Here is a 144,179-nt window from a genome sequence, read left to right as displayed (position 1 = left end):
TCCAAACGCGGAGAATTTAATAAAACAATTATTCCATTCGCGCTTGTTGGATATGAGATTAGTTATAGCCAACTCGGCGCTTCGCGCCTCGTTGGCTATTTACCATCTCATATTCAACGCGCGCTCATGGAATAATTGTTAACTATCCAGTGGATAAATTGCCATCGAACGAATAAAATATAATCTAGCCAATACATTTTATCTGCTGAATAGCGACTTATCTGCTGGATAGAGTTATCCCGGTGCTCTTTCAACAATCGGGGCTAAACTCGTGCCAGTATTCGGTTGATTACAGTAACTGATAGAGTTTGAAGATCATGTTGTTCGAGCTATATTACTCAGAAAAAAATTCTGATCCCTAGATTGGAATCAAACCCGTAACCTTCTGGCTCTATTAAATTATTGAGTTAGACAAGCGTAACAAATTATGCCGAATACAAATAATCAACAGACCATTTCAATAAGCAACCCTTGCAGAGAATGTAATTTAAATCCTTGAAACATAAAAACAATGGATAGAGAGACTGATATTGCAAGACACGTTGGCGCCTCTATCCTTATTACTTTATCTGTGAAACCAACTGGAACAAGATTCATCGTATTTTTAATGGACTGCAGTGCTTATTTCCTGACAATCCAACCCTAAAGGGTTAGTTTTAGGACTTAATGATTGACTGATGGAAGCATTTACAATATTCCAGACATTATATTTATTACATAACCTGAGGTCCGTCCTTTCACACCAGGTATCATAAAAACAAATACCTATTTGCGAAAACAATTTTCTACCTCAGGCAAAAAAAGCTCTTTGCCGAGCCGAACAAAGGCTTCTCGTATCACAAACAAGATGCCTCTATTGGCATTTATACATAATGCTTAATGCAGCCCCATTTATTCCCCATTGTATGTTTCGCAGAAATTAAAAAACTATCCTCCCTTCGCAATTGAAATAATTAAATGGTTTTATTCAGAGAGACTACGTGATATTTTATCGTTGTGTTACTGGGAATCATACCGGAAATTACTCTGCAATAACGTCATGACCCCGCTGAACTGGTCTGGGTTCCTGCGCGTTGAATTATTCCATCTGTTTGTGAAAGCATAATTTCTTTGCTGAGAACTCTCCTAATTTCCACCGTTTAAACTGTCGAATACTACCTAGACGTTATTATTTCGATTTACCGCTTAAAAATGGTTTGTTTTCTTTCTTAAAACGGTAGATCAGAGTCTTAAATTCATACATGTGGCCGCCATTGAACGAAAACAACTTTTCCAAATGATGATTTCCTTTGACGTCACACAGGTAGAGATAAGTGGGTCTCCTCCCTCGTGATATACGCGCCGATAATAGATTTTGATTAGGCCTTTTTTTTTCAAGACAATTAGAACAATATATCCCTTCTGGGAGAGGGCAGAATTTAATGTAGGTTTAATGAATAAATCAAATAATGATTTGACGTTACACAGGAAGGGATGAGTGGGTCCCCTCTCTCGTGATATGTGCCTGAATAATAGATTTTGATCGGGCCGCTTCTGTTGAAGACAATCAGAACAATACATCCTTACTAGGAGAGGACGGAGTTTAATGCATAAACAAGATGCCTATACTGGCAATTACGTGTGATGCTGTGACTGATTCATTTATTCCAACTGTATGCTTTGCAGATTGATAAAACTATCCTTGCTAATGGAATACCTCTTTTCAGTTTCCCATTGTGCTTCTAAGACTGTCAAACAAAGCACGATTTTTTCGCCAGGAACTCTCCAATTTCCACCATTTTAAATGTCGAGTGCTTCTTACAAGTTATTATTTCGATTTATCACTTGAAAATGGTGCAATTTCCGTTTGAAAACGGCACACTTGAGTCCACAACATGTTAACAATATGGCGCTACAGATTTAATCCGGTTTTAATGAATAAATCAAATGATGCTTTGACGTCTCACAGGTAAGGGTGAGTGGGTCCCCTCCCTCGCGATATAAGCGACAAAAATGGATTTTGATTGGCCTGTTTTTGTTAAAGACAATCAGAACAATACATCCCGACCAGGAGAGGGGAGAGTTTAATGAACAAGATGCCTATACTGGCATTTACGCGTGATGCTGTGGCTGATTCATTTATTCCAATTGTATGCTTCGCATATTGATTAAACTATCCTTGCTAATGTAATAGTTTGAGTCACGATGATCGCGTTATGTTGTTTTCCTTGCGTTACGCTACTAAGGTTCTACCAGAAGTTTCGGAAATTCCATCACGATAACGTAAGCGTATCAATGACCTTTTATCAAGTCCCATCGTGTTCTAGAACTGTCAAACAAAGCACGATTCCTTCGCCAGGAACTCTCCAATTTCCACCGTTCTAAATGTTGAGTGCTTCTTAGAAGGTATTGTTTCGATTCACCGCTTCAAAATGGTGCAATTTCCGTTTGAAAACGGCACACTTGAGTCCACAACATGTTAACAATATAGCGCCACAAATTTAATCCGGTTTTAATAGATAAATCAAATGATGCTTTGACGTCACACAGGTAGTGGTGAGTGGATCCCCTCCCTCGCGATATAAGCGACAAAAATGGATTTTGGTTGGCCTCTTTTTGTTGAAGACAATCAGAACAATACATCCCGACCAGCAGAGGGGAGAGTTTAATGAACAAGATACCTATACTAGCATTTACGCGTGATGCTGTGGCTGATTCATTTATTCCAATAGTATGCTTCGCATATTGATAAAACTATCCTTGCTAATGTAATAGTTTGAGTCACGATGATCGCGTTATGTTGTTTCCCTTGCGTTACGCTACTAAGGTTCTACCGGAAGTTTCGGAAATTCCATTACAATAACGTAAGCGTATCAATGACCTCTTATCAAGTCCCATCGTGTTCTAGAACTGTCAAACAAAGCACGATTCCTTCCCCAGGAACTCTCCAATTTCCACCGTTTTAAATGTCGAGTGCTTCTTAGAAGTTATTGTTTCGATTCACCGCTTCAAAATGGTGAAATTTCCGTTTGAAAACGGTACACTTGAGTCCACAACATGTTAACAATATGGCGCTACAAATTTAATCCGAGATTAATGAATAAATCAAATGATGCTTTGACGTCACACAAGCAGGGGTGAGTGGGTCCCCTCCCTCGCGATATACGCGACAACAATGGATTTTGATTGGCCTGTTTTTGTTAAAGACAATCAGAACAATACATTCTTACTAGGAGAGGGGACAGTTTAATGAATAAATTGATGTGCAGATTTGTGGCTACGACGAAGAAAAAAAAAAAAAAGAAATCGACCCGTTATGTTACCGCTTCAAAATGGTTAATTTTCCGTTTAAAAACGGCACACTTAAGTCCAGAACGTCTTGACAATATGGCAGCCACAAATTTAATCCGATTTTAATAAGTAAACCAAATAATGCTCTGACGTCACACAAGTATGGGTGAGTGGGTCCCCTCCCTCGTGATATAGCCTGCTTTTGTTGAAGACGATCAGAACAATACATATCTACTAGGAGAAGGGATAGTTTAATGAACAAATTAATGTGCAGATTTGTGGCTACGACGAAGAAAAAAAAAAGAAATCGACCCGTTTTTAGACACGGTATGCCCCTCAGGGCATTTCGCGTAATAATTGAATGGTTTTATTCAGAGAGACTGCGTGATATTTTATCGTTGTGTTACTGGAAATCATACCGGAAATAACACTGCGATAACGTCATAACCCCCGCTTGAACTGGTCTGGTTTCCTTCGCGTTAAATTATTCGATCTGTTAGTGAAAGCGTAGTTTCTTCGCTGTGAACTCTCCCAATTTTCACCGTTTAAACTGTCGACTACTACTTAGAAATTATTATTTCGATTTACCGCTTGAAAAAGATTTGTTTTCTTTCTGAAAACGGCAGAACAGAGTCATGTGGCCATGTGTACATGTGGCCACCATTGAACGAAAAAAACCTTCTAAATGATGATTTGCTTAGACGTCACACAGGTAGAGATGAGTGAGTCTTCTCCCTCCTGATATACGCGCCTATAATGGATTTTGATTGGGCCGTTTTTGTTGAAGACAATCAGTACAATACCGTTACCTTGTTTCCCTTGTGTTACGCTGCTCATGGTTTCACCGGAAATTGCAGAAATTCCATAACGATAAAGTAAGCTTCTCAATGACCTCTTTTCAGTCTGTCATCGTGGTCTAAGACTGTCAAACAAAGCACGATTCCTTCGCCAGGAACTCTCCAATTCTCATTGTTTTAAATGTCGAATGCTTCTTAGAAGTTCTTCTGTCGATTTACTGTTTCAAAATGGCACACTTGAGTCCCCAGCATGTTTAACAATATGGCGTACAAATTTAATCCGGTTTTAATAAATGAATCAAATGATGCTTTGACGTCACCCACATAGGGGGTGAGTGGGTCCCCACCCTCTCACTATACGTGACAGGTATGAAGTTTGATTGCCCTGCTTTTGTTAAAGACAATCAGAACAATACATCCCGAGTAGGAGAGGGGAGGGTTTAATGAGTAAATTAATGTACAGATTTGTGGCTACGACGAAGAAAAAAAAAAAAGAAATCGACCAGTTTTTAGACACGGTATGCTTCTTCAGGACATCCCGTGTAAAAAAAGAAATCGACCCGTTTTTAGACACGGTATGCCCCTAGGGGCATCCCGCGTAATAATAGATTTTGATTGGGCCGTTTATGTTGAAGACAATCAGAACAATACATCCCCACGAGGGGAGGACATATTTTAATGCATAAATTAATGTGCAGATTTGTGGCTATGATGAAAAAAGAAAACAACAAGATGCCCCCCTAATGGCATTTACACGGAATGCTTAATGTAGCCCCATTTATTCCCCATTGTATGCTTGGCAGAATTTTAAAAACTATCCTCCCTTCACAATTGAAATAATTGATCAGTTATGTTTAGAGAGACTGCTTGATATGTTATCGTTGTGTTACTGGAAATCATACCGGAAATTACTATACCATAACGTCATAACCCCCACTTGAACTGGTCTGGTTTTCTACGCCTTAAATTGTTCGATCTGTTTGTGAAAGCGTAGTTTATTCGCTGTTAACTCTCCCAATCCACCGTTTAAACTGTCGAGTACTACTTAGAAGTTATTATTTCGATTTACCGCTTGAGAAACGTTTGTTTTCTTTCTCAAAACAGCAGATCATAGTCTTAAATTCATACATGTGGCCAATATTGAACGAAAACAACCTTCTAAATAATATTTGCTTTCACGTCACATAGGTGGAGATGAGTGGGCCCCCTCCCTCGTGATATACGCGCCGATAATGGATTTTGGTTGGGCCGTTTTTGTTGAAGACAATCAGAACTATAAATCCCTTCTGGTAGAGGGCATAATTTAATGTAGGTTTAATGAAGATGATTTGACGTCACAAAGAAAGGGATGAGTGGGTCCCCTCTCTCGTGATATGTGCCTAAATAATCGATTTTGATTAGGCCGCTTCTTTTGAAGTCAATAAAAACAATACATCCCTACTAGGGGAGGACATATTATAATGCATAAATTAATGTGCAGATTTGTGGCTACGATGAAGAAAAACAAGATGCCTATACTGGCATTTACGCGTGATGCTGTGACTCCCACTGTATGCTTCACAGATTGATAAAACTATCCTTGCTAATGGAATAGTTTGAGTCACGAATATCGCGTTACGTTCTTTCCCTTACGTTACGCTCCTTAGGGTTTTACCGGAAATTTTGAAAGATCCATTAAAATAACGTAGGCTTCTCAAAGACCTCTTTTCAGTCTCCCATCGCGCTTTTAAGACTGTCAAACAAAGCACGATTCCTTCGCCAGGACCTCTCCAATTTCCACCGTTTCAAATGTCAGTTGCTTCTTAAAAGTTATTCTTTCGATTCATTTTTCATCTTTCTGTTTGAAAACGGCAAACTTGAGTCCACAACATGTTAACAATATGGCAGCCACAAATTTAATCCAGGCTTAATAAATAAATCAAATGATGCTTTGACGCCACCCAGGTAGGGGTGATTGGGTCCCCTCCCTCGCAATATACGCGACAAGAATGGATTTTGATTGGCCTGCTTTTGTTGAAGACAATCAGAACAATAAATCCCGACTAGAAGAGGGGAGAGTTAAATGAATAAATATAATCTTGAATAATCTTTATTTGTGCTTTTTTTAATGTACATAGTTGATTCTTACAATCTTGTAGTGGTAATACATAGAATTAAATTAATTATTTGTTTGGGAAAAAAAAGGGTTCGCAAATCCTACGCAGAGAAATCTTTGGACATCTTAAAATAATTTTTTAACAACTTGTATCGATCTGTCTGTTCGAACAATAACCTCGATTTCAAACCTATAATGCCTAACAAGAGCTCGTACAGTACTTTTCCCGTTAATCAGGTTATCCTGTAAATGTTCATGAATGTGAACGTGTTGTTTTGCCGGATAGTGTGTCGTACTAATGTGTGGAGTTCCACTGCAAACTCAGACTGATTTGATTGTAAAACGAGAAGAAACATTATATAGCGTTTTCGCTGTTTGACTGACAATAAGATATAAATTAATTCAAATTAAAAAGAATTAGCCAAAGCTAGTATTTCTTAGAAGGTGACAATTAATCAATAAATTTAACAGTATCAACACCCTATTTAAAAAAAAAAAAAGCCCCATCCGCCATCCGCCATCCGCATCCGCCCGTCCGTATCCGCGTCTTACAGAGTCCCGGCTCATTGTCACTCCTCCTGGAAGTGTCACGTATTTTTTTTTTAAAGTCAAGGTTGTCGCGAATGGCTCCCTTGCCCCCAAGAAATCCACGACAATTCACTTAAAAGCTCACGCTGCTTTAATCACTAGAAAATGTGAGTTTAATACAGATCACAGTTTTCACTCGCACGATGCTCGCACGGTGGTAACTTAATCCTTATAATTCGATCTTGGGGTAACAAATAATAATAATAATAATAATAATAATAATAATAATAACAATAATAATAATAATAATAATAATAATAACCTCTTTATTAACATATACCAAGCAAATTGTTATTTACAAGTTAAAAGTAGAAAAAAGAGCTATTAAAACCTATTTACAAATCATTTCGATTAAAAAAGAGACTATTTTCAAGCACAAATTTTTTAAAGAAAGAACAAATGTCATAATAATTATAATAATAATAATAATAATAATAATAATAACCTCTTTATTAACATATACCAAGCAAATTGTTATTTACAAGTTTAAAGTAGAAAAAAGAACTATTAAATCCTATTTACAAATCATTTCGATTAAAAAAGAGACTATTTTCAAGCACAAATTTTTTAAAGAAAGAACAAATGTCAATAATAATAATAATAATAATAATAATAATAATAATAATAATAATAATAGTAATACTAATAATAAAAACAACATCTTTATCAACATATTCCAAGCTATTTACCGAAGTTAAAAGTTCCAATTCCAAAATATCCAATTCACAGAAAATCAACGGACACACGCTTGGCCAGCGTCTAGGCGACAGTCATTGATGGAATCTCCTTGTGGAATTTTGTGGAAAGGTGTCCTGGAGGCTCTTACGCATGTGTGTACCGACCTTAAAATCTCAAGAGAAAGCAATGTTCTAATCCAAGTGATAGTAATGGGATAAGGTTTCTGATTCTTTTCTGAGACCTTCTCGGCTAGGCGTTTAAGAAAGCAATTGCAGTCGGCACCCATCCCACCGTTGGTTCCAAAAACTAGGGGAGTGAAAGATCCCATTTCAACGTCCATCACCCTCTGTTGGTACGTCCGCTTTTTCTCCTCCTCCCGCTGATCCAGTAAGCCTGGCTATAGGGATGAGGCCCTTGATTATTGATTCCTGTAACTTCTGCAGGCGAGCATCCATGCTTCTTGTTGTTTTCTGGGTTATCTCCCAGATCTCAGAGTTGACTTTTGTCACTCGGAGGAGTTTACAATTTTCTGGCCTCTTGATCTTCTCTTTTCGTTTAGCCAGAGGCTGCTCATTTAATCCTGAAGACAGAATATTATCAACGATGGACGATATCTTTTCAGTGAGAGGTTTCTTAGTCTGCTCATCTTCAAATTACTTCCTTAACGAGGTCCTCGACAAGGACACTTTGGGAGGGTTTAGAGCCATCGCTCGTGCCCTTTTTTGTAGGTGGCTCCCCTGGCTCACCGTCAGTTACGCTCTCTCCATCCTCTTCTCCAGAAGAGAAGTAGTATGTCTTCCTCGTTTCTGGCTGCATCGTAGGCAGTTTTCAGTTCTTTCACCACAGGGGCAAAAGTGTTCATCACACTCACTAGTTTGTCGATCTTCAGATTCAACTCTGCCAACCCCGACTCACCAGTCGCTTTGGTTGTTTTTCGTGTAGCATAAGGAAAACTGGCCGCGCCAGTCCCTGCTGAATGTGTTGTTGTGTCATGCTGAGCATCCTTAGCATTTGACCTTTTTTCCGTTGAACGAAGTGAGCTTTCCTACTCATTCACGGCTGGCTTTTTTGGCTTCGCCGAGTCAGTTTTCGAACGCTTTATTTCCGATAACATGCCATCCAAAACTCCATTTTGGTCGGGCATCGTGAGAGGTAAAAATATATGCCAGAATAAGATCGTCTGGCTCGCAAACCTGGGCAGTAATATCTCCTGCCCCATTTGTAATGGGGCAAGTCAGGTTCGGTCGGTTCGCACTGATGGCGCCGATTACACAAAGAAAAAGTTTGAGCTTCACCAACCACGCTAAAATATGGCGAACGCTCGCGTAGAATAACCAATCGTGCGCATGTGTAGTATCTCATGGAATCTCTGCGGTAGATGCCTAGTAGAATCAAGAGTAAATGTCTGTAAAAACCAAAGAAATCCCGGACACAGCTCAAAATTCGAATTCGCTCATACTTTGTACATTGATATGCCCTAGTACCACACTTATGAAAAGGACATCCATTTAACCAAATAACGACCCGTTTACGAGAAACGAACTTTAAATGATCAACAGCATTTTTGGTCAACAAAACCTCAAATAATGTCAACATTCATTACGCTACTAAATCAGGCAATCGTAACCTTTGAATCGCTTACACCCAAATCCTATTCATTAAATGCTTTTTCAGTTCTCTGACGTGTAACATAGCTGGCCAACTCTTCTAATAAATATATTACATTTTTTTTAAAAGGAACCAAAGGCTTCTCTTAAAGGCTTCGTTAGGACCTCCAACAAACTACCAATAAATACCTGTGGTACGCAAAGAATCTCACCGAAAAACCTCCTAGGGGTACAAATTATGATAGTTTTCAGTTTCTACCGCTTCAATTTCTTCGGAACTTTCGTACTTTTAAAAAAACATTTCTAAACTGAGTACATTTTCACTATCCGCCATTTTGAAATGAACAACAAGCACATTTGAATTGTTTTAACTTCCATTGTTTTATTAAAATAAGCCGCTAGAAAAATCTACTTGTACCAAGTATCAACTTTAAACGTACCCCTTTCTGTTCTTTTTATTAATTGAAATCATAACCTAAGAGTAGCAAATTAACATAACGAAACAGCGTGCATAGTTTCTACATTTTTGCCGTGGCTCACCTCATTCCTGTCACTGACCTCAAACAAGCTTGATTTCTTTGCCGTTATTTTCTTAGTTCTCAGTTTAATCTTACGTTCCCCACTATGTAAGCCAAGCTATGTACCACTGTGAATCTTTCATCGCGAGCTCAGCCGTTCCAACCAGAATTTTGTGCAGTATTTTCGTCTATTTCGAATAGTTCGAATACTGTTTTACAGAAATTCACGTGATCAACACGGAACGTCACTTTGCGTTATGGCTGGTTTTCACTAGCGACGGAGTCGGAGTCGGAGTCGTAAGCGCAGTCGTAAGAGGGCTTATGACCTAGTGAAACTCAAAAATCGGAGTCATCAGCGCAGTCATAAGCGAGACGGAATCGGAGTCGGAAGAATCGGAACGTTTCCATTTTCTTCCGACTCCGTCACTTACGTTCCGCTTATGATCTCGTGAAAACCAGGTTGTCGGAGACGGAAGCAGAAGCGGTAGAATAAACCAATCACAATGCAGGGTCCCAGACCCTCCCGCCTCTTCCGACTCCGACAATCTGGTTTACACTTGATCACAACCGAAACGTAAGCGACGGAGTCGTAAGCGGAATCGGAACGCTGTTTTCACTAGATCATAAGCTCTACGCTTCTGATTACGACTCCGACTCCGACTCCGACTCCGTCACTAGTGAAAACCAGCCTTTACTTCGCGTCACTCTCATGCAACTTCCAATACATCTTTTTTTTTTGTCAAAACTCGCCTCGCGAATCTTGCGATTGGAGAAGGTCAAAACTGGCAAACACTTTTTAGGGCTTAAGCTACATCCATATCCCACATGGCACAGACCAAAAGTGAGAAAGTGCAGCTTTCGGTTTAGAGCCGTATTTCGGAAACATGAAAGAAAACTGTTGGCTCCAAAAGGTTGCCCATTTCAGTAAATATTTTAATGACTTTTATTAAACTGAGAACCGGGTTTGTTAACTGTCTTTGCTTCGAATTTGATATAACGACGCCATTTATCCTTTCATGATATTTGTTTTTATTTCACTTCGAGCTTCCTTTTCGACTGATTTGCTTACTTCACGTTGCAAGAGACTCTTTAACCGAGGCACGTTTTCAAGCAATACTTAGCATTGCTATGGTTTCACCAACCTGGGTTTCACGATTCCCGCGGGTCACAGCACACCGTTTTGGACTGAACAGGTACATAATCATAGACATTTTGGAGTTCAATACATTTTGGACTCATACTGCCGTCTTGAGGTAAATTGAAGAGGTAAAGTAATGACGGAGGGCCATGTGACTGAGAAACGGCCCTTCGACAACGGTAATTTATTACAAACAGGCCACCTTATTTCAAACCATTTCTTTGTCGGATATATGAATCTTTATAAAATATTTGAGATAGTACGCGCGCTCTCATTGGTCGATAGGTGTGTTTAGATGAGAGTATGTAAACATGGTTGTGACGTCACGCTTTCTGTGTTTCCCGGCACAATTTGAAAACATTTCAAAGTTTCGCAAACCTCGCAAAGTAATTTCAAGTACATCTGTTAAGGAAATCGTGAAAAATTTCCCAAAATTTTGATCGGGGTTTGCCTATCTCCTCCCCCCTGAGCCCGAGGGAAGAAAAGCAAAAGAAAGAAGAACCACAGCGCTTTGCTTGCCTCGCTAGACGACCTCGTCGAGGGAGCTCAAGTGAAGACGACAAAATATGCAAAAATACGCAGTAAACATTTTTTAAGGTAATTTTGGCATCTGAGTACCACAATAAAATTCCCTAAGAGACGTTCTTTATTCAAAAAATGTACACGAAAACGAACACAAAACTATATGCTACAGACTATAAATGTTTCAAATCAAACTTTGTACGGCCGGTTGCCGTGTTTTGGCTGTCAAATTTGTATAAAATGCATTTTCTCTGAGACTTTCTCAGCGTAATAATCTACTGTTACGATCACTATTACCAGCAACAACTTCACAGTCTGGATCCGCTGCTTGTGCTATGATTCCTAAACAGCAAAACTTCACAAGGCACGATGAGCGACTCGACTTCTCGGCCATCTCAGGCTGCCACATCGGGCAAGTTCACGTAACTTTCGAGAGCGACCATGCACAGTGTTATTCATTTTCAGCTTAAATAAACTCCTCATCTTGAAGTTCTTTCCTTACAGAATCGTATATTTTGAACATTTCATTTAGTTTTCACCGAATGTTCGGTATTTTTCTGTAAGATTTACGACAATTCAAAGCTGAAATCGCCGTCATCCACACGGGGCTTGCTGACGCTTGCCACAAATATCAAATTGATTTTGACTTTCATAACGCAAATTTTGATTGATTCATGTGTTGTCAGATGCGCGTTTTCATTGGCTAGTAGCAAAAATGATTGTCCAGAGCATGTGCTGAGAACATCTATTTCAATCAAGAAATAAATAAACAAAATTTCCCTTCATTTGTCGAATTTTTTTTTTTTTTAGAAATATTTTATAAAAGCAATTTTTTCCCGTGTTTACATAGCCTCATCTAAACACTCGGGGAGTTGGAGAATTCTCGAAAGTTATGGAAACCCTCGACTGCGTCTCGGGTTTGCACAGTAACTGTCTCGAGTTCTCCCAAGCCCCCTCGTGTTTAGATGAGGCTATGTAAACACGGAAAAAGTCCTCTATTGCATAAATAGTAGTCCCGAAACATTTTATTTTAGATATTTGAAGCACTAACAACAACAACAAAAAAGGAAATTTTGGGCTGACGCTTTCAAAAGCAAACTCAAATACATGCTCAGTCAGTGTCTGGTTTTCCAGGAAACCCATTCCTAAAGGTCGCAGAGGCGCACTACGCGTGGCAAGCGCGCTGGAGGTGAAAGCATGCATTTGGCCAGCGATTAATGCCTGGAAGCGCTGCGAACCTCGCGCTTCTTTCCCCAGTACGAACATTTAGTCCGGCGAAAAAGCATTCGGGAGCTGACAATCCCACGAAAATTGGAGGCGCTATGTTATTGGGGGCGCTAATATTTTAGCTTTACGCTCAGCGGGTATTTCAATCATCACTCCGCCGCTCTGGCTCATTCAAATGTCGCGCTACATAAACCAGATTTAGTACCGCGTTGAGTGTGCAGAAAAAAAATATTAGTGACTTTGTAATAGCTACTGATAAATCCAATTGTGAAATCATTTGATCAATGCCCCTCAAGAGATTTTAGTTTTACTCGAGCGTTGCGCGCGTTCTGCGAAAACTAGAGTAAAATTTTGAACAATAAAACTATGAAAAACTTTGGAAAGAGAATTATTCACTTGCAAGACCTATTATTCTATTTATGAGAAAAAAATCACACCTTCGTTGAGTGCTGCGCATTTGATTGATTTGATATCTACAAAGTTGCGTGGGCTCTACGAAAACTAAAAATAATGTTCTGAACAGTATTTCTATTCCAATGACTGTAAGAATTCGGTTTAAAACTTTGAAAGCCGTTACAGACCGATTTACTCGCGAGCAGGACCTTTAGTATTCGACATATTCTATTCATGGAAAAAAAAGTCACACCTTCGTTGCGTGCCGCGCGCTTGATTGATCTCTACAAAGTTGCGTAGGCTTTGCGAAATCTAAAAAAAAAATGTTCTAAAACAGTCTTTTTTTCCAGTGACTGTTAAACAAACTGAAATAATACAAGCGCTCCTTGCAAACTTAGAAAAATCGTATTGAGCAGAATATATTAAACAAAGATTTTCGGTTTAAAACTATAACAGTATTTGTGGACATATTTACGAGCAAGACCCGTTTATCTTTTTTTCGTTTCTCATGCCTACTATATTTCCCGCTTTTAACCTTGTTTTAGTTTTACTCCCGCATTGCACGCGCTATTGGAAACCAGAGTAAAATTTTGATCAGTAGTAACTTTAACATTGATTGTTAGCATTCGGTTGTAAGCTATGAAAAAATTTTAAGACCGGATTACTTGCGCGTCTATCAATGGAAAAAAAAAAGTCACACCTTCGTTGCGTGCCGCGCGCTCGATTGAAAGAAGAAAAATCACACTTCCTTTATGAAGCGCCGCGTGCCCGACTGAAAAAAAACTGAAAACTCATAATCAGCACGCTCGGCGAAAACTAGAAAAAAATGTTTTGAACAGTATATCTTTACATAGACTGTTAGAACTATGACAGTTTTTCGGAGAGAGATTAACACGCGTAAGACCTGTAATTTTTTTCATAGCGACCGCAAGCTCATCATACTGCAAGTGCTTCGGTGAAAACAAGGAAAAATGCTTGATCAGAATATTCTTAATCATCGAATGTAATCAGCTAGCATAAGGCTTGTTTTAAGAAGGAGAAATGTCCAAATTCCAATTCGATGATTTACACACAGAGCCTAAGCACAGCTGAGCGCCTCAAAGTCATACACCGGGCATTGTTCACCTGATCGCTACTCAGCTTTCGATTACGCGCAATAAAATATAAATGTTTTAGTGCTTCGAGTAATACCAGGCATTTTATTAAGAGAGAGGTGGTCGAATCTGAATGAGACTCATGCGGACATTTTTTTGTTGTTGTTGTTCAACTCTCGACTTTCTAATCAGTCCGATGCGCGTATGCGCGCACCGGTGGTCAATCCTCCTTGGGGTACACCAGTGACAATTGACTTGACGAGTGCAAATTTACTCTGCCCACTACCCCAATAGAGCTAAATTGTCACGCCGACAATTTCCCGATCAGTCGTGAGCTTTTCCGCTTAGCTTCGACCAAAGTCCCTCAGCGCTACCAAGGACAAAAGGACTATTGTCTAACGGCACAATGCCCAAAGTTGAGCCGGAACAATAGACCATTTCTTGATACGTATAAATGAGATAGAAGCACAGCCTTATCTCCATTCAACATCACTTCAGTTGTCGACAACAGATGAAACCTTGCTTAGTTTTGGGAAGCACTAAAGGCCGGAATCCGGAATCCGAAATCCAGAATCCAGATCCAGAGGAATCCTCAAGACTCAACCATTAGATTGTTCAAAAATAATTTCAAGGCAAATGTTATATTTTTCGATTCGTGACACAAGGGAAAAATCTAATTAAGTCATTATTTCCCGCAAGTAAAAAGTGATTGTTCCTACGGTTAAAACATGTCAAAATAATCGCGCATCCAGTAAAGGAAAGAAAAATTCATTGGCTATATCTAGCTTATGAAACTAAAGTAAGATTTCTGGAGACCACAAATATCACCCTACAGTTAAGTTACGTTCAAAATGTTCATTTTGTATGGCCAGCAGATTGTCTGTTTTCACTCTGGCAGTTTACTGCTTGTTTAATTACACAGCAAAACACGAATGATGAACATCTCACGGCAACATGACAAACTCGGCAGTTCGACAATTATTCAGTATTTGCGGATAAATCATATAGAATAACTAAATAACGACCCGGAATAAAATAAGTATAGCCACCATAGCGCGCTTCAGCATCGTCAGCGCCCTTCGGTTCCGATTTGCTGACTTACCTGGAACCTTCCCTCTCTCTGCCAGTAGTTTCACTTCGCGAACTGCCGAAACATTTAATTATAACAGCCTTTTTCTAAACCAGTTGAAACAAGTTTAAAACAAAAGAGGAAGAAAGTGTGCACTCAGGTAACTCAGTACCACCTCTTAATTGGATAATCCGCCATCTGTAGTCAAACAAGCTGCAAACTGCCTGAGTGAAAACAGATAATCTGCTGGCTATGCAAAATGAAACCTCGTGAACGTAACTGGTGATATTTGTGGTCTCCAGAAACCTTAACATAGTTTCAAAAGCAAGATATAGACTATCAAATCTCCTATCCTTTACTACATGCGCGATTATTGTGACGTGTTTTAACCGTGAGACCAATCGTTTTTCATTTGCGGGAAATAATGACTTAATTAGATTTTTTCTCTGGTGTCCCGAATCGAAAAATATAACATTTGCGTTGACATTATTTTCAGACAATTTTTGTACAGTCTAATTGCTGAATCTTGAGGATTCCCCTGGATCCGGATTCCAGTTTTCTGTTCCGGATTCCGGATCCCTGCTTTTAGTGCTGTCGCTTAGTTTTCAAAATGGCGTCTGTCGGCAAATTTGTCAAATTAGCAGACTTCAACGACGTCGCATCACACAACTAACCGACACCCCCAAAAAATGCCAGCATAACTTTTGGCATCTATCCTTTATTTGTATCTGCAGTATAGTTTGAGGTCCTAGTTTGGCGTGCCGTCAGAGTTTTAGGGAGTTAATTTAAGGTACCTCAAAAATATTTTAAAAGAGTATCGAAGGTGGCTTCAAGAAAAAAACCCATGACCGTTGTTTAGGAAGAAAAATAACTGCTTTTCTCAGCACTGCTGAATTTTCGACAGACCAAGCTATAAAGTTCCAGAAACGGAAGGTTTACAGTGCATTTTTAACGAACACTAGAACGCCATGAACCGTTGTGAAATTTCGATCTAAATTAGCCTCAAAACCAACCCAAACGTTTTTATTTAATTACTCTTAAAGAAACGAATCTTAAAGCAACCTAACCCAGTTTTGTTTAGTTTGGGTCAAAGGCCTAACTATAGAAAAAGTATGAGCGAAATCGAATTTTGAGCTGTGTCCGCGATTTCACGATTATATTTGATGCTTAGAGACATTTACTCTTAAATGCAGCCAAGTGTCCATAATTTTTCATATTTGGCGTATTTCAAACTATACCGCACAGATACTTAGACCGTTGCCATACGACGAATGTTCCAGATATAGGTGGTTTGCTTTGCCGCCGTGTTGGTGGACAAAACAGAAGAAAAGTTGTTCACAAAGATTACATGAAAATGGAAGTGAATTCCCAGAGGAGAAAAACCTTATTGCTCCTGTCCACCAACATGGCCGTTATGACGTCACATGCAAACCATCAATTCGTGTATAAAGTACTTTTTGAACATTCACAGTGTTATGAATTGTTTTGAACATTTTGTGTTGGACTTGTGTTATTCGTTCGCAGCGCATATTTGTAAACACGCACTAATTTCAAAACGCTGAAATATTTCGGACCACAACCAAACATTATTTTTTCTTGTACTCTCCTTTGGTTAACGTTTACTTACAGACTAGAATTAGTTTTGTAAGAGGAATATTCTCAGAGTTATAAATTATTTTGAACATTGTGTGTTGGACTTGTGTAATTCATTTGCAGAGCATGTTTGTATTAAAACACCCAGAAATTTTAAAGTGCCTATCACCCTAATAATAATATTTTTTTATTAGGAAGCTTCCATCACGTAACGTGGTTTTCAGAAAGGTCCTTTAAATATTAAATATACAAAAGGTTAAAAACTACAATATATAAGACAAAATTACAAACTGATAAAAACAGCAATTCAAACTAGAAGCTGAAACTACAAAGATATCATCGATGAGGTTAAAAACTTTAAATTGATAAAAAATGATCAAAGCAAAGAAGCTAAAACTACAAAAATTCTCACCGATAAGGTTAATTAAAAAATCTGGCAAACACGTTTCCTTGAAAAGTAACAATATTCGGTGCATTTCTGGTCTCTCTCTCTGATTCATTCCAGTCTTTTAGAGAGTGATGGCAAACTCTCTGCTTTCCCCAATTTCTGGTAACACGGGGTAGTCTGAGCATGTCTTTGTTCCTTGTATTATAATTATGAATGTCACCATTCATTTGTTAGTAAATTCATAGAGTGGTCCATAAGTCTATTAATGCACTTGTAAATATATATACAACGATGGTAAGATCTACGTTGTTCTAGGTTGAGCCACTTTAAAGTTACCAGGGCATCAGTAGCTGACGAATAAAGTGGCCTGTCTAGATTAATTTTTGCGGCCTTGTTCTGCAAAACCTGTAGGTCGTTCATAAGAGTCACATGTATGTATTATAAAAAGGCAAACGGCGCGGCTTTCAAAAAATGTCCTACAACAGGCAGCCCAAGCTAATATCATGTAACCGTTAGAGAACTCCACCCAAATATGGGCGGTTTCGAGATAAAAGGATTAGAATTGCGCAATAACGGCTTCGGCGAGAGTATAAGGTCGGAAATTGGTCGAAGGTAATAGCAATGAAGTAAATCTGGCAATAAAAATTGTCTCACTTTCTCGAGGGACACGGGAAGACGGGAAATTATAACCCTCGCTAAAATGCATTTAACAAGCAGAATAACCGCACAGACAACAACTACTACACCAGGGAAGGACGGTAAGACATTTTTATTGCTGCTACACAATTCAAATCCTTGTACTACAACACCGCCGTTATTTGCATTGCGTTCACTTATGTTACATTGAGCCGGTATACGGTCCTGCGAACGCGTCTGTCGTTGTGGAACACATGTACAGAACCTTCAGATCATTTTATCATTTATATGTTGTTGTAGGTTTACCGAGTTTATGAGTTGCAAAAGATGATCACTTAGCGTACTGACTACGGAATTCAACACGATAATAAACTTGCTGTTCTTACCTGCCATATGCTTTTTCAAACAAGGACAAACTAGCCATATTTAAAAATTCTTCGTGGTCACCTAATAGGGGTAACACACAACAATAGAACCTTTATCAGGACGGCCAAAAGGTGGCCGTTTAAGACGAATATTATTTACAGTATTATACTAATAGTAGTCTACTTTCAAAACTCGCCGATTAATAGCGGGTGGCGGCTAAATGTGTGGCCGCTTAATAGGGGTTCGACTGTAATAATTTTATTTAATGTGGCCATTTGTAGAGGATCATCAGACAGGTCAGTTTGAACGACGTATATGTAATGTTGCTGACGCGTCAAGTACAATGTCAAAGTAAAAACCAAATTGAACATCGAAGCTTCCTAACTAACTTAAGTTAAATTCCATTTGAAAGCTAAGTAAATTTGGTTCATACTTATGTATTTTCTATCATATTCGAGGACTTCTTACTAATCAAAAGGAAAATTGTTTTCAACTAAAACGACAAAAGAGGACAATCTTCAGCTCATTCCAAAGATATGAGGTTGAGTTGGCTTTTACCCATTCTCGATCAGTTAACCTCACACCGGACGTGAGCAACAAGTTAGAGAAGCTTGGAATCCCAAATGAAAAGAAAAATAAGGTAAGATTCCTTACCTCAGAGAATATTATTTTTATCAGAATGAGAACCAAACCAGACTATCATTATTATCATTATCAACCTTATCCTTATTAATATCATTATCATTACCATTATCATTATTGTGATCACTATCATTATAATTATGATAATCGTAGAGCGGTGGGGGTCTTGGTTTGAGAAACAGAGGCCTCCAGTGAGAGACAAAAATTATTCTATTTCTGATAATAATTATGCCGACATATGGTCGGAAATTAAACTGAAAAATCTCGCCCTGCGATGCTCATTCGCGGCACTAAGCGATTTCGTGTATTGGAAAAATTCCCGTCTCGCTTTCCTGCGAATAAGTAGAACGTCTGGAAGCACCGTATTTGGAAAAACTGGCCCTCTGTCTTGAGGTTCGACCCTCGGCCTGCGGCCTTCTGCCGTATTTAAGACCTCGAGCAGAGTTTTTCACAATACGGATAAACCTTTGGGCCCGAGAATAACATACATTGATTTTGATTGTGATAAGGATAGATCTGTTTCCAATTACCAGGAAACAAGCAAATAGTTATGGTGTTTGCAGAAATTTATTTCATGAGAAATGTGTGAAAAGAACTGGTACATTGAATGAATATTTTGTTTACCAATGACGACTCCCGATCGAGGACCTACGTCATGCTGCCATGGAAACATTGATTAGTGCTTTGAAAATATCCCATTTAGAGGATAATTCTGCTCAATGTTATTTCCAGGACATTAATAAGCTAACCATCATGAACACATGAAGAAGGTAACACACCAGCCATTATGTCTCAAGCTAGCTATATATTGTTTTTTTGCTTGATTTTGATTTTCATCTTTAGCAAATACGTTTTCTGGATACGTCACTATACAAACAAACATAGGATTATTTTGTTTGCAGTAATTATGTTCTTCGATGAGTTCGAATAGAGCTAGAAAATTGAATTAACATTTTGTCTTAAGTGACGACATCCAGTTGACGATTTGCGTAAGTTTCGCTATGGAAACTTAGATTGTTACTTCGAAAATGTAATGTTTGAAGGAAAGAAATTTTACCTAACGTCATTTACATGACAGCGATCAGGCAGCCATCATTGACAAATGAATTATGGACAGAAAACCAACCATGTTCTGCCGATCAATTTCTTTGCATAACTTACGGACCAGATCCTTGTATACGTCACAGCACAAACAAATATATGATAATTTGATTACGGTAATTAAGGTCCTAGTTAATAAATTATGCTGTTACTGGTAAATAGATTTCGTCCAATCACAGTTAATCGATGTAGTTAAATTTAGCTCACTATGACGCAAAAAGAGGGAGCATAAAATCATCTGAGATTGTAGAGATCGATCATTTTCATGCCGTTGCTCTTCGTTATCGTTTGCTGCTATGCTCTATAAAAATGTTCGATGATTGTAACATGGACGAGTTGGGCAATGCAACTGAAAATATCTCAAAGAGTTACTCAGTACCAATTAGAAATGAAGAAACTACTGGCTCAAAACTCGACCAGAAAGGTAAGCGCAGGCCTTGGTCATTTTGTTATAATTACGTGCGGTAATGTTTTTAGAAGGTCTTTTTTTCCTGTTGTAATATTCAGAACTTAATAACTATGCAACAAAATCCCAACTTTACCATGTGCTCTGCTCTTTTAATAACACTGCGCATGTCCAAACGCAGCCCAATAATTGGAGATGCTAACGCATAAACGAAAACTTTACTACTTCTTACTACTTTACAACTCTTGCTCAACTTGAGGTACAATCCTTGAGACCATAAGGAACCTTTCTTGCCTTTAGGATAAATGGGTTGTGCATGATCGTAGGTTTTAATAAAGGCTTGAGCTGCTTGATGTGCCCTTACCCACTTTCATACAGAGCTGCATATTTTGAGATATTTTCTTCCACGGAATGCTCATGGGTCACATTGAAAACATTGGACCAGTCCAGTCTCATTTTCTCCAACCAGTTACGTCCAAGTAACACAGGATTATCACCTTTAGCAACAACCAGGGGTAGTTGTGTTTCATAGGTCTATTATTTCACAGATACAGGAATCTCTCTCAGCATAGGTAATTGGTCACCAGAGTAGGTTCTCAACTGTAGATTTGTTGACTTTACCTTAAGGTCCTTAAACACTTTATTGTACTCAGTTTCAAAAATAATGGATACAACCGATCCTGTGTCGCCTTCCATGGTGATTTACTTACCCTCCACGAACAACTGAACTTGACTCCCAGATCCAGTCTTGCTTTTCTGGCTGAGGATATACAAACCAAGATCACCCATTGCATCATCATAAAAAACTCGCGAAGGGGTCTCATTCGAAATTACCACTTGTGCGGCATTCTCAACATACCTGACGTTGCCGTTTCTGTACATTGCCTTTGTGGCCACAACAGTGTCCTCTTTTCTGACATTTGAAACCCTGTGCTCCTTTAAATCACAAATCACAGAATAATCAACCTGGAAAGGATTTTGTTAAAGAAATAATACTTTTAAATAATCTGCCCGTTTTTAAGAGATTATATGACTGGTCAATTTCAACGACGTCATGTAATCTTAAATTATTGGTGTTTGTTGATGGTAGGTAGGTACAAGGTATCGGCGAAGCCAAAATTTGGCGTCAAATCGTACTAATCCGAGTCAAGTTTTATTCCATTGGAGAGTTAAGGAAATGTTTTTTTTTAATTGAATTTGGTTAATACTTATGTTGACTCTTTATTGTATTCAAGAACATCCTAAACGGCGAAAGAGGACAAACTTCAGCTCGTTACAAAGACATGAGCTTGAAATGGCTTTTAACCAATCTCAGTACCTCACATCGAGTACGAACCACAAGTTAGAGAAGCTGGGAATTTCAAACGATACAATTAAGGTAAAATTCATCATTAAAGAGAATATTTTGACTGAATTAATGACAAAAGGAGGCGATCGTTATTATCATCGTCATTACCAATATCATTATTATTATTACCATAGTCATTATTGTTTCATTATCATTAGCACTATCGTGTCCATTGTCGTTGTCATAATGATTATCGAAGACGTTCTCGGTATCATTATCTGTGTCATTATGATTGTTATAATCATTATTAACAAAGGTAAAAAATTCTTGTGCTGGGGGCCTCATGTCTGTAAGCCGGTTGGCTCCTTGGTACGAGAGACGGAGGGTTCTAGAGACAGACGATTTGATGTGAATGGAAATCGACTGAGCGTGGCCCTGTAGCCTGCGACAATTTATCACAACTATTTCTACTTTTTTACGGCTGTCAATGCAGCAATTGCCTCCGACCCGATTTATTTTTATTTATTTATATTTAGATGTTACTTTTTAATTTAATTAGTAGTTATTATCTTTTTTTATACTGTCAAACACTTATATCATGAGCCTGTGGCTCGGGGGACTGGGAGACCACCCCCTGTGTATTTGACACTAAATAAATAATTACTTACTTACTCTAATCATCAAATCAATTTGTTAATAATAATTTCTCTTTTCATGCATCGTCTTACCGCCCAAGTAACACAAACGTACTAAAGATTTTGGTTAAGAGAGAAGAATGATAAAGATAAGAGAAATAGCTACTCAAGAATGACAAAATTAAGTTATCAAAGGACTTATGCCGATTCTGTATCAGACAAAACTAGATAACTGTTGATGGAATACAATTTTAAAATAACAAATATATTCTTATTTATGACTCAGGTGTGGTTTAAAAACAGAAGAGTGAAGTGGAGAAAAGAGATGCGTGATTGGTGTTTCTCTGAAAAATATCGCATTGCTACACGTTTGTACGACAACAACAAATTTCCTCCGGAAGCCATTCCACCAAATGAATACCCCTGGGCGGCCGTCGATCAACACACTATGGCCAATAATACGCAAGGCGAAGGTATAGTACCACACAGCTCAAACAAGCAGTGGGATGACAGACAGGAAAATGTTATACAAGCTACCAGTTCCTCTTTCAGTGGAAACCTTTGGTTACCTTGTAAAAATTCAAACCTCTCGAAGTTTCCAAGCCCCAGTGACAGCACAGTTTTGCAAAATGGTGTAACTATGATGCAAGACTCTGGTACGGTGCATACAAAGGGTTGGTTGTCTCCTACAGTGAACAATAACTTACACAACTCTACCCAGTTCCCAAATGCCACCAATAGAAGCGTTTGGGGAAATAATGCTTGCATAATTAGCAGTAGCCCAAAGCAAGATTCTTTCTACAGTGAAAGTACCAGCGTCCAAGATGGAAACATTTGGTTATCAGGTGAGAATTCAAGCGTCTCCCAGAAATCTACTCAGTTCTCAAGCCCAGCTGAGAGACAGGATTCAAGTAACAGTTACAGTAGCACGATACGTGACGCTTACACATTGGACAGAGGTACTCTCAAGTCTTTTGCAAGAGCAAATATCTTACCAAATAGTACCCAGTCTCCGAGCCTCAACAACACCAAAGTCTTGAACAAGGCCACCAATTCCCGAAGCGAGATGTGTGACGCCGGAGCAATGAATACTAATGCTTGGTTATACTTTCGAGGAGAAAGCTTCGTTCAGAGTTGTACCCTCTTCCCAAACCCCACCGTAAACAAGAATATGAACCCTGGTGTTGACATGACGCGTGACAGTAGCGCAATACGTAACACCAACCTGAAAGGTGACGCTGGCGGGTTTAATGGGATTACTTGGTTACCTGGCGACGATGCAGTCCTCTTTCAGAATTGTCCCCAGTTATCAACCCCCAATGAGTATGAGGCTTTCAGCAATGGGAATAGCGTAATGGAAGACAGTGGCTTTATGCGTGATCGAGACGCCGATGCGATGAATGGAAACAGCTGGTTACCTAACGAGAATTCAATCTTATCCCAGAAATGTATCACGTTCCCAAATTCTACTGAGAGTAAGGCATTTCATATTGATACCAACATAATGCCTGACAATGACGCAATGGGGAACGTAAGTGGAATAGGTGACGCTAAATTGAAGAATGAAAGCAACTGCTTACCTCGAGCAAACGCAAGATTGTCTGAAATCTGTAACGAGTACCAAGAGCCCTCTGAGATGCATTGCGCAGGAGTATTGGGTAACCTTGGCTTGATGTGTGACGTACAGCCTTCTTTCCCTCATCAGAACGACAGTTTCAGCCTCGCAAATGAAGTTGACCAGATCGTCCCAGAACGTAACAGAGAAGAAAGCAAGGCACCATGGATGAACGTGCCTGTTACCAAGATATCTGACTTATCAGAGGACACCTTAAATCCTTTATTTGTTCCGCGTGAGACGCAAATGCAGGATATGAATGATCATGGTGTATCATTCCTCGATGATCTGATGGCGATAATCAACGGGGAGGAGAATCTTTGGTGCTAGAGAAGATCGCTAGCATAACACAACAGACGGTACCTACCCTTGTACCACCTAACACCACATTTCACTGTACAACACCTCATGTTGCACATATACACTCGATTGCAGAAACGTTGACACCTAAAAAGCATAAACCGTGAACGATGAGACCCAGCGGATTTGTGGGTAGTGTTTAAACAATACCCTCATTTCTCATTCTTTACAATAAAAAAATACAGTGCTGAATTAATTCTTCCGAATAATTTTCTACCAAATATTGCTTAAGTTCATTGACTGATTTGAACTTAGGCGAATCGCGAATTGTATATCACTCAAATTGGCCCTTGTTGGCCAACTTGGACAGTTTAAGGAAAGCTTGGGCAGTTTCCATCGTTCACCACGTGCAACTGTCGCACGAGAATAGAATATTATGCAAATAGATTTAGTACTCGTACACCCATAAAGCCATTGGGTCTCGTCGTTCACGGTTTATGCTTTTTAGGAATCAACGTTTTTGCAATCGAGTGTATCATTTGCTTCCATTGCAAGGGATAATGCATAACATAGAGTTTTCACATATAATGCAAATTTTGTTCTTCCAGGCCGTAAGTTTTGAGAGTGGATAAAACTCATATGCCTTGAAAGCTTTATAGTGCGGTTGATGATTGCTATCATTTCCGCGGTTTAGGGGTTCATAATTTATGTAAATTTGGGGTTATTCCGTTTTTTCATTCTTCTAGGCATTGAAATCAATCGCGCCATTTTTTATTGTGGTCTATACTTATACTGCATGGCCAGTTACAATACAGTGCTTAATGAAGAATTGTTGTCGTCTAACAAAGTTGAGGATCTAATAACCCTCATCTTCATCAAACCACTGCAATATAGCAGTGTCATCCAGCAAGCTATCTCTCATTTCATTCAAGGGCTACTAATATGTCGTTTTTCTGAGAAACAGAAAGAAGTCCAACTTTTCTTGAGAAACACTCTCTTCCATTTAAGGAAGCGTTGAAAAATGAAAAGATTGGGCTAATAGCCAGTCATCCATAAGAAGTGGGGGGACAAGCATTAGGGACAATGACGTAGCGAAGTCAGCGTCTTTTAAGGCTGACGAACCTACATCAGGCCATGGTGATGAAAGTGATGAAGACGACACTATCGTGGATGAGAAACATAATGCTGGGTGAGAGTGAGAGTGATGATGGTGACTGTGAACTTGAGCCATCGCCAGCTTATAATAGGTCCAGCACTAGCGGTCGACGGATCGAATGCTACAAGTTTTGCGTTCAACAGGTGAATTGCAAACTTCTTCAGCTGTCGCCACCCAAGACCAGCTTCATCACCAGGTACCTAAGGTACAACATGAATTTTAAAAAGAACACAAATCTGCGAGATCGAGCGAAATTCAGTTTGAGTTGATTATTTGTTGCAATAGACTTTCTAGTCTCATGAAAATGAGCTCCAAAAATGTACCCAACATTATATAAAAGAAACTGTTTACAGATCCAATAAGTGACGTATTAACCGATAACGAAAAACATAAAATTTTTAACAAAAATCCCCCCCCTTCCCCCCTCCCCACCAACCACACACACACACCACACCTTGTTCTAATTTTGGCGCAATTCAATAGCCCCCTACCCCACCACCGACCGTTGAAAGATCATGGCTACCCACTCAAAATTCTCATAGCCTCCTCAGTATAAATTTTACATTAACCCTCCATTACGGGAAGAAAAGAGCAACGCAACATTTACAGAAAAAAAACTATTGCTTCATGCATTTTTCCTCTAGCTGTCAAAATTAAAGTTTTGAGAGTTTTACAAAATTCTGCAGAAGAGAAAAAGCTACCAGTTCGATTAATAATCGTTGTATATTACTTTTAAAGGCATTGTTTTCGTATATTTAATTGCAGTGTGTTTAATGTAGCAGCTACATGTGATATATTATCTGTTAATAGGTACTGTAATACTTTGTAATTAATGACAAATAATAAAGAAAAACAATAGTTTCATGTCATAGTTTGAGGGTTTCGTAATTTTTCCCAAAAAAACTAACGTCCGAGAAAGCTAGAAGACAAGTAAATCATAATAGTTTTAAACCATAGTGCAAGTCGTGTTTGGCGAGTGACTGGTCCAAAAAACTAAAAATCTCAGAACAACGAAATACAAGCAGAAATTAAAAGCCACTTGGTTTTGGTGAAGCTAGCTAGAACTCAGACATCTTTCTGAGGCCTTGACTATATTCGTAATGTGCTGGCACTTTTGATCAATATTAGCTAGAACCATTGTATAATTAATTGTTATTTAAAGAGCTCCTTTTATTGGGGTGCTTTACATTACGCGCAATAAAATTCTAGTTGTCTTATAACCAGTTTAGTTTCTATTCGTGTTCCTTATGTAAACGCTATCACCAATGGGTATTCTTACAGGTATAAAGTGGAAGTACGCCATTTAAATTCTAACAAATTAATACGAAATGAAAAATACCTTCTAACTTTTGCTAATGTTGTTAAAAGTGAAACGAAATGAAACAAATTATTAAAGATGTTGTTTCCTGTTGTTGTCCCATTAACAAAATTCGCAAAAAGCTACTCAATCGGACCCAAATTAATTTTTTATAAAGACGCACGAGCTTTTGATTCCCTCACGAAATCTTTTCGAGTGCTACAGTGGAATGTAATTGCTGTCACGTGACTTGAGAGGTTATAGTCACGTCACAAACTTTTAAGTTATACTGCTGGAAGTTAATGTCTGCTATGGCGATTTTGGGTGGGGCTTGGCATTGAATCGTCTCTACAATTCGCCTCCTAAGGGTGCCATCGTCTTTCGCAGCGACAAGTCCTGGAGTTTCCTGTGTCTTTGGAGTGTTCACCCACTGCCAAATGACGCTCTTGTAGTGTTGGTACGCTCATAGAGCCTACAATCCACGACAATTTCTGTAGACAAGGTTAGAAAATAAGCCCGGTTTAGCGGTTTTTATTACTTACGTTTGTTTACGCCTTTGTTTGTCGTTCCTCCAACCCCCCTGTTCAAAGTTTGATTCCCCACTGGAGCCCCATGAGGTGTAAGCAGATTAAACTATAATTAAACTACTAGGTTAACGCCAAACATCCTGTATACTTAAGTGCTAGGATTCGAAAGTTTTTTTTGCAATAGTCATAAGCCCTTATTTTGAATGTTTTCAGCTCTGAAGCTTAGCTGAGTTACCCAAATGCACTATTTGGAAGATTCCAACTTTTATTCGAATCTATATGACATCTTCGTTCTCAACCTTTTCACGTTTTCGCTGTGGCTTATTTTGTTACTTATCTGATCCTCGGGCGCGTAAGGAAAACGAAAATGTTTTGATGGAGTTGAAAAAGTCAGGCAAGAAACATGAAGTCGACAATCAGACGATAATTATTTTCACTCGGTTTTCAATCGACAAAAATGGCAGTAGGGAAACGATAATTTAACTAGACGAGGAGCAAGTTATCTTTGGTAATTGAAAGTGCTCATGATTTGTTTATCATCCGTCTTTATCACTTTTCATTTTAAGCCAATCAGATAAGTCGGTTGATAAATGTGTCACTACATAACAGATTAACACTGATCAAAGGTGATGGTTACGCAATGTGAGTGAAACGGATCAGAAGAAAAGTATATAAGAAGGTCGAAACGGTTGATTTCTGAAAGTTTTAGGAGCGACCGAAATACTTTTTGAAAAAAACTTTTAAGGACAGAAATGGAAATTCAAGAGGTACAAGTGGAGACAAGAAAGGTATGTTAAAACTATTCGCGATCGTTGAAACAATGGTGTTAAAGTAACGGTGATATATCATAATAAATATATATTTTTTCGTATCTCCGCTTCAATATTATTTATTGTTAGCTGTAACTCGTTGTTAACACCTCCTTATTAAAGGCCTTTTAAGACCTGACTCATGCAAACACGAGAAAAATTTCAGAGTGACAGGCGAATCGAAGCGAAGCAAAACGAACGCAAGAGATTTGATTGATTGTGTTAAGCAGGATCAAACTGGAAAACTTAAATTTGTTAATCCAATATAAATGTTTATTAATATTTCTGTTGAGTTTGGCTATTTCCAAACCAATCAACAAATCTGTAACTTTGAATTTAATTTGAATTAATTTGGATCTTTTGCTTAAACCTTTGTTCAATATGCTTTCACAGAATCAATTATCAATTCGAGAATCAAGAATCGATTCGATTAGCCGTAAACTATTCGGCTCAAAACAAGTTCTAAACTTAAGTTATTCTAATAAGTTGCAACTGTGGCTTGTGTGGCTAGTAACTTCACAGTAAATCTCGATATCAATACGCAAAAAATGGCGTTGTTAGGACCACAGCGTTCTGAAATGGGGTTTTGCTGAAAGCCGGCGGCCCACCGCCCACCTCAAAGCCAGCGGCACGCGTTCCACCTCAAAGCTCACGGCCGGCGGCCGGCGGCCCGCGACACAATTCACTTTCCGACCTCCGGTCCAGATTTCTGGTCAGTGGTATATTAAAGCGGCTATTGCTAAAAGGCGACCCGCGGCCCACTTCACAGTTCATAGCCCAGGCAATATTTTTTATCGCCCAATTCAAGATGGCAGCCTCCCTCTGCAAGGAAGGCTACATGATGGCAGATACAATAAATCACACACTTAGTTACTTTTTCTGCTTTTTAAAGTTAGAAAAAACAAATAACCGAAAGAAGAGTCGAACTCGGGTCGTCGGATTCCCAAGCGGAAAACTTACCACCTAGACTTCCGCAGTCAGTCAACAATTTTTTGGCTAGATATCCTAATCCCAAATATAAAGGCTAACTGCAAGCTACCTCAGCCTAAATTAGGCTAACCGAAGAGCTATTTAGGCTAACCGGAGTGTTTTTTTGTTAGTTACGAGTCTGTCACGGTAAGTATCCGCCATCTTAAAGTGGGCGCAAAAAAAATTGCTCGGGTCGTTAACTGTAAAGTGGGCCGCGGGCCGCCGGCCGTGCGGTTAGGGTAAAAGGCGGAATGAGTTTGCGGAATGGCATGTGGCATGGCGTGCGGAATGGTATAATTATGCGAAATACGATTTACGTGGGAAATAAATTAACTGAAGAGCGCGTCATGTTTTCGCGCCAATTTTTATAAGAGCAGCAGCTTTTTTGATGCTGCGGACTCTTGATAAATATTAACAACAATTCGAAGATTTGAACGTCTGATTGTTGATTTGGAAGAAGTGAGGGTAAAGAAAACTGTTTTATAGTTTTTGCTTTCAAGGAACTATGAGTAAATAAGTAAATTAAATTTCATGTTCACTTTACTCCATGCGACTTCGGATGACAAAAATCAGCGTGAAGTCTTCTCAGGACAAAGATTGATCCTTTACCGAGGGCAAATAATAAACATTTTTTTCTCTTTTTTTAAACCCTCGGTAAAAGATCAATTCTCATACCCTGTATGCTCGATGATTCATTTATCATGAGCGGGAAAATGGACAACAATTTCACCAAAATGCATTTGTGATAAGAATAGTTTCACAACCTTTTACACAACCAGTGTCAATAATTAGACACCATACTTGTCATCTGCTTTTCTGCGTTAGGGCTTTTTCGCTTTTAAATCTCATTTTAGGTTGGGACGTCTGGCACTGAAAGACCTTAATTAAAGACGGATATGTTTAGTTCGATTACGCGTAACTGAACTATAGCTACCTGAATCGCCGTATTAAATAGCTAGGTAGCTAGCTCAGCAGCTCAACAGTGACTTGCGTACTCGTCGCTCGACGAAAATGTAAGGTGAGAAAAAGTAGAACATATTTTTCCCATGAGTTGAACAAATTGTAACCGTCAAAGAGTCTGATAAAATGACCGAGTTTAAATTTAAAATTTCTCACATAATAGTTTTGGCCTTGGACTGATGTTATTTCTCCAGTCTGGTGTTGCTTTTAGTCTAGGCTACTAGCTGCCACGTTCTTTTTTTTCGTCTCTTCAATCGCGGCTTTCAATGTTTCGACAGCTATTAAAATGTAACACTCTTGCATGAAAAAAGATTTGTTTCTCGCGTTTCTTCCAACGAATCTCTTAACTACATGCGTAATTAGAAAGCTAATGGAATGTAAATTTGCTCACTTAGTTTGCATAAAAATGAAAGTTAACTCCCAGAGGAGAAAGATCTCACTGTTCCTGTCCACCAACATGGCCGCCATGACGTCACATGCGAACCATCAATAAAAAAAAAGTCGGAGTCAAATATGACACAAGGGAGTTTTCGGTTTATCACTGAGTGATAAAAACGTTGGACACAAAACCACGGGGGCGGCCCACCTTAAGGCCACGGCGGGGGATACATTAACTGAAGAGTGCATCCTGTTTTCACGCCAATTTTATAAGAGCAGCAGTTTTTTCGATTTTGCGGACTATTAAACAACCAAACAACAGATCGAGGATTAGAAAATATACGCCTGGGATAGAACATGTCTGATCGCTGGTTAGGAAGTGAGAGTGAAGAAATCGATGAAGTTTCGCATTCAAGGAACTAAGAATAAATAAATTTCTAGTTGACAAAAAGAACGTGGCAGCGAGTAGCCTAGACTAAAAGCAACACCAGACTGGAGAAATAACATCAGTCCAAGGCCAAAACTATTATGTGAGAAATTTTAAATTTAAACTCGGTCAAAGGGATTTTGAACTCACTGAGATAAAAATATCAAAATTCTTGCTGGAGGTTGTGATGTTTATACTCGTCTCAGGTTCAATCGCCGCTTTCATTGTTTCGACAGCTAAATGTAATACTCTTGCATAAAAAAAAAAAAAGATTTGCTATCGCGTTTCTTCCAACGAATCTCTTAAACTAGATACGTGATTAGAAAGTAAATAAAACGTAGATTTCAATGACTGTATGGATTTTGTACTCACTGCGATAAAAATATCGAAATTCGTGCCTGGGTTGAGATATATGTATTTGTCTGTTCAATCACGGCTTTCAATTTTCGCCAGCTAATTGTATTGTAATATTCTTGCATTATTTCCGAACTGCTGGGCTCTAAAAGAAATCATACCGGAGCGATTCTTTTCCAATCTGCGTTGTCCAAATACAACCACTTTAAACACACATTCGTCCACAAATTATATGCAGGCAACGCTTTCTGTATGCATGTTCCGACATTTTGTTTTTAGATCAATTCGCGAAAGACGCGTAGCATTGCGTGGGAATCGGCTCAGCTGTCAACGTGGGTAAAATTCAGGATATATGATTGGCTATCACCTAACCCTCTTGGGACACTGGATCTCGCGGGAGATCTAAAAATAACTTCAGAGGGATTACGATGGAAATAGGGCCTATATGGGGGATTACCTCTCTTCCTCTCTTGTTATGTAAAAACTTTAATTATAGTAATTTTTTTAAATTTAATACATAGGCTACCGTTAGGTATGTACGCAGAAAAGACCAATGCGTCGAAATTCAACGAACCTAGTGATCAATGCCTAATTTTATCGCTTTTGATTGAATAATTGAAGGTACAAGAAGTTTGTGCCACACGATTTGAATCACGTGCGATTGTTGAGTTAGAAACAGAATATTTTAAGGAACCTTTTCAATAAATATTTCGGGTATTGTCGGTATTAGTCGTCCAACTCCGTGCATATCCTTTGCATAAATCATACCCGCCGGGCCGTGGGTTGGCCGCGGGCCACGGGGCTGTGAATAGCGAAGTAGGCCGCGGCCCGCTGGGACTTGGACCGCGAGCCTGCTTTTAATTAAACCCCTCCGTCATTCTCATCAGGGGCACAGTAAACACACTTGGTAGAGAGGGAACTGTTACCGTACCCTTTAAGGTCACGAAGGATACATGTCCATTCACAAGGCAAAATATTGGTAGGGGTGTTACTTCAGTTGAAAAACTTTGTGTCAAGAACGTTTGAAAGCCGATTCCGTTAAAAGTTAACAAGGGATATTGGGAAATAATGGAGGTGCATTTTTGTGTTTTATTGAATGAATCGCGCTTTGCAGCAAAGCAATAAGCCAGTAAATTCAACTTAAAAAGATAATAACTTACCCTTGTAATTATTTTGTGATGTTCTATTGATCAACAGGTCAATCGTGCTCCTAAACAACGAAAGAAAAGGTCGAGCTTCACCGCATCGCAAAAACATGAACTTGAGATGGCTTTTAAGAAATCTCAGTACCTCACAGCTTACACCCATCAAAGTCTAAAGGAATTACTTGGAGTTCCAAAAGAAAGCATTAGGGTATTTTATGTAGTATCCATTGAACACAAATAATCAGGGCCATATCACAGCAAATAAGAACAATGAAATTGGAGTTGATTACGGTCGAAGCTCTCGTAACCGACCACCTCAGGAATTGGAAAAAGTGGCCGCAACTAGAGCTGGTCGCTTACGGGAATCGGCAATCTCGTAAGCGACCAAAAGCTGAAACAATAGAAGCTGGTCACTTACCAAAGTTTTTAGCATAAACTGATTCGAGATCTTAATCATTCTACGAACATTTTTAGACACTGCTACATTACTGTAAATGAGATTTACTTTTATTAAAGAGTTGTCGTAATAAGTACCTGAGAATCTTTGCGTGGTCGCTTACGAGAGCTTTTTATTACAGAGTTTAAGTGACAATTCAAACGGGGTTTCACAATGGTAGTCGAAACTAGAGCTGATCGCTTGCGAGAATGGTGGCAAGGAGAGCTTCCGCTGTAGTTTGTTAGTCAGTTCGGAGGTTACGAGGATGACGTTAGTTAGCAGTTCGATCCATCATAGTACAGGATAACTAGGCCAAGGTGAGCTTGGATTGCCAAGGTCTTTTCGCCATATTCTCTTACACATAGCCCAGTTTCATTGTCGTTGTTTCACCTCAATATAAGGGCGCTTATCGGGGAATAGTAACTGGCTAGAATCGAAGGGTACCAGTACGTGATCCGTCATGTGTGATTCCTAGTATAACTTGCTTACGCTTTTAACATGCAGCATTCAATGCAACAATTGTTGGGAGAAGCCGTTTTGTATCTTGAACGCTCTCGCTAGTACCTTCATTTTACAGATTTTTTAGTTTACCTTTATTTTCCAGTATTCTTAGCTTACCTTCATTTTCCAGGTTTGGTTCAAGAACAGAAGAGTAAAGTGGAGAAATGAGACCAATAGCTGGTATTATTCAAGGAAGAAGGAAACTTTGTACCTACAAAATAATGTATGTCAACCTGTTATTTCCAATTTCCATTCGCAATTACCTTCCCATTTGCAAAGCGAGGATAAAAACGCACAATGTCAAGCTTTAGGCTTCGGAAACAACAAATTAACGCATAACTCAGACTGTGATGGGGCGATTACCTTTGTAACTGCTCATTCTTTATGCGATAAAAGCACTTTCCCATTGAATAAAACTGCAAATTACTCTCATAAAAGTACCCAGCCTCCCTACTCAGTTAATAGCCAGGCGTCGTGTAGCGGTGCTACTGCAATGGATGGAGGAAGTATGGTGAATGATATTGGCATAACGGATAATGCTGGTGCAATGCATCAAACACAGCCTTCATCACATTCAAGTAATCCCTGGATGCAAAGCATTCCTGACCTGAAGGGCAGTTTGAGCCGCACCCATGAAGGTAACCAAGTGGTACCAGAACAAAACAGGGAGGAAGCCTATAACCTATTGGGTAAAGAAGAAGATAAAGTTTTTCATTGGCCGATGGGACAGCCTACATCGAAGCCCATTTTCAGCCTACCAGAGATGAAACTGCAAGATTTGGAAAATTCGTTAATTTGATGGCCATTATTGCCGATGCGAAATAAGCCACCAATAACAACGATTGACAATGGACTATTACATCTGCAAACTATCACGCACTTAATTGCTGGTCCCGAGGGAAACAGGTATTTAACCTTTGCCAAGAATATCGATGTTTTTGGATACGTAAGTTGAGAGTGTATCTCTGGAAACATCGAACAAACAAAGAAACAAAAACAACAACAAGAAAACAAGAAATAAAAAAAATTACTAAACTATTCTGAGAACTGTTTTAAGAACTGGGCAAGAACATGATGGTGTAACTTTGATGTGGGTCCTGCCTTCCTGATTGGGCAATACTAACATCATGGATCTGTCTGTTTTAACTATTTGACGAAGATTTGGTGAAAGCATCCTCGGTTCTTTAAGGGAGCCTTCTGTAGTTTTCTTAAAACATAAAAGAAAAGAAACACCTCTTTTAATCACATAAACCCAGGGCACCTGCAAGAGGGAATATATCCAAATTTTATAACCCTTTCCAGGTTTCTCATTGGCCAGCATTTTAAACAATTCCTTGTGTGCTCATTTATTAATAACTGTTTACTTTGGCTAGCCGCAAAAGTGCCACAAAATTTCAAGGTCCACAATAAGATACTTTCAGACTAAGAACAGGTTTCGTCATAGCCATGCAAAGGCATCTACCAATAATCCACGCTATTATAACTTCAATCGTCACATTTCGCTCCAAAAATTGTGCTTCTGAAAGTGCAAATCAATACTCACAAGTTTATTCCTCGATAAACAGGGACGTCGTAGCTTTCGGCGCACTTTTGCCGCTTCATTTCAAAGACCATCGAGGAAGATGTAAAACTGCGAGACACAGTGAAGGTTATTTATGGCTGAGTGCCTTGAATTATGCAGTTGAGGATGTGAACAGAAAGTGGAAAAGGACGTTCAACGCATCTTTGACTTTGAAAGTTCGTGACACTTGCAACGATGGCCAAATAGCGTTGGAACAGGCTCTAGACTTTACTTACGGGTACAGAAATGAAGCGGTTGGAAAGTCAAAAAGACGGCAGGAAAATATCACAAATGATTTAACGCCTGTCCTGGGTGTCATATCTGCTTCTCAAAATCAGGATGCTTCGACTCTTTTAAGTCTGTTTAAGGTGCCACAAATAATATTCGGCAAAGGAAAATTCGGGGTTGAGAACTCAAAAGATATTCTGCAGTCAGTTTCAGTAGGCTTCTACAAGGCCAGAGCTCTCGCGGATCTTGTGAAGTATTTTACCTGGAATGCTGTGTCGGCAGTTTATTCCTCTCCTTATCAGGATGATTTTGAAACGTTTCTGAGGATATCAACCATCGAAAACCTGTGTGTCGCCGTAAAGGTGAATCTTAGTGCCGGCAGGGGAAATTCTTCTGAGTTTGAGAGTGCCGTGGACAAAATTTTGTCGGAACCGCAATCTACCCTGGTTATTCTCTTTACAGGAGAGGTGGAAACAACAGCATTGATTAATAGTAAGTTAATATCGCTTCCTCAGTTTCACAGGGATTATTTTTGCTACTAGACTGGGAAATCTAAACGTCTGGTCAAAACACAAGGACCGTGCATGATCGACGTGAAAATTATGTTCCTTTTCGGCTAAAGTTACTGACAGATTTAAGTTGTTGAGAAACAGGAAGGAAGAAAGCCCGCCTTAACCAAATTGTGCGAAAGAACTTGCCCCAAAATAGTGCTCCCAGAATGTTTTGTAAACATAGACATCAACTTGACAGATTTAATTTCTGCAAACCTAAAAACTTTGCCAATGACAGGTGCTTGGCAAATGCTCAAATATTTCCATTTGATGCGTGGCTAAGTCAATATGCTCCCCCGTTGACTACCGCCTTGTTGTGGTGGGGGAGCTTGCGTGCCTCGATGACCCTGAGAGCTATACCGTCGGAGATCTTCCTCCAGCAGGTTCAACCTTGGCGGGCAGGTCGAAGGGTAGAGGCCAGACTAAAGGGTAGTCACTGGTCCTCCAGGTTGGGGGTTGGGCGTGCGGCTAATCCCCGCACCTTATAAAAAATGTCCGATTACGGAAACCGAAAAGAAGATTGACGAACTCATCCGGGGGTGTCGTCGGGCGACGTGTGAGCTACCCGATGATGGCTTCCTGAGCTGGAATTCTGGTATCGCATGTATGACAGATGTGGGGCAAAGCCGCAAGGACCCCCGCAACATGATTAAGTCGCCTGGGACATCCCTTCTGACACCCAAAACTACCCTGAGACTTGGATGTTGGAATGTACGAACACTGTACCAAATAGGAAAAACTGCCAATGTCACAAAGGAATTCAGGACCTACAATCTGGACATACTTGGTCTAAGCGAAGTTCGTTGGACTGGCTTTGGAGAACTGAAAACAGCAACGGGTGAGAGCATCTTGTACTCGGGAGCAGAAGAGGTGCATCATAGAGGAGTAGGACTCATTCTGAAGAAGGATGTAAGAAGAACGCTGCTGAAGTGGAACCCTGTCAACGAGAGAATCATGAGCGCACGCTTCAACTCGCGCTTTGCAAAACTCACTGTCATCCAAGTTTACGCGCCTACCAATGATGCCGAAGAAGAATCTAAGGAAGAATTCTATGACCTGCTGCAGCGGGAGGTAGAAGCAACACCCAGACATGATGTACTGATTATAATGGGAGACCTGAACGCCAAAATTGGAGGGGACAATGAAGGATGGGAGAAGGTGATGGGTCAACATGGACTTGGAACAATGAACGAGAATGGAGAGAGGTTGGCAACTTTCTGTGGCAACAATGACTTGGTGATTGGAGGCTCTCTATTCAAGCATAGAGACATTCATAAGATCACATGGACCTCCCCAAATGCAAGAGATCAGAATCAAATCGACCATATCATCATCAATGGTAGGTACAGAGGTTCGCTGATGGATACCCGAGCAATGAGAGGGGCTGATGCCAACTCGGACCATCACATGGTGGTGGGAAAGGTTAGGCTAAAGCTATGCAGCACAAAGAAGAAGAGCAAGGAAAGGATCATCTTCGACACCACAAAGCTTCGAGATCCCTGTGTTAAAGAGGTATTTCGCCTGGAAATAAGCAACCGATTCCAGGTGTTGGCAGCAGATGACATAGAAGATATTGAGGAGAGGTGGGGGCAATTCAAGAAGGTCTACAACGAAAGTGCCAGGAAGGTGGTGGGTGAGAAGAGGAGAGTGAAGAATGACTGGATAAGTGGAGAGACCTACAGGAAAATTGAAGAGCGACGACGATTAAAGGAAAAGATAGGAAGTACATGGTCTGCCCGCCTAAAGGAAAGAGCTACTACTGCTTATGCAGTGAAGGATAAAGAGGTGAAGGCCAGCGCCCGTGCAGACAAGCGGAGAAGGCTTAACAACTTAGCAGAAGAAGCTGAAATAGCAGCCAGAAACAACTGCAGCGGTGACCTGTACCAGCTTACTAGAAAGATAGCTGGACAAGGAAGGAACATGACTACCATCAAAGATAGGGAGGGTAAGCGACTTGTAAATGAAGATGAAGTCTTAGAGCGGTGGAGGGAGCACTTTGAGGGAGTTCTGAATGTACCACGGCCCGATATACCACTGCCAGAAATGGGCCAAGCACCTGAAGTCATCACAAGCATAGACACTGGAGACATATCAGTTGCTGAGATCAGGAGAGCTATCCATCGTTTGAAGAATGGCAAGAGTCCGGGAATGGATGCCATCAGTGCTGAGATGCTCAAGTGCTCTGAGAATGATGCTGTGAAACAACTCCACTTACTTTTCAACTCCATCTGGAAAGAACAACGTGTACCAGAAGACTGGAAGAAGTCACTCATAGTGAAAGTGCCGAAGAAAGGGGATCTCACTCAGTGTGATAACTATCGCGGCATATCCTTACTCTCCGTACCAAGTAAAATCTTGTGCAGGATCCTCATTGACAGGGTAAAGAGTGGTGTGGACGAAATGATTAGACAGGAACAGGCAGGATTTCGATCTGGAAGGGGAACCTCTGAGCAGATCTTTGCTTTGCGGAACATCCTAGAGCAGTGCCAGGAATGGCAAGCACCCCTGTACATTAACTTTGTTGACTTTTCAAAGGCATTTGATTGCATCATCAGAGAGCGACTTTGGGACATTATGGGACAGTATGGCATACCTGACATCTTTATCAGGACTTTCAAGGCACTTTACCATCAGAGCTCAAGCTGTGTTATAGAAGGCGGAAGGTACTCCAGCTGGTTTGAAGTGAAGAGTGGCGTGCGACAAGGGTGTGTGATGTCTGGCTTCATCTTTGTCCTGATCATGGACTGGGTCATGCGGCACACAAACGATAGAAGACGCGGCTTGAGATGGAAGTTTACATCGGTTCTAGAAGACCTGGACTATGCTGATGATGTTGCTCTTCTCTCAAGCAGATTTGGTGATCTACAGGATAAGACTGACAGGCTAGTAGACATTGCTGGTATTGTGGGACTCAAGATCAACCCACACAAAACAAAGACGCTTAGAATGAACCACAAATGCACAGACAACATCAAGGTAGAAGGAGAGGGTGTAGACGACGTGAAATCCTTTGTATACCTAGGATCGGTGCTAGACAAACATGGTGGCACACAGGCAGACATCAAGAGGCGACTAGCAGTAGCCAGAAATGCATTTACCAGACTACAGAGCATCTGGAGGTCACAGAGATTCAGCAACAAGACCAAGCTGCGTATCCTGAACTCCAATGTGCTGTCTGTGTTACTGTATGGGGCCGCTATGTGGAGAATAACGACAGTTGATCTCAACAAACTTGATGTATTCCACCGCACATGCCTAAGAAGAGTATTAAGGAGATTTTGGCCCTACCATCTGAGCAACGAAGAGCTATATGAAGCATCAGGGAGCATGCCAGTGTCCACCCTCATACAAGTGAGAAGGTGGCGTTGGATAGGCCACATCTTGAGGAAAAGTCCTAACGACATCTCAAGGACTGCACTAACGTGGGCACCCGAAGGTAAGAGGAAGCGAGGCCGGCCAAGGGAAACGTGGAGACGAACTGTGGAGAAAGAAAGGAATCAGCTGGGTTGGCAGTCATGGGAGGCTGCTGTCGCCTCGGCGGCAGACCGGGATGGGTGGCGCAATCTTCTCGCCGGCCTTAAGAGTCCACGTGGGCCCAAAGAGGATAAGTAAGTAAGTAAGTAAGTCAATATGGAAAATATAGATTCAAGATACCACAAAACAAGCTCAACCAGTTCCAGATATTCACTTTATAATTTTTTATTGTGCCAGGTGAGCAGAAAATTGATCATTATTACAAAAAGAGTATGAGAGGAAAACAAAAGAGGATTTTGGAGCCGGATTATATTGATCTCCTATAAAAAATTGACCTCTCTCTCTCTAATTTATGTAGCTAGAGTCAGTTTTCATTCGTTCGTTGCCTTCGTTCGCTTCCCAAAGTGCCAGGGATTGACCACTTGAAAATTAAAGCTCAATAACTGAAAGCGGATTTATCGAAATTTTAAGTTGTATAGTCGTGAGTATTTTCCCAGCCGTGGGCGTACATAATGGTGATGTAAATACCTACCGAATCATTTAGAGTTACAATAAATACGCTCGACTTATGACAAGGGGTTTCAGTTCTGAAGATTTTAACCACATAACAATTTAAATTGTATTTCGTCAATTTTTACGCAGCCATTAAACACAAGACATCTACCTCGCATCACTTTACCTGGATTTTAACAAACCAAGAGAATTTAAACTGCGTGCGTGCCAATCCTGAGCACGACACTTTTATGCTCGCCCCTCAGTTTCCTTTTATGGAAGGCTTCAGAAACCATTTTCAACACAAAGATGATGTTTTTGCATTGAATAACATCCTCGACACTCCTGGCTTGCAAGGCAGCTGTTTAAACTCTGCAGTGATTGACTCGCCATCTAAACAAAAGAAGGAAGAAATACAAGCGTCCATGAATAGTGTTTACTTACTTGCGCACGCGTACGAAACAGCATCCCAAACTCACGCAGAACAACTTAACCGAGCTGTGTTCTCCAGAAGCTTGGGATATGTCCATAACATGTTATACAGCCGAAATTGGAAGCTGTTTTCTGGACAGCGGCGTATGAAGGAAAACATGTTCTCTTTGATACATGTGCGGTTTAATGGATCTGTGAACAGCCTTGTTAATGTCGGTACGTGGGATAGTTCATGGTATATTAATCATCTTGGAATTAACTGGAGTAGTCAAACATCACCAAGGTCCTTTTGTGGGGTACAATGCTCTCCCGGCTACATTCGTGTTTTAAAGGACGACTGCAAGTGCTGCTGGTCATGTTTACCCTGCCATTACAATCAAATTGTAACAGATAAGTACACATGCGCAGACTGTCTGCGGGGATACTGGCCTAATAAAGATTTTTCTAAGTGCGAGTTTCAATGGCGAAGAACTTTGTTCGACTGCACTCTGGCAGTTGCTGCTGTGGTACTTGTGTTTTCCTTAATGGTTCTTTAGGCTCGTTTAGTAATCTCTTTCCTGGTGTGGTGATCAAATCCCATCTGAAAGAACCATAAGTCGTAAGAGCCGTTCAGATTTAATTTTCTCAGTTCCTTAATAATAATTTAATAAAATAATAAGCATTAACAGAAATTGACCGAGAAGTGATAAAAACTTTATCTTCACTATTTTCTCTTTGTCAAAAGATAACCTAGAAAATCATGCGCAACACGTTTTACGTGAAATCGCGGACTTCATCTTTTGTAGACGATTTTAAGAAATGGGGCGAACGGATTTATCTCCTCGAAATATAGCCGATCTTTTATGCTGCTATGTTGATTGCGAGACGGATCGATTCAGTCACAAAGATTTATGTTTATATTACTTTTAGACGTATCCACAGGAGTTTGAGGAAATATTTTTTTGTATCACGGGTCTAGATAAAAGCAGTGAGGAAATTAATTTTATGAAAAACACCACAATCCTGAGTTTTACAACAGACATGTTTCGGCAGTTGCCGCTGCCATCTTCAGTGTGAAATGAACAACAAATCACAGTGGAATATAAATGCTAAAAAAATTACAATAATGATAGAAATAATAAAGACCATAACAATAGTAATACAAAATTAAACAGAAAGTTTTAAATTAACGTGTTTGACTTGTGTGTTGAGTGTACGTTTTTTCCCAAACTATGTGCAACGCCTCTTTGATTTTAAGGGCAAACCGCGTGGATGCCTGATCGATGATGGCAAAATTGTAGCGGGAGCATACAGAGCGACATGGTGGCGAAGTCTCCAGATGTTTGAAGATGTGTGAGGCCCTGTCCGTTTCCAAGTGTTCCCTTACACGTGTGTTGAAATGTCTGGTGGTCTCACCGACATAGCAAGCTGCACAGCCTGCGCACGGAAATTTATAAACCACACATGATCCGGAATCCAGCGGTCGAAACGTCACGATCAACACCTATGCTACACGATGACTAACACCTTTCATGCAGTATGCAGGATGTTTGTCCCATGAAGCTAGTTTAATAGCCTTAGCTCCCACGAGTCTCCTGTAGCTCAGTGGTAGAGCATCCGAACTAGTAATCAGAAGGTCTTAGGTTCGACTCCTGATAGGAACACTCGGATTTCTTTTTTCCGAGCATGCCTGAGTCACTCTCTAGAATAATACATCACTCTCATTCATTCACCAGGCTGGAAACGTACCGTCTCATTTATTTCATACACCTTTCATGATTATAGAGCGTTTTCATTCACGTGACTACCAGCCATATTGGTTTACTGAAACGAAAGAAAGTATTTGCATAAAAATAGAGGTCAATTCCCAGAGGTTTAGTTTAGGACACCAACTTGGCCGCCATTTCTTTGTTTTGGGACACCAACATGGCCGCCGTGACGTCGTGTGAAAACACTCTATACACCTCTGTATTCAAACACTAAATGGTAGCATTCTCAAATGCTTTCATGAACAGTCGGCCTGAGCTTCTTCATGAGGCGCCTATGGATCAAACTGAAAACTGAAACGAGCAGCTTCATATGACAGCATCGTTCAAAAGCGTCAGTGTGAATAACCATCATCTCCAGGATTTAACCCACTACGCGCTCTAAATTTACCCATATTATAACCCACCGGATTAATTTCCACGCCAAAACAACAGAAAAACAAACAAACAAAGATCCGTTACAAAATCGGACGGCGTTTAGCGGACGACAGCATTCGGCCACCTTTTGTTTTTTTGACGAGAAAAAGATAGAAAGAACATCAGTTTTTGGTCTTAGTTGTTGTAGACCAATCGTAGTTTAATAAAATTGAGTAAACTAGTAAGCTGGCATTTATTTGGCTGCAATTACATCGTGACCATCACTGGTTGTTTTGTCTTTTCTAAAGTAAAGCGCGCACGTTCTCAGAAACTAATCGGAGGGTTATGAAATAAATGAACAGTTCGCTAAGAGCCAAAGCTTTGAGGACAACGGCATGTGAAATTTAATTTACTAACTGTATTTCATGTAAATTGGCTTCCTTGTTCTTTAACTCTCAAGTTGTTTTAAGAAGCCAATACCCCTTTTTTATTTCATTTTCTATTTTACGTCATTTCAGCTGTAGTGCTCTGTAGGGGTAAAATAAAGTTGTTGTTGTTATTGTTGTTCCACTGTGGTGCACTAAGATGCGTACAAATTTTTACCACCTAAATTCCTTTGGATAAAAAGCTGTAGTTTCGTGCGTAGTGACCTTATTTCAATCGCTTCAGTTGTTAACATTGCATTAATTGTAAACTGGATGGTCAATATAAGTGGAAAGTAAAGAATGGAACCCATTAATACCCTATTTTCAACCGCGATTATTGCCTCAAAAGACGCATTCTTTAATGAAATCTCACATTGAACTGATATCGGTCACATAACTCATCTTTATCTGTATTCATTCAATATTCTAATGAATAGTTTTTCTTACAAGCTTCAAGCCTGTGCCTCACATGCAACGCCGGCTACAAAAAGAACCCATAACAAACTTTCTATGGTTAGCTTCGCCACGCAAAAAAACTGCAAAATATATAGTGTGTATACAATCGATTTTTCATTGAGGTAGTCTTTTTTTCTGCCCCTTGATGGTTTTTGCAATGGTGCGTTTTTAATTCTGGCCAGCAATTTGACCTCACTATGCCAGCAAGGAAGCTGTGGGCGAGAACGGTTTTCTTAACTGACTGGTCTTCTATCTGCTCAAACTCTACATTCTTTATTCATAACAATATTGATGCAGAACACGTGCTCTAACAGGTACCAGTTTTACTCCTTTCTCAAAAGCACAAATGGAATAAAAATGATTTAAACAAACTTATTACAAAATGTTTATGTTAGTTTCGATTTACATTTTATACTAGGGTGAGGAGGTAATCACAACGTGAAAATTAACAAGCTGACGCTTTGGAGTAATTTATCTGTTAAAACTAATGCAACAATAAATAGCAATGGATTCTTGTTCCTTCCAAACACGTGATGAGTGTTCACAAACACTGAAACGTTTGGTGCTGCAGTTATTCAGTTCCACTGAACGCTTAAGATATCAATCAACTGTAATGCAACCGAACTGATGTGCACTGACTAAAGTGGCGATTTTAGCTTCTACGGACTTCAAATGAACCGTCTTTTCCAGTTTCTCTCCTGTACAGTAGACGTAAATAAGGAAAGCACCATTATTTTCCCGACGCCCTGATATTGAGTTCCTTCCTTTTCTTCTCCGTATTTTGAAGCTTGGTCAACACTTTCCGCTCATGGCCAGCCGGGTTTGGTCTGTTCGTGTTTAAACTTGCCTCCTTCTTCGACCTTCCTTTGCGGGAATTACTCATTGCAGTGGCCACAGGATCAAAATTATAATAGTCGTATTCGTCCATGTAGTACTCGATGTTGCTGATCAATCGACGACGTTGACTAACACCCTTCATTTCTTCAACGACTTGCGTTCAGCGATCTCTTCAATGTCTTGTGCAGAGCTGTCGTTTCTAGGCGAAGACGTGCATGAACAATTACTGAAAAGACTTTTAAAATATATTTTGTAACACGTGAACCGCCCCAAATTATGTGGCACACGCCGCTCCCTCGCCTTAAATGCTAGGTTTCAATTGGCCAAGAAATAATCGGCTGTTTTGTCTCACCATGTGGTTTGTTGTTGATGTCCCGCCTAACAAAGGCACCAAATTGCATCAGATAATTTTTAATGGCTGAATACAGTCCCCAAGGATGAGCCAGCTAAACGTGATGTAATGACATCTTTATTCTCATTGTTTGCCTTGAAAAGGTGAAAGTTTTGTTTGCAGTAGGGGTAGTAATTTGAATCACAAATTATAACCACTTTTTGCGATCCTTTGTAATCATTTCAATCACCATAAATCTTATTCCAAAATGGCTTCCATTTTAATATTCTTTTGTTTGCATTCAAATCAGCCCTTCCTGCCTCGTTTAAGGTAAAATATTCTTTTGAATTTGGAGCTTAAGAACGAGGTAAGGAGGGCTAATTTGAATACGAACAAAAGAATATTAAAATAGCAGCCATTTTGGAATAAGGTCTATAATTATATTTTTACTCGCTGCACTGGCAGACAGATGCTTTCTTTGATGTATCTTCTACAAATGACTTGTGATGGAATTATTTCTTTCTCTGTAAACAATTTCCCTCCCAGCTTTTTACGTACACACGTTAGCTTTAGTAAACAGAGGCACGAGGCGGATAAAACACAAATTATTTTTCTGGTCTGAAACAAAAACCTGTAACGCGGTTGTTCTAAGAATTTTGGCATATGGAAGGTCCGATTGCAGAAATAGGTGGTAATGTTTGTCCTTGGTTTACATTCTTTAGAATTTAATTTCTTGCTTGGTGCCTCGTGTTTGAGTTTGCAACTGCCAAAGTTTAATTAGCAGGTGGCAAAATTGTCTCGTCTACCTGCTGTATCGCTCCAAGAGTGCAAAACATAATTAATGATACGACCACCTTTCCCTATACGAAGGACATTTCCGAGACAGAAGCAGGGTCTGGGACCGAGAAGCGATGCTCACCCAACTAAAATAGCGGTCAACTCACAATGTAGCCGGCGGTGTTTTAAATAGAGCTAGTAAAATACTGATTTCGTCGTCTGGTTTCTTTGAATTCCACAGGCTCTAATCTTTTATATGGCCTTTCTTTTCACTGTCAAACAGGAATATATACGATGGCAGCGATATCTGCGAAGCCTTCATACTCTGTGCTCCTGGGGTCGGGGTGCTCCGAGCTGCATAACAATCCCGGGATAACAATATGGTTCATATGGACCATGTAAAACGTCGAGGAACAAAGCGTAGTCCAAAGACGCTCTGTTGTTATCGGTAATGTTTCCTTTGAACAAAGACTGTATAGATAATAAATGCAGGGACGGTGTGGAAATCTTGCCAAAATTTCTTGACACATGCAGCAATATGAAGCGAAATAAAATTGCAAAAATTCAATGTATCAACAAATTCGCAGGCGAAAACAGGCAGTTCTAAATTATTTTTCATGGTCCCGCATTCCGTTGGATTTTACAACAACTGCACACCTACAACACACGAATCTGCTGACAAAATCCTCTTTGACTGTTTTGCAAGTTGTGAGAGGATCGCTTCGATTTCAGTTGATAGTATGTACACCTGTATGGGAAGTTGCTTTCCTGGCCTGGCCAGGACATTTAAATCAATCTTTTTTAAGGTGATGTAGCTAATGATGACGATAATAATGCTGCTGCTGCTGATATTGATGATTAAAGTAATACCGCTTCTATTTAAAATACTTCAGCACCTCACTACACGTACATTACAACAGTAAAGATGATTTTTTGATTCGTGTTTCGATTAAAGTTGTTTTACGATAATTATTTAGACACTTAGCTTTTTCTTATCACACCAAATGAACAAACAAAAGCAAATGAACTATATTTTAATTCATATTTCCTGTACGTCTCAAAGTTTGATTAGTTTTTTTTCCCAGACCAAGCTGGAGTGTGCCCTGCGTTAATAAACTGCCTGTTAGTCAGTAAACATTACTGAATATTGATAACGGCGGTTAACTGGCAATGCCTTTACCATCGTACTAATCGGCAGTGTGAGTTACATTTTGACTAACACTGATTATGACAATGCCTCTCCCATACCAAGTCATTGACACACAAATTAGATCAGTTCTAAGTGTAAGCCAATTTTCTTTGTAGGATATACATTATAGTTAGTCTAAATCCAGCAATTAAATTCCATCAGCTTTGATTGGATGCTATTCAATCGAAGTTCACGGCTCAGTTCGCCGGTATCCATTTATACACGTAGATAACTGACACAGTGTTGACAAAGGTGTTTAGTTTTCCAGAATTCAAAGGCCAACAAGGAGTCCAAGTCCACCCTGCTTAAAGCAGATATTATCAATAAGATACAAAGTCATAAAGAAGTAGCCGAATAGATTAACCAACTGCTACATATTTGATGTAACGTTTTACTTAACTCTGGTTGTACACAAATGAACCACCATTACAGCTAATTGCGGTTGAATCCAAGCTCCTATTATGGACATGGTAACACTGACATTTTATACCGCCAACTCTCTTTTAAATTATAATTAAGCAATAGAGTGTTTCTGTCTCGAGACTCTCGGTTTGACAGTTGCCCCTTGGAAATACGATGTTCTGTAAACTAGTCCACTTGCATGTAGACCCTCGAAACCTAATATTTGTTTCAAGAACATAAAAATTGCAAGAGGCTACCATCAGACTGATCGTCTCGAAACAGAAACACTGCACTGTTTTTACCGTTAACCACTAAATTTTCTTACGCACGACAGTCGCTGAGACTGGCATTTCGAATTTACAGCTGACCAAGTCAGTTGACGTTTGAGGCAAAAGGGTAAAATGAAAATGTAAAAGACGAATAGAAAACGCCTGAAGGTTGAAAATACAATGAAAGCAACCTGTAGCTGTTTGCTAACGAATTGGAAGAATGTATGGGAGGTTTTCTCGTAGACGAATACTATCCATCTGGGCCTTTTCGGTGGGTGGACACTATATGCTCTGACAGTGACTCTTCCAGGATTATATCAACACTATTGTGTCACGCTGGATCCATTTAAACCAATCAGACTCGGAGAAAATGTAGCGATGAACTATTATCTCAGATAGAACAATACTCTCCGTCTGAAGACAATGAAGTAAGTGTCCAAAAAAATTTATTCTCCTCCCACCCCACCCCATTAAATCCACTGTGTCTTTTACTTTGTTTTTTCACGTTTGACTTGTTTTTTCTTGTCTGTTAACGGGTTACTCCTAGCCTACACATACATGCAGTCCACATCCACACGGGTGTTGAGGTCTGTTCCTATTACAAGATTCAATGCTTTTAAACGTTAGCTATGGTGCATTTTTTTCTTTAGAATCAGTTTACTAACTCGCCACGAGAGCTTTCTTGAAACATTTAACAATAAAACAGTCGTCCGGCTTGATAAATGGGTAATCCTCGTTACGATATCTGTTAAGGGCAATGCTTGCGTTATCCCATCGCTTGTGGAATGGTTTAGTAACTTTTTTCATGTAGTAGTTTGATGTCTTGTCAATGGTATTGCCAAGTGCATCCTCCAGCTGCTCGATCTCGTCAACTTTTAGCTGGTTTTTATCTCTTTCTTCGCATTTCAACTGCAAATTAAAATAATAAATAAGTACTCATCGTTGAATCGGACCGATCCTTTCCCATGTATAACTGAGCAAAGAGTTAGCGCTTTGCTTGAGACATAATAGCATTATTTCTTTATGGCAAAGATAATAAGAAAAGGATGTTTACTTCGTGTTCATTCATTGGTCCAAAAGGGAACGCTGTAAAAAAGAATGGATTTGGCACTATCTATTGTTGCGCCTTTCAATGATATGCGTACTCTGAAGTTCAAGATTCAGTCAATCGTTACGTTTCATACCGCCGTCAATCAGTGTAGTTCACTTCTTGGTACAAAAAGAAGCTGCAGAATTGCGCTGCTAGAGTCATAACAAAATCTAGGTATGAAACAAACCCCAGGAACTTCTCAACTCGCTTGGCTGGGAGGACCTTTCTGTCAGAAGAGCGAAGTAAAAGCCTGTATAGTTTTCAAGAATATCAACTAGCTCGCCCCAGGTTATCTTTCTGACATTTTGCATGTTTGTTGAGAGAATTGCGTCCTATGATTTTCGCGACGCTGCCTATAAACTGGCATTACCAAGGCCGAGAACTGACTACCTAAAACGCAGCTTTTCCTACAGTGGAGCTTTACTCTGGAAGTCAGTCTCCCCGAGGAAGACAGAGCAGCTAGCTCCTTAAGTCTCTTTAAAAAACATGTCAATAAATGGCTTTCCACATCGGACTCCCACACGGCAAATATGTAAACCAGTTAATAGAGTATGTAAATTCCCTATTTTTATTTACTTATATTTTTACCGCGTCTAAATAAAATTTTGTATTTTATTGTATTGGGAAAAAGACGTTTGGCTCAACGGGGTCAAAAGGTCACTTTCGTACACTCTGATTGGTGGATTTCGAGCCACTTTGTCGGTCTCTGCATTTTTGTGCTCAATCGGTTGCAATTGTCGCCATTATCTTGTCGCTGTAATGAATAACAGCAGTAAAACAAGCATCGGTAGTTGGATTCTGAAGCTCTAAATGTGTTTAATTTATCATTGAAAGACGCAGTAAGGCAAGTGAAGTTACATTCTGGTGCTGAGTCAATAACCTTAGCTTGGAGATAATATCACGTTGGATGTTAGAGGTCCGTCATAGGGTATAGAAAAACAAACAACGAGCTGTGGCAAAAATGTCTTCCACCACTAGCTCTTGCGCGTCCACATGAAGACCGAGTTATAATGGAAGCGAAGGCTGCTCACTCCTGATGTTTGAAAGGTTATAGTGTTAAGGATATGACTCCCTTTTTCACTGCACTTGAATTCATCACGTAAAAACATACCTCGATCTTTTCCTGGATTTTGTTTTCCTTCAACGGATCCTTTTCCTCTCGTAGAAGCTTTAAAAACTTTTCTACGTCATCAAGCCAAGCTCGAACGTCTTTCATCAAATTTCCCATATGTTTGAGTTTGTTTTGGGTATCTTCAAGCTACAGTATAGGGAGCAGTTTATAACATGTTAGTGCACTTGCCAAGTCACTACGGTAATCACGCAAACTAAGCAATGTGTCTCCCGTGAGACTTTTACAATACTCAAATCACGGCTGTGTATAAAAGTGGGACGGGGACTCGGGGACGGAGACGGAGACGGGGCCGCAAGGACGCGAGTTCGGAAAAGTGGGACGCGGGGACACGAAAAACGGTCGTTTCGTTCCAAGTCAAAGTCACTTCTTCTATGAAAAAGTCGTTTCGTTCCACGCAATAGTCAATTCGTTGTCGGGACGCGACATCGAGGACGTAAACAAAATGTTTTGCATGGGTCAAGCTAAGTTCTTTTCAATTTAACTGCTTCCGTAATTCACTGGTGCGAGATTTCTCAAGTTTACACCTTGAAAACGAGGCTTGGGGCTGAAAATGGCTGGTCTGACGTAAATGCGGCTAAGGGCTGTTAATTTTGCTCCGTATTTACGTCAGACCAGCTATTTTCAGCCCCAATTCCATGCAAAAGCAGTGTATATACCTTCTTCTTCTTCTTCTTCTTCTTCTTTTTTTTTTTTTTAAATTCAATTTTTACTTCATCGATAGGTTTTGTTTACTTCCCCGATGTCACGTCCCCGAACTCGCATCCTTGCGTCTCCGTCCTCGAGTTAGCGTCCCCATTTTAGGCACAGCCTCAAATTACCGCAATGGTCGGTCAAAGTTATTGCAGTCTTAAACTCCAGCTCATGATTAACTGGAACTCTTTCACTAGTATGTACGTAGACACTTTAAACGTATTTTTTGTGACGATGTTTCACTCCGAGTAACAGTGGGGAATATGGGATGTCAATATAACTTTTAGCCCTGGGACAATTGCAACTGTGTGTCAATATCTATGATTCACAGTCAAAGGTTAGACCATACAGCACTGAATATCATACACACAGTTAGGATTCTTAGACTTGGTTAGACAGAGGAACTGAAGTTATAAAGTATCAATGTAAAATGCAGAACCTAAGGACGTTTTAACTCAAATTTCTCTAGTTATCAAAACCAAGGCTTCAACCATCATCACGCTTGTCACCCTGTGGCTCAATACTTACCATTGCCTTTCTTTCCTTTGTGATGCTAACAATATCAGCCCAGCATCTGTCAAAGTCTTCCATCTGGTCTCTGATCCCTTTAGCAGTAGAGTTGTGGTATTCAGCGTCTTTGATAAGCTTTTCGCCGGTCTCATGCAGTGACTCCAGACGCCTTCCTTGTGTTTCCATGTCGCGCTCGAGTGTCTGTTACAAAAAAAAAAAAAAAAGAAAAGAAAGGTTCGAACGCAGAAACAAAATTAGTCACAGGTAGTGTTTAAGGTCGTTTTCTGTTGAAAAAAAGTAAATTACTTCTATAAAGATTAAGGTAGGTTTACATGCTACGACATCTCAACCAGTTTTGTCGGCACGACCGTCGTGCTGATCGTTTCGTCGTTACCGAATGGTAATGTATTTTTAAATCCGATTTTGATTTTTAATTTTAATTGATGTTTTTTGAAAGTGTCGGCTAAACTTGATAAAAATTATTCAACTGCAACAGACTTTGTAGATCATAAATCCGCCTTAAGTAACAAATAAAAACCGTGTAAACCGGCGCTTACCGAGAATTTTGTCAAACACTCTCAGGCCATCACTGACGTCGAGGAAAGGAATTCCACTGTAAAGCAAATCTATTTTGATTTATAAGAGCAAAATTCAAGGGAGGATCGGGTTCATGTTCTTTTTGTTTCCTCTTCAATTTGTTTTGTGATAATACGTTAGACTAAAGTCTTAACTGGTCTCTGTTTTAATTAATAAGTTTTGTGAATTGGTCCATTTTTACCTGCAGTAAATTCAAGTGCATTTTAACTTGCTCTTCATCCGTGATATCTGTCTCACCAATCATATCCAGAGATTGTTCTTTACTTGAAAGCCATGACAGAAGGGCATTTTCGTCTTCACGGAATTTATTCCAGCCGAGCAGGGCCTTGTTCAGCTTCTCTTTCCACTCCTCTTCCCAGGTCCACACGGCCGCCCAACGTTCGCTTAAAACCTAATATGACGGGAAATGGTTTGATACACACGAAAAAAAACAAAACAAAAACAACAACAACAACAACAACTAAACAAACCAACAACAAAATACAATTTTTCGAACTTATATATATTATTTTAAAGAACTTATTTACGCAGCAGCAGTGGGAAAGAGAGTATGAGCCAAATTCAGGCTTGAGCGGGATTCGAGCTCATGACCTCTGCAGTGCCGGTGCAGTGCTATACCAACCGAGCTATCAAGCCAACGGGAAGCTCATCATTTCGCGAGTTAAATTTTGTTATATAAACTCGGGGTGAATCGAATGAAAGATATGAGAACTGCGGATAACAGATTTAAAAAATCTTTCCTTTATTCAGCCATTCATCCATGTTCAAATATAGACTATATCATGTATTCACTCACACACGCGACACTTCTTTTCTTATTTTTCTTACTAGCTGTAGTTATCTCACCATAGTGATTTTAGCGATTGACCAAAATCAACTTGTATGACACAAGAGGATTAAATTTAAAAAAACGAAAAAACAAAACAAAACAAACAAACGAACATACAAATAAACAACAATCCAGATTTTGACATTAAATGGCTAACGAGATGTTGGTGTCATGGAAACATCAACCCGTGTGAAAAACGAAATGTTTGACCAAATGTGGTTAGCAGCATAATGTTTAACAGATTCCCGATGCTTGGTGGTGTTTCCTTTAATACTAAAAGGAGTTAGGAACGTCCCAAGTTAGCGCGGGTACTTTCTTGCCCCCACCCCTTTCCCCTCCCAAATCTGAAGAGAGCAAAGAAGAGGAGGTAGGCTACATGTAAAAAGTATCTATTAATTGGCTAGTTGTTACAACAAATCTCTACGGTAAGTGGTTCCTAACCTTGACCCAGTCTCTAATCGTTTCATCGATAGCTGGATCGTCCAAGTCCATGTCCAGTATCATGTTTACCACAGAGTAATTTGACAAATCTTCTTGAAACGCCTACAAAAATTTTAAGACATGGTTAGAACGTGGAATTTCAATACCAGTTTCAAGGAGGAAATCGCATAGTCCTTTCTATTCTACAGGTAGCTGAAGTACATACGTTAATCGCCAAAGATGCAAGTGTTGGATGGGTGGTGATAGCGTGGCGCGTGCGTGTCATCTTTCTGAAAGCCCTATTTAAACTAACAAACGATGGAGTGTTCAATTTGGGATAGTCCACGGATGTTTTTGTTATGAAAACCAATGCTCACTAAAAAAGGTGTCATCCCAGTGTATAGCGAAGCCAACTATTGTTATTCATTATACCATGTCTATGCTCTTGCCGATAAACCCGTGAAATTAAAACTTCTTATGACCTTACAGCGCGATGATGCTTTTGTTACAATTATTTGAATTCGGAAGCGTTTCTTAACTTAAATTTGTAAAATTTATAATTAAACAAACTGTTTTACAGAAGAAAAAAGAAATGTACTAGAAGTTTTGCATAAAATTTCAAAGTTCAAAGTATAATGAGAAGTTTTTAATACAACCTGCTACCCCACACACTCATACATGCTGTGTTGAAATAAGTTTGTTTTATACGGTATTCTAGCTGACTGTTTATCTACAAACCTGGTGATTAGAGACTTGCTGCTTCACACTTTCGTACGTTGGTTCTATGACATCATCAAGGGCCATCCGGGACTCAGCACGTACCAGCCAATCATTCATTCGCTCCATGTGTTGTTTGAGTAAAATCATATACAGGTCAAATAACCTGAGCAAATGGCGAAAAATAAATTCACGTGGACATGTGCATGTGGATTATGATTATGATAATAATCCAGCTGTGACCTCTCCAATTGGGGAATGCACTACTGATGGGATTGGTATTTTTTTGGTATTTTTTTATTGGTAAGTTTCAAAACACAGGTAATAGTTCTACCAGACAAGGAGAGAACCGGCTAGTTACAATGCAGGAAGAGTTGATAAAGACTTGCTATTAGAAGGAATGGAAATCCAGGTCCATCCATAAGCGGTAAGAAAGACAATTTATAATTAAAAGTAATTGTACTAGTTATTTCTACCTCTGATGTTCCTTGGTGATGTTGTCCTCCAGTCTTTTCATTTTGCGCTGTGTGGCGTCCATTCTGTCATTGAAGTAATCCTCGTGTGGCTGGTCAAAACATTTGTCATGTATCAAAGTCTTTCCTTCCTCCAAGACATCATATGTTTTGGCCTCGACAGTTTCCAGCTGAAGAAGTACCTCCTGTTTAATAAAACGAAAACAACCTAGCAATGCAGGCAGTGTAGGACACATCTTGAATTGAAAGGGGAAGTATCATGGGTTTTTTGAAATCTTTTGTTAAAAATGACGAAATAAGACCTTCAATCAGTTGCCAAATAATTCTAGAATGACGAGAGGAAAGAAATCATATCAATTCTTGAAAGGAACAACTCTTGATCTGTTCTAGCACATTTTGGAAACAAAAATGCGAGAACTTGAAAAACATTAGCCTAAAATTTTTCAAGTTTCAATCCAATACCGACCTACTCAAGGACCTACTCTGTGTCTGGCCAGAGGCACTTATTGACAGTTTTATTGCAATGGGGTGATAATTTATAACAAACTTGACAATTATTTTGTTGTCTCAGCTGACAGACAAACTTTTTGGGGTTTTGAAATAACAGCAAATTTGCGTGATATTTCCCCTTTAAATAATGCAAAAACCAGCAGCTTGCCCGGGAAATCGAGAGAAGTAAACTTTAGCAACAGTGTATCCTATTAGACAAGAAAATGGCAACACGACCACATAAATTCGCCGATACGAGGGAAGCTGGACAATTCTGCGGCGAAAGTGACTTTCACTACAAGATGCAGATAATTTGCCAGCATATTTCGTAGCTTGTACCCTGGCTACAGGTCACAGCCGTTTCATGAAAAAAGTCCTTTAGAGACTCATCTTCCTGCACTTGAAGATATTACAACTGATTGTCAGAAATTTCGTAGAAACGTCCTGAAACTTTGCAACAGGCGCTCCATAAAGGTTACTATTGAAAGAATGGGTGATGGGGATAACGTGAGATAAACTGTGGCCAAAAAAATATCTTATTCGTTGAGACTGACCTTGTGATGATCCAGAGCATTCTTGGTAGCCTTTAGGTCCATGGAGTCTTTATCCGAATGTTTTAAATTGTAATCCAGATCAAACAGGTTCTGATCAACTGTATCCAGTTTATTCTTGAAATAATCCACGAAATTTGTAGACCTGTTGAAAGAAAAGGAACATTACTGATCGATGCTTTGATGAACTAGCTAGGTCACACTTCTTTTATCGATCCACGTTAAAAAAAAACCTGACCGAAATCTAGGCTATATTAAGAACAAAAAGGGTATATCGGGAAATTTAAATAAGACCTCTATAGAAATTTACCTGGACGAGACTTATGGTCGTCGACAGAAGGATTTTCCGTTCAAATTTTGCCAACTCTCTGATTCAACTGACTTCAGACTGAGAACTCTTTTTACGGAAGGAGGTTTTCAAAAAGGAGTGACTTATACCTTTTCTAGTGGGTATCTCATCACTGATGCTGCCTTGAACCGTTTCGAATAGATCTATCAGTAACGATTCTAGCTTTATAATTCAAATATTTGACTTAAAAAAGTGCTTCGGTTTATCAGTGACTTCGTGGGTGTAACAAATTAAATTAGTGGTTATATGTTCTCGTGGCGAGGTTAGTCTCAATGTGTTGTAACCTTCTTCTATTCATCCTTTCCCAAAACTGGATGTTTCTGAGAGATCCACACAAGCGAACAAATCTCTCAAAGAGAACAGATCTCTTTGTTAGTTAGTTACATAAACGTATTAGCTGCTGGAAAAAAAGAAGCTCAAACACTCATTTAAAGGTAAAACAGACGTTAGAGATGGTTAGCGCGGAATTGACGATTAGTACGTGCTTGCAATCCGGTGTGAAAACGTAAGCAAAACACCTTTCCTTACCCGGTGTTTTTTCTCTCTCCTCCCAAATTGATCTGAATTTGTGTCATGTATCTAGAAAGCATAATTATGATAGCTCGCGAGGATGAAATGACATTTAAAAATCCAGAACAAATTGCTGACCATACAGATGTCAACCTTCCCTATGAAATATAAATTGCACGCACAAACAGGGAACGTTCAATGGGTACCACCATTAAAGACCCACACATTCTTTATTTTATTTTATTTTATTTTTAATTTATTCAGCGTCTGTCGCCTACAAAAGTAAAATGCAAACGTTTACCCGAAGTCTTGAACCTACCACAGCTTACGACGTCAGTATAAGATACACGTTACAAAAATTTATGCTTTATTATGAGAACTTGAATCCTAAAAGCTCGATAAATGGATTCATCTACAAGAGAGTGAAAGATGTGAGGCAAGAAAGTTTGGCACATAGAAATATCAATGGGAGATATCATTAAGGTATGGATGGGAAATTTAAGATTTATATTAATATTAGGTCAACATTGCAAATCTACCTTGGAGGTGTAGAATCATCTTTGTGATATTTGAAATACCGGGCTGGGCCACCGTCAGTCTCACCATCTTCTTCGCTAATGGAATGCGGAGAAAGCGGCTCAGATGGTTCTGTCTTTTGTGGTGTGCTGCCACCGGTGATCCTTTCAGTAGATATCAACAGAACATCTCTACTGCCACTTGATACTTTCTTAACCTGAAAAAATAAAAGAAGATAATACAAACTCAGTCCAAACAACAACAAGAACAAGGTAACAAGCATCCCATGAAAGGTAAAGGAGATAGAGACACAAATGAATCTTGACCTTGCGGAAGGCAAACCCGACAAAATTGCCAAGCTTGCTTGTGAGTGATTACTCGCTCTGTAATCTCTTTTTGGAAATCAGAGTACAATTTGGTGAGAAAACTCCCCTTGGGTTCCAACAATGCCGTACTTGGTATTTTGTTTTTCTAGTTTTTTTATGGTCGAGATTGAAGTTGATTTTTGAGTTTCTAGGAGGGAGGAGATGTTTTTGTAGTGAATCCAGTTTTCCTCACTTAACAAAGCCAACAGATGTAATTTCCTTTTCAATATGAAAACCAAGTTCATCAGCCTTTGAGAATCGCTTTTAATTTACATTTAAGTACCTTTTTTCATAATTGGCGACCGTTTTCAGCTCTATAAACCTCACAACAAAGTAAAAATCTGTTGAATTTTGCACACGCTAAAGAGGCTAGTACGGCTAATAATCATGAAAATAAAATTTTAGTTTATCGGCAGCCATTTATGAGAATAGGTCTACAAAGGACGTAAGTATAAACTTGTTGAACAAAAAGGAGTGGAGTTGAACGATGACTGGGTTAGCTAGCTAACAAGACTAAAGCTTCTTGTTTTCTTTTTAACAGACGAGCCGAGATGATGAGTGTGAATGTGGGTGATAAATGGTGTGGATAGGTAACATTTATACTACATACGGCCTTTTCCTCAACTTCGTTCTGCTTCATTTCCTTGTCAGATGTATCTATCTCTTCCTTGACACCTTGAGCGACTTTGGCATCTATTTCACCTTCTTTTTCTCCATCTTTATCGCTATCTGCCTTTTTCGCTGTCATTATTGGATCTGTTGCTGGAGTCTCCAGTTCCTAAATAGATTGAAAATTTATTCTTGGAAAAAGTCCCAGTAATGGGACTTTTCCACCATGATGGAGGTCATGCATCGCACTGGGACATCCAAAAGAAGAAAATCAAGTTTGACTACCTGAAGTTGCATTGTTTTGCATTCCCCAGTGCGCAACTTCAAACAGCTCTTGAGCATGGCGGATAATGTACCATGTGACTCGTTAGGGCCCATAACCTTTAACTTTGGTCGCCGTTTCAAGATCAGAGCAAGATAAAAGGACGTTTCTCTTCTTCGGTTGTCAAGTTTCTTTTTATGGCAAGATTAACTCTGACCATCTTTACATAAATAGGTTATCACATGGATTTTCTCTTCTGTTGTCTTTCAAAAAGTCTGTGACATTTCGTTGTTAAAGGTCGTCATTTAGACTTGAAAGAGGACACGCGAGGAGAATATATAAGCAGTAGCTGTTCTAGTGTTACAGGAGTGAAATAGATTACTTGAAGGCAACAAGCCAAGAAATGAAGAGGGGGTAAACAATGAAAAGGAAACATAAATTTAGCGATATGGAAGGAGTTGGTCTTTATGGTTATTATGAGCGCAATGGCCAGCGTTAGTTACTTTTCCACAGTACATTTGCGAACGTTAAGATGTACAATGATTGTCAGGGCATTTATCAGAGGTTATCAGAGGTCCTCGTTTCAGTAATGAATACGACGAACCCAGAGGACCTTTTCGCAGAGGGATTCCACCAAATTAATAACGGCTGAAATGCTTAAGGCATTTCTCCAAAAAAAGTCTCCAACCAAACACAACCAATGTCATCGTGAAATGAGGGACGCAGACCGGTAAATACCTTGTCAGTTGTAATGGAAGTAATATGCTCGTCTCCATTTGTAATGATTCTTTTGCTGGTAACAGTGTACTCGTAACTCCTTTCTCCTGCTGTCTGAGGTGAAGTCGACATTAAGGCTTCCTCGTCTGACTCCTCATGAAAAATAATAACGAAATATTTTATATGAATACGAAAGAATGAAATTTCGATAAAAATTTTGTTAAACAAGACAATGTGATATTGCAGCGTTAAGTAGCAAATGTCGACTTATTTTGAAAGAATTCAAAAAATACTAAGAAAAGAGAAAAACAAAGCTTGAACTATAGCAAAAGCAGCGGAAAAAAGCAACTAAAAAAGGTTGTCCATGGATCAGCCAGTTTGCTGTCGAATACCTTGGCATCGGAATCTTTAAATGGAGATACTGGGCTAGCAGTCCCAGATGTACTTCTGGACGAGTTCGGTGTGGGTTTTCGAAATGGCGACACAGCAAAAGTTCTTCTCTGGAAACAAAAAGAAAAAACCGAGGTATGATCAATCCGTAAATGAGCGGCGCTCTTTGTTTTATGTTGTGGAAGTTAAAAGGACGAAAAGGACTAGTCTGAAATGTCAGCCGTCTCCTCCCCCTAACCCACAGGGGGCGCGGGTTAGGGGGAGGAGACGGCTGACATTTCAGACTAGAAAAGGACGGAATTGCCATGAACTTGTGAATGAAGGAAATGACAATTAAAGATGTTTCCTCAATGCTCAGTGATCGTAGTGGCATGGTTTGTAAATTTCTGTTGTATATAATTTTATAACCGAAGTTACAAGTGGCCAATTAATTTTAGCTAATATTCGCCTCTGGTTTTCAACGTGCAACAGATGCATGTTCCATAAGGGGCTGAGTTTCTAAAGAAACTGAGGTGCTGCGTCGGTGGAGGGGTGGAAATGAATGTTTATTTTACCAACAGAGTTAATAAGGTAATTTGACCACAGTTAGGAGTTCTGACGTTCAAAACTCGAATCTCTTTAAGGTGGCTATATTATAAAACCAAATATTCGTTGTAACAGATTTCCTAATTACCCCGAAAATATTTTACTAATTAAATTTGGATCTAAGAAATTAATAACTGTTTGAATATGTTTGAGAAAACGGTACTTCGTCATGATCAGAACTCACTACGCTACCAGGGACCGGGAAGACATGGAGGTTTTTGTTTTTGTAGTTTCGGGTAACTTGAAGGGGTTTACGGGATTCTGGTAAGTTCGATGTTACAGTGCGTGCATGTTTCAATATTTTGTGAATTTTGGACGGGTATTGCAGTTATTGCCGCTTTTTTTATTTTCCGATATTGAGGTTTTGCGTACTCTCTCCCTCCCTCATCTCCCCACTTTTCCCTCCCTTACAACAAATAAATAGGGAGGTCCGTTAAATAGTGAAAACTGGTTCAAATTAGCTGGTGATTGAGAAAGGTGCGTCTACGGTATCCCTACGCATAGTTATCAGTTACTCCTCGAAGTTATTCAAGTTCCTAGTAAATGTTTGAACTGTCGACTTTTTACCTCCTGAAAGTGAATGTTTTGCGGAAAACCGTAGATATGAACGACTTTCTCTTGTCCAGTTTCTTTGACAGTTTTCACGTCATGAAATACTTCATGGCTTTTTTCCTCGTGAGTGGTGGTGATGGTTTTCATATGATATGTGGTACTGGCTGATAGTGATGTCTCGTGATGTGATGTGATAGTCTTGAATTCATATTCCTGGAAAAGTAACGAGAAAAACAAATCGAGGAAAGATTGTTATGAGGTAGGAGTGAAATAGTCACAAATAGAAACGTGTTGAACTGCATGGCCCGGAAGAAAAAATGTAAATGCTATGCTCCCTTGCTACAAGTACTTTTTTGTAAAATAGCTGCCTATATTTTTAACAATTATCCACTTCCTACATGCAGCAATTCACTTTTAAGAGGGTATCCAATGTGCAAAATGTCATTATTTTTCCTCCGGGGCAAGGCGATTGTACCTCATGTATAAGTCACGTAATACGGCATTTTGTGAGATCTTAATAGGACATTTTTTTGATTCCTTAATTTGACTACATCTACCAATTCATTCTGTTAGTTGTAGCCGAATAACGCTTTCATGAAATTTCCTATTAGACCGATAAGACGATAGTTTTGTATAGTTAAACATTTTTACTTCTCCTGATAAGCTTGACGACGATCTTATGTGACATAAACCACTTCACAACTAGTTTTATATGAAACTGTAATGTGATAACAACTTACCCTTCTCATTTCAGCGGGGAGTGTTATTTCGTCCTTAAATATTTTCACTGTGCCTCTTTTAGCAGAGAGTTGATACAAATACGACAAGAACAGCGTAATCAAATTTTTATCAGGTGAATCAGTCCCAATATCTGAACAACAAAAACAAGAAAAGGTGGGGTTATGTTAGGAACATTTATATGACGGAGTTACTGACAGGCAATTTGACCTATTCAGTGTCAATTTGGATAACCTCTAAAAGCAATTTTTGGTAGAGAAAATCAAAAAGTACTTTCTCAAATATTTTGGCAGTTTGACTAGCAAAATCTCCGTTGTAATCCCCCTTAAAGAAACAAACAAACGGCATAAAAAAAAAAAAAAACGCTGAAAACAAGCCAAACGAAATAAACGTCAAATTCAACTTATTGTCTTAGATCATCTTAATTGAATGGATACAATGCCTAACTTGTTGGGAAGTTTGGACCTGTGTAATCGATCACGCAACATAGGAGCAGGATAAGCGACACTTATATGAGTTTGTTTTCTTTTGTCCTTACCGCGATAGAATTCAAGAACTGCTATTTTTTTTATTACGATAAAATAAGTGATATAACATTTGGACCGGGCTTCAGGTGGGTAAAATTGCGATTTTCCAAGGTTTTCCGGAAATAAATGGCTAGCTCATACAGCGCTTTTCTTCTTACCTTCAGCGTCGAACAAAGAAGGAACACCATAAGTTGTAGTCGCCAGGTTTAACGCATGCGTGAGACGGGTTTTCACATCACTTGAACTGATTGCATCAAGATCAAACTTATCAGGACTGAAAAATTAGCAGCAATAATAAATATAGTTTTACGTGTACTTATGGTGAATCGTGATTACATTTACATAAACACTCGCAAGTGATTACGGTTGATTGCTATTTTTTGGGTGGATATGTTTTTAAATTAGCTTTTGCAAAAGGAACAAAAGGTAAAAAAATATTGTGGACCCCTGTTCAGACTTAGTGGTCCTTAACGATACATATACTGAGGCCTTGCAATCATCGCATTTCGGGCTCTACTTGACCCTTCTCCAAAATGGCGGTAACAGATTTGAATGCCTTAAAATTGAACTGAATGAAAAACTGATACCAGCACTGGAAAGAGCACCTTTACTTTAGTAACCTTGCAAAGTTTCAGCATATCAGGTTTAATATCAGCTGAGAAAATGTAAGTTGAAAAATGAAAAGTTTACAGACGTTTGTATTACTTGGGGTATACGTCATACCGCCAGTCATGAAAACGTCTGTAAATTTTTCATTTTTCAAGTTACATTTTCTCAGCTGATATTAGATCTGATATGCTGAAACTTTGCATGGTTACTAAAGTAAAAGTGCTCTTTGTAGTGCTGGTATACGTTTTTAATTTTAAGTTATTTGAATTTTCGGCTGCCATTTTGGGGAAGGGTCTATTACGACTCCCCGTAAGCGCGCGTTATTGTCGACATTGATCAACAAGTCAGTTTGTGACTCACACACTGAGCCGTTTATTCACCTTGGCATCAACTTTAAAAGCATTATTTAACAGTAAATTCGTAAGGGTCAGATAGTAAGAATTAACTTCGTTCTGTATAATTATACCGAAGGTGGACAAGATTATGGGCTAAGCCAGTTAAAAACAACTAGAATGTGTTCGACGGGTATTACCCCGGCCTGGGAAGAAAACACAATCTGAGAAATTTGTTATAACTTAAAAACAAAAAGGCTTACTAAGTTACTTGCAGTCAACTTACTTGAAGGAGTGAAGAAGCGTATTGATAGCTAAACCGTCACTCCAGCTGCTGGTTAGATTAGAAACGCAGACAATTTTACTGTTTCTGTAAGAGATCAAACAGGCCTAGATTTAGTCAAACGATATGCAATATACAGTAGTCATCAAAATGACGTGCAACGAGGCAAAAAGGAAATCTGCTAATAGTGCAGAAGTTGACACTCTTTGCCCACCATGTGGTATAGAGGAATAAGTCAAATCAAGTAAATTTTCTCTGAGTTGTCAGGGAGGGGAAGCATTGCGCGACGACCCGAACAACGGCCACGTAGACAGCTGTTAGAGGATTATCTGAGCTCTAGGGGAAACTCCCATATGAAAGTGACGGGGGTGATCGTCGTACCTTTTAGAGGTTAAAATTCGTGGTTTGATACCCCTTACAGTACTAAATATAAAATAACTTTCCTCAGAGGTATGGTGGTACCTTTAAGGGTATTGCGCCAAAAAAATACGAGAAAAACTTAATGTCAGTCCAACTGATTTCGTACCCCTTAGGGGTAAAAAGTTGCCCGGTCCACACCCACAAAGCAGAATCTGGTACCTTAGGGGTTCTTTTCAAAATTTTCGACGATCACCCCCATCACTGTATATGGAAGTCCCCCGTCCCTTCCCCCCCACCCCCCCCCCCCCCCGGTATCTGAGTTGCGTTCAGTTGACCCTATTAAGGGAATAGCCTATAGATTTTACGTTCAAGTAAATTTGGAAACACGTATCGGCAATTTTGTACCCGCACAAATATTGAAGACCTATTACTCACTAAACCTCTTATATTTGGCGTATGGTCGACCAAACGCACCCTTAATCTCAGCAGAGGACGGAAAAGTTTAATTGTTTATAATTCACAGAATCTTTTAAGCCAAAAGAGCAAACTACCGGTACATCAGACATTATCACGTTATCTTCTAGGCAATAAGATGAGTGATCATACCCCTTAATGCGTTCCTGACACCATTCAATCAGCTTCTTGTCCACACTGCTGTTATCCCCAGGGTCTGGCTGAAACGCCTCGTTTATCTGTTCAAAGTGCAGTAGTAAATTTAACATTTTTCCAGGGTCGAGGATACTCTGACTCATATTTTCTCCTCGGAAGTATAGGCAGACGGATAATTACAAATGAAGCGCAAAAAATATTCCAGTGCTTCACTTTGCAACATAACCTCGCTAAAGTACCGTTAAGACCTTGTAACATTTGAATGCTGAATATCGACGACTTCGTTTACAAAAATACAAAAATCTTGAACATCCGCGTCATATACCAGAGATCCCTGAAATACAATTACAATCAAGGACGAAAGGGTTGGGACAAATTCGAATTTTTCGATGTATTCGTACGCAAGCGACATAAAAGCGGTAAGCCAGAACGAAAATATCAAATCACTGACCCCCACTGGCACCCCTGTACAATGTTGAGACCATGTAAGAACTGAAAATGCCTGGTGGGACTTCAACATTGTATGGGGGAGGGTGTGGGGGAGTAAAATGCGTTGAAAACAGATAACATGGCTTCTTTAGTTAGGTCACACTAAATTAGCGGTTAATAGTATACTTTTATCCTTGATTGTTATAACGAATTCGCATTATTTACATTATAGAAATAAGTGACCGATTAATCGAAGTTAGAATACATATGTAACCCTTAATAAGGGAGTTGTGCTTGATGACGCAATATGACGTGGTGATTATGTCATGATTCTCAAACGGTAGCCATCGCCCCGGTGTAGATAGGGTTTACATAAAGGTTGAGATTGAAAAGGAAAGAGCAACTACGTTTAAAAGTTTCATGATACCTGAAAATGGTGAATGATACTCCACACCAAGCTGAGAATCACTCTCTCATCCCCCGCTGTGATCTCACTTGCGATTAAACCAGCTGTTTTAACCTTAAAAAAAAAAGTGAATTTAACAAGCTTATGAAGCATAGCGTCAAACCTTACATGAAACCTTTTGGCTCCTACAATGTGTTCCAGGGTGTGAACAAAATTTGCCAGTGTGGTCATTTGACAAAATAAGCAGTACTTTTCGGTAACAAGGTTTTTATACCTTTTGTGGCTGTGGTTGAAATCCTAAAGTATGATCATTCAAATTAAGGCTGGTGAGCAGTACTTTCCTGTGGCGCTGTATATTATGCTATACAAGGTGATTCTAACTTTCAAGTCTGTGGATGAAATCAGTCTTTAAGTGAAAACATTCTAATGGAAACTTCTGATCTGTACTTAATTTGGGTACTGTTCATTTAATATAGCTCTAATTTGTGAGGCTTGTTGTCAAAAGCTAAAAGTATGACCATTCAGATAAAAGGTCTGAATTTTGGCCTACACGTTGCGTTCTTCTCCCCCTCCCCATTTCCTTCCCCACTTAGCAGTAGGTTAAAAAAAAACATTAATTAACGCCAGTAGAGTTAAATCACTCACACCAGCAGTCAGCCGATGATCATGAGAACTAAGGGAAAGCGTTCAGTATCCCGCCGAACTTGGGAAATGTGCAACTAAGACACGAGTGATTTTTGTTACTCCTAACAGGTGGACCTTAGTTGAGGACAAGGTGCACTTTCCTAAATAATGGAAAAGTGAAGCAAATGAAACTCGAATTGGCTTCAACATGCACTCAGTTCAACAGCACTACAATGGCTATTACTCAGTTTCAGTAGGACATACATTGTTTTTTAGCAGGTGTCGCATGGCCTCCTGGACATTTCGTATCTGGTTAATCCGCTTGCTCACTGGCTCAGCTCTGGCCACTTGAATTCCAAGAAGAAGCTCGACGAGAGAAACAAGCACTTCGCCATCTCTGAAATCGCTGACTAGGTCAGAAACTTCAACGGGAGACTTCGCCTGTTAGACAAAAATTGTTCAAAAAAAAAAATCAGCTTCTGCTCTCAATGGTAGTGGTAAGGGGGCAGACACCATTTGTTTCATTCGTTAGCTAAATTGCTTGTAATTCCACCAAATTCACATATTAGAAATATATTAGATATAGCACATTATAACCCATTAATTAATAAAGTTTTGTGTGTTCATCACTGGACAAAAAAAAAAACGCCATGTGCTACAAAATCGGAGGCGGTTATCAGACGATAACAGTTGTTTGATTTGATTAAAGTCACCCGATTTTTTCGAAGAGAAAAGTAAACAAAGGACGTCACAGCCTTCACGGTACGTCTTAGCTGTTGTAATCCAATCACAATTGAAAAATCCAGTAAACTTGTTCGCTTGCATTTATTTGGTTGTAGTTATGCCGTGGCCATTACTGGAATTTTCTGTCTTTTTTTACATTTGCCCTCGAAGCTTGGAAGTGAAGAGAAGAAGGGTTTATTTACTACATATCATTTGCCATCAGTAACGTATCATGTTTTGGGTCATCATAGACCCACTCTGCCATTTACAATGTAATGCAGTTTCTCATTTTAAGAGATAAAAGAAAAGTTTAAAGCTCAAAATAAGTGAGGAACATTAGAAAATTGTTTTCCTTTACATACACTGCCTTCCAGTTTTGGGATCTCACTGAAATGTTCTTATTCTTTTTGATAAGAACTTTCTTTGGACCTTAGTTCATAAAATCAGAGTACACTCTTCCGCTTCTGACACATATTTCCCATCTGATCATTCCTTCAACTCTCCTGTCCTGTGCGGGACAATGGTTATGCTCATTCAATATTTGTCAGTACTTAACTCGTACCTTGGACAACTGCAGATTTATCCACCGTGTAAAGACCTTTTTGTGGCTTTTTAATTGGTCAGCTGTAGAAAAAAATTTTATTAAAGCTACATTGCTAATCCATACATTAATCATGTTACTTTCCCTCTGGCCAATATAATTAATATAAGAATATCAATTTAAAGAGACCCAATGCAAACAGTAGTCTGAGTAATAGCCGCTTGAGACAAATTAAAGTGTTACGTGATGGAACAGTGGATGTAAGATTAAAGGCACATTTGCAATAGCCTCAAAGTAGTGATTTTTTGCGCAAGAGTATATCAAGCATTATCGAATGCAACTAAGACAGGCCTACTCGCTATAACTTTTCTGTCCGCTCGTTGGGCTCTCAGTTAGATCTCACTTCTAGTGCGTGCAAAACAGGCCTCTCTCGCTAGCAGGCAGCGTCACGAAATTTTCATACAACGGAAACAAGGGACTGTCAATCGGGTGGTTTAATAGCACGGGAAAATATCTTTGTGCCGCTTGATTACCTTTTCACATATGCAATTGGCGGTCACAGCATCATCAATAATTATTTCAATTTATGATAATTTATGTCGATTTGCATTAGTTGAACTTATAGGCAAATGGCATCGAATCACTGCTTTTGATTAAAATGTGTTTCCCAAATGTTCTAGAAGATAGTTTTACGGCAACTCTGAGAAAAGTAAGCATAAAAATTTACATTTGCGTGTTAATTAAACTGTAATTATGCTCGGTAAGAGGATATGTTAAGAAATGTTCTAATTCCATTTAACAGATTTTTTTCTTCTTTGACACAATGGAAATCTAGGAATATATAAAATAACGTTTCGTGATTAAAAAACATAAATGTGGTTTATAACTTATATAAAACAGTCGTTTCTTGTGCTAACTTTTACAGCTCTTTTCTTAATTTATTCGTCAAGTTCCAGTTCAGCCGTCACAAACAATAGCTGCTGTCAACGTGAACAAAATAAATGGTATTAAATGGGCTTCTCGTTCTATAAACACGGCAAAAACGCGCTATCGTTAAATATCAATACAAGACCAGTAAAACAGCTGAGTTTTAAAGATTGTAAAATTAGAAGCCATGTATTGAAATAACAGAGAAAGCTCCTTACGCTATAAGGAGGTTTTCTATATTTAAAGTTAAGCGAAGGAGTTGATTAAACAACAATACGTTCAATTATAATACACGATTCTTTTTGCATATATAAAATTGGCGGTGAAAACTCAGAGCACTAAATATGCTCTGTGTCACCAAACCAACGCAAAAAGGCTGAAGGTGGCATGTTTAATGCCGGGAAGGTCTCGAAGATAACTAAGAAAGTGAAACTAATGTTCTTAGTGACTCAAATATTTATGCGTTGGATTTAGAGTTTGCATAGTTCCTCTTCACGTGGGGTTTTCATACGAATTAAGTTGTGACTTTAACCGTCAAAACAAATGAACCTGAATTGATTTCAGTTACTGAGGTTTAAATCAAAGCACGAATTCACTCCTACCTTTCATGGAGACATAATCTGTATTCATGGTTGTTCTCTTCATGGGCCCTTAAGCAGCGAGAAGTCGTTATACGGTGGTTTTGATTACTTGGTCTGAGACGTCGTCGGAACGCGAGGTGTTCTGTGAGAGAGAACGATTCAAGGAGTTTTAAATGATGAACTGGACTTGGGAACCATGTCTGTGTTTCTCTTGCGAAGGAACGTTTGATAGGCAGTGTCAGATTGGTTATTTGAGAAGAACTTTAGACATATTCGACTTCGGCGAAAAGTTTTGTTAACATCCGCTGAATAATTACATTCCGTGATGGTCAACTCATATAAAATGTCACACAACAGCGACAATTGTTTAACTCCCGCTGAGCTACCGATCGAGGGCTCATTTGATGAGAGTTTTTTACTTTTTCTCAATACACTTGAATGACTTGAATGCTTCGTACTGTAACTCGTACTTAACTCGTACTCAAAGGTGATGACCAAGATATTAATATTCTCTCCTTAACTATTTTCCAAATGGAGTAGCAAGTTGGTGTTTTCAACTGGTGCGAGAACCTTGAATTAAAGCGGACTTGCAGGCATTCATGATAGCTCAGGGTGATTTGCATTCACTTCCACCGGGACCAATGATTCTGACTCTTGTAAGTGACGACGTTGGTACGTTGTCAAGCCGGACAAACATACTTAAATATACTAGCTTATGTTAGTAGACTATGAGAAGTACAAAGCCTACTGCAAAGCTGACACAACGTAATATATTTCAAAACAATATTTCGGCTGGCCAAACCAGCCTTCTCCAGGTTTAGATGTTACTAAATTATATAAATGAATTACAATGTTATGTTATGGAGGATGTTGCAATACATAGGAGCGGCGGAAATGACGTTTACAAGGTGGTACCAAAAGATAAGAAAATAAGTAAAATAAAATAAAATAAAATAAGGCCATCCCAATAAAATGTTTCGTTTCCCATTGCCTGACCGACCCATTTATTTTTTCGAAAAGTAAAAAAAAACTAAAAATTCCAGATTTCCTAGTCAAAGTAGCAAAAACTTTAATTTACAAGCACACAATCTTGTTTATTAAACAACAATTGGTATGTGATGTCCTTGTCTTTAATTAACATCGATACTACGTTTCTCTTTTGTAGATACTGACGAGTAACAAACGAAAAGACCACGTTTTCGTGTTGACTTTGTAACCAGGCTTTCTTTCTTAGCAGCCCGGCCTTCTCTGGAACCCACACCCCTTCAAGTCTTCCTTCTTTTTTTTTTCCCCCGACCGACCCACCATCACATGAGGCGGGGCGATGGGAAACGAAACGTTTTATTGGGATGGCCTAATAAAATAAAAAAATAAACAAATAAATTACAATTCATCACGTCTACTTAAACCGTGGGGTTCCAAGGTCCCCGCTAAATCTTTAAGAAAAGACCCTCTGGTTTTTCTGATTGAATCAAGTGAGGAGTGGATAACTTCAAGTGGTATAAGTTGCATGTCAGTGTGGCAGTGGTTAGGTTGAGAAAGAAAATGTTCAGAAACAGTGGTTGGTTTGGATTTAATGTTAGTTTTGTCAACTGGGCGTCTATGTTCGTTGAGTCTTTGAGACGTCGCTTAGTTTCACCTAGGTATTGTAAGTGGTAGCGGTTACATTATACCATGCAGATTAAATTTTTGGTCTTACAGGTTATGCGGTGAAGTGATGTTACGGGTTTCGCCTATGAAAGAAAATGTATAGTGTTTAAGACCGTTAGTAATGTAAGGACAAGTGGCGCAATTTTGTCCACAGCGGAAAGATTCTGGTGGTAAATCAGTGCTGTTATGTTAGTACTGTTTTTTCATTAGAGTGGCATGTCATGTCTAAGTTGGGACCAAAGTTAGGACGATAGCCTTGGAAACGACATCCGCCGGCTCCTATAAAAGACTGCGGTGATTTGCATTGCATTAACGTTCTTGGTTTTCAATGTGCTTTGCCTGGCCGAAACATTGGACAAACTCATCAAATTAAAATAAGAAGTCTTTTTTTTTAATTTTGAAATAGGCCAGGTAACGAAATATGATCCAACAGTGACACCCTAAAAACTAGTAATATGACGATCGAACGAGCACCAGTACCGAAATGATGCCCTTGTTAATAGACCAGTATGATGGAAAAAGGCATGAAATTAAATTAAAGCAGTGAAGTTTTCGTGCCTACAATGATCACGACGCTTATATCATTACGAATACACTTAGTTTTTAAAAGTTAAAACAATTTGGTTGTATAAGCGTCAGAAAAAGACAGAAAAAGAAAAAGAAAAATAAAAGATCAGAAAAGGACAAACAAGCAATCCAAAAGCCACCTAAACAAGTTCTAAATATACACGCCATATTTGCATTTCAAACTGAGAAAAGTGACAGTTCGTGTATTTTCGAAACATAAATTGAGCTTATCGATGTCAGATAAAGCTCACAACACCATCTCGGCCTTTCTTGATGCCAATTTTGTCCCATTTGACACCTGTGTTTTGTGATAAAACCGCGCAACAATAATTCTCTTACGAGCCCAACAATAAGAAAGTATTCTCCGTGTATTTAGACTACCAACAAGTACCTAAGCAATGAGAAGACACCTCTTCGCATCCATGGCCTTTATAAGAGAAGAAAATTTGCATTGAACTTTATCAATCATTTAAAAAGGGGGGAATGTCGACGTCGAAGCCTTTGTTTTCGCGACTGTTTACCAGGGTCTTCAGTCGCAAGAAAGCATTCAGAAGAGACACCGGTTTATCACCAAGTAAGTGAAGTTCATGGTTACAATACCCTTAGAAAGACTTAAATGATCCTGACCTAAACATCCAGTTTAATAACTTATCTCATCAGTAGCAAGCATCTCATACCGTGTAAAATGTTCGTTTGAAACGCAACACAAATAAAAGGCTGGAGTTTTTCATGGATCTGGACTCGACTCCTAACATTGGACTTCTGTAGTTGCGTTTATGCTTGTGCTAATAGTGTCATATTTCCGTCGCTTGTAAAAACCAGGCTTCGGCCGACCATTAAATTAGGACGAAAACGTATGAATTCAGGGTAGTGATTAGCATATCTTTAAACCAATAAAGCACATGTTAAACATCGAGTATGTGACAACATTTCCATTCGCTTAAAGGGGCACAGGCAAGGAGATGTTGCTGTATATTGGTTAAAACGGGTCAAATATTTGACAAAGAACCTCTTCTTTAACATGAAATTGCTCTTAGAGCACCGGGAGGAAAATACGAAATGATTTCCCCGAGAAAGAATTAACTATAATCAGTTTTTAGCGATTTTTCCAGACTAAACAGGAAGAACTTGAAAAAAAATTGGCCAAATTTTTCAACTGGTTGCAATCCAATTCCATCCAAGCTCTCTGCAGCCAAAGAAAATTGATATTAGTTTCTGTGCACTAGTTACTGTTAACAGAACTGAACCATTAATTTAATGTTGGCTATGAATACAAATAAGTTTTTTGTCTGTTTAAAGTGATACTAAAAATAGGTGAGACTACTAGTGCCCCTTTAATTGCGACAAATGCTTAACATTAACATACATTTTTAACAATTTCGGGCATTACGAAATGACCCTGTCGTGTTTAACTTTGTCCACCTACGCTATTTAGACTACTTTAAAAACATCTGTGGTGTGAAACTTTGAAATGGATTTTTTCTGAGTCATTCCCTTGACAGGGTGACTGTACCAGCAGTGTAAGTATTGTGTGACTGCGTTGAAGCGGAATTATTTGGGTTTGTAAATTTTAATTTAATTTGAGTACATTTAAAAATGCACTCAAATTAATGTAGCCCCTTTACTACCAGAGTTGAAAATCAATTTTAACTACTCCTTGATTAGTTAACGAAAGAGCACCAAAATAAAACCAATAACTAGCCAATACAGCGGCCCTAACTACGTTGGACCTAAAGTAAGTCGGGCCGGTTGTTCGAAAGCCGATTGACGCTTATCCGTGATTAAAAGGTAACCGAGGTTTGCATCTCGTTTGATAAAAACGTCTTCTAAAGGTGATTTTAAGCTAATGGCAACTGGAAAAGCCAAACCTGTGGAAGAATCTTTATTTATTAGTAATTAAATTTGAATCAAAGGCAAGTTAACGTTGCAGTGAACCGGATGATGGAGTTTCTTTGTTATTTGCTTGATCAAATGTTGAACATCGAAAATCAAAAGAAAATTCCCTATCATTTTTTGCTCCCTGCGTTTGAGGTATATAAAAGCGTCAAATCTCACTTCCAATTGGGTACAGTACTTCTGAAGATGGGAGACTGGGGTTAGTGGGGTTGTGACGTCAATACAGGAACGCCCCCTCCCAAGCTCCCTAAGATTTTGCAAATCCAACATGGCGGCTATGATTGACCGTGATTCTATCGTTCGTGCGCACCCCGATAACGCCTGCATCGCAGGCTATCAACAGTGCCATTCTTAAACCAAACAGATTGCAGGATTAAAGAGAAAATAAGGGGACAGAGAGGGAAATTAGAGGCGTTACTAGGATATGTGGATTTCACTTTATTTATTTTTAGACATCGTCTAAACGGAGGTTCGAAATTTAATACCTGTCACTTCGTGTATTTAAAAGTCAAAATTGGGCAATGAAGTCAGTGTAGCTCGCAATATCAACTTGGGTATACAGAAACAGTTGACTAACAAATTAGAGATAACGAAAACACTAAAAAAAACTCATGGTCCCCAAAGAAAAAAAGGGAAAAGGAAAAGGTGAACTAACAAACAAATTAAATGAAGAAACAAACGAATGAACAAGCTTCAAGGCAGGATGAACTAGTTCACCTCTCTTGCGGCTTCTAAAGGGTGCACGATGTTATAAATGATTTTCTGCTTTTAAAAAGTGGTATATAAAAGGATCAACTATTTCTCGTGGAAGTCAGTTGCGTTGGTGGAAACAGTTATTCAGTCTATTTATAAATCGGAATTCCTGCATTGTACGAAATGAGTGGATGCATGAATTCGATGCAAGGACATTCATTATTCCGTTGCTCGGGTATTTTCATATTTTATTTCAGTTGATATATTTTTATCCGCATTCATGAAATGAATAATCAAGGAAGTCGGCATATTTTATCTTCCGGTTCTTTTAAAAGAAGTTTGCCTCTCTGTTTCAAGACCTTTATTTTCTAAATTTACGACAGTCTTGCTATTAACGTTTTATCTAGAAAGTAAAACTTCACTTTCCCTAGACAGTGGTTTCCGTTTTTTAAAGCTTTGCGTGCGGCTAAAACAGTATGTACATGATATGGATGATATACAGATGAGAAAATGACTAATGTGTTATGAAAAGAATGCCTAAATAATGATGATGTAGAACTTGTTGCTTATTGCGTGGTTAAAACATTGTTGGGACATTAATAAGATCTTTTTAACTGCGCGGATACTGTTAACGGAACTTGTTAACTCCATAATAGTAGATGTAGTGCAAATTGTTGAAACTGACGTCCAACGCAAAATAAATCAGTGTTTTAAAAAACGGAAAAGAAAAGAAAGAAAAAAGCAGGAATTCCCAAATCTGTAAGGTCCCTTTCGTTCAATGACCTCAGCTCGTGTCTTGAAGTCACCAGCTCTTGGCCATTTCTTCTTGTTCTATCGTCATCTCGTGGTACATCAAGAAAACGTTTGTCATTTACCAATTGAAGAAGTTTCTTTTCTGATTAGATTCTGGATTACGGTCTCTTTACTAAACATCGTGTTGCGTGGAAAGTTGACCGTTGTTTACATGGTATTTTAGACCTGATAAATTAATCTAACGCAAGTGACAACTGTAAATCATTCCAGTTGTAATGTCATGGAAAACAACCCTTCCTAAATTAAAACAGGATGTTCTTTTTAGTCTAGATAAAGCCCGATCGCAATTAAACTTCCCTTCATAGTTTCTATCGAGCGCAGTGTTGTCTTGTTAAACAGCGTAATGATGAGTGCCGAAACCATAGCTCACAAAGAAGTGATCCACGGACCTAAATCAACGATGAAAGTTATCATATACTTGCAAAAATACAGAAATGACATTTTACCAGAAGGTAAGTAAACGGTTTCCGAAGAAGCTTTGGTCTACTCTAGAACGCACGATCCGGGGCTATGAAAAGGAAAATGCGTATCACTTTATAAATAGCAAATCATGAACCAAATAGCCAGACAGAGGCAGCTCGGCTTCTGTAAGAAGTTTCTTACGATAAGTTAAGGATGAGTAACAAATTACTGGCTTTATTTTATACGATAAATAGCATGCAGTGGTAAAATACCAGATTTGGAATTAGCTCATCAGTATTGGGGAATTTCTGGAAAAAGAATTCAGTATCGCTGACGTACAGCGAAACGAAAAACTAGTCCTTCCGTTGAAGATGGCGGCGGTTTTGAAGTACGAGGCTTATCGGGCGAGCGGGATAGGAAACTAATTGAATTTCAGTTTTTACTGGCACTATTTGTAAATATGTTATCGTATCATGATGTAAATAGCATTTTAATTTTAATTTATCTGTTCTATTTTATTTGTTAGTTATTCTAAACTCGACTTATTAGCTCTGGAGCCTAAATAACCTCCAGGTCTTCGAATGTAAATAAAGTTATGTTATGTTATGTTATGTAACATAACCGGGTGTTGTTAATCACAACGGATCAATCAAAAGAAGGGTGTGCTGCTTTTGATATTCTGAAGAAGTTCGGAGGTGTTTTACATGATAGGGTGCTGCACACTCTACGGAATTCGCTCAAACTCGATATATTCTCATCTGCGGGTTTTCGCTTCTAAACTTTAATTTGCGGACACTTCGAACCGTTCCCAGCATATTATTTCACCTCAGGATGTTAGAAGCCAATAAAATGTCAGGTCTCCTTCAATTGAGTGTTGAAAGTAACAAGCGTTTGCGTTTTGATTGGCTTGGAAAAATTGCGTCACTTTCTCAACAAATGACTGAAACGAAACCAAAACCAGTCGTGCCTCGGTCGAGAGCGTTTTCCCGCGCTTTACGCCTGTTGCATGTATTTGCTTCGAATCCCAATTCGTTTACTGACTAGTTGTCTTCGAATTCATTATGATTGGTCAGAAGCAACTAATGCTAACTGCAATAGGAGACCTAAGCATTCCAGTTATGTTCTCTATCTCGCTACTGTTCAGAGCTACTCGCTACTACTTACTGCTTAGCGCCCGTGGGATAAAATAACAAGCGCTCGATAGGGAAAGATTTCGATCTAAATCCAGACGAGGAAACGAAAAACACCGGATGATGAAAGCCAACGCACATGAAGCGTCATGGAAGCGCTAATATCAGAAATACGATCTCTTGGTTATTTTGTTTGCTCGGTTTATTCAAAAAAAAAAAATGAGATGATCGTTCGTCTGTATCAGAAAATTCAGCGCCAGCATCGAAAAAAGCATCAACGAGGAAAAGCACTCGTATGGGCCACGGGTCATACGCGGGTTGCTTAATGTTTTCGTTCTCTGCGAGCTTTCGTCTCCTATCTTGAATTGAATAAAAGTATTTTTCTTTTGTTTGGTTCCGCAAGTTTTCCTCTGGGTCTAATAGTAAGGAATTTTTCTCTTTTCTCCATGGAACCTGCGAGATGAATTCTCTCTGTCCGTGAGATGTAAGCAAAGTGGGTTTACGCTGTAACCGAAGGTCTCTCGGGTGAAGTCGTTTGTTGTGAAATATCCCCAGGGTGTTAGCCCATTTTACTAATTATGACATCTTTCTAATTTACAAAATTTTATTGAAAAATACATTTTCATCCACATTTTTCGCACAGTTGAAGAGTTTGAAGCTTTCATTTGAAGAAACTTCAGATTGAAAACTAAACTTTAAAATTTATCAAAGAAAACAGTTTCCATTTTTCTCGTTGGTCGCACCCTAGCTCAACAAATCAATAGCTTAAAAAGTCACAGGTTCAATTACATTTCAATCAAAAAATTTAATGAAACTTTTCTAACAAGCTAATCGAAGTTCTATGACAACTGAGAGTCACTCTTTGTACTTTCGTCAACGTTAAGTGGCAGTTTCGTGTATACGCATGGCATAAAGAGAATATTTTTTTATCATAATAGTAGAGAAAGCTCATGATCAGTTTGTATATATTATTAATGTTCTTCAGTTGTTCCCTTCAACACCTTACGTTCACGTCTACGCAGTTTTCCTAGTTCACGAAATGCTGAAACTATAGTCCACGAGAAAACGTTCTTCGAATCTGACTGTACTTAAATGGCTGCAGCCACAGGCATAGAAAAACTACAAAGAAACATAGTTTTCGCACAAGGTAAGTGACGGATCTGTAAAGTCACGTCGATTTCGCCATCTCTAAAAGCAAACATTTTCTTGTTGGTGGTTTGCTATCGTACCCCGGATGGAAAATCGCCAATCAGGAGTCTCTTTTCTCGGGTGTCTTCCAATATCCAAACTCTGAAATAATTTCGTTACAATGGCCGCTTTAGAAAATTCACAGAACATTTCTGCCTTTTTATATGCAAATTATGAAAAATAAAAATTACCTACGAGTGGTATTATTTCTCTCAGGGATAACAGAACAGATGAAACACCCGGTAGAGTGAAAGAGAACTGATTAAGACAATACTCTTAACCAGCCCGTTAACTTAAAAGTAGTATTTTTTGTTGAGGTTATCTGGGAATATAGGATGGCAGCCATATTTAATCTAGTGTTAAATCGAAGACGTAGTTACAGCAAAACTAAAAGGATGGGTAGCAAATTCCAGTTCTACGCAATCTTCTTACTTTTCCAATGCGTATAATTAAATTTAAACACGAAACAAATCGTTATTTTATGGCTGTTATATTATCTAATTTCACCTTTGCTGACACGCTGATCTTAAGGTTTAACACAAGGTATTTGTCTACTCTTTAATATAAATGAAGAGAAAAACAAATCCGAGATTTGGCTTTTTGGCATTCTCATTCGACTTAGGCCAAATCAACGTTTCTATAACGTTGGCAACTGGGAAATGAAAAGTCGAAGAACCAAATGCATTATTAACAGGTCATTTGATTGATGGATGGATAGAAAGAAGTAAGGAAGATAAATGGACGGTATATTAGGCATAGGCAGATCGAGAAATTAACACTTTGGCAACAACAATAATATGAAAAATTTCATAGCAAATACTAGCAGTTGGATAACCCTGAAAGCCTTGAAGAAAAGACGGTCGGTTTTAACTGCAACCTGACTGGCTTGGGGTCTCTAACTACTCACAGATTGTCATACAACAAAGCAAAGCAAATATAAATTATTTTCGAGACTCGATTAAAAAGCGAAAAAAGGTTCAAAGTTCAATAAATCCGTAAATTATCCATGCGAAAACAGGAAGGACTAACAACTGCGCACGCTCATTACATGAATCCGCTGGAAAAATGTCGATGATTTCTTTGCAAGTTGTGGGAGTATCGCTTCATTTTTATTTCGAAAGGGTTTTTAACCGCGTAAACGCACGTAATCCCCGTCACCCACGCCAAAGATAAGGAGCACGCATCAGCTGAATGCATCAAAAAAAGCGCGTGCAGAACACCGGAAGTGGAAATGCAGCGTAAAATTGCCCGAAACGGAATTAAAAGCTGCTAATTGTTCGGTGACCTATTTCGATTTTTGGCATGTATGCAACATTCAGCGAAACACTTCAAATAGAAGCGTTTGGGAGAAAGTCATCCAGTGGAATTTTCTGTAGGTGAAAACATGCCTTTTTTGAAACAACACAAGATCTACTGGATAACTTTTCCTCGTACTGCCAGAGGAGGACTTAAATTTTGAACTGATATTTAGTGGAGCTGACCTGTTGCCATGGTAACCGCCATGACGCTAGAACTATAGTTGGTTCTGATGTTTACATTATTAAAGGTGCCCTTAAATGAAATTATTGTAGGCATCGACCCGGGTAATTTGCTTCATATCTCATATCCATATCTACTACACCAACTAAGACTACCAGCAAGTTAGCCAAAAAATGGCAGCTAAACGTCTTCAAATCAGTGCCTAGGCCTAAATAGCGTAGATCAGTACTCCCGGGAGTACTTAAAACCCAAAACTCTGTTCCTTGCCTACATGGAGCTCTCTTCTGTCAGTTCTCCATCTAAAAAAATTGTCTCTGTGGACTCGTCGACGTTAGGACTATAAGGATAAGGAGTCTACATTGTGAGGACCTTGTTCTGGTGTAAATTCATCACTAGGAACAACCGTTATGTCAGTGATGGTTTCGAGAGAGTCATGACATCGTCTTAGTTAGGGACATTGCATTCTTCGGCATTTTCTTGTAGCCCCCGGTATATTTTCCTAATCTATAGCTATAGCAAAGGTACCTTATATTAGGACCTAAAGCAGCGACGACGACGAAGACTACCGAGAACGTCAGAAAACAATCATAGTTTTAATTTGCAAAACACTGGCTCTGTACGTGTGTTATACACTGACGTACATTTTTTTGCCGTCCTCTGCAAAACAACAACGTGAAATGACCACATTTAACATTTCATGGAGAACTTGGCCACATGGTGAACAATTTTCCTTTCTCTTTCTGAACTTTAAAGTCGCCATTTCAAGGTTAGCTCTTGATAGTTCGGTCACATTACACCGACTCAATGTTAATGAGTTAGAATCATGATCGCGAATATATGTAAATTCTTAAGTTCCGCTTTTGTTGGCATCATCGCCATCTTTACTTAACCCTATCAAGTGGAGACAACGGAGACAACGACGACGCCAAAGAAAATATAAGTTGAAAATAAAACTTTCGTTTTCGGAATATAGTCGCGTTAATTCCAACGCATCTAGTTTGGGTGATGTGTCCGATATGTCCTGGCGCTAAAGTCGTAGTGGAGGTTTAAATTTTAGCAAGAGGAAAGAAAACAATCACGATGTGTTCATGTTTTTCACAAAACATTTCACGTTACCTTTTGTAGAGAATGACTGAAAACAATCCACCACAGTGTTTAAAGCACGTGCACAGCCCGCGGTACTTTGCTAATTAAAACTATTGTATTGTGTGGGTTCCTATTGTTTCCATCACAGCTGAACGCGCTGTCAGCATTTTTAAGTCCTTCGTCCACCCTACTGATCTTACATTATTACTCGGTTGTAAAAGTTTCGGGAGTGGAGAATATATACGAAGCGCTCATTTAGAGTTACATTTTGGAGAAAAAAAAGTAATGATTGGGTCAATCAATTTTGACCACTACACGAACGTTTACGACATATTTTTTTCCGTAAAGATACTTTTGAAATGTGAAACTCATGTGCCTAATTCTGCAAACTATTTTTTTATCACACCGAAGGAAGCGCAAGAAAACACGCTGTTAGCTTTGCTTCTTTGTTATACTAGCGCCTTCTTAAAAATTTCTTTTCAGCGCGTGCATATTATTAAAGCGATCGCCATCAGCTCACATACGAATATATTAAAGCTATAGCAAGCTTTTAATTAAAGCTCCTTATACGCAAACACATACACACAGTTCTTAATATTTCATTTTAGACTCCAAGACCGAGGAAATATTATCTTAGAAACATAGGTTACCCACCAAGAGGATTGAATGCGTAAACTGAGAAACATGAAATATGTTTTTAAAAATAATCAGAGACCTTCTTTCTTCAGAAAACAACAATGTTTCGTAACAAATGTTTCGTATGCGGACAAGCGAATGCACTTGATCAAGAAAAAACATGTTTCTACTACAATCACGTTCCCTGTTTGTGGGAGCCTTATTATTTGCACACCGATGCCTTGATGACGCATCGAATTCTCAAAACTAACCTGCAAATACTGTATGCAAATGAGTTTGGAGAATGAATAATAATAAAAAAGGTTGACCGTTTCTAGAGAACAAATCACTTCGAAAACTATGTCTTCCGCGAGTGGGTTTCAAAAGATTATTACCATGAAAATAATTAGACACATACGCATAAATTAAAACAGACTTGAAAGAACATCAAGTGAACATTCGTCTATTCCTTCGAGTGTCGCTTTTCAATTGCAGCAATTATGGCAGAGCAAAACTCTGTTCGCCCCAAACTTTCACTCAAGAAGTTTCAGAGAGCTGCTAAAGAGGTGAAATTGGCTGTTAAACATACATCGCGCTTCGAGCAGCTAGCTAGTAAGTATAGATGTATTCTGATAGCACCCTGTTTAAGAACAATTTAATTATCAGTTTAAGGTCGACAACAAAGGTTTCGCGCCAAACTCTCACCACTAAAGACGCCACGCTAAATATATCAAATTAATATCTGTGCTAGGTCTTGACGTTATGAAAAATACGTATTTAGACAAGCGGTAGTACATGTTGGAATTTTTAACAGTTATTCTACGAGCGCTCGTTGGATTTGAGATGATAGACAGCCAACAAGGCGCATATGTAGCGCCGAGTTGGCTATAATCATCTCAAGTCATATTCAACAAGCGTCAGAGGAATAAGTAATTGTTTGATTAAAAACAATCAAGAAATATTGCTAGATCTTGCTGATTTCGCTTTGCAAGAACTACCAGAAGAAAACTAAATGGTCCGCGCTATTTTTCGGGCATGGTATATAATCGCTCATATACTGGCTGCTAATCCAATCAAATCCCTAGAAATGCGTCATACAATGATGCAGGTTTTACTCAAAACAAAACAACAGCAGCTTCAGCCAGTATAAGGAGAGTTTCTGCATTAAAATATAGCACTTCAGGCGTTATTTATTGTTTCATAATTTTAAGAATTGCGTACTCTTCATCTGATCAGAGAACGCTAAAGGAAAAATAAAGTCGCAAAAGATATGGAAATCATAGCTACATGAAGCTAACATATACAGTCACCAGGGTAAAATAATCATTTATCACTTAATGATTTATTTAGACATGATCTAACCCTGGTATTTTTGCCGAAAATACTTAAGGACAATGCCTAAAGTGAAAGATCTGCCTTTTAGAAAGTAACATTTGACAAGATCACGCATTACAGTGAGGGAAAAACAACTTAAATCAGTACATTTGTGTGAGATGAGTGAGGAAATTCGGTTTCTTTGGAAACTTCCCGTCCGGCACGCTTTGTTGTAAAATTAACATTTACGGTTATCTTTAAACAATTCAATTTGAAATTGAAAGAAAAAGAATAACAGTGAGTCGATATGTCCATTGAAAGCATCCCCTCTTGCGTCAAAGTAATCCAGACTCGATTAGCTCTAGCAACGCTCAAAGGCACATAATTTAGGTTCTACACAGAAAACCAAACTTGGCGATAAGTATAATAATGATCAATATCGGGTTATACAAGCTAAAAGAACAAACTCGGCCAACATCTGGATGCCCAAGAGAATCTAGTGTATCTTATCAGTAAAGACGCTTGCAATAACAGACGCCTCTTTTCAAGAGTACTCCAGCAGAGTAAATCAACTAGGACAGAATACTAGCGAAACGGTTGTAAACACCTTGGCAAAACGAGCTGCATTTCTTTGAACTTGCTCAAGTTTCGGTAATGGCATTCTCATAGTATAGAGATTCCATGCAGCTGAAGCACTTGTAAGGCTCTGGCCTGACCGGTTTCATAAGCCTTCGCTTAACCCTTTACATGTTACGCGGCCTGAGTATAACATAGCATAACAATCGAAACGCCGACTTGGCTTCTGTCAGTTAGTTTAGAAGAGTACTTGATTAGATCTATAATGACCACCGAGAGCGGCTCGAGTCTTGATTACACAACTTATGTATTGTTTGTTTTATTCTTCATATAACGCCTTTCTCTTTTTTCCAGTCGGAGATTTTGTAAGCCCTAATTACAACCCGTTCTTCATTTAAGTTGCGTTGACAAATTTCCTCTTAATTTTGGCGCGAAAAATCATTCAGGTGATGCATGAACAGTCACTGAACAGTGGAGTGGGCTTCTTGAAACGCCTATAATTTATTTAGAACGCACGTATATCACAGGTTTCAATGTGTTTTCAACTCATCTCATCCGAATATTAATAAGTATGTAATTGCTTGGAAACGCCTTTTATGAACTTAAGGCTCCTTAAATTACTCAGGACTTTGAGCGGTGTTAACTAAGCACACGCGACGTGATTCAAACTCACAACGAAATTTTACAATTAATGCAAAATTTAATTTTTTGCACGAAATGAAATGCAATGAGGCGTCTCATCCCGCAGTATATCTTATTCCAGTGGAATAAGCAGATGAGTAAAAACTTTTTCCCAAGTCCGATTTTCGAAACATTGTTACAGTTTCCACAAAGTTTGGATAAGAGGGCTGCAGTTGTAAGCTGAAACAAAAATGAAAGTGATTATAATCTTTCTTTAATATTCTTTTGTCGAACGGAATTTATATTTGCATAGCTATACACTCCTCGAACTGAACTGTCACTGACCTTACCAGACGGAACTCGTAATTAAGAATTACTGAGCCGAAGCGGGTAAATATTTAGTTTCACGACAGCATGGCAGCGAAATCCGTTTACAAAATCTCTATTAAAACAAACAGAACGAAACTGATAGAAGAACAAACAGGTATGGGAAGCTATTATTAACTGCACACCTTTACGTATATAATTACTTTTTTCGAGCTTTCATCATTCTTACGGCACATTGTTATAGTATGAAGGCAAGCTGAGGGCTCATACATGTACTTCATATCTTCATAGTATCAACTAAAGCAACAGATCGAGGGATAAGACAATTTAGAAATTGAATAAGTTTAAACAACACGCGACTAAGTGTTGAATGGTTGTTGCAATCGATTTCCAAATGGTTAGAACTGAACAGATCACTAAACAGATCAAGGCAGGAAGCTGCGTACGTGCAAGATCACTTGAGCTGTTGGCTGTGGTTACTAAGACAAATAACTCGTCTGAGATGAATTCATCTCAGAAAATCCAAGATTTCGCAACGAAAATAATAAATATAATGTATTTGTTGCTTTGCACGTTTGACATGGAAATACGCTCTCGTTGTCATTCAGTAGACGTTTTCACCCCAAGGCTCCTTTATACAAGACAATTACTCTATTCATATCTTTCAGCAGTGTAGACCACTAGGCTCAGCACCATCGCCTTTGAAATCAAAACTTTTAACTTCTGATGATTGTGATCCAACAGCCCTAATTTAAATCGAATGCATATACTTGAGTGCTCTGGGACTATAAGAGTGTTTAGTAAAAGTTTAGATAACTTCGAATTCATGGGTTATCATTATGCTATTCAGTTCACGGTGAGATCACTGAACCGTAACTTTTCCACTTGATAGTATAAATTTTAAATTTTAAATAGACCCTCGTGAACGTCTAGCTAAAGGAACATAGAATAAGGAAATTCTCGGAACAACGGTGCTGCGTGTCCATACTCTTAACATGTGATACAGAGTCGAAGTTTTGGAGCAGATGACTAAAGGACTAATTTAAGTTTTGCTTAGTTTTAATATGACATTTATGCACTCAAAAATGTTCAATTCGGAATTGAATTAAAAGTTCCTATTTATGGCAAGACATAAAGAGAACAGCTCATTGTCGTGTCGAAGTTTCGCTCTCAGCCGACTGTCTCACAAGTGTGCTCGTGACTCCAACTCCGGTGTTCAGCGCTCGCACCTCTAAATCTTCCTGATAACGGGAGCAGAGGACAAAAAGAATGAAGTGTATATAACAAGCATGCGAAATTCAATAACGGTAATTTTCGGTATAAAATAAGTAAATAAACGACAACATCCTTGAAGTGCTTCCGCTGATTTACTAAGAACTAAATTAAAGTAAACTACTCTAATGACTGAAAATGACCAAATGACTCTAATGACTGAAAATGAAACTGAAATACAATAAAAATTAGAAAAGTCTTAGGAAGTTCTTTTTACATAATTTTGATCTTTAAAGATAGCGAGAGAATATAAACGACTTCAGAACGAAAACCGTTGGGACAAAGACACCGTTGGTGGATGCCAGTTTCTCGACTCAAATTCATTCGTCCACTATCCGACTGACTAAGACAGAGAACGTCTCACTTTCACGTTGGGCGGGTGCATGATCCAAGACGGATTGGAACCAACTTCACCCTGTCAGCTGACATCTGTAATTTATATTAGTCGTGATTTACTACAAAATTTAATATAATTAAATGTATATTGAGAGGTCATTTGACAGCCAGGTCTCCTACTTCAGATTTTTCTAGTCTTTTCAGAATGATGAATATGGTTTGACTCTTTGTCGTTCCAAAAATGTCTATTTATATCACCAAAATAATACAGTGTAAATGCAGAATTATAGGGGTGATCGAGCTTCATCTTAATCTTGCGAACTAACTGTCTAATTCCTCAAACTTCAAACAGGCAGTCTGTTGGAACAGCAGTGTATTGATCGAATTCTGCTAGAATTATCGCCGTTATGATAGAAAGCACAGCTTGTGTTTCAAGATAACAACCAAACACATCTCCAGTCTTAACCATCTATATTCAAATGATATTGACTTATGTTGTTGTCGAACTGAACAACATTTGCATAATCACACCGAATCGTGTACAGTCAATTCTTAATTGAGAATAATTAAACAGAAGAGGGAAAGCTCCAGATCCAGTATGGATGACCAAGAAGCAGAAAATCTTCGCCAAAACTCGATTAAAATGAAGCAAAAGCGAGAAGGCAGGATAGGTATGAAAAGTTCGAACGAGATTTTTCAGCTCTTAGTAAATTAGTTAAGATTGCCACTCGTTTTAATGTCGATTTTGAATTCAGCTCCGGTAATTAGCTCTGCATCATTCCAAATTGTTTGATATGTTACCTGCGTTTTGGCTGCGATAGCAAATCTGTCACCGACGTAAATGTGCATTGCAGCAGTTTTCAGTACAGCAAGTAGATTTATTGTCCTTTGATGCGCGTGTTCATGCCATTAATCCATGTAACTGGGGTATTAACTCCCTTTTGTATATTGTCAGTTGTAGACAGTCGACTCCGTACATTATGAGCTACCAAGAATTGAAAATTAGCCTGAAGAGCTTATTCCCTTGATATCAAAGAGCAAGTGTATTTTACTTGTTTCGACATTGTGATGAATGTGGAGCATATTAGAGGAATCAAGTGGAAGAGCTACGGTTCAGTGATCTGAACGGAATAGCATAATGATCACAGAATTGATGAATTCGAAGCTATCTAAACTTTTACTTAACACTCTTATAGTCCCATGGCACTCAAGTATATGCATTCGATTTAAATTAGGGCTGTTGGATTATAATGAAGTTAAAAGTTTTGATTTCAAAGGCAATGGTGCTGAGCCTAGTGGTCTACACTGCTAAAAGATATGAATGGAATGTTATTACTCAGCTCCGTTTATATCAACAATGTTTTACTAGCTATTTGTAAATTTAGTTCATAGTACAGTTGGTAGGCTTTGTACACTGATCTGCTCATCAAATACAAACACACAAAATAATTCGCTTCATTCGAAGTTTCATCTGAAGTTAAAGGCTATAGTCTATTTCGAGATTGTCCTTTGAATGTATGTCTGTGAATGTTAATAACAAATCAAACTTTGTGTATAATCAGGTGCGACGAATCGAACAAATTGCGTCTCAATGATTGGTCAAAGGGTAAAAATTGTAAACAAATAGTTTGTGAATAGTTTGAAAGATAGATATCAAGTGTCTTCCAGATACCGTTTTTGCGTCAGAAAATCAATTGGCGGAAAACTCTATTATTTAAGTGCAAGTAACATTTTTAATACACGCGGCCAAAAATTGGTCTTCGTTCAGCTAACTTTTGAAAGTAAACAAAATTGCTAATATAAGATACGATTATTCAACTTTTATTAACTTCGTAAACCTACATTTTTGAGTTGACGTGACCACAAAGGGTACTTGAAAAATCTTTGTCAAAGAACTAGATTTTGAGAATAAAGTATGTCAAGAACTTTAAAGCTGATTAGGGGCAAATATAAGAAAGTCAAGTATTATGTGGTTGTGTGGGTGATATGTGATAAGAACGTCAAGAAGTCGGAAACCATATCGCTAAATCGTGACTAGAAAACAAAGGAAACAGTTGTTGTTGTTGTTGTTTTTTTTTTGGTCTGAGACCGCCATATCACGTATTCATAGCTAAAGTTTCCGATCTAAAAACAACCCATCCTTATTACGTTTGAACTTAGCCATTGAAAAATCACTGGCGCACGATGTGATTGAGATTCAGGCTATATATGCTTATCTTTAACTCTATCATTGATTTTGTTTACTTATGTCCTCAAAGGTGAGAGAGAAAACTTGCACAGGAAAACATTCACAAAATGGATGAATGCAAGGCTCGCTCAGGTATTGAAGTTATGATAATATGTCATTTTCTGCCTACATTCTGACATGCCTGAGGCTCAAATGAATTAACTTCACATTTAAAGTGATTTGAGACTCAATCCATGAAGGGAATTAATTTTGTTATAATCGGTGCGTCAGGTACTGAGCATCCAGTGCCGTTATCAGTGGAAGAATGCGGGGGTCGCTCTCGAACGCTCGACTTCCTTCGACGGTATGTGTGTGTGTGAGTAAGGGATGGGGGGGGGGGGGGGGTGGCTTAATACGCCAGTGCTTATCATCTTTAAATGTAACTGATTATGTTGTAATGAAGCGGCAGGAGCCCATGTCGTGAGATCCTGGCGTCCAACCCTACACATTGAAATTTTTCCTTCCGGTGACATTTATATCAATGCTAAACATTGTACTACTGGTTTAATATACTACGACAAACGTCTTGATCCTATACAAGACACTACTTACCTTGATCTCTATTCAGTGTTTAAACACGCAGTTATTGGTATTCACAGCGAGACCCTCCGGAGCATATCAAGGACATCGTGGTGGATCTGATGGACGGAAAGATGTTGTTGAACTTGTTGGAAGTCCTTCTGAATACAACTCTGGTATGCAGTTCAGCGTAAAAGCAGTCTCATCCTATTTCCAGTAAACCCAATAATTTATTATCGTTTTTGGGTAATTTTCGTGTACTTTATTTAAACTTAGCAATTGACAAAATTTAATTGCAATTGCTACCCACAATATTGCCTATTAGAGGGTTTCATTCCGGAGGAAATGCCTTGAAACTTCCATCCTTCCTACCACGAGTTTCTCGAGGCTTTCACTATCATTTTCCATCTTAGCGGTTTTACACTTTGTTTGGTGACCTCTTCAAGTGAAGATTATTTTTACCTGGAAAACATGTTGCACTTGCTGTCACGATTGTGCCGGGGACAGGGGAAATTTTCGCCTGATCGGAGACAGAAATACGCATGCTCAAATCATTGAGCTTCTTGTACTGGGATACTGACTCGAAGCTCGCTAAGTGTACGGGCTTGTTCATTGAGCCTGCACCGTTCCATCGTCTTTTCTTAAGGTTACCCGGGACCTTCAGAGGTGTCTCGCGTTTAAGCGATGTAGCGCGTCCAGTTTAAACTGTAGATACCTAAGCCCCTACATCAAATTAAAGCTTATAGAGCTGGCTATCAAACCATACCAAGAATTTTGAAATAAAATGAATTGTTGAATTTTTCACGACCTCTAATTGCGAGCGTCCGAATCACCTTTTTAAAGCTACAAGTCAAAGTGAATTTTATTTTTTGCTAATTTAATTCGCTCCTCAGTTTCCGGACCCAAAGCGCTAAAGAAACGTGTCTGCGTTTTGCCATATTCAATCGCAGTGAAAAGTTACCAAGCATTTTCGAAAAAGGATGAAAAAAAAGTCGAGTAATCAAACAAAAATCGCTCTCGGAGAAAAAATATTCGGAAAGAAAAAATTCGCAGACACGTTTTTGTTGTTTATATGTTAAACTAGCTACTGTCAAAATTTGAAGGCAAGCGAACAAATTCCTTTTGAGTTTTAGGTCCCTTCAAGTGAAAAAAATTTATTCAAGAAAAGAGCGCTAAAAACTCGGCAATTTATTTTATTTCAAAATTCTTGGCTTAGTTGGATAGCCAGCTCTATAAGCTTTAATTTGATTTACGGGTTCAGGTATCTACAGTTTAAACCGGACGCGCTACATCGCTTGGACGCGAGACACCTCTGAAGACACCTCTGAAGGTACCGGGTAACCTTAAGAGCAATGGTATTTTGTAATATTTTACAAGTTTATTACACCAAGAAATACAATTAAACGTAATGTACGGGAGGAGTCGTCAATATTTTAACTTGTTACGGGCTTAAGTATTCCAACTTATGAGTACAAACTGCAAGGATTATAAAACAAAATAACTTGAGAAAACAATAAGGAAGTAATTAAAACTACTCTAGTTTTTGCTATACTTTCCAAGTTTATTGTTTGCTATTTATTACCTCATTTAGAAAAAAGAAAAAGGAACCATGAGAGTGCACAAGCTCAATAATGTTGAAAAAGCCTTGGGTGAGCTCGAAAAACACAAGGTATCAATAATCATGTCCAACATACTTTTATAGTAATTCTCCTTTTTTTCGCGTTCCGTGAGTAGCGACTGGAAGGGGACAGACTGGTTTGTTCGCAAATAGAGAGCACCTTTTCAATTTGAATACGGTAAAGTTATATGCATTTATTATTATTCTAATTCATTTAAAATGAGGATAGCATTTTCAGAATGTGTCATTTCTGTGAAAAAATACGTATAACCAGAAATCCAGTGCGGAATAACAAGGCGAGTAGTGACAAATGGATCGTGCTCTAAAAATAAAAAAAAAATGCCATAATATAATAAATTTCCAGGTAACAATGCTTCATTTCTGTTGCCTGTATTTTACAAGCTTTTTAAAACTGTGTGGAGCCCTTCTGAGGAGCCTTATCCAAGGCCTTGTTTGACTTCGACGGTATCCAGTAGGAATAAAGTATTTGCCACATTTTGCTAAAACCAAACTCTGATCATCATCCATGATACTCTTCCCAAGGTGAAGCTGGTCGGCATAAATGGCTTTGACATCGTTGATGGAAAACCCCGCGCTATTCTTGGTCTCATGTGGAGCATTATTCTTCGGTTCCAGGTAAGAAGCAGCTACGATATATGGTTTATATCACGGTTGACTTACTAACTCTCTTGACTGATATTTATCTAACGATGAGGATAGCAGTCATCATAAGAATGGTGATGACGACGACGATGATGATGATGATGATGATGATGATGATGATGGGGATGGCGATGAATTGCCGTATATATAGTCAAATAAATAAACCACCAACGTCGCAGCTGTATTGTAAAATTTGGGATATATTAAAACCTTGTATAATTATTAATACAGGTTCAAGAAGCCATGCAAGAAACAGTAACAGAGGAGACGGCTAAATCCTTTAACGTAGAGAAAAAACTTCTTGAATGGTGTAAAGAGCGACTGAAAGGGTAAGGAGGGCCCAGGACATTAGAGTTAATTGCTGTTGAGTATATTATGTGTACGGAATTTCGTTTGACACAGTAAACTTATCTCCATTTACTTTGTAGGTACGAAGATCATGTTAAAATAACGGATTTTACGACAAGTTGGAGAAATGGCTTGGCTTTCAACGCTCTCATTCACTCTTACAGGTACGAAAAAATTCAGAGTTAGAAGATGACCACCTTAATTCTCTCGAATTTTGTTATGGTTCTGGAAATAAGATGACCACTAACCTATCTTGCAAGGTTGTAAATTTCAAAAAGTCTGAAATGCCATGATCTTTAACTAATAGCTTCAAATGTATTGAAAGGATACTAAAGTAGATGTCTTACATGTAAGATGCGCTTAACTCGCTCGCACTGTATAAAGTAACATGTAGACGTACCAGACGTTAAAGAAACCTGTCTTTTGTTCACAGGCCAGACTTGTTTAATTTTGAGGATCTGAAAGAAGCCCCAACACGGGCGAGGCTGGAAAACTCTTTTAAGATGGCTGAGAAGCATTTTGGAGTTCCTCGCTACCTGGATTCATCAGGTTTGTGTTAATTAAATCTAAACGTGCTTGGCTGCTCAAAAATATTGAGAAATTCAATGTTTCAGTATTTTTAATGGTTTCATTGAAAACATTTGATAATCGAGTTGGTATTCATTTCGGTTTTAACGCCATTCGTTACACTTGTGATCTCTGTCATAGGCTTACAGTACTGAATTATATATATCTTATAATCAGCTTAAAAATATCGTAGCACTCCTGACACAAAACTTACGGAAACCTCACTGGATACCATCCATACCAGACAGGCTCTTCTCGCGAAACATTCAGTATTTAACAATTATTCCACGAGCGCGCGTTGGATATGAGATGATAGATAGCCAACGAGGCGCGTAGCGCCAAGTTGGCTATAATCATCTCATATCCAACAAGCGCAAGTGGAATAAAAATTTTGCTTTATTAAAAACAATCAAGAAATATTGCGAGATCTTACTGATTTCGCTGTGAGAGAAGATCCAGCAGACAATTTAATGGTATAATGGCTCATATACCATGGCCGCTCAGCCAATAAAATCCCTCGAATTGCATTATATAATGATCCAGTTTTTAATAATATTACTTATTTAATGTTTAATACTTTGCAATAAGCACCACAGAAGCAGCAAAAAGCTAAGTTCCTCAGAAACCCTACATGTAAGCTTAATTAATTTTCAACAACTACCTATACCGTTCCATTGTAGTTTTCCTCGACAAAAAATGATTCATTAGTTCTGAGAACAACATTTTGTTTCATTTTCACAGATATTGATGTCAATAATCCTGACAAAAAGCTAATAATCATGTACTTAACCGAGATGTACAATTATCTTGAGGGATCGAAGGCTAAAAGAAAGGTAAGCCGAGTTGCTTCACGTCTTTAACTGTGAATAATGGTTGATGTGCAGTTTCGACTCTCACCAGCTCGACTAACAGACTAAGTTCGATTACCAGCCGCTGTTCAGACCCGAGGGAGCGGCGAGAATCGAGCCTACGGCTCGACATGTATCATATTGAAAATGATTTATTATTCAAAGTGACACAGGCATACTCGGAAAAAGGAAATCCTATCAGAGTTCGACACTTAGACCTTTCGATTACTAGTTCGGATGCTCTACCACTGAGCTGAAAGAGACTCGTGGGAGCTAAGGCTGGCTAGGTTCATGAGACAAACATGTAACTAAGCGGTAGAGCATCCAAACTAGTAACCGGAAGGTCGTAGCCGGGTTTCGACCCTTAATAGGAGCACTCGGATTTTCTTTTCCGAGTATGCCTGTGTCACTTTGAATAATACATCATTGTCATTCATTAACCAGGCTTAAAATATACCATCACATTTATTCCATATGTGTCATTTTGTTAGCTGACAAAACGTTTCTCACCAAATAAGAAGAAGCGTTGTTTGAAAGATAACTAAAGACTGGAAAGGAAACTATTGAAGTCCTCACAAAGTGCCATAGTGATAAGGGCACACTTTAATCGGAGTCCCACCCTTTTGCGTGTCCCTCGCCACCGTATTATCTTTTCTTGGTAAATAAGGCTGTAAAGCTTAGACGTCCCTTAGACACTATGAAAAAATTGACCTATGTTATTGCAATGGACTCGCTTCTGGGTGAGAAAGTAAAGCGTATTCGAAATATCGATATTAGTAATTAATGTTCTATCAAGTAGATCTATCATACAAGAGCACACTGACGCTCTGTTTTAAAACATATTTTCTGTTCGAGATACTCGGCAATATGTGTCATTCAAAATGTGCGTTGAGCTGCCCTTTCTCCATATACTCATCAGAGGCCGCTTTGCAAAGTTCTAGATACAATAAAGTACTCGTACTCAGTGGTTTCTCTGAGAAAAAGACTACATCAACCGCCAACTTCCAGTGCTTACCCCTTTCTTCTGTGTTTTGTATGACACATAGCTTTTTAATCGTTTCTTAGACTATCAACTTTAAAGAGCTTTTATCTTATTATTCATCTCTACAAATCTCAAGACTAACTGTATGTCTTTTAAGAAGATATCTATTCCATTATTGTCTACCTTACTAACTTCGCGACGCCGACGTGTTACGAGACGCTTGACTTTCGTGATTTCACTGAAGATATCGAAAATGAATCTGTCATTCTTTCGCAGGAATCTGTTGCAGTTGATGAAGTGCAGGTGTCTGTGGATAGCGTGGATACTGTGGAAGGCGCACTCAATGATAGTTGGGACCAGCTGGATACAAAACCATCCACCAGGTATATAAATATCACTTAGGAAGCGATACAGTCTGGCTACCTTAAACATATATAAGGGGTTAGTTCTAAGGAAATTGTGGTGCTGCTTTGGCGGGGGAGTGAAAACTAAAGGTGCCTGGCTAGCGAACGGTAGATTTTTAACAATTATTCCACGAGCGCGCGTTGGATATGAGATGATAGATAGCCAAGGAGGCGCGTTAGCGCCGAGTTGGCTAAAATCATCTCATATCCACCGAGCGTGAGTGGAATAACTGTTTTATTAAAAACAATCAAGAAATATTGCTAGATTGACGTGCTGTTTTCGCTTTGCAAGAACAATTAGGAGACAATTTAATGGTCCCTATTTCTCGGGCATGGTATAATGGCTCATATACCATAGCCTCTAAGCCAATCAAATCCCTGGAATTGCATTATACAATGATCCAGTTTTTAATAATTTAATTTATATCGCGGGCGTAATACTTCACTCTATAACCTTTTTTGTTAAAAACTGAATCATTGTATAATGCAATTCGAGGGATTTGATTGGCTTAGCGGCCATGGTACATGAGCCATTATACCATGGCCGAGAAATGGCGATCATTAAATTGTCTTCTGGTTGTTCTTGCACAGCGAAATTGGTAAGATCTGAGAATGTTTCTTGATTGGTTTTAATAAAACAATTATTCCACTTGCGCATGTTGGATATGAGATGATTATAGCCAACTCGGCACTACGCGCCTCGTTGGCTATCTATAATCTCATATCCAACGCACGTTCGTGGAATAATTGTAAATGATCCTTTGACAGATGTAATATGCCCTGTGGGTAGCTGTCTTATTTCTTTTTGTTATTATTATCACTCCTATTATTATTATTATTATTATTATTATTATTATTATTATTATTTATAGAATTTTTAACTTTTATTATTGATTATATCTATTTCCTCTTCTTTTACGTAAGATTAAGTTACTTTTTTTTTAGAATTTGTGAAGGAATAGTGTTTCGATGAATTGATTGGATTTTTTTGTAACAGCAAGTTGATTGTAAATAGGATTTTAATTGAGGTTTTGTAATAAAGATTTTATTATTATTATTATTATTATTATTATTATTATTATTATTATTATTATTATTATTATTGTTAGCTATCACAGTGTTTTTTTTTTTTTTTGCCAGTCAAACAGATCATGATAATGCAGTTGATGCACTAAACAAGATGTTAAACGAAGTGGAAAGCGGCCTGTCCGATGCCGAGCACAGAAAACCAGCTTATGATGAAAACGATTCCGTGGATTTAGAGGCGGTGATGGCTCAACTAGAGAAACAACAGGTGATTTTAGAAGTCGTGTCTCTGCTAAGTTGATTCGTTGCAGGGCATTGTTTTTTCAAGATTTTAGTTTTTACCCTTACTTATGGAATTTAATGAATCGCGAAGATATCGCTGACGTCTTTAATTAGGAATTATTTTATGCTTTAATTTAAAACACCAATCCTATATAAATAAAGAACGATCAATTATGATTAATTGGTTGATAACTGAATGTATTATTTCCCAACCAAAGGCAAATTGGCCGTTAGAACAAATAGTTCGTTTGTACATGTTTTTATGGTTTATTACATTTGAATAACGAATACAATGATGGATTTATTCATTCATTCATTCATTCATTCATTCATTCATTCATTCATTCATTCATTCATTCATTCATTCATTCATTCATTCATTTGTTCTTTTGTTCGTTCGTTCGTTTCGTTCATTCATTTATTTATTTATTTACTTGTAAATGAAAATCCGAGTCTTCAAAACAGGAGTCGAACCCAGACTTTACAATTATTAGTTCGAATGCTCTACCACGGAGCTACAGCTCCTCTTTTTCCGAGTATGCCAGACTGTCACTGACTAAAAAAAAATCTATCACTTTTTTACCAGGGTCAAAACATAAAGTCACATTTCTTTCAACGAAAACAGTAAATATCGCTATTGGCGATTCTACGTTATAATTATCAGACTTTTTAGCTATCCTTGGTGCTGATATTTTAATCTGAACGTTATATATTCAATATATCTTGTTAAAAACAGAAGTTTGAAAAAGAACTGGCACCTTTGAAGTCTCGCACACATGAGGTATTGAATGAGGGGCGATCCATGATAGGAGAAGGCTACTTTGATAAAGGAGAAGAAGAACACTTCCAAGAGAGAATGGACAACATTGAAAAAAGAATGCAAACCCTTTTGGAGCAGTCTCAGAGGGATCAAGAAAAGTGAGCAATGCTCTTTGTGGCGAAAGATCGTTTTTTTAACATCTGTATTGTTAAAACAACCTTACATAAGTGATGACTAACGAATATTTGATATGAGGTGATGAGACAAAAGCATTTATCCCACGAACGACATTTTTTTATTGCTACAGGCACAGCTTCCCAGGGGGCATGGCTGGTCACATTGAGATGATTATTTGCACATCACATAGTTTAAAAACTTTACTCACCTTACACCTTGCGTTTAATTCCTTTGGGCCTGTGCTATACTTGGACTTAAGTTGTCTGAAATTAACGACTGCATTTGCTTTCAAAGCCCTTGTCAGCGCTATATCCATGTCCGCAAACTGACAGGGTTCCGTTCAGCGCGATACTCTGTTAGTGAATCAAAATGCTTAGAACGTCGGGTTTGCGTTTTGTTTCCTCCTAAGACAATGCTTCATGCCTTTATTTGGACGTGTTTGTCGAGAGATCGTGAACAACAAACCGTTTTCGAAATTTGAATATCATATTACTTCCCTAGGCTTTCACTGGAGAGGACAGTACTTTTGAAGCAACAGTTGTCTAAGATGGGTAATTGGTTATCCAAGGCCGACAAAAAGATGGAAAAGGAACGTGCAATCGGATCTAACTATGACGATGTCAAGAAACATTTAGATGAACACCAGGTAACTGACAAAGTTTTTAACTGTCATTAACTCTGTAAACAATAGGCCTGAAATGATCAGCGGAGTCACAATTTCAGAAGTAAGCACTGTATATGTCTTATTTTACGTTTTCTGTACATGCGTCCCCATAAATGAATCTAGTTTGGCTGTTTTGCCTAGCCAGGTTTTCTAGAGACATAATTTAAAACTCAATTAGTTCATTTAAGTTAGCTGGATCAGTTAGCTTATAACATAATCACATTCATTAGTCTTTTAAAAGTGAATGCTGTATAATCTAGAATGAAGTATCAGAGATCAAATGTTTATTTAATCATAATAAGAGGATCAGCAAAATGAATCGTTAAGCTACTAGGCTCGCTCGGCATTGAAATAGAGGATGGTCATAATTTTTTAGTTCCTTTCCATGAAGCCGTCTCAGAGTATCGATTTACTTTGCAAGGTTAAAATGATGTCGGACCTGAAGAAGCGATGGGCATTCTTGTTTTCCACCAAAATCTTGAATTTAACATTGGCCACCCCTACATAAACGATGCATGGTTTTCGTCCGCAGAAATTCCAAGAGGAAGTTGGCGACGTTTCCCTGGTAACGGCTGTTCTGGCTACCGATACCTCGGATCCAGATTTAGACGACAAAACCCGAGAGAAAGTCAAAGATGTCCAGAAACGCTGGCCAGATGCATGGAACTGGAGTGATGATAGGAACCAAAAGCTTACAAGGGCTATGATTGATTGGCAGAAATTCCGAGACGAGGAACTGATTTTGTTAAACTGGTTGGGTCAGAAAGAGAAAACTCTCAAGGAGGTCGCACACACTGACGTTGCCGACGAGGAGCAAGTAAAAGAAAGCTTGACACTGCTTGAGGTAATAGTCGTTAGTTATTGATGCAAATGAAATGTATTGATGCAGATGAAATGTAAATTTGCATATTATCTTTGTCTAATTTGCAAATATCGACAGGCTAATAGCTGTCAGTGCTTCCCCGGTATGGATAGGACTTACGTAAACATATCTGAGTAGAAAGAGAAAGATTAGCCTCCAATGCAATTGCAAGGAGAACGGTTTGTGGACTGATGATAAAATAAAACAAAAAAAGTGCAGCATATGAATATGCACTGAAAAAGAGAATTCTTCACGCAGAATTGAATGAAAGTTTGGTATACCAACTCCGAAGTCCGCAATGAATCGAAGCTAAATTCAAATCCGAATTAAATCTCGAGATATTGCAACTCGAAAACTATATATGCATGTATTGATACACTGGCTCAAATGTTCAACATTTATCACCTTGAGCTCTCTAAAAGAATAAATCTTTTGGTCATCATCTGCTTTGCTAACTGTATCCCTACAGTAATAGGCAATTATTTTATTTTATTGTCAATCCGTTCCAGTTGTTGGTGCATTATCTTATTATTTCCATGCATCCTGCCAATAGTACGTTTCTTTTAGTAGCGAGCTTGCATTTTTTTTGTTGTTTGTGATTTCTTATAGTATGGTTAAACCCATATTTTTTTTAATTTGGTTTGTTGAAACTCAACCCTTTTATCAACAGACAACTCAAAATGAGCTTAATGAGCAAGAGGAGAGGCTGCAACGGCTGCATCAAGTGGGAGAAGATCTCATGGAGGAGTCAGGTCGCAATGATGAAATTACCAAAGAAATCAAGGCTCAGTTAAAAGATTTTGATGACTGCTGGAACCACGTGGCAAAGAGAACTTTGGAGGAAAAAGAAAAGGTGAGAAATAATATTTTGTTTCCATGAGCACAGCACAACCCTTGATCTCGTTGTTAATCACTGGATCAGCAACAATTTTAGTGGGTTAGTTTTCGAGATTTAAAATTAAAAATTATCCAAACGCTACAAAAATAAACGAAATGTAGACTCCCGTCCCGGCAGAGTCGAGGTGGAATTTGATGGGGTGGAGGGAATTTTTTGAGGACCCCGGTGCAGCCTTTCAGATGCGGGTTGGATGCTCTACCACTAAGCTATGGAGGACTGGAGGTTGAGCGAGGCGGCCATATAACTTGAGAACGTATATTCATTGAATTATTCATCGAGTCGCCATCTCACGATGACAAGAGCGCCCCCCCCCCCCCCCCTATTATTGGTCGTTTGAGTTAACTTTATGATATTTCTGTATTATAAAATGGCTATTAAATAATCGTGTATCAGCAAATGTTTGCAGAATTTTCTTCCCAGCAAATTTACCCAGAAAGAGAAATCTAATGCCTATTTCGCAAATTCTAATTCCGGAATACCGTCAATCGAACGCAACTTAAAGTTGTAATCGTGCACTGACAGCTCGCGGGCCCATAACGTAACCAGGTCTCTGATGCATGAAGGAACTACGGATAATACTAATTTCCATTCCCCTTCCTGAATTTGACTAATAAGTGGTGTGGAACAAAAAAAAGACTCGAACAAAAAACATATCATTTCCATTTTACACTGTTTGTCACTTTTGCCACTGATGTTTACTGTATTATTTTCCATTCAATGAAGCTAATTAACACCCGGAATAAAATGAAGGAGATGTATGACTTGATGGATTCTGCCAATGAATGGATCGATGACACACAATCACTAATGAAGGAATACAAGGAAGATATGCCGTCTGAGGAACAGGAAAATCTCAAGAAGAGAGCACAGGTAGATTGATATTAATTAAACTATTGACCCTGTCCTTTAAAGGTAAAAAGCATTCGGATAAAGGCACTTTTACAAGTGTGGACAGCTAAAGCCGTTTTGCGTTGCAATTTACTTATTTTCTCACAAGCCAATTGTTTTGGTTTAATTTCTGAAGAGCACAGTTCACTCTTGCAAGGTCTGCGATTAATCCTCTCCAGCGTAAATTGCCTTTTAATACTTGATTTTTGATTTAACTTTTCTAACAAAGGATCCTACATTTCTAATCATGCGTGGGCTTAGGAGCACTCAGTTGACTTTGACAACGCAAGTGTGATCGATAAAGGTGACAACCAACAACGAGAAACTCTTGACTCATGGCATACTTCCATAAGTAATGAAGCAGATGCCAATTCCATGCCGTTACCTAAGCGATACTCAATTCTTTTAAAATACAGTATCTACTCGTAATTAGTTTATCACTTCAGCTATTTGTTTTCGCACTTAATTATACTTATTCATTCATGCAGTTCATGCGTTCGCGCGCTTTCAGTTATCATTCATTTCTTTCAGATTTTTTAACCAGCAAATGTTTTAAGTTTTAATACTCCTTTCTTGTCAAGAGAACAAGATGTTTATCACTTGGGAATAAGAAATAGGGCTCAACACATGCACTGGAAAGGCAATTTTGACATATGTTTGTTTACTTTTCTTATGAAGATTAAATTGGAAGAGAAGTCCAACATGCAAGTCAAAGTCGATCGAGTTAATCGTCTTGGCAGAGATGTTTGTGACATCCTAGACGGGCCGTCAGAGAAAGCAGTTAAAGGCGAATTGCAAGAATTTAACGACCGCTGGCAAAATACGTCCGCAGCTTTAGAGAGCTACACTGACAAGGGATATCCAGACGTTGGCGGAAACGACTGCTGTCTTATCAAGATTATTAAGCGAAAGTTTAAAACTCTTTCATAGATAACTGCCTTTGCCAGTATCAGCACTTGTAATGAGACACCGGAATTTGAAAACCATGTTACAGAATCTCACTTCCTTCACCTTCAGTCCCCGGCAATGACTGCGTAGAAAGGAATTAAAGACTAAGAAAAAAGATAAGGATATAGAAGCATCAATAAGGCAACCATTAATTTTCCGCTGTACAGTTTTGTTTAGCGGTGATACTGTTGTGAAATCCTAGGATCTTAAACTTGAAGTTATAATTAAGCCTAACATTGCAGTTATATGAAAATTTTGGTTTAAAAGTCAGGCATGAACGCGTTTAAATCGTATCATTCCATGTAATACGTCGACCAGTCGTAAGTAGTAAGTTTCGACTGTTTAATTAACTTCCAGGCTGTAAGTAGTTTCCTGAAAAGGAGTACAATAATTAAAAATTACAATTACCAAGCATAGAAAGAGATGTACTACATGTGCTCTCTTCCAGAGAAGTGTTCCGCCGGAAGCTTGTATGCTAAGCATATAGAACGGTTTTCGTTTTGCTCATGGCAACACTAAAGCGAAAAAAGTAGATAGGACAATGGAAAAATAATGATGCTGGAAGAATGCATCGCTTTCGTAGGAAGTTAACTAGGTTTTCTTAACTTTGTGCTAAATTCGCATTGTTAATGGTCACAGTCTTACACTTCAAAGGAACCTTCCGTAATTGGACGTAGTGTCTACAGGAGGTAGACATATTTAAAAATTAGTGTCTTGCATTTATATTTGTGCATAGCCTAAAGAATAAGAGTAATATTGAGGTATAGAGTCACTTGTAACAAGGAGAGACGTAGAGTAAAGTTAACACGAGAATGATCAAGATAAGTTTCAGTGTATGGTTGGGCTAAGAGGCATTACGTTAGTGATTTACATAAATTCAAAATCGTTTGTAATCGTGGTGTTTAACTAAAGTAAATGTTAATGTTGTAAACTTTCTTTATACATGTGTTGATTGGGAGTTTTGTCATACTTTGAAAAACAAAAGGCGGACACCTTAGGAGATGTCGTTAAACAGTACTTCTATTGTCAGTTACGTTTTCCTTTCAATTGTACGGAAAGTTAACTTTGATCACCTTTAATTTGATTCGTATCAAGTACGCACCAAAGGTGTGCGAAGCAAACGCCTTTGCATGCACGATTTAAACATTCGACAACACTTTGACCTCCATCAAAAGCGCATTACCATTGATTAGGGCTGGCTTTGCCACCTCTGACGCTATGACAAAGCCTTTGTAAAGGCAGCTTTTACCACGTTTAAGGACGGTGCCTACTAATACCGAAGTATTTTTTTGCGTGGTTTATGGCTATACGGGAAACGCATATCTCAGCGAGGGCTACTGGAATCCAAAAAATAAAATTAGGGATAACCTTGACCACGCAGCAATAATTGTAAAAAGCGCCAAAATACAAAGCATTATGCATGGAATTGAAACGTAATTATCTCTGAAAGATACATGGTTACCCATAATTTTCTTTACGGATTCCAAAAACCCTTGCTAAAGTCTGCTTTTCTAGCGTAGTTATAAATCGCGCATAAATATCTGTTTTAGCAGGTATCGCCCTTAAGGAACCCGACGTGTTCGCCGGAATCATCGCGAGATGCGCAGACCGCATGCGCAGTAGCAAAATGAGGCACCGTCCTTAACATTTACAAACCATTTACAGTCATAGGTTATAAAGGTAAATACTAAGCCGTAAAGGCGATTTCTCGTGACTGATGTTCTTCCGTTACCACCGGCCCTTTGACAAGCGTGCTCGTTTCTCCCACGGTTTTTGAGAAAGCTTTCTGGAACGCATTTACCTTTTACACAGGAGTAACTCAAAATTGTCAAGAAAGACTTGATGAGAAAAATCTGATCATATAAAGCTTGCTTTAGAACGGTGCCTCCTTTTTCTTCTGCCCATATATGCCTGCGCATCTTGGGACGATCCGAAAAACCCGCATTTCTTTATGACGGCGCCTACTAATTCTAAAGTATTTTTGTGCGGTTTATGGCTAGCCAGAAAAGAAGATCTAATAAAGGGTTATTAAAATCCAAAAGAAAATTGGGCGTAACCACGCATTTTCCAGCTTCATTTGAAACAAAACGCCACACATTGTTTTATATTTTAACTCCATTTAGAATTATTGGCGCTTTATTACCTCAGAGAATGTATGGCTTTGGCCAATTTCCCTTTTGGATTTCAGAATCTCTTGCTAAGATCTGCGTTTTCTACATACATGTATAAACCGATACTCCGATACTTCGTTTTGTTTTTTTTTATTTTCCATGGATAGAAAGAGTGAAAAACAAGCAATAATTGTCAGAAATGTTCTGGTTTATTGTTTCTCCATATCAGTATACATCGTAATATAATGCATTTAAGCCTGGGTTGGAGCCTTTGTTGGTCCTTGGTTGTACAAACATTTAGCAAAGCCAGCAAGGCACATTGCATGGTCCAGGATACCTGAGGCATTTTCCATGCACACATCTGTTTCCTTTACGCATGTTTCCTTCAGAGAACACAATAGAACATATGTAAGCTGAATATTTTAGGGAAAATGGAAATACGTATATTTGGAAAAGTCGCGTCTGTTAATCGATTTTTAGAAAAAGATGAGAGTTAAACAGCTGCTCTAAGTACATAAAAAAAGATTATCAATATACAAATGCTCGTGATATATAAAACTGAATGCAATGGTTATAGAACGTTTTCCTAAAACTTCATCCGTAACGGTCTTATCTAGATAAGTAAGAGGAAGATCAGCTAATTTGCTTTGGCACAAATTCTTAGCTGACTGGATGTCATTCCTTGTCAAGAAGCAGCAAGTTTAACTTGTGGAGCTATTTTTTTTTCAATTCTGACTAAACATTATCACAATTTGTGTAATCGGAGCGAATCCAATCCTACTGTCTTATGAAATAATGGCTTTCGCTAATGTAAAATTAAAACGTTTCTGTAGCATGAGCGTATTACTGTAACTTTCGTTAACCACTGACTCTTGATAAGAAAATCGGGGCTCAGATGACCTCGGTCATGCTATTCTTTGAAATATATCCTGACTACAAGTGCACCTTACCACGTATGGAGGAATCAGTTGGCCCATACAAGTTTTGTAGTCTACCAGGCACTCCGTAGAAGATTTATCTCCTTTGTTTATGCAGTCGTACAGATCAATTTGGCATTGCTATAGTGAAGAGAAGATGTTTTGTATCATATGACTGACAATGAAAACCGGAAAAGACAATACAAATAAACACAAGCCAAAATTTTTTCCAGGAAACTGATCTTTGGCTTCATCCAATTATAAACGTTAATCTACTTATTGGTAATATCTTAATGCCACTCCAGATATATTCTATTGATTATGTCGCATTAGATCCCTAACTAAACTTGTAAATAACTAAAATCTTCTCTAGATTTAGACATTTTTAAAGAGCCAAATTCTTATTGAGTTCATCTGCGTACAGAAATTTATGAATAGTGATCTGAAGTTTGCTTTCCAATCCTCATGTTTAATTTTGAATAGTATAAATTTACCTTAAACACAAAAATATTCTGTTGAAGAGCTTGGTGCTAATATTTCTATAGTTTCTTCTCCAACAACAGGGACCTTTAGGTTGAAGGTTCTTTTTTGCCTATGCTGCACAGAGGATAGTATCGATGCATGCACTAATGTGGTTGGTAATTCTTCTAATCTCGCAACTGAATCAAACAATCTCGTTAAACGTGGCTTTATAGTTTTAAAACTAGCGAAAAAATATGCCATAGTTCACTTACCTCTAGACAGTGTCCTTGACGTTGAAACCTGAACCTCAAATGCCAAATGGGACAGCAGGATCGGAGTCACGTGACTTTTAAAGGTTTACGGTTTGCGGGAAACGAGGCTGAAAAAACCTCAATCTTAAGGTCCCTAGTATTAACATTACATACAAGGATTTTACTATTTCGTTCACACGCTGTTCAACTTACCGTAAACTGATCACGTGTAGGATCAACATCCATCTGGGGCACATCCATGGCTCGAGCGTCTGGTGCATAGGTGACAGGGGTGGGTCCTCCGTCCTTCAAGCATTTGGCGAATTCAAGGAAACATTTAGCCTGCTCTTTCATGCCTGGAGCATGACTCACACACCAACTGAGGTCCTTCTTGCACAGGGTCTGTAGGTAATTTTATCAAATAATTAGTATAAAGTTAAAATAATATTCGTATTTGTAATAAAAATATCATATGATCGTATAATAATAATAATAATAAATAATAATAATAATAATAATAATAATGATGATGATGATGATGATGATGATGATGATGATCATGATGATAATGATGATGATGATGATGATGATAATAACAATAATAATAATAATAACGAAAAAAATCAGAGCTATAGAATTAAAAGAACCACGTAGCTTTTAAGTGTGGCACTTTTTAACAAGATAATGATCATAACAACTCACTTTTAATGTATTTGTAAAGATGTTATCCTATACCTAGCTTGTTAATTTCCCCATCAAAAAAATAATAAGAAAAAAAAGCCTTACTTTTTTTGTATTCACTATCAGTATATCACTGATGTAAACTAATTGACCAAAAAGGTAAATTACCATATATGATTTCAGATATGCCGTGTATACAAATTAAAATCTCTACTTTCCAATTCAATTTAAAACATCTTATAAGAACTGACAAAATCCTTTCCGTACCACGGTACGACGTTTTCCTTGTTGTTCTTTCCATGACAACCCCTCAATATAAATCATTACAGTGACGTTTTATTAAGTAAAATTCTAATATTCTGCACTCTAATCCTGCCTCAAACCCTGCTAAAACGATTGAACTAGTTCACTCTTTCAATGGTTAAATAGTCCGGCAATACTTACCACAAAGTAGGGCATCGTTGGGATGAGTGATGCCATGCAGTCCTTGTATTTTATAAGGCATTCCTTTTTGGTGTCATTTCCATCCTTGATACAGTGGTATAGGTCGATTTTACATTGCTGAATAAATTAAAAAAAAAAATAAAACAAAAAATTAAACCAACATCATATCAAACCAAGGCCACGCCGTTCTAATCAAAGGAAACAAAACTCAACAACAGACGCCAGTTTCGAGAATTAGTCTTTGATCTACCTCACTTTCAATGTTGCTGTCTGTTGGGGCGAAGGCGCAAGGCCTCGCGTAAGTTCAGTATTCTGGCATGGGAGCTCTGTTGTTTTTAAATCAGCCAAATGTTACTAAGTTAACTGTGGCAACAGATTATCATTAATACACACGTAAATAGCAAAAAAAAAAAAAAAAAAAAAAAAAAGACAAGAATTAACTTACAACATATCCTGGCTCGTTAGAATCGTCGTCTATGTCGGTTAGGTAATCTGCACGAACATAAGCCACGAAGGCGACAAAGAGTATGGTAACAATGAAAAACTTCATTTTTGATCCGCAGGCTCTGTAATCTGTATTAGAAATGAACGGTAGCCTTCCTTCCCTTGCATCGCCGTTTATAAGGACGTAGCCATTTACTCAGACACAATATCATGGCGTTTGTATCCCAACAGAGGTGTTGCAGTCCGCAAAGATATCACCTTCAGCAACTCGGCCTAAGATTCAATGCTGGTGTGAAATGATAAATGAAAGGATGTAGGCGTTTCTAGATGTTTGACCATCTGATTAAAGTAAAATATTCACATTGACTTCGAAAAGCAAATATTACTAATTTAGCGTTAACGGTATAAAAACGGGAAAAATTAAGCATAGTTTATTTGGCATTAACTGCAAAACTATATTAAGGGGGAGCGTGGATTTGAAATTTTTCTAAACCTTCCTTTAGATATTTTTCTAATTCAATTACTCATTGCTCAAAGGGAGTCTCAATGATCAAATGTTTAAACAATTGCGCAAAAAAGTAAAGTTCGCAAATTCTCCTTTGCCGTTTCATTGTCACATAATACCTCCATTGAAAATTACATCCTAGCGCAACAGTATTTTTACATGCCTTTTCAAAAGGTTTAATTTGGACACCTGCGAGAACGTTTTTTATATAAGGCGCTAACCATGGACTTATTTAAAACGAGAAATAACAAGTAAAAACAACAAAATGGTATAGCAATTACGCTAGTAGCCTTCTTAAATTAACGTTTTTCACACGTAACGCATTGTCTTTTCAAAAATACATAATTTATTCGTTTTTTTCTTTTGTTAATGTTATCGAATTTCCACCTTTTCTTGAAAGAGATTTATTCAATGTATCACAATTTGGTACGTGTGAATATAAACAAATATGAATCAGGGTCATGTTGCGGTCGAATTATGTACAATAGGGAGTGAAGTTGATCATAAAACAAATGACCATGAAATATCTGGCTATTATAATGAGGTGTATTAAAAAAAAGGCCGCATTGTTTTAACTCTAGATCTGCAGTCTTCTCGACTCTCTTTGGTTTTCACATTTTGCCGTATTCATTTCCCACCACAGATTGATCAGTTTTGTGCAATCCAAGAGTAAGCGGGCTCTATTTCTTCGTTGATTTTTTCAACAAACAACGACAGATCAATTTCTTTTGTGTCCATGTTTGGGCAGTTGCACACGCATCGTCATAGAAAAGGTCCAGAAAAGAATCATTGTGTAATTTATTAGCACCTATTTTTTTCGGTATTTTGTTTCTCAACTCGCAATGAAACTGAAACGCTAAATAACCTTTTCTTGTTAAAAATTAACTCGTCGACATATGTTTCATAAAGTCCTCATAAATACTCTGATTTCCAAAGTGAAACTTCTATAACATAAAAATTTAACCTAAAATGAATTGAAATCGAGTGTTGCATTCAGCCGGTCAATTTTTATACAGCATTGATTTGTTTGAAACTTTTGTTGAAATGTTTGAACAGTTGCCGAAACAACATCACAAATGCAAAAATAATAGGTAAGTAAACAGGGATATCACAAGGTAAACATTTATTCCCTGTACGTCTTTTCTACAATTCGGATCAAATAACAACATGATCATGACCTACATTGGCGTAGAATGACCTACATTGGCGTAAAAACAAATCCCTTGATACCTTTCTAATAACATAAAATAAGGTATAAAACACATGGTACGTTTGTGCTATCAAGTCGAGAATGCTAATTAGTTTCCCCTTGTTGTTGTGAGTGAATCCGTTTATTTTTAATTTTTAACTTTTTAGTTATTCTTTCTGGAAGAAAAAGCGCCATCGAACGTTTTATTTAGATGGCAAAGACAAATGTATCGCAACCACCTTTATTTGATCATTTAAACACGGCGATTAAGTATGAAATCGCGAAGAATCCTTATCGAAAATTAGTTAAGATCCAAAAGTTGTGCAATTTTTGGCGCCTTTAATTGAAATAAGTTTGGCATTGCGAATTGCGTGTCTAAAAAAGGGTATAATCTGGAGTCCTTGTCAATGCTATATATTATAGGTTACGTTGGCTAGTTACGAGGTCTAATTCACGGTTAGCCTCTAAGTTTTGAAAAGTGGGACTTTCAACCGCCACCATTGGCTTTTTTCCAACTGAGGGTGAATACAGGGCAAAAGCCAGATGAACATAAATTGCACTCTGTTTTTTATTTACAAGAACGTCTAATTTTGGAGCTGAGGCTGAACGTTCTTATATTCTATTGCGATTTGAGGCTGAAAACGTTCGTAAGATGTTCTTAAATTACATGGTATACACAACACGTATTTCAGTAAATCAATGAGGACGTGAACAGGAAACCTATCGAAGTGCATTGTCTGCTGAGATATGGTATCAGAAGAACTGCTGATTATGGCAAACCGAGATGTGTGTCACCATTGTTAATGTTATACAAAACATGCGCGCCCTTAAGTATTTTGGTTAATTTCCATTTGTTATTTTATATACGGATAGCAAAATAAAAACGTTCTTAATAGACTCTCAGCCTGAGAAATTTTCTTAATACGTTCTTAAAATTTTGGTTTATCTTAGCCTCGACGTTCTTATAAAAAAAAAGGTTCTTATAAAAAAAAAAAAAACCAGAGTGTAAGACCTAACGTGTTTGTTGATTGCAAACAAAATGGTTCCATTAGCACTTTCTGGACGTTTTAATAGCCTCGTATTACACGCCCAACTAAAATAGATACGCTGAGTACAAGCGTCATGGAGGGTGTTTCTTAACCGTAAACTGAACTTTAATATCCTTTGGGTTTTTCCTGAACAATATTTGCACCATTCCGAACGTTTGTCCTAGATGAATTTGATCTGATAAAATGATTGAGATGGCATGGGGTTACATAGGTGATAGCCCATTATTTTTTTTAGCTTAATTTCGGTTGTTTGAGAACAAACGTCTTAGTATTTTTGGTCCACGATGATTATTTCTCTGAAATTGACGTCTAAATATTGCCCCCCCCCCCCCCCCCCTTCGAAATATATACAAGAGAACTCTAACCTCCCCAACCATACTCAGAGGCGGGGTAAGCGTACGTGAACCATTGCAAGAGCTCAGGTATCTGAGTAATTTAAGAGAAATAACGAGTTATGATCAGGCGTACCCGAGTTTGTAAAGTTGTAAAGACACAAATCCTTAACTTCCTATCAGAATAAAAGGGGCAATAACAAGAGTGAACTAGACATAAAATGACGTTATTTCTCTTTCTGATTTATTTTCTCTCGCTCTATGTCAACTTAACAACTACTTCTGCATTTCGCCTGACACTCTGTGTAAGCCAAATATGGCGCTGGCAGTGTAGACTTAAGAGGCTGCTGAGGGCTCTGGAGGAGCCTGTGTTGGGACGCCATTCTTTATACAGATTGCGTATTCTCTCGCGCACTTAACTTTATCCCTCCATCCACTGGCATTTGAGAAACACTCCGTAGCTTTAGCACTGCACTGTTTCTGCAAACGATAAAATTGATTTTTTTAAAGAAACAAAAAAAAAAGAAAGAGTACTTTAACTTTGATCAATTAAGGATATTAAAATGGGCTGTTGATATTCAAAAGTTAAAGCAACAAAGGAGCTTGCGTCTTTCATCCGCTTGAATCCTAATGAATTCACCAAATCCTCCGCTTTAATAACTTGAAAAAATTGATAATGTTCACATCTGTCCACATCCGTCGTTTTTTTTTTTCAATAAACAGTTCGTCCGCCTTCAGAGCTCTCTACCTTCTGAAACGTTTTAACTCGCTTTCCCAATCATACTGTGTCAGCTGAACGATAGGCAAAAACGTATCCTTAAAAAATATCCATTCTAATTGAAACGGATTAATGTAGAACGGGCTTTTATACAGTATAATTATCCTGTGGTCATCACACCATGGAATAATGTTCTTGAGTATCCTTTGTCATCATTATTTTTTTTTTATGAATTTGAGAAGATCATTTCATTACCCAATCATTTATATGCCGTTGACCTGATGACCTGATGAGCTGACCTGATGTTGGAATCCCGCTAAACTTCTTTTACTTATTCACGTACCACAAATGGAGGGATCAATGCATCCATACAACCTCCGTAGTCCTTCAAACATACTTTCTTGTCTTTTCCCTCCTTAAAACAGTTGTACAGGTCCTTCTTGCATTGCTGTGTAGAGGAAGATCATATAAGCTATTTTCAAGGTATTTCGACATTTCTGAATCACCATGCTCAACTTTCCTACATCTACATCTACATTTATTAAGTTGATAAAATCTTGTAAGACATCACATCAACTGTAACAAAAGCTAAAGTAAAATATACATATATATATGTAGTTTTTAAATTTTATCCCGTGTTCCATCTGAAGAAGGCCGAAGGCCGAAACGTCGTGAATTAAAAGCCGGAACAGTTAGAAGTTTGTCTTCAAGTCGAAACTTGCTTACACTAATCTACAATCTAACTTGAGACACGGTATCCTTACGGATCCTTCTACTGGGAGTCTTCGTTTGGCAAACCATCTTTAAACTGCTTATATATATACATATATATATACACATATATGTACATATGTATAAGTTGAATAAAAGTAAATATGTCAAATAACAAAAAAAATAGATGATTATTCAAAATTAAATTTACTATAATTTACTTCACTTATTTCATATGCTTTCCTAAATTTAACTTAAAATCAGATAATGACTTGCAATTCACTAAGTCCGCGGGCAGTGAGTTCCACTCGGTTATTGATCTAGGAAAAAAAGGAAAACTTAAAGACGTCCTTGGACGTCCTTTTTGCATGAACTATCTTTAAAAGAGATGAAATTGTTTAAATGAAGAAAAAAATGCATCTGCACTAGTTGGTTAAAACGATTTCCATAGCTCAAAGTTAATCATTCACACGATTGCGTGACATAGGTGTGGTTCGCGACATTTCGACCTCTATACTGCTGCTCTTCATCAGTCGACAACATGCAACCGGCACCACAACAGACCCCTGAGGGAATTGTGTATAGTCTGTACAAAGAGGATGGAAATCTTCCAATAACTGTCACTGAACCAAAGCGAGGATCGAAGTACACTGATCACCATCAACCACGCGGTGGTACTTATGAACAGCCAGTCTGCCTGCACTACCTACAGTGGTCAAAACATTACCCTGCTGCACGATAGCGGTCCAAAGTTGCGATCGACACTTCTATGTCACAATCGTGAGGCAAACTTGTTATTATTACGACAGGGTGGGAAGTCTCATACTCCTTCACCCCTTGAACATTGAAAGTCAAAAGTCCCACCCCTTATTATTTATACCCTTCTAATATGATTTCCCTAACTTAAAGTGCAAAAAAGAAAACACTTGAGCAATAAACAGCCAATTGAGTAAATAAAATCATTTAATTAATAAATATTGATTAATAAATAAGCGATTTATTTTGAGCAAGTAACACTTTCCATGACATGATCTTAATGTCTCTAGTTGTTTTAGAAAATCATTGCGAACGCGGTTCTTTCTATGCAAGTTTGTGTATACCATACACGTGCCAATCAGCACAATCTACGGAAATGGAAGGCAAGGGACTAGTTGTTGACCTCAGTTCCCTGACGGTCTATATCATTCAGTGCGTTGACTCTTTAAGCAAAACTAAATGGCATAACCATAGCCGTTAGTCACTTCAACTTGTTCCTTGACTAAAAGCTACACAAATCAAATCTGAAAGCCATGATATTCAATGAAATAAGGCAACAGCGGTCTATTTACTAACCAGAACGCCGTTCATATCTGACGTCTGTCCCACATCCTCGATCGCATCCAGCACAACTCCACCAGGTCCTTTGTTTGTCAAACACTTGCCAAAAGTCTTAAGACACTGAGCCCTATCAACGGCTCCTGATGCAGCACTCGTACACTTTTTGAGGTCATCTTTACAGGCAATCTATTTAAGTCAGATTGTGCAACGGGTTACAAGAAGGACTGAGCAAAATAACCATTTCGAGCCAAAACCTCATTATTTGTGACCCTGCTGATCTTGCTATTTAAGGTCGTTCTGGTCCACACACGCGTTTAGTGAATACTAGCTAGGTTAAAGCCCTCTGTTAGCGTTAAAAGTTAAACAGTCGTAGTTTCCATAGACCCAAGGGAAGGCTTCAGTTTTGATCAGCCCTGTCTACTGTACCATTCTTGAAAGGGCACATGCACTCTTAAAATAAATTGACAGCATACAATATACAGTCTAATTTCAAATTTCGTTGGAAAGCATGGTAATAAAATTTCAGTGTTAGAGAAAACAGGATTTGGTTATTGCCTTCACTTTGGCGCCTTCATTTTGGATTTCATGACGTAATGCGGTTGCCCAGTTACTTCACTCAAAACAGCTTCTCCTTTCTGACAAAAGCGGCCATCCCCCAAATTATTCAAAATCGTGGCGCGCGAAAAATTTAAATGCGAAAATAAGCGATAATAACGTGGAAATTGTTGTAAATTGTTGTAAATTGTTATTTCACTCTTTCAAACAAAATTTAAATTTAAGACATTAGTTGGGTTCGAGCAATGTGACTTCAATTTAATGTAAGAGTGGAGGATCCAAAAATAAAGTATTAAATAAAAACAGGATAGACAGTTTTGTACTCATCAGCAGAATACGTACGTGCATGTGTGTGGGCCAGCCAAGTTAGACTTTTGAACGGCCCTTAATCATAAGACCAGCATAATATTATAATATTAAATTAAAGTTCAGCTGTAATTACATGATGTAGAGAGTTGCTGATAATTTCTTGCTCAGTTCAGATAAGTAACTCATTAGATCTATGATCTATGTTGTTGTTCTTTTAAAGAAATTTCGCTTGTTAATTATGACGTGCTATCTAGGGGGCTACACCAAAATAACTGGGTTTTTTTCTGTCTCAGTTCTGTTTGTACTCTTGTCGCGGTTTTTTAAAATACATTATTTAACTATATTGTGGTCTCCTTTGTATAACTGAACAATGAACATTCTGCTCCTTTCCGCGTAAAAAATCATTGATTTCTCATAACGTATTAGTGTTAAGAATTGTTTCGTGCATGAGCAAAATTAGCAAAAATTTACATAAATACATAAAATCCAAAGCAACATTTCACTTACTACAAATGGGGGTACAGTAGGTATCAGCTGCGCCATACAAGTTTTGTATGTACTCAGACATTCCGGCTTTTCCTTGCCAGCTTTAATACAGTCATATAGATCAATTTTGCATTGCTTGAGAACAAAAATAAGAGAATGTTAATCAGTCTACAAAGAAGTAGAAAGACAAACAGTTGACCAAACAAACAAGCAAATGCTTTCACGACCAACATTTAACGGATTAAAGAAGCGACCATCAAACTATACAGAAGATGCACTGAAAGTATACGTGGGTTTTTACTGTATTATTTCGGAATTTTAGCTCAGTGACATAATTACCACATATGGGTGCCTAGTAGGAGTCTCCTCATTATTTTCGTCTCGCAAAAGCATGCTTGGTCCTTTGTTCAGAATGCATTTGGCAAGAGCAATATAACACTTCGTTTTGTTCAGAAGTCCTGGTGTATCTTGAATGCACTGCTGCAAGTTATTTTTACAAGCAATCTGAAGAGCAAACAAATAAGTTGTCAATCAAAAAGTCAGCCATTCACTTACTCAGTTAATGATTCCTTCTTTCAGTCAGTCATTCATTCATGCAGTCAGTCAGCGATGCACTCACTCAGTTAATAATTTCTTCAGTCAGCGAGTCAGTCACTCAATTATTCACTCACATCAGTAAGCCCTCAATTAACTCAGTCTTTAACCCTATAAGACCGGGCTTTTTTATTTGTTGTCTGCTGGGGCCGGGGGGGGGGGGGGGGGAAGGAATTCCGTCCCCACTCCATAACTTTGTAAGTAAAACAAACAAAAAAAATGCCATAACAGTAAGACTTAGAGGATAGATAGCACGTCCAGAGATGTCTCCTTTGAGGCCGGCAATGCGAAGTAATGACATCAATGACGTGGTAATTAGGTCATGATTGCCAAACGGCGGCCGTCTTGGATCCACCGTCTTGGATTTCTGGATTTTTCGTTAACTTCAGGAAAGCGCCGATAAAATTAATAAAAAAAGACACTAATAGAAGATTTAAAAAAAAAACACAAAAGTTACACAAATAAAACTGATTTTTTTTTCATTTCTAAAAGGAATATTCTATTTTCAGAAAAAAAAAAAAACTGACTGTCGAAAATTGATTGGCATGGTAACATCAAAGTCAATCAACACTAACTGACCGCATCAAATTTTTCCCTGATAAATTTAGGAAGAAAGTCCTAAGGTTTCAGAGCATTTGGTCAAATATATACATAAAAAAAGTTTTTCAGGTATAAAGTCGCCGCGGGCAGAATCCCCCCCCCCCCCCCCACCCCCACTTACATTGTGCATCTACCAGTAGTTACTGGACTTCAGAGCGATCTATACCGTTGTCTTACTACTTATAGCCGATAAATTATCAATTACTGACTTTTTGTGATAGCACCTTGTTTGGTTGTGTACCTTAATTAACCTTATTATTACAAATATTATTCCTCTGACATGGAATTTTTTTCCATGTAGTTTCGTGGGGTATACAAAAGAAAAAAACTAGCTAGTTAGTCAGTTCCTAAGAGAAGTGAAAGTCTCAAAATGGATGTTAGGGAAAATGTGAAACCGTTTCGTCCAAACTGTTTCATTGTTACTTGAGGGACTGGTTATGAAACCTTGCCATGAAAACAATGGTGCTGCAGTTTATGTCGGAAGAGCCACGACCCTGCACAATCCTTTGTTTTAACGTTCACACCACAGTTGAATATCTTAACGAAAACATTTCGATTGGTCAATTGCTCCAACACATTCCAAATTCTATTGTTGTTTGGCAGGGTCAAGGCCAAAAAGGCAAACAAAAACATAAAACAAAGAAGTTTGTCAATTAAATATGCTGTTTACGTGTTTTTTCTGAGATGTGGAAGGCAAGATCATAATATAAATAATGCTTGGGGAAAATGGATTGAATCTTGCAGCCAGAAAAAAAAAGTTATTCTTACAACTAATGGTGGCACGGTTGGTACCAGCTGAGCCATGCAGGTCTTGTATTTCTTCAAACACTCGAAATTGCTTTCCTTGTCCAGTCTCAGGCAGTCATACAGGTCAATTTTGCATTGCTGAAGAACAAAACATGGATTGAAAAATTAAAATATTCTATTTTGTGTGGTTTGAAAAGCACGAAGAAAATGGATAATTATAAATTGACGCCTCGATTAGCATTCTTTTTCTCAATTTCGTTAGTGGTTTCGTTGTTTTTGTTGTTGTTGTCGTCGCTTCTTGGTCCTTTTTTTTCTTATTTCAAGAAAATAAATGTGCAGAGGATATGCTTAATCGGTCTTGACTTGTTCCAATTGCATTTGTGCCTGTTTTGATCATCTGCCTAATGTTCTCCTTACATTGTGAATGGTTTATAACACATTTCCCTGGTAAGTCAGCTTACAAATTGAAAGTTTTTAAAATGGAGTGGGATAACCCTAGAATCGAGTAACTGAACAACAATTCGTTATGACTGACTTACGCAAAAATATTGAATTTTCAGTTTACGTGAAGATTTTCATTTGACCGTTGGCTTTTCTTTTGTTAGTAAATTCAAAACAATTTAAAGGTACGAGAATCAAAAACTCGAGTAGTAATGGCAACCACTACTCGAAGTGAATATAGCATGTAACAAAAAAGTGTTCAATACTAGTAACGAACTGAGAGAGATGAGACACTAACCACATACGGGTGTCGATCGGGAATAACCTCATCATCCAAAAAGAGATCCTCAACGTCGTTGGCATCAATGCCAACTACAAAGACGAATAGGAAAATTGCCGCGAAATAGTTCATCTTGGGGTGCTTCAGGGCTCTATCATTCGCTTTAAGGAACAGTGGTGTGCTTATTACAAAGCGCGAAGTTTTATATGCTGTGCAATACGCTAAAGTTGACGAGAGAATTCTTTGTCTCTTTTAAAATTACAATTTATAGTTTGCTCAGTCTGTGCAGGTGTTAATACGGTGCTTTTCATTTCTTTGTTGAGGCGTTTACTCTTCATAAAAACAGCGTAATCTTTTCTTAATGAGGCTGAAATAGCAATGCCTTTGTAAAAAATGATGCTCTCCATACAAGTAAAATAATACCTGGGGTAAGTAACTGACCTACTATTATTGACATGAGTACATGTTTTGATTTAAAACAAACTGAACAAAGCTTGCAACATACGCAAAGGGGAAAACTTGTATTCATGAAAGAAGGCAACAGTTCTTCTGTAACAAAAGAATTGGCATATAAAAAAATGTTTTATCTGTTCAGTAAGCTGAATAAACTTAACAACAAAACTTATCATTTATACTTTTCTCCCAAATTAAACATATACATTGCGATTTTCCGTTGTGTCATTTTTAACACCCGCAAAATACTGACCTGAAAACTGTGTTGTTTTTTTTTTATCGCCGAAGGACGTGACACCTTATTAGTAGATACTGTAGCTTCCCTGAGTGCTTGCTTTTTTCTCAGTGAAGCCATTCTCTATTACTTTGGGGCTTAGCTGTAAATAATTCGTCTTATTAAAGAATTGTTGCTATTGAGTGCTCTGTGGCAAACGTTGGTGGTGTTAGATTAGTAAATTATGTTACAGTGTAATTTAAGAATAGAGCCAAACTAAAAATGAGGAGCGAATATAACCTTCCGCGGTGAATTTATTGAAAAAAAAAATATTGCAGATACGACTATGTCTAAAAAAGGGAAAAACAAAACAAAAAAAGTTAGACAAGAGAGAGAGAGAGAGAGAGAGAGAGAGAGAGAGAGAGAGAGAGAGAGAGAGAGAGAGAGAGAGAGAGAGAGAGAGAGAGAGAGAGAGAGAGAGAGAGAGAGAGAGAGAGAGAGAGAGAGAGAGAGAGAGAGAAAGGAATGAAGAGATATATTTTAGTTTTTTTTACCGTGGATGGTCCCTCAGTGGTTTCAAAGGATCCTGCAAGCCGCCATCAAGGCCTTCATTACATTACACAGAGATATCAACGTTAGTACACAAACATGAATGAGATGAATTTCTTCCTAGTTTAGATTAAGTCACCTCACCTTGTGAATGAACCTTCGGTCATTCACCGAGTGTATAAGGAGTTCGCAGAAAGAATCAGAAGGAAGTCGCAGAATTTAGGTGGATAAAGGACATATCAATTTCACGTATATGAAGAGCCTTTCGCCAATAAACAAAGCTAGCCGGCTTATGGGCCAGGTTCTCCATAACTTCTATTAATAACTGCTCAGCTAGATATAATTTGTTTCATATTTCATTCAACCGAAGAAAGAATCAGATAACTGATCATGGGAAATGAATGTATGTGTACATTAGCTTAAATCTGCTCGGTACAGTTAACTGTGTAAATTCGGTGACTGTGGGTGACCTGGACGTTAAGAAAAATAAGGATTCTTTTTTTATATATAAAACTACGTCTCCAGGGTGTGACATATATGGTTCGTTTTATCATTGTATTAAGTCGGTCTATTATGAAACTAAAAAATGACGGATGGTGGAATCAGTGTAAATTAATAGCCCAATTGACGAAGAGAGTGACATCGATTTCATCAGTATATTCCCGATGAGGAATTGAGCAAACCTCCGAAGCTAGAGAAGCAAAAAATTAATTCACCTCCTTTTACGCGTCGCGCGCGTCTCCTCGCGGGAGACAATTTTCGCGCTCGCTCGCGTGGTTCCCTCGCCTTACTATCGATGTTGGTGGCAGTTTTGCCATTCTCGCGTTCTAGTTTTCTCCGCCCTCCTTATTTTTCACTCGGTAATACTATACTAGAAAAAAAAAACCTGTCGTTTTAAAAATGTCATCAAGAAAAGGACTTTCATCCTTAACAGGCTGACAGTTGCGTCCTGATGGGTCCTGATTCATAAAATGTGCTCTTCACTTGTCAATTTTTTCAGAGAGGTTGTTATGTTGTTTTTCAGTATGGGCGTCATTCATATCTTGGCTTAAGTAACGGGGAAAGCGAAGGCGACGAGATAGCCAGAAGACGAGAGTTTTAATGAGCCAAGATAATCGCTTTATGCGAGGTTAAATTAGACCGTGGCTACGCATACGAATTTGTACTTCCACAGTTGATGCAATGTTTTCAAAAACTGTCGCGTCGCTAGGGCATGAGGGTTGCGACACCAGTGACAAATTTTGGCAACAAATTTCATCAACAGAGGCCGAACCAGTCAAAGGTGACGCACGACGAGACAATTTTACCCAAATTTTGTATGATACAAAGAAAACAAAGTGGAAAATAATTAAAAGATAAACGTGGGTGCCCCCCCCCCCCCCGGATGGCTCGAGGATAATGCTGTTCTTCACGAGTGAACAAGATACAATTTAACCACCTACTGGGCACTTGATAAAGTTCGGAGGATATACTGTCTTTAATTGCACGGGAAACTTTGATTGGGATTTTGTCACGAAAATTTTAGCTCTTGCGACTTTTTCTTATTTATTTATTTATTTTTTATGAAAGTTTCGACAATTTTTTTTTTTTCATAGTTTACATGTTTCGGATGAAACCTTCATCCATCTTCAATATAGAAAACCCGCTAGTGGATGTGAAATAAATACAAGCAGTGGCGTAGCGTGGTTTTTTCCGTTTAGGCACGCACAGGATTGAGGGTGTAGTGTGGGTGCATGCTCCCCCTGGAAATTTTTATATTTAGGGCCTCGGAGATGCCATTTCCCTTTTTTTCCAAGGAGAAGTTTCATAAATTAAAGCATGAAAAAGCGCCAACTATTGGGTAACTTTGTTGTTTATTTCTTACCACTGATATTTAACAATTATTCGTCTCAGGCTCAGTAAATATTGGTGACTATAATCCATCAAATATTTTCGCTCGCGCGCGATTGGTCTAAACGCCTCACGTGACGGAATATACCCCAGCTGAAACTGGGGAATATCATCGAGTGATATTCCCCAATTTCAAAAACTTTTAAGGCGCGTCAAGTTTACAATTAAAATTAATGTCAAGAGGGGGGAACGGTTTGCTTTTCTGACCTGCTGGTCGAGTAAGCAGTAGAAAACAACATACGCTCTAGACGTTTTTGATGGTAAACTGTTCTTAAACGAAATGTTCAAATACTCAAGCTCGTTGCTTCTTGTTGCGAAAAATATTTGAAGGATAATAAAAACAATAGCCTCCATTTGGCTTTAAAAATATGCTCAGATATTTGTCCTTGGACATTATCTGCCCCTCGAATCTCACAGTTCTCCTCGAGCTTCGCTCTCAAAAAACAGTTCGCTTCTCGGAACAGATAATGTCCGCGGACAAATATCCGAGCATATTTTCGCGACAAATGGAAGCTATTGTTTATATATTCCCCGAGACGAAGTCGAGTGGAATATTTAACAATTATTCCATGAGCGCGCGTTGGATATGAGATGGTAAATAGCCAACGATGCGCAGGGATTCGCTCTCTTACCTCATAGTCTCTTGCTAATATGTACTGAGACTGAGGCGAATAATTGAAACTAATGCCTATTTTCATTAAAATAAAAGTGTTTCTGGTATGTGATTTTCTCTAAATTAAATCTCATATCTTGAAAGACGAAGAAAAGAACTTTATTTGTTCCAAGTTTCAAGCTCTGATTCAAACTCTTTCCCGCTCAAGGAAGATCGAATATGCGTGCGATACTTGCGGCTCGCAATTCATGCCACGAATTATGAGATCGGGGGCCCATTTCTCGAAAGTCCCGTAACTTACCGGGCCTGGTAAGTGTCTTTGGTTACGAGCCCGTGAATGTTTGAATACCAAACATCACATGTTGGGCCCTAAAACTAATCAGACTGACTGAAGACAGCCATTCAATGTTTTTCGATCCCAGATTTCTTTCCTATTCTGCTCGAAAATAATATAGTGATTCTGGTCAATTAGCCTACGAAACATTTGCGACAAATATAATTTGCATACCATTTCGATGTCGCAGGAAAGAGTGGTGCAAATCAAACTTTACAGCTCCTTTATCTTCATAAATGAAGCAGTCGATCAGCAGAATGGAGAAAAACGTGTGACTTTGTTCCTATCGTGTTGTTTTGAGTGTTCGTTTTTAGCAGCGACGGCTCAAATCAATAAGCCAGTGTGACAAAACAACTGTTAAAGTCGATATTCACTTCGCTGATGTGGGTAACGCGCACGTGATCCTGGCCAGGCACTTGAGCGTTCAGGGCACTTTCAGAAAAGTACTACTTGTGGGCCAAGCTATGACTACCCTGGTGGTGATGGCCTTGTCAAGCTTAAGGACTGTACAAGAGATCTGAGAGCCCACCTTTCCAGCTTTGGTTTTTTCCGCGAAAAAAAAAATCGACGTTCAAGTGTTAGTGCCAGTTTTTGGTTTTTTGACTCACCGTACAGCAAATCATGGAACGTCGATTTTTTTACGAAAGAAAATCTATCCATAACCACAATTAAAAATATAAACTTTGTAAGGACATCCCCTGGCAATAAGCGTCAATTGTGGTTATTGCCGGAGTTACTTTCCTAAACCGGTTTTCTCGTTGTTCCTGCCAGTTTCTTTCAATTTCCGAGAAGATAGGAATCTTGTCTGGTGATGGCCCCGGCAATTAACTTATCACTAGCGAAAGCGGGTAAGGGCCGTAACGAACCTCCGTGGTCGGTGGGGAATTCACTACTACGCTCCTAAATATACTGATTTCATATTTTTAATTGCGACGATGGTGGTTATGGATCTTTGTTTTTTTCCTGCGAAAAATTCGACGTTCCAGCGTCTGTATAACTGTAAGTTAAAAACGAAATGACACTAATACTTGAATTTTTTTCTTATGAGATGGTTGGTCTAGGTTTGTGTAAAGTTTCAAGTTTATTGGGTTATTTTACACCGTGAACGGGGCTTCGTCCTTTGACCTAAATTTTCGCGGTTTTCATCGACCCGTGATCGCACCTAGGCCGCATTTCAAACTCTTGCAATTTTCTCAAAAAATAAAATACCTTGGAACTTTAAAATATGATTTTCGAAAAAAGTTAATCCAAGGATATCTTCAGGCGAAATATAAGAAGTTCGACCAAGTGGTAGCCGAAACGCAGTTCTCGATCCTTACAGACAGCCGCTCTTAAAAATAGGCCTTATCACGATCACGGTTTTCGACGCCATTTTGACGGGTAGGCAAACAGGCTTGAAATAACAGTGTTTGTATGGAAATCCGATGTCAAATAATTTTCGTAAAACATCGTTTCTGAAAAATTCATGAATTGGAAATTTTTGGCACTAGGAAAAGGATTTTAAGAAAAAAATTGGAGGGATGTCGGCTGTGCCACATAGCGTCCAGTCGTGTTTTGAACGTTCCATACATTTCCCTGCATTTTTTCCCGCGAACTATTTTTAGTAGCAGTTCACGGCTGGTTCGCTATACAGACAAATGCATGGAAAGTTCAAAACACGACTGGACGCTTTCTGGCACAGCCACATCCCTCAAATTTTTTTCTTTAAATCGTAATCCTAGTACGAAAAGTTTCCAATTTTTCAGAAGCGGTGTTTTATCAAAAAATATTTGACATCGCATCTCCATACAAACACTGTTATTTCAAGCCTGTTAGCCTACTCGTCAAAATGGCGTCGAAAACCGTAATAAGGCCTATTAAATCACTGTTTAACCACGAGATGTTGCCCGTGAACGGCCATCGTTTTTAGGTGTGAACAAAGTTGAGACAAAAAAATTGAACCACAGAATGCACTGATTCCTGTATAGATTCCACTTTTATTTCATTTATACCAATTCATAATCATCTTCCTTTAATTTCCTTATCCCCATTTTATTCCTGTTAAATCAGACTTCCCCTGGATTTTCTACTTGAAGGAAGCCATGCTAGAAGAAAAAGAGAGACAAGTAAATGTAATGAGATGAAAGAAAGGAGTTTTTCTTGCGGTCAATCCAACAGTAGAAACGGCTCGTAAGTCATCGCTCAGCTTATATTAACACAGGTACAGAAGTTCGCGTTCTCCAAATGCTGTTTGTATTTGCTTTTGTTTCTGTATTACTGTTAAACATGTTCAGATGGTACTGTTTGTGCTTTATTGCAGGCGGCACACTAGTTCTGATCTACGCTCAGCATTGTTTTTTTTTTTTATTTATTTACTACAGAGAACACTGCAGCGTTCATAGGACAATTAGAAACTGCGCGGCGGAACCGGGAAAAAAATTTAATCATATTGCTGTTGTCTTTATTTTCTTTTTATTTTATTTTCCTGATCTCCACCCACCTCACTTTTTGCAGGCGGCCTCGCGGATTTCCCCAAGCTTCTCCTCCAATTGGTCAAAACTTGCCGCCATTACGACCCGATCAGGGCTGTCAGCTATTTTCTCAAGCTCATCTCTTTTGACCTTCCTTCCGATCCCAACAGCAACGCGATGAGCATCACTATCCTAAGTTGAAAGAAGAAGGGCAAATAGTTTAATATGATGTCTTGATGGTCTCTAGTAGAAATTCAGCTAGGTAAGTGTAGAATACATTTTCTTTCTCTGAAAATATGACAACAAAGTTAGAGTACAATATCAAAGTAACTATCGATCTTAGTGTAATTGCGATTGAGCCGATAAAACATGCTTTTAATTCAAGTGGTAATTTACTTATTGGTTTAAGACTAATCGTGTATTGATCATTTTGTATCATCATTTTCGCAACGCAATAAGTTGGACATCATGATAAGATCTTTTCAATTTTTTACCAGAACGTTTCTTCTCCACATGTCCTCGAATAACGTATTTGGCATTAGACAAAACTGAATTTTTCTTTTCATATGAATTCATGTTTGACAGGATAGTTTATATTTAGATGGGGTTTGAGGCTAGGAAACACTTTGAGCTGCCTTTCATAACAACCATTCTGTGTCAGATTGCATATAGCATCTTAAGGTAAGCGGGAGTTTTCTGCAGTCGTTACCTGTCTTCCAAAAGAATTGTTTGTGTTTATGTTGTGTTTCCTATCCACACTAAACTGCCTTCAGCCAAGTGATCTAATACAGAGCTCGGGAAAATTCCTCGGAACATAGGGAACCTCACTGCATCAAACACCCCACTTATCTTAAGATGGCCCTGGACATTGCCTATCTGTTACAGGTCACGTAGGTACTAATTCTTTCACCTACTTTTGGAATCACTTCACTGTAAGGTTTAGCCGTGTGGTGTAACCCCCCATCCGTGAAGACGACGATGATGTTCGGGTTTCCAGGACGGTCTCCATTGGCGCTGGTAAAAATCTTTGTGAAGACCTTCTCGAGCGCTAAGTCTGTACGAGTGGGCGAACTGAGCTCTTCGTCCTTCATTTTGTCAAGCAGTTTCCTCAAGCGCTTTTTCTTACTGGCCACACGGCCTTTAAGAAGGTTTCGCGCTTTTGCTTTACCAGCAAACGACACCACGGCGATGTGCGTTTTCTTTTTCCCAACATTGAACATTCCTATGAAATTCTTGATTGAGTTTAACATGGAGATGTAGTGATCTCTTCTCAGGCTCTTTGTCTTATCGATAACAATTGCAACATCTAGCGGGGGAATTTCGCACTCGTCTGGTTCTGAAGAAGAATATAATAATAATAATAATAATAATAATAATAATAATAATAATAATAATAATAATAATAATAAAAATAATAATAATAATTAATAATAATAATAATAATAATAATTAATAATAATAATAATAATAATAATAATAATAATAATAATAATTTTTAAAATTAAAAATAGTCTTTATTAAAAATGACCAACTCTTTTAAAACACAACCCTATGCACTCCTAAAAATTATGTACATTTTCAGCAAATATAAAATTCTCGTATTCAAATTCTTGTGGTATAAGGACATGTTCAACGTGAAGCTTTAAGATATTTATAAAGAGAAAAAATATATATATTCAATCTGCGTTGAAAAACAAAGGAAATATTTGCTTCTGAAAGATATCATACACTAAAATGTGAAAATTCCAAAACCCCATAATCCTAAATCCTACTTAAATTTTGGCTGGCGCACTTTCCGATGTAATGTCAATGTCAGACATATAATGATAATAATAATAATAATAGTAGTAATAATAATAATAATAATAATAATAATAATAATAATAATAATAATAATAACAATTATAATAATAATAATAATAATAATAATAATTTTTTTTAATTTTTAATATAATGAAAATTTGGTTAAACTCATTCTCACTTCACAAATTTAAATACAGGTTGTGATAAAGCTTTATTAAAAAAAACTGTTCTTGGTGGTCTGGTGGTTTTCAACAGAGCAGATATAAAAACTGTCTATTAATTAAAAAATGAAAAAATATCTATGTGAAACCCATTAATAAAGTATCTATAGCTGTTCATTATAGTATCTGTAATAATAATAATAATAATAATAATAATAATAATAATAATAATAATAATAATAATAATAATGCAAAACATTACGATTTCACTCGAGAGGATTTTCTAGATTTCAATCGTACTGTTTGTTCATATGCAAGCCGACTGTCAAAAACGGAGAATTCGACGGACAAACAGCATCAAACATCAGTGTTTTGCTTTGGATGAAAAAAAATTTTACACTGAGACGCGAAGCAAATAAATATGTGATCAAATGTGTGAGTTAGTTGTAGTCGTCTATTAGCGGGCTTGAATACAGTGCAGTAGAAAAAAAAAACAACAAAGATTTGCGGCAAACTACAAAATATATGGTAAGGTGTTCATTTATCTATAAAATTACGGTCTACGAATAAAACAGTAAACGCAGTTTTCATCTTCCACCACGGCTGCGTTTTCTCAAATGCATTGCAGCTTCTCAGAAGGACGCTCAGTGTTGTTGTTACTAAATTTCGCATCGCTTCTTGAAGCTTGCGGATTTCTCGTTCTTCGCCTTCTCGCTGGTCCAATAAAATCAGGCAATCGAACGAACACACTATAGTAAGTTTATCACTGAATGCTGCCGATGAAATGCTGGCCCTAAGTACGTAAGTTTGAGGGAGCGTCTCGGCTTTTCGAACCGCGCGTAATCAAAAAGGTCGATGCCACGAGATATCGACATTGTACTAAAATAAAACCGTATCCGTTCGCATAAGCTCATAAGTTCTGGCATTTTGTGGATTTCTTGAGACATTTGCACGAAACATTGCAAAAAATCCCCATGTGCTTTACATGGGCAGACGCTTTGTGTCTTTCTGAAACGTGACCGAAATACTGGCCGGTCAGTTTAATTTTATGCCAGCAAGTTATCAGACTTGCCCACCGTATCCCGCCGGTGTTGTGTACTCGCTTCTAATTGGTGCAAGAACAATTAGCTTGTCATCGCTTGCACATGCGCCGAACCGTGAAATACTGCCTTTAATCACCTAAACTTGAAATGTTTAGGCCTGCTACAGGTAACTCATGGCAACCTATATAGTTGCTTACCGCAAGGGTCTTTGTTACATTCCTGCTGTTCCTCAGCTGGTCCCAGGTCCTGCTCGGTGCAGGATTTCCCGCCACCAGATGGAGGTGGATTGGTACAGGTTCTTGAACGTTTCTGAACTCCTCCACCACAAGTTACGCTACAATCTCCCCATTCGCTCCAATCCGTATAGCCACCATCTTCAGCTAAAATTAAAATAAGATCATGTTTAGTTACGTTGTGTTTTATCCAGTAGATTCAATTTAAATTTTAAATATATATTGCAATGCCACTTACGACATTCCTGTGCGTTACATTCCTGCTGTTCCTCAGCTGGTCCTAGGTCCTGCTCGATGCAGGATTTCCCGCCAGCAGATGCAGGGGGATTGGTGCAAGTTCTTGAACGTTTCTGAACTCCTCCACCACAAGTTACGCTACATTCTCCCCATTCGCTCCAATCCGTATAGCCAGCATCTACGGCTAAAATACAAATAAGATCATGTTTTGTTATGTGGATGTCTAGCCAGTAGATTACTTTTAAATTAAAACCGATTGCAATGCAACTTACGACATTCCTGTGCGTTACATTCCTGCTCTTCCTCGGCTGGTCCTAGGCCCTGATCGGTACACGACGGCCCACCCCCAGCTGGAGGTGGATTTGTGCACGTTCTTGAACGTTTCTGAACTCCTCCGCCACAAGTAACACTGCATTCTCCCCACTCAGACCACTCAGTGTAGCCACCGGGTTGAGCTTAAAGCAAATAAAATGAAAGTTATTTTCTTGGGTTCATAAGAACGTGTATTCCTTCTAATCGCAGAGGTTACGTATCGCTGTTAGAACTGCTCGCTTGCGCCATCTCAAAAGAATCGAGAATAGCAAAGTAGAGATAGAAACTACTCATCTTCGCTTAGAAATGGAAAACGGCGAACGATAAAGTAACGCAATGCATATATCAAAACTCTCCTACCCCAAATTCTTCTGGAGCTTGCTTAGCGTTAGCTTTTTCGCTTACGCTTGCTCACATTACAATTTCTATAGGACGTGCTTGCCATTCCCATGGCAAGATACTGATTCAGAACTGATTAGTCAAAATAATGATGTGATTTTGAGTTAATCGATGCTAAAGAATGGGATGAGTAAATATAATCCTTAAAAATTATGATTCCAATTTCAATTCTGCTATGAAATAGATGATGTATATACGCAATGAGAATTCTCGGAAAAAATTTCCGAACCCCCAGCAGGAATCGGCAGTAGTTACTAGTCTGGATGCTCTAACCACTGAGAGGCCACCAATGTTTCTGTCGTTTCTAGAACAACAAGAACAACAAAAGAAAAAAAGACGAGAAGCGTTGTCCCAATGTCTGAAAAATGTTATAAATATCGGCAAAGGTTTGCGCATGCGAGGGCGAAAAATGAAAGGGTCAACGTGACACTACCAGGCTTTAGAATTTGTACATTATTTACGAAGCGTGGGGTAGTAAGGTTCCGGTGATATGATAAAGAGATTAATTAGAATTATGTTTTCGGCAAACGACAGAAATTACCACGTGACCATGATTATCTTTCATTTCCTGCTCACTGATTTCAGTTTCTGAGTAAAATTGATTAGTTTTTCTTTATCATGAAAGGCAAGAATTGCTTTCTCATGTATGTACTCATTTTATCAAGAAAACGCGATTCCAAATCTCTCTATTACTATTATTTTGTTACCAGCGCGGTCCCGTTGCATTACTTCATGAAAACTAAGTCAAATGTTCATTCTTAAGGATATATGCAGAACTTATAACTTACGACACTCCTGGGTGTTACACTCTTCAGATTCTTCTGCTGGTCCAAGGTCCTGTTCCTCACATGTTTTGCCGCCATTTTTTACCGGAGGGTTGGTGCAGGTTCTGGAATGTGTTCGAGATCCTCCTCCACAAGTGGCAGAGCACTCTGACCACTCACTCCATTCAGTGTAACCCCCGTCTTCATCTGTTATAGGTGTGAATGAAATTACAACAGAGAATAAGAGACTATACATCCTTAGCTTCTCCCCTCTTAGATGTTTTCGGTGCCGACCATTTAATGATACTTCCAAGTACTTATGTTAAATTTCGAGTAGTTTCTCTAGAATGGAACATCCAAAACAATTCATTCGAAAAGTAACTTTTTTTTTTTCGGCTTTTATGGCGGAAAAAGTACTAGTTTAGCTTTCCACTTTAGCTGGATTCATAGAAATAAATAGACATTATATTGCAACCCGAAACGTAAAATGTTAAAAAAAAAAACATGCAGTGCGATGACTGCACGTTCACTGCGTTCAACCATACAGCCCATGAGAAGAACGTCTCGTAAACAATACTTTCTATTAACGATTTACTAACGTAAGACAAATAAAAGCTAACTATAAAAATCGATGTTACAAGCACTATCACAGCCTGTACGGGAAAGTCTCTGAGGACCTGGTGAGACTTTTTCGCATTGTTAAAAATGTTCAAAATAAGTCCGATTCTTTGATGAAGAGATGCTATTCATAACATAATTACGACCTATGCTAAACATGCAATCAGACTCGATTCGAGCTAAAGTATTCGTGCAATTGTACACTGAGTTACTTTAACCCTATCTAGACAAATTTAAACCTGAATAACTTTTATAAATATTTGGGGTTTTTTTTAATAAATGCCACGAAACTTAGTGAATTCTTTAGAAATTTATCTGGGAACCATACGATGTGACCAGTTAGTGTTCTTTGGCTTTGATGTTAACGTGGAAACCAATTTTTGACAGGCATTTTTTTTTTCAGAAGATAGATAATCCATTTCTAAAATGAAGAAAAAATACCTTTCTCACTACTGCAACTGCAGTAAGTGTTATGTTTTTTAGCTTATGTTAGTCCTTCTTCCATGATTTTGGTCACTTTTCGTTTATTTTTGGCGCTCTTCTGAAGTTTTGGGAAAATCAGTCCAGCAATCCACGATGGCAGATCAAAGATGGCCGCCATTGGCTCATCATGACGTGATCACCGATCATAATCCCCCCCCCCCCCCACCCCTCCAGCCCCAGACTACGGAAAACAAACCTGTCCAGATAGAGGTTATTATCTTTGTAATGATGTCTTGGTGACATGGAAACGTCGGTTTTTATCATTAGTCTTTACTCGTCTCTGCGAAAAGATCTAACTTTGACTTTCCGTCAGAAAAGGAGATATTAACCCGCCGTTCTTGGGTAAATGCAGTATCGAGACCAAAAGGGTTCTCGTCGGAAATCTTTTATATCTATACTTGGCGTGCTCTCGAAATTCTGACCTCACTTTACACCAAAATACTTTTTTCCGCATGCACTTTTAAATCTGTTCATACCAGTTGTCTGGCTTAAATTTTGGAAGCTAAAGTTGGAGTGTCTAAAGTGACACTTGTACCTTATAATGTAGAAATATATCATTTGGTTTCTACTGTTTCTCTCATATCAATGTTCTCATACACTTTTTCATCTTTTCGTTATCATTTCTTAATTGTTAGGTGTAGGGCAAATCAAGTCATAATTTTTGGTGCGTGTTTAGACATGAGTATATTATAGTTTAATGCATGTTATTCTCAACAACGTATCAAAAGCTCCAAAGTATTAAATAACTACAAAACCTTAAGGAATGGTGTACTTTTTTTTAATCTTTCACTCTGATATTAATATCCTCTTCTATATAAATGTACTAATTCTTACTGCATGTTGCCTCCTCAATCTCCTTCAGCTTGTTACCAAGGTCTTCAAAGCTTTTAGCATTAATCACACTGTCTTCGCTTCCAGCGATTGTGATAAGCTCCTCCTGAGCAATGCTCTTTCCAATTCCCACAGCGATTCGATGAACTCCTTTTTCCTGGGGCCAATGTACTGATATCAATTAGGCTAAGATTGTAATTTAAATTATATCGTGGCTTCCCGGCCGGGGGGTGGACGGGGGGGGGGGGGGGGTTATGGGCAGACGTTGGCTCACCTCTCGATATCCTCCCATCCCAAACCAAAATATGTGATATTTTCTGCTCTGTTTCAGATCATAGCCTGTAATCAGTAGTTTAATTCAGACCATAAAACCCTCCAAATCAATACGTTAATCCACTGAAAATATGCAAGATGATAAATTGGTCGAAAGACCGACATGAAAGCCGAGAACATTTGAATCGTATTTGTGTTGGCCTTTTTATCCCAAATTTACTCGTGAAAACATACCCAACTACAGACCATCCCCACTATATTTTAGAACAAAAAGGACAAAAGCCATACCCTTTGACGTCGTACATATCTATATAGCCTACATAAGAGAGTACCCCCTCCCCCCATGGTGGCTTCTAAATATATCATAACATGTATGAAGATGACAATTGACAATATAAGGTGATTGACGTCCATAAAAGTTCTTTCACTGCATGTTTACATGAGAGTTAGTTGTTTGTGTAAAATAACTGGAAATGATTAAAATATCGAACCGTAGTTCTGAATGTTTTCCGCAGTCCTTTTAAGAAGGCTGAAAAAAATTCCTTTTTAGGTAAAAGTCTGAGAATTGCCTACTAAACTTGTTGAAAGCTCAAATAAGAAATATTTTTAACCTGGGATATAGCTGCCTCTATACACAGAACTGTGAAAATGCAAGATTTAAGGAGCACAATTTCTCGAAATTGGATAATATATTTATAACTTTTGCTATTATTATAAAAATGTTTATTACAAAAAAAAAAAAGGAATTTATAGTTATAATAAGAGCTTTTGCACCTGATAAATCGCAAATGCCAAATAACTAAGTCAAGTTGAAATCAAGGAATATGCCCCGCCACACGAAAATAACACTTGCCATAAAATATCACTCATATTAAATTTAGTGTGAACTGTCGACGCTCACCTAACCACGCCCAAAAACGCGTTTGAACTCATTGTTAAAACAGACACCTTCGGGCTTCATGTTATCCATTTCATATTGAATTTTACCTTACCTCAAGTGGTGGCAATACTTCGTCATAAGACATTGAATTTTGAGCTTTCCCTCCATCCGTGAACACTATAAGGATGTCTGGTGAGTCTGGCCGATCCCCATTCGCTGGTGTATACACTTCTTTGTTGACTGTATCCAGTGCAAGATCAGTCCTTGTAGGCGATCCTAACTTATCGTTGTCTTGCATTTCTTGGATGAGCGCTTTCAAGGCGTCTACACTGTGGTACTGTGAGTCATCCAATCTGGATCGCACGAAGACGTCTCCATGAAAAGTTACAATGGATACGTGATCATTTTCAGGACCCACATTGTACGAGGCAACAAGGTCCTTAATAGCTTCCAACATAGTTACGTAATTAGACGCTCCAACACTTTTGGTCTGGTCAATGGTAATACAAATATCTCTGGGAGGGTAGTCACAAGCCGCCGCCGCTAAAATTAAGACAAAAAAGCAATTCCTCGTAAAAAACAAAATTAAAAGAAATGTAATTTCTTTTATTATTAGCTCTGAAAGTTCGATTATCCAGCTGTGTTTGTTTTGATTCCTTCGTTTGTTTCGGATAAAAGCAGATTCTGTAGACCATATTACATAGTTATTGTAATGCTGCTGATGACGATAATGACAACAATATTACATAGAATATTACATATATATTGCTATTATCTTGTATACCGATGGTGATGATGTTATGGTGATAGAGTTAGGTGAACTATAAAGAAATCTTCCTGCTACATTGGGAACAGAGAGCACGAGGTTATTATGATATTTCAGACTTTGGACTTCGGACTATGCTGGTTTGGCGTGCTATTTAAATCTTTTTTTCAACACTCAGAAGATAATTTTTAACCCAGAAATACCCCCAAAAGTTCCCCACTGAGCATCTAACAGAACACGAATTACTTTTTTTGTGTGAAAACTATCTCGGTCAGCCGATAGTTTTGTACAACGAATATGACAATTTTAATGAAGAAACTTGTGTTTTTGTTTTGTGTTTCTCGTCGTTGTTTGCATGCAAACGTTTAATTGAAAGTGTCTCAGAATTGTCTTCAATGTGCATTTTGGCGAGCAAAACAAAGCTAGCGGGTGGAAGAGTAATAAGAATGCAGCACGCTAAATTGACCAAGTACAACGGACGCCCTACAGCTGCTTCTGCGCAAAAAGGGGAAGTTTGATTCGAAACCAATAAAATTTTACAAATATATCTCACCTGAGTGTACAAGACACATGACGGCCAGCAAGAGAAATACCACCATTTTAGTGTATCTGAAAAATGAAAGAAAAGAAAAGAAGTTTTCCTTAGGAAACCACATCATTCAGTAAATGTGCCTAAGATGCTTACATGTTGAAAATAGAAAATTAATTGAGCTAAGGACAATCAACCAGCACTCGAATCTCTTTACGGTGGCCAAATTACTTTATAGACTCTGTTTATAAAAACAAAACATTCGTTTCTATCCCTCCTTTGAAGTAGCACACGGCTTTTTTAGAAAATAACCCTCTGAATAGATGGGAGAATGAATGTATCAACGGATTAAATGCACCAATGAATAATTTATTTTTAACACGTCGAGCTTGAAACACACCTGAACGTATGCAATTTTACACCCATCATTTCGTTTATCTTTTAACTTAAGCAGGTTATATTTTATCTCCACGTGCGCAATTCAAGATTTTACAAACATGGTTTTAAGCATTTAGGTCGAACATAGCCCTACACGTTTGTCGGCTGTATGTAAAGTGGATAGGTTGGTGAAGATAATCCAACGACCATTTTAATGTACCGTATATAAGATTCCGTGAGATCCCAGTTTCGGTAAGACCTCTTAATTTTTCAAGAACTAAATGATTCTGCTTGGGATTTGTTAATACGCGAGTAGACACATCAAGGGCAAAAACTATTTTTAAGTACTTAATAGCTTCAAGGCCTCGTTTCTTGCTAAGGCCTCCAAAAATGTTCGATTCTCGGTCGAAAATACATCGGGCAAGCAATAATGCGGGCTTGTCTCTGGTCGGTTGTCAGTACTGTGGAACTAGCTATGTTTGATCATTTCAGTTATATTGATAACGAAACGTTCCTCATGATGGAACAAACTCATTGAAGTCAACTGTATCCATTTTAAACTTTGAATGTCTTATTTTGTTTCGAATAATCTGAATTGAAAATTCGTCATTACTATTGTATTTTTATCTGTAACTATCATTTGCTAGGGTTAGTTCTACCTTTCCTGCAATCCTTGGAACGCCAAATCGTATCTCCTCAGTGTGTAACAGGGAGCAAGCAAATGATGTCGCTGTATGGAACAAAATGCGTTTAACGTGGTAAAATCAGGCGGGGGGTGGTTTTCATTAACAGGGGTTTAGAAAAAACAATAGGTGAACCTAAATTTCTAAAAGTGGGTGGACAGGCATGACCCATCCACCCCGAAGAAAGCACAAATTTTCACATTATCTTTTGTCACAAAGTTTCCACATTATTTCACAACCAAACTTCGCTACGGGTTTTGAGATCCAATCTACATATAGCAATTCAAAACTTTCCGGGGAATTTGAAACTCATTCACATGAAAAAATATATACATAACGCCAAGAGTTACCAGGCCTAATTAAAATGCTATTTGGAAAGAAGATGATTACCATATTTTAACACAATGCTACAAGTCAAAACAAGTCCTTTCATAGTAAAAACTGGCTGCGCTATAGTGGCACTTAGCTCTAGAATTCAAAAGACGGGTGTTCTTGAAGAGAGCCTGGGATAAAGATAGAGGAAGAACCAATCCCAAAGCACTGCGCACACTAAACCTAAATCCTCAGAAAATTTTGAAAACACGGAAAAAAATTACAATTGCGATATTGAAATTAAGTTTGGCTGTATTTCACATGGAATATATTTTTTGTGATGGGAGGAGGGGAGGAAGTAGACGAGGCAATTAGCTAAGATATTTGACGTATTATATCAACAATTTTCCGAGCGCCTCATCCGTGATTTTAAACTTCGAGACACTGAGTTATTTTATTGTTTTAAAGAGTCTTGAGATTCTGATTTACTTTTTCTATTGATTCATAGCTTCCACTTCCTGACACCTTTTTTGCTGGAGTATTTTTTCACCATGGAGAAATAGACAATGAGTGAAAGATAATGAATTCAACCTCAAACCAAAAGTATTACGAAAGACAAAGGCAGAAGCTAGCAACGGTTTCTTATTGAACTAATTTCAATATCATTTTGTTTTTAACACATCCAAGAATAAAGGAATCCTTCTTAACCAAAGTCTAACTTGAGGCAGCTGCATTTATAATTTATTGAGCTAGGCAAAGACAAACTCGCAATCAACCTCCTTTTAAAGTCTGATATATTTTAATGTTAAAATGATGAGGGAGGACTGCTATGACGCATTTCCTTTGTTATTGTAGCAAAAAAAACTTTCCATCCACTAATGATCGCTTTATTTTACTTTTCGGCCATATTCCCCTTTAGGTTTTATTCAGTCGGTTACGTTTCAGGGACGTTTATCAGAGCTGGGAGTGTCGGATAAACTGATTAAGAAGCGCATAACAGTTACACCTAAAAATAAAGCTTTGCGCACAAAATTGCGCGAGACCTAAATCCATACAAAATTTGGCACTAAAAAAATAATAACAATAAATTACCATTTGCGTGTACCGTCTAATTGTGATGGAGATTAGTTACTAACTATAATTTCCACCACCAGTAAAATTTGGAAATCAAGTGTAAATAAGCAATGATGAGGAGTTAAAAATGTGTTTTATTAAATTGAAATTTAGTTACTAAAACCTCATGTATTGTTTCGTTTCATCGATAGTTCTTAGCACGTTCTTTCTATATTGCCTAGTTTCTAACGGCTTTTAATTTATGATGTATTCAGTTATTCGAAATTATGCTTACTGATAATCAATCTTCTTTTAAAGTGTATCATATATTTTTCAATTAAAATTTTTTGCTGGATGTTCTTTTTGTATACTGGCTGTCCGTCTATATTTTGCAGTTAAAATTTTTTGTTGGATGTTTTTTATAGTATGCTGGCTGTCTGTCTATACGGTTTCACATGCATGAGCACCAGACGGTATTCATTGACCTAAATGTCTTCTTGTTAATTTCGAATTCAGGAGCAAATGACTTTTCAACAACCATTTGAAGCTTTATTTAAACTGATATAAATTATTTTTTAAATGTATTTGGCCCTTAAATTGTGGTTCCATTTTAGTCCTTGTTTGTTGTCTTACCACACACACACAAACAAAACAGCAACCCTTTATTAAAAAAATAGACAGTTACAAAGAAACATAGCATTTGGGATCAATCGGTGATCTTGCTAGGCCAGGATGCGCGAACGGCACAACTTGATCGATAAGGTAATGTAGAATAATAGATAGAAAATTCGATATCCTTAACATGTGTTAAGTCGCGGCTACACGTGCAATTCTCCTTGTCGTGCAACCCTTCACCCTGTGTCATTGCATTTTTTTCCCCGGCTTGCCACCAAGTCATCACGGTTCAAAGATCCTTCTTATGCAAATGAAGTCTTGTATAAGAACGCCATGTGCTCTTCGCAAGAGACAGATTCAGTTGTAATTTCTGTCGAAGGCTCGGATGAAACTCCGGTTGCGACCGGGTTTATAGCTTTTGAGTCAAAACTGGACTCGTTAACAGACTCAATGGTCAAGATTCCCTGTCTCGCGATTGGCCGGCTTACTCAATCACGAATGGTCTCGCTAATTGCCGAAGAAGAGTAGGCTCTCCTCGATGCAGGACTGCCTAGTTAATTTGACCTTACTTAAAATATCATCGAGGAAGGTGACTGTGATTATGTTGGCGAACTACCCTACGATGATCTTCGCAAGGATACCCAAGGCTGCGGACCGAAAGCTAATAAAGGTGTTGTTATGCAAAGGAACAGTTTTCTTCTTCTCAAAAGGCATATACAACTTGTTGGGTAAGAGAAAAATTCGTGAGTGCTCTTTTCAGTTGTTTCAGAAGAATCTGGTCAAAGGGATTATACTGGTCGTGGTACAGTTAGCGAGCAAGGTGGTTGGTGCTAAGAAGTGAAAGGAAGAATCTATTCCGGTAAAGTACATTATCTAGACTGCGTTATATATTTTGTTTCTTCTTTGGCCGTCGGGGATTCCGCCCCAATAAAGGAACACTAGCATAAAAGTTGCATCAAGTAAACTAAATTTTCTTCATTTTGAAAAGGGATATTCAATGTTCTAAAAAAACTGCCTGTCAAAAATTGGTTGCCATGGTAATATCAAATTTCAATGAACACTAACCGACCAGATCGTTTTGTTTTTCTTCAGGGCGTTTTCTCAAATATTAAAAACGTTATTCAGGTTCAAAGTAGCCACTGGTAGAATCCCCCCCTTCCTCCTCCACCTGTCTAGCTACTAGCTGCTAGATAGGGTTAAGAAACTTCGCTTAGAGAGTTTTCGTGGCCGCCAGTGCGCTACCTATGGACGGAGTAATTTAAACTTCAAGGACCATTATGGGTATAGCAAACCACCTTATCAGCAGAGAAGTCACTTGCCCCCACGTCAGCCTCAGAAGAGTTCCAATACAACGACCAAGCAGCAATGATTTCACATTCTTCATACGTCTATCCTCAGGCCTATTAAGGTGGGCCTTTAACAAACTTAACAATAATAATAATAATAATAATAATAATAATAATAATAATAATAATAATAATAATAATAATAATAATAATATAATAATATAATAAAGACTTTATTAACAGCATTTCCACAGAGTGGCTCTTTTTCCGTTAATATCTAACTAAAATTAATTACAACTAAGGCAAACTTAAGAAAAACGGTGTTAAAATGAATAACAAAATATGTGTTCCAAACGCTAAATGAAAATCAATCACAGCCTGGACCTGGCTTTATCTTGTAGCAATTTCTTCGTCTCCTTAAAAATTAAAATTGGATCCATGCAGTTTCATAAAGAAAGGGGAAGGTTATTAAATAAATTAGTAGCTTCATCTTGAAACGTATTGGCGATCATTGATCTTTGGAGCTGTATACCCTTGCTGGAGCGTAATTTTCGATTACTTTCGTAAGTCTCTAGTCTCAAATAATTTGGCCAGTCTGAGCTGTATAGACTCTTTTGTGTACTTTTAAGAATATGCCATTCGCGCTGTTCAGCCTCCGGTAACCAATTCAAGTTCAGGATATCAAGCGTTGTTGCATATTTGCCATTGACAAAGCTTGCAGCTGCCTTTTGTACTCTATGAAGACGTGCTGTTAAATATTCCGGTCGCGAGTGATAAAGAATGTCATTATAATATAATTTCGATAGAACAAGTGCTTGGGCAAGGTTCTTCCTAATATGAAAAGGCAGCAGATTTTTGACCTTCCGAAGCATTGCTAGTGTGGCGTAGCAAGAGGTACAAATGTACTTAACATTGTCTTCCCATTTCAGATGTTGATTGATGTACGTTCCCAAGAGTTTAGCACTAGGAACACGTTCAATGTTCTCGTTATTTACTGCGATCTTCATATTTAAGTCTTCCAAGGCACGGGCAGATGACAATTGTTTTGTAGACAAGACCATCATTTTGGTTTTTGATGGATTATTACTAAATTTGCATTTCTAGACCACTCCTCAAGATTACATAAGTTTTTGTTTAAGTCACGTTTACAACTTTCGAGGCTTGATGGCTTGCAGTGCACATACAATGTTGTATCATCCGTGTATTGGTGACATTGCATGTTAATGTGGGCATGAAGATCTGCGACGTAGAGGTTGAATATTAGAGGTCCCATAATCGATCCTTGTGGCACTCCAAAGTTAACTCTACTGCGGTCAGATGTTTTATCGTCTATTTGGACAAAATGCCGCCTGTCAGTTAAGAATTCGATAGTCCAGTTAAGAAAAGATTTTAAAAACCCAAGATAATCGAGCTTCTTCAGGACAGTTTTATATTTGATGGTGTCAAATGCTTTTGAAAAGTCGGCAAGGACCATAAGTGTAATCTCCTCCCTTTTCATGGCTTTGATGATGTCGTCTTTTATCCTTAAAAGTACAGTGGTTGTCGAGTGGCCTTTCCTAAAGCCTGATATGTTATCTTTAAGCAAGTTATGTGAATCAATAAAAGAAAAAACCTGTTGATGGACAAGTCTTTCGAATACTTTCGATAGTACTGGCAGAATGGATATGGGCCTCATGTCTGATTCACTTGCAATACTGTCATTTTTTGGTATCGGTGTTATTTTGGCAATCTTCCATGCTTCTGGGAAAGATGAGATCTTTATAAAGGCATTGATAATATGGGTAAGCGGGCCAGCGATGATATCTGTCACTGGTTTGATGAATTTGATTGGAATCTGATCAGGGCCGGTAGATGTATCATTCCGAATCCTATTTATCTCTCTAGCTACTTCACTTGGTGTAACAAGCCGCAGCTTGAAGGCTTCCTCTTCCGGTACCGATTGATGCAAATTGTTAATGAAACTGAATAGATCATCTCTAGCATCGACATTGGTAGATCCGAGAGTACGCTGAGCGGTGTTTGTAAAGTATCTGTTAAGGCTATTCACATCAAGTCTCAGGGGCTGTAATGAAGGGTGAAGGATTCGGTGTATTATTCGCCAAACCTCTTTAGGTTTAGAAGATGATAAGGCTTTATTAATGAAGTGTTGTTTTGCAGCTTTGATCTTTTCTTTTAGGAGGCAACGCACCTTGCGGAATGCTTCCCATACCTGTGGAGTATTAATTTCATGGGCTTTGTGACGTAGCATGTTCCTTTCAGGAGGCTTCTTACATCATCATGATGTAGCCATGGCGCAGGTGGACGGGTGATCTTCATGCGTTTTAATGGCGCGTGATTTTCAATGCATTCAATGACAAGTGTGTTGAACATGTCCAGCTTGTTGTTAGGATCATCGACACCATAGATAATACTGAGAGGGAGCTGTTCAAAGTCCTGTATGTATTTTTCTACCTCAAAGTGGCGTTCACTCCGTAAGATAATTTATTCGTCTTGGCGTAATCTTACTACAGATAGCTTGGTTTTACAAGCCATGTATGGGTATAAGATCTAATTTTTTCGGAAACCCGTTCAGATAAGCAACTCGAAGGTGGCATATTGATCTTGAAGTTCGTAACAAATTATAAAAAGGTGGCATTAGGCACTCCCTACCTCAGCGCTAAACAATTCAGTTCTATTTTTTTTTTTGGGGGGGGGGGGGAGGGGGGGTATTCCCAAGCAGGAAGACAGGCGATTTTCTTGTTATTAATTTTGAAACCCCTTAATGAGCTTATTCAGTGTCATAATTTTAAGATGGAGGTGTTGAATTCACTTGAATTTGTTGAATTCGCTTCTTCTTTCTCGATGGAAAACACTTAAGGATAAGTTTGCTTCGGGAAGGCATATCATCCCACAGCCTCTCAAAGATGCATTGCGCCTAGCCACGAGGCATGTATCCGGGATAGCTTGAATTTCAGAGAAATTTCTCAGAGGGTAGCCAATTATGTAACAGCTGCAGGTGCTGGCTACTTGGAACAGAAAATTAGTACTCTGCAGTATAGAAATGCTTGACGGCTTCTGTTGTGCGAAGAAACAGAGAATTAAAATCCACTTCAGGCAGATCAAGAAACAATTGGCTTTCTTACTGAAGAGTTTGAAGATTTCAACAAGTCATATAGTACTATCAACTCATATCAATGAGCTTTGTCGTGTATGATGTTGCCTGTAGATGGCTATGCCTTAAGTGAACAACCTGTTATTGTTCGTTTGATCAAGGGAATATTTCATGTTCACTCTTCAGAACCCGGTAAGGTATAACTTCACATGAGATGTTAACATTTTGTTCAAAATTCTGGAGTCGTGGTTTCCGCTCTCTGCATTAGATCTTTAATAATTAAGTAATAATAATAATTTATTATTTATATAGCGCGCGAATCATAAACAGATGCTCTCGCGCGCTTTACAATAAAGATATCCTAAATAAATATAATTTAAAATTACAATGGCAAGGTCAATGGCTAAAATACAATTCTCAATAAAGGTCAAAGGCTTGACGAAATAACCTGTCCTTAAAAGATTGAACACTTTGTGCGCAGCGAACTGCGTTCGGTAAATTGTTCCAGAGCGCTGGTGCGGCTACGGTAAAGCTACGATCACAGCGTACGCAGAGTCTTGATTCTGGGCGGTTGAAGGAGGACTTCGCCGGACGACCTAAGACTATATCTAGATACTGTCTTTAGGATGATAAGTTCGCTAAGATACGCTGGAGCGAGTCCATGGATAGCTTTATACGTAATTAACAATATCTTGAAGTCAATACGATAATTCACTGGCAGCCAGTGCTACATTTTCAGTGTTGGAGAAATGTGATCGAAACGACTTACGTTACAGATAAGCCTGGCAGCAGCGTTTTGGACGCGTTGGAGTTTTTGCAGTTCAGTAGAAGATAGGCCATCTTTAAGCAGTTAACACTTAAAACAGTGACAAAAGTGGCCTTAGTTTCTGCTCAAACAAGTCAGGCATTAATCGCCTTAAATGTTGATCTTAAGAGCTCTACTGGGATGGGAACTGAGTCTACTGCGAACAGTCTTTTCAAACCGTCTGGGCCAGTAAAGTGATCTATTGTAATTTGACTAGCAGCATTCTCTAATAATGATAAGCTGAGTGTTCATTGTGCCTTGTCACATTATGTTACTGGAATGCCTAATTTACGATGGTCAGCAAGTACGACGAAACATTTTATTTCATATTCTAAACCTTACAAGGCTGTTACCTCATCAATATGCAATTTCTAGATGGGAGGAAAATGTACTGCCCTTAGGGGGAATTGATACGCATGCATTTAAATGTCATATTTTTAGAGGGGTATTTACCTCAAAAATCAGTTGGGCGTTTCAGTAACTGATATTTTGAAGACAGCAAATTGGAAGAATGCAGGCACCTTCAGGCTAAGATGTAAAACAGCAGTTCGTGTGTGAGCTCATTCGCTATAGCTGCCTAACATTTTCGCTGAGCTTAACTTAGTGTTACAGCTATTTTTCATGATTAAAATATTCAGAAAAGAAACCGTATTAGGGTGTTATGTTTGGTATCGTGCTAGGGTGTCTGCTCTGAGTTTTGCTATCTGAATTCCGCAGGGCGGAGCACTATACGAAGGAAAATAAAAAATTATACAAAAATTACTTACCTGCAGGATAATTGTGATTGTCCTAATATAATGCGTAGCACCAGGGATTCAGATCCCGCCCATTTGAGTTATCTTCTTTCCTCTCGTATCATTTCTCCCTTCATATTCCTTCGCGTTCTCTGGATCCAGTATTTTCCCGCTTAAAAAAAATTGTGAAAAGCACATGGCGTTCTTACATAGGACTTCATTTACATAACAAAGATCTTTGAACTGTAATGACCTGGTCGTGGCAACCCGTGGAAAAATACAATCTGAATCCCTGGTGCTACGCATTGTACTAGAAGAATCACAACTAACCTGAAGGTAAGTAACCTTTGCCTAACTTTTTATTTTTATTTCGCGCTGGTGACACGAAACGTGTATTACGCAGCTTTAGTGTGTCCTTCACTCCATTGGAGAAGCACTTGGAGAGGCAAAAACACCAAGGCGGACATTTTATATCCTGACTTTGCTAAAGCATATGACTCCGTTGAGGACGCCATACTCTTTGAAAAACTAAAATGGTATGGCATAGCGGGTCGACTGCTTGAGTAGTCTACTGAAAAACTAACGGGGAGATCGCAGAGAGTTGTGATTGAGTGTGTGGCTTCTCCTCGTTTACCTGTCACTTCCGGTGTGCCTCAGGGAAGCTTGGTTAAGGCCCTCTTCTATCTGTTATTTCTTGTTAATGACTTACCTGACGTCCTTCAAGAATAAATGATTAGCTGCACTGTACGCAGACGATACAAAGTTACTCCGTTCCATCTCTTCGGTAAACGATTGCGAAAACTTACAGTCTGACCTAACAAGCCTCCACACCTGGAGTCACAATTACAACATCAATTTCAACGTCTCTAAATGTAAGGTGTCAATTCTTTTTAATGACCTACCTGACGTCCTCCAACTGACAAATGATTAGCCGCGCTGTACGCAGACGATGCAAAGTTACTCCGTTCCATCTCTTCGGTAAACGATTGCGAAAACCTACAGTGTGACGCAACAAGCCTCCACACCGTAAGGGGTCAACTGTCACACGTAAGAAATCCCCAGTCTTTTACTACTAATCTATAATAAGTTGTTCTGGGAACCTCACGTCTTGTCCATCGTCTCCAAGGCCAACAGGATGCTGAACATGTCCTCTTATCAGTGAAATTAAAGCTAATCGGGCTACGCGACGGGCGTGTGGTCTCCAGCTAGTGTTAAATTGAAAACCATCCAAGGGAGAGTCCAGCGACGAGGTACTTGCTGGATTCTGAGATCCAAAATTGGAGAGATGCCTTATAACGATAGGCTTCAGGCTTTACGACTTTTACCTTTAACACACGGTAGAGAGAGAAGAGATCTTGTATGTTTTTTTATAAATGTTTTCACAATACTACTGACTTAAACTTCAATGAATTTGTCACTTTCGTTCTTCATGGACGATCTCGCTCCCTGAATCCGTCTCTTATTGGTAATAATGGGGTTGACAGGCCTGCGCGACTCTCACGTGCGTGTTTTAGCCTTAATCAGAGTTTTGCCCTCACTAGTATATCTTTAAGGGAACGCCCTTTCCTGTATGAAATGAGCGGTTTTCCCGTGTAAATTTCTTTGAGCGCTGGGTTTTGTTCTATTAAATGCCATTTATCGAGTAGTATTTGTTTTAAGTTTGGCACTGATGGTTGATATTGGGTAACAAGAGGCAAGATTCGTTTGTTTTCTTTTTTGTTTTGAAGGAGAGCTCGCCCTCTGTCTTCAAAGTTTACTTCTGAGAGTGTCTTTTTTATGAAGTTTCCTGGGTAGCCTCTCTCGAGAAGTTTTGCTTTGAAGTTGTTTATGCTCTCCTCAAATTGTGTTTTAGAAGAGTTTGTTCTTAGCAGTCTAAGGGCCTCTCCTTTGACAAATCCTCTTTTAACACCAGTGGGGTGACATGAAGAGAAGAGCGTGTATTGGAAAGTTTCAGTGGGCTTGAAGTGAGTACGCACGTCAAGCACTGCTTCTCTATTGAATCTTTCGCCTTTGTATATTTTCGTATCCAAGAAGGTTGTTTCTGTATCTGATATTTCAGCCGTAAATCTAATTGTGGGATGGTGACTGTTTGCTTGCTCAATGAACTGTGTTATTTCCTCTCTGGTTGTGCTCCAGATGGAGATAACGTCATCTATATAACGTTTCCAGACGAGCGGTTTTGTGGCGCTTTGGTTTAGAATTTCAGTTTCAATTTTCGCCATGAAGATATTGGCGAAAGCGACTGCCATTTTCGTTCCCATGGCTGTGCCATGAATCTGCAAAAAGTCTTTCCCTTTAAATTGGAAAGAGTTTTCCGTTAGAATCAATCTTAGCGCTATTTCGAGTAGATTTGTAGGTATGGGAGGTTTGTTTTCATAGTAGGCGTCGAAGGCCTTGCATATTGTTTGAATTCCCTCCTCTTGTGGTATGTTAGTGTATAAGCTGGTCACATCCATTGAGACAAGAAATGCGCCCATGGGCACTTTTGTTCTTTCTATGAAGTTAATAAGGTCTGTAGTATCCTTTAAGTAGGATACCTGTTGCTTTGCTATAGGCTGAATTAGTTTGTCAACAAATGATGATAGTCTCTCTGTTGGGCCTTCACACCCTGATATTATTGGCCTACCAACTGGTATAGGCTTGTGTATTTTCGTTAGGGTGTAAAAGATCGGAATGCGAGGCGTGCTCGGTCTTTGACAAAGCCATTTTTGGGTCATGTCATCTATGTGGTTTCCGCGGTGGAGCTCACTGATTAGTTGTTGGACTCTGCGGTTCGTGTCTTTTATCATCGGTTTTTCTAGAGGTCTGTAGTGTTCTATGTTATCTAGTTGGATTTGACCTTCGTTAATTTTGTCTTGTATGTTCATGACCACAGTAGTAGTGCCTTTGTCCGCTTTTTTGAGATTTATTTCGTGATTCCGTTTTAAAGCTACGAGAGCTTTACGTTCCGCGGGCAGCAAATTGTTTTTTGGTTTTGTCAGTTTGGTTTCTGCAAGTTGTACTTTAACCTCTTCAAGATAAGTTTCAAGGGCGACTGACCTTTGTAAAGGTGGGTTCCATGTTGATTTGACATGGTATGGATGAGGTTCTTTTTCGTCCCCGTGGTATATGTAGCGTAATCGCATTCTTCTTGCGAATTGTTCAAAGTCACGCAAGAGTTGCCGCTTTATGTGTATTTCTTTTGTAACGGGGGTAGGAATAAATTTCAGCCCTTTTGAGATAAGGTTGATCTCATCGTTTGTGAGTTCTTTGTTAGAGAGGTTTTTTATGTGTTTTTTGTTAGCCTCTAAGCGCTCATGGAGTTGTTTTTTGTGTTTGGTTTGTTTTCGCTCCTTGCGCTTTCTGCTGGATAAATTAGCCCTTTGCGGTTTCCGTTTGGCCCTTCCCGAGGTATTTGAGTCAGAGAGTAGGCATGTGTACTTTTCAACATGTTTATTTGTAATGCCTTGCAGTGTTGACATAACTTTGCTGAAGCTTTCAAATTTGTCTTGGATACTATCAGCTAGTTTTTGTACATTTTCAAGTGTTACATCAAGGTTACTAGCTGTTGATTTTGGTTTTCTCACTTCTTTTGTCTTATTTACATGTAGATCAGTGCTAAACTGTTTTTTGGAGGATTTTTGTCTCTTTCCTCGTTTGATTACTACTCTTGAGCGATTGATTTCGCGATGATGGAAGTTCAGTAAGGCTTGTACGAGCTGCTGTTCTGCATTTTTGCGGATTCTTTTAACGTCCGACTTGAAATCGTCGTCAGCCTTTATGTGGGCTCTGGCCCTGTACTGCAGAGTCTGAGGGCAAGTTCCTCTTTCGCTGTGTCATTTGAGCGATTTAATCGCTTGCTCAGAGTTTGCTATTTTTCCTCAGGGCTGAGGGTTTCACTGTGGCGCCGTTTCCTGTTGAAACGTTATGGCTCCTCTCGTGTTCTGCAGTTTTGGCGGGCTTTTCCCACTTCTGGAGTTCTTTGACTGCACTCTACTTCGTCTTCCGATTTCTCGAGAAGTGCTTCTTCATCATCGTTTGTAAGCTCCATTTGCTCTTCTGTGTAGGCATTCTCATTGCTCTGGCCTGGGGCTGCTAGGAGTCCTTCGGCCGTTATTATATTCTGCGACATTTCAAATGATGGTCAGGCAAGACCGCGGTTTCGATCCTAATCTTGCGGATCTCTTCGGTTGCCGATTATTTAGAAATGATAGAGATGAGTTCACGGTATCATTTCAAAATACGCGCTCTTTTTTCGAAATTTATACCTACGCTTCGGATCGAAAATTCTGCAATTCCATTGGCTCATTGGTTTTAGCCAATCCGGTAGCTGCGATTTCGATCCACGGTAGGGCTAAGCTTGACGCTGTGTTTTCTATGATGGCTAAAACGTTTAGTTTTGTACATGAACTGACAATTCTTATACGAATAGGTGATTCCGTAGAATTATGTATATGTTTTGCAGCTTATAGCTCACTATGGAGGCTGTACATTGCTGTGTAGACCGAGAAACATGCGTTTTTCGTCTTTGGTTTTGCGGAGTTCATGTACATTGTGTCTTACCGCAGAGGTTGAACTTTCACGACATGAAACGGGGCCTGTCTGATAGCAATCAACATGGTAATAATGGGGTTGACAGGCATGCGCGACTCTCACGTGCGTGTTTTAGCCATACCATGTCTAATCAACATGGAACCCACCTTTACAAAGGTCAGTCGCCCTTGAAACTTATCTTGAAGAGGTTAAAGTACAACTTGCAGAAACCAAACTGACAAAACCTAAAAACGATTTGCTGCCCGCGGAACGTAAAGCTCTCGTAGCTTTAAAACGGAATCACGAAATAAATCTCAAAAAAGCGGACAAAGGCACTACTACTGTGGTCATGAACATACAAGACAAAATTAACGAAGGTCAAATCCAACTAGATAACATAGAACACTACAGACCTCTAGAAAAACCGATGATAAAAGACACGAACCGCAGAGTCCAACAACTAATCAGTGAGCTCCACCGCGGAAACCACATAGATGACATGACCCAAAAATGGCTTTGTCAAACATCGAGCACACCTCGCATTCCGATCTTTTACACCCTAACGAAAATACACAAGCCTATACCAGTTGGTAGGCCAATAATATCAGGGTGTGAAGGCCCAACAGAGAGACTATCATCATTTGTTGACAAACTAATTCAGCCTATAGCAAAGCAACAGGTATCCTACTTAAAGGATACTACAGACCTTATTAACTTCATAGAAAGAACAAAAGTGCCCATGGGCGCATTTCTTGTCTCAATGGATGTGACCAGCTTATACACTAACATACCACAAGAGGAGGGAATTCAAACAATATGCAAGGCCTTCGACGCCTACTATGAAAACAAACCTCCCATACCTACAAATCTACTCGAAATAGCGCTAAGATTGATTCTAACGGAAAACTCTTTCCAATTTAAAGGGAAAGACTATTTGCAGATTCATGGCACAGCCATGGGAACGAAAATGGCAGTCGCTTTCGCCAATATCTTCATGGCGAAAATTGAAACTGAAATTCTAAACCAAAGCGCCACAAAACCGCTTGTCTGGAAACGTTATATAGATGACGTTATCTCCATCTGGAGCACAACCAGAGAGGAAATAACACAGTTCATTGAGCAAGCAAACAGTCACCATCCCACAATTAGATTTACGGCTGAAATATCAGATACAGAAACAACCTTCTTGGATACGAAAATATACAAAGGCGAAAGATTCAATAGAGAAGCAGTGCTTGACGTGCGTACTCACTTCAAGCCCACTGAAACTTTCCAATACACGCTCTTCTCATGTCACCTCACTGGTGTTAAAAGAGGATTTGTCAAAGGAGAGGCCCTTAGACTGCTAAGAACAAACTCCTCTAAAACACAATTTGAGGAGAGCATAAACAACTTCAAAGCAAAACTTCTCGAGAGAGGCTACCCAGGAAACTTCATAAAAAAGACACTCTCAGAAGTAAACTTTGAAGACAGAGGGCGAGCTCTCCTTCAAAACAAAAAAGAAAACAAACGAATCTTGCCTTTTGTTACCCAATATCAACCATCAGTGCCAAACTTAAAACAAATACTACTCGATAAATGGCATTTAATAGAACAAAACCCAGCGCTCAAAGAAATTTACACGGGAAAACCGCTCATTTCATACAGGAAAGGGCGTTCCCTTAAAGATATACTAGCGAGGGCAAAACTCTGATTAAGGCTAAAACACGCATGTGAGAGTCGCGCAGGCCTGTCAACCCCATTATTACCATGAAAAACTAAAATGGTATGGCATAGCGGGTCGACTGCTTGAGTAGTCTACTGAAAAACTAACGGGGAGATCTCAGAGAGTTGTGATTGAGTGTGTGGCTTCTCCTCGTTTACCTGTCACTTCCGGTGTGCCTCAGGGAAGCTTGGTTAAGGCCCCCTTCTATCTGTTATTTCTTGTTAATGACTTACCTGACGTCCTTCAAGAATAAATGATTAGCTGCGCTGTACGCAGACGATACAAAGTTACTCTGTTCCATCTCTTCGGTAAACGATTGCGAAAACTTACAGTCTGACCTAACAAGCCTCCACACCTGGAGTCACAATTACAACATCAATTTCAACGCCTCTAAATGTAAGGTGTCAATTCTTTTTAATGACCTACCTGACGTCCTCCAACTGACAAATGATTAGCCGCGCTGTACGCAGACGATGCAAAGTTACTCCGTTCCATCTCTTCGGTAAACGATTGCGAAAACCTACAGTGTGACGCAACAAGCCTCCACACCGTAAGGGGTCAACTGTCACACGTAAGAAATCCCCAATCTTTTACTACTAATCTATAATAAGTTGTTCTGGGAACCTCACGTCTTGTCCATCGTCTCCAAGGCCAACAGGATGCTGAACATGTCCTCTTATCAGTGACATTAAAGTTAGCCGGGCTACGCGACGGGCGTGTGGTCTCCAGCTAGTGTTAAATTGAAAACCATCCAAGGGAGAATCCAGCGACGAGGTACTTGCTGGATTCTGAGATCCAAAATTGGAGAGATGCCTTATAACGATAGGCTTCAGGCTTTACGACTTTTACCTTTAACACACGGTAGAGAGAGAAGAGATCTTGTACGTT

General features: G+C 38.5%; 7 protein-coding genes across 13 annotated transcripts; 3 read left to right on the top strand and 4 right to left on the bottom strand.

Moving 5' to 3' along the window:
• The first annotated feature begins 34,371 nt into the window (after positions 1–34,371).
• Positions 34,372–41,106, top strand: LOC146474456 (metabotropic glutamate receptor 3-like). The gene is made up of 2 exons (XM_085116956.1): positions 34,372–35,206; positions 39,382–41,106. The coding sequence occupies exons 1-2, from the start codon at positions 34,372–34,374 to the stop codon at positions 40,197–40,199; spliced, it is 1,653 nt and encodes a 550-aa protein (XP_084973082.1). The 3' UTR covers positions 40,200–41,106.
• A 4,503-nt stretch (positions 41,107–45,609) lies between these two features.
• LOC146474455 (dystrophin-like) lies at positions 45,610–66,836 on the bottom strand. Of its 3 annotated transcripts, none has more exons than XM_085117059.1 (22): positions 66,515–66,836; positions 65,007–65,068; positions 63,986–64,162; positions 63,119–63,211; positions 62,260–62,345; positions 61,297–61,380; positions 60,228–60,343; positions 59,545–59,675; positions 58,820–59,017; positions 57,670–57,777; positions 57,299–57,427; positions 56,300–56,467; positions 55,348–55,541; positions 54,827–54,877; positions 53,953–54,094; positions 52,913–53,094; positions 52,458–52,602; positions 51,741–51,842; positions 50,652–50,861; positions 49,892–50,074; positions 48,653–48,799; positions 45,610–47,360 (listed from the first exon to the last, which is right to left on the bottom strand). In XM_085117059.1, the coding sequence occupies exons 1-22, from the start codon at positions 66,555–66,557 to the stop codon at positions 47,112–47,114; spliced, it is 3,000 nt and encodes a 999-aa protein (XP_084973185.1). In that variant the 5' UTR covers positions 66,558–66,836; the 3' UTR covers positions 45,610–47,111. The 3 variants fall into 3 exon arrangements, with proteins under 3 accessions (XP_084973185.1, XP_084973184.1, XP_084973186.1); XM_085117058.1 differs by having other exon boundaries at positions 57,299–57,430; positions 66,515–66,835; XM_085117060.1 differs by lacking the exon at positions 54,827–54,877 and having other exon boundaries at positions 57,299–57,430; positions 66,515–66,835.
• A 2,166-nt stretch (positions 66,837–69,002) lies between these two features.
• Positions 69,003–98,075, top strand: LOC146474454 (utrophin-like). 5 transcript variants are annotated; one of them, XM_085117051.1, is made up of 17 exons: positions 69,003–69,284; positions 84,717–84,778; positions 85,285–85,380; positions 86,796–86,873; positions 87,366–87,458; positions 87,717–87,814; positions 87,914–87,997; positions 88,267–88,382; positions 89,142–89,233; positions 90,507–90,613; positions 91,775–91,928; positions 92,679–92,860; positions 93,381–93,525; positions 94,076–94,387; positions 95,076–95,258; positions 96,027–96,173; positions 96,870–98,075. In XM_085117051.1, exons 1-17 carry the CDS (start codon positions 69,194–69,196, stop codon positions 97,119–97,121), a joined length of 2,292 nt encoding a protein of 763 aa, XP_084973177.1. In that variant the 5' UTR covers positions 69,003–69,193; the 3' UTR covers positions 97,122–98,075. The 5 variants fall into 5 exon arrangements, with proteins under 5 accessions (XP_084973177.1, XP_084973180.1, XP_084973176.1 ...); XM_085117054.1 differs by lacking the exon at positions 69,003–69,284 and adding an exon at positions 74,646–74,791; XM_085117050.1 differs by lacking the exon at positions 69,003–69,284 and adding an exon at positions 78,464–78,624.
• A 792-nt stretch (positions 98,076–98,867) lies between these two features.
• On the bottom strand, positions 98,868–112,524 carry LOC146474453 (uncharacterized). Its single transcript, XM_085117139.1, has 13 exons — positions 112,301–112,524; positions 111,583–111,699; positions 109,960–110,124; positions 109,642–109,755; positions 108,286–108,456; positions 106,586–106,690; positions 105,873–106,004; positions 105,558–105,618; positions 102,451–102,644; positions 102,006–102,122; positions 101,094–101,282; positions 100,201–100,308; positions 98,868–99,633 (listed from the first exon to the last, which is right to left on the bottom strand). Exons 1-13 carry the CDS (start codon positions 112,412–112,414, stop codon positions 99,502–99,504), a joined length of 1,719 nt encoding a protein of 572 aa, XP_084973265.1. The 5' UTR covers positions 112,415–112,524; the 3' UTR covers positions 98,868–99,501.
• Positions 112,525–118,291: 5,767 nt separating this feature from the next.
• Positions 118,292–129,241, bottom strand: LOC146474452 (coadhesin-like). Its single transcript, XM_085117048.1, has 11 exons — positions 129,155–129,241; positions 128,142–128,197; positions 126,935–127,365; positions 125,673–125,826; positions 123,762–123,944; positions 122,535–122,717; positions 122,264–122,446; positions 121,990–122,172; positions 119,700–120,121; positions 118,815–118,977; positions 118,292–118,419 (listed from the first exon to the last, which is right to left on the bottom strand). The coding sequence occupies exons 2-10, from the start codon at positions 128,185–128,187 to the stop codon at positions 118,816–118,818; spliced, it is 1,947 nt and encodes a 648-aa protein (XP_084973174.1). The 5' UTR covers positions 128,188–128,197; positions 129,155–129,241; the 3' UTR covers positions 118,292–118,419; position 118,815.
• A 9,301-nt stretch (positions 129,242–138,542) lies between these two features.
• Positions 138,543–140,629, bottom strand: LOC146474451 (uncharacterized). The gene has a single exon (XM_085117047.1). It carries the CDS (start codon positions 140,533–140,535, stop codon positions 138,595–138,597), a length of 1,941 nt encoding a protein of 646 aa, XP_084973173.1. The 5' UTR covers positions 140,536–140,629; the 3' UTR covers positions 138,543–138,594.
• A 1,150-nt stretch (positions 140,630–141,779) lies between these two features.
• LOC146474450 (uncharacterized) lies at positions 141,780–143,332 on the top strand. The gene has a single exon (XM_085117049.1). It carries the CDS (start codon positions 141,936–141,938, stop codon positions 143,277–143,279), a length of 1,344 nt encoding a protein of 447 aa, XP_084973175.1. The 5' UTR covers positions 141,780–141,935; the 3' UTR covers positions 143,280–143,332.
• The last annotated feature ends 847 nt before the right edge of the window (positions 143,333–144,179 follow it).

The sequence above is a fragment of the Pavona decussata genome, unplaced genomic scaffold (genome assembly GCF_977016875.1).
Source record: "Pavona decussata unplaced genomic scaffold, jaPavDecu1.1 SCAFFOLD_89, whole genome shotgun sequence".
NCBI lineage: Eukaryota > Metazoa > Cnidaria > Anthozoa > Scleractinia > Agariciidae > Pavona > Pavona decussata.
Note: the sequence above shows the minus strand (reverse complement) of the source record. Positions and strands in the feature narration are given on the sequence as shown.

Coding starts and splice junctions, on each gene's coding strand:
- LOC146474455 (XM_085117058.1), bottom strand. CDS start 66,557: ATGAAGAGAACAACCATGAATACAGATTATGTCTCCATGAAAG. Junction 61,381..62,259: donor TGTCAGGAACGCATTAAGGG/GTATGATCACTC, acceptor GATCTCTTACAG/AAACAGTAAAATTGTCTGCG. Junction 51,843..52,457: donor AGCAAGTCTCTAATCACCAG/GTTTGTAGATAA, acceptor AAATTTTTGTAG/GCGTTTCAAGAAGATTTGTC.
- LOC146474452 (XM_085117048.1), bottom strand. CDS start 128,187: ATGGTGGTATTTCTCTTGCTGGCCGTCATGTGTCTTGTACACTCAG. Junction 125,827..126,934: donor AAGTATTGCCACCACTTGAG/GTAAGGTAAAAT, acceptor CATTGGCCCCAG/GAAAAAGGAGTTCATCGAAT. Junction 118,978..119,699: donor ACAGTGAAGTGATTCCAAAA/GTAGGTGAAAGA, acceptor CTTTCAACTTAG/GATAGTGATGCTCATCGCGT.
- LOC146474451 (XM_085117047.1), bottom strand. CDS start 140,535: ATGTCAACACTGCAAGGCATTACAAATAAACATGTTGAAAAGTACACA.
- LOC146474450 (XM_085117049.1), top strand. CDS start 141,936: ATGAACATACAAGACAAAATTAACGAAGGTCAAATCCAACTAGATAAC.
- LOC146474456 (XM_085116956.1), top strand. CDS start 34,372: ATGCAAAGGCATCTACCAATAATCCACGCTATTATAACTTCAATCGTC. Junction 35,207..39,381: donor AACAACAGCATTGATTAATA/GTAAGTTAATAT, acceptor ATTTTTACGCAG/CCATTAAACACAAGACATCT.
- LOC146474453 (XM_085117139.1), bottom strand. CDS start 112,414: ATGAACTATTTCGCGGCAATTTTCCTATTCGTCTTTGTAGTTGGCATT. Junction 105,619..105,872: donor AGGCTCCTCCAGAGCCCTCA/GCAGCCTCTTAA, acceptor TAAATTACTCAG/ATACCTGAGCTCTTGCAATG. Junction 102,645..105,557: donor CTCTGAGTATGGTTGGGGAG/GTTAGAGTTCTC, acceptor ATTGTGTCTGAG/TAAATGGCTACGTCCTTATA.
- LOC146474454 (XM_085117050.1), top strand. CDS start 78,513: ATGGCAGAGCAAAACTCTGTTCGCCCCAAACTTTCACTCAAGAAGTTT. Junction 93,526..94,075: donor AACATTTAGATGAACACCAG/GTAACTGACAAA, acceptor TTTCGTCCGCAG/AAATTCCAAGAGGAAGTTGG. Junction 94,388..95,075: donor AAAGCTTGACACTGCTTGAG/GTAATAGTCGTT, acceptor TTTTATCAACAG/ACAACTCAAAATGAGCTTAA.